The 127638-nt window shown below is 40.1% G+C and overlaps 1 protein-coding gene across 1 annotated transcript; it reads left to right on the top strand.

The window, feature by feature from the left end:
- Window positions 1–14180: 14180 nt before the first annotated feature.
- PHEX (phosphate regulating endopeptidase X-linked) lies at window positions 14181–109282 on the top strand. The gene is made up of 22 exons (XM_036384733.1): window positions 14181–14292; window positions 18401–18469; window positions 19639–19800; window positions 35582–35668; window positions 36718–36944; window positions 40168–40236; window positions 40792–40908; window positions 43944–44027; window positions 44335–44480; window positions 50521–50614; window positions 55578–55706; window positions 59185–59286; window positions 75254–75331; window positions 76937–77040; window positions 84998–85056; window positions 96260–96314; window positions 99391–99458; window positions 100835–100965; window positions 103884–103949; window positions 104064–104168; window positions 105854–105930; window positions 109124–109282. Exons 1-22 carry the CDS (start codon window positions 14181–14183, stop codon window positions 109224–109226), a joined length of 2244 nt encoding a protein of 747 aa, XP_036240626.1. The 3' UTR covers window positions 109227–109282.
- Window positions 109283–127638: the final 18356 nt, after the last annotated feature.

The following is a 127638-nucleotide window of genomic DNA, read 5'->3' as shown; positions in this document are numbered from 1 at the left end:
GTACAGTATTTTAGATGTGAATTCTCTAAAGGCCTCTAAGTGGAAGTTTGAATTTTTCTGCTAAAGCAGTAAGTTGGCTTTAGGGGACAGTGACTCATTGTGTGGCACAGAGAAAAGACAGGCTTAGGAGAAGTCAGTGTGACATTGAGAGTGATGGAAACTGGCACAGAAGTTTAGGAAACACGGAGAAGGGCACAAACAGGATGGGCACATCAAAGAAGTTATTAGTCTTACCAAATCACACCCCAGAATAATGTCATACAATGAAAGAAAGACATTACTCCCAGAAAATATAGAGAGATTTACATGAATTTCAGCCAACTGGAAAAGAGAAATATTCACATCTGCATTAAGTACAGTGATAGCAGAAAGCTGGCTAGTAGGGAAAAAGAAAGGGGAAAGGCTTAACTTTGAGGGGAAAAAAGTCTCACACATAGACTGAGGGTAGAATAAGGAGTAATTTTGGAGTGCCTGCATGCACAGTAGGGAAGATAGGTATCTTGGTTTTTTATTTTTGCTGTTTGAGAGTCTGAGGTGTTGACAGCTTGCTGGAGGGAACAAGGTTGAGGGGATGGGTGAGAGGAAGAGAACTCAATTTCTTATTTTAATTGAGGAATAGGAGACTGCAGATGACGTTGCCTGTGGGTAATAGGAGAAAGCTGACAAACTTTGCCCACAGAGAGAAGAGTAGCTGGAGTCATTAGAGATGCCAAGGGAGCGAGTGAGAGAAGTAGCAAAGTAAGCAACTGCTGCAGTGATTAATAATAGCACTGAGCAGCTCAGAAGTGCCTTTTTGAAATGTGGAATGCTGTAGGAAGCAAGGAATGTGGAATAGGAACTGGGAGGATATCAAAAGTTCATACTGTGGTCATACATGGCAGTGAACTTGAGCTTCAGATGTAGGAGTCGAGAAGGTAGAAAGAAGGAAAAGTAAAATGTGAAATTAACTTCATAATTGGAAGTGTGATGAGAAATATTCCTGTGCAGTGCCAAGAGTGGAGAATATGCAGGGGACAAGATGCATTAAGTTGAAAAGAAACTGAGGAAATGAGCCAGGAGAAGGAACCAAGAAACAGGATAGCACAACAGATGTGGTGTGGGGATTTGAAGAACACATCTGGACATACAAAAAAAGTGCCAGTCACACTGCCCAGCCTGTCCTCTGATGGTATTGGATGCAGAAGAAAGAGAAATTGGAAACATTTGGGTTTGTTTTGTTGTTGGTTTTTTTCTAACTGAGTAATGAGTGCAAGATGTCTTCTAAGTATTTTAGAAGGAAAAGAGCTTAACTGCTGGAAATTAAATGAAGACTAAAAGGAAACTTCAGATTAAGGAGTGTTTAAGAGTAGACTGATTACTGAAGCAAATAAATACGAACTTCATGAAGTCAAAGGCAGGGCAGCTGTGGGATTTAACTGTTGTGGATTGTCACTGAGCATGGAAAGGGAGGAAGGCAGGAAGATACCTGTGGCTTCTCTGCTGTCTTCAGCTCATGGAACTGGAAATGCTGATCAGAACTGGCACTAAAAAGCACTGCTACAGCCATCTGACTTCAACATGCCATGATAACTTTGTGTGTTACTTGAGAGAAAATTCTCATCAGTGATGAATGCACAGCACAGTGTGCCATATTGCCTGTGCAGCACCCAAACACAAAAGTACGTTATTGGTGTATAATGGAGACATTTTAATGCAACTGTTCTTTGTATAGACACAGAAATGCACCAATGGAATTAAACAATGGTTTTAGTAGATGGGAATAACAAAGATGAGTGTGTACAGCTCTATGAAGCCTTTGCTTATTCTGGTAGCTGCTAGTGTTATCTAACACTTCCCTGTTTAACTTAATTATCAAACCTGGTGGCTTTGATTTTTAAAATTATTTTATGCCATGCTTTGTCCTGATTCTGCTCTTAAGCTCCTCACTGGACATTCTGTGAAATTACTTCCTAATGATTGGCATGTCTTGTAACACTTAAGTGTTTTCAATGATGTTGTATAACCACTGGTTAGTTAATTAGGGTGGAAGGATGACAGGTTTTTTTCAGGAAACAAATTTTTGACAGCTCATTGTTTAAAATCACAATGAAGATTGACAGAATACTTATAGGAACATGCCATGACTTTTCTTTTTAGAAAGGACCAAATACTGTTAGAAATTTTCACTTGTGTCTTGAATTAAAATGTTTATACTAGAATTGTAAAATTCTTACAGTATATACAACAGTTAAATACTAAGGAAAGGAAAGTTATGTGCTGGCATTTTCTGGAGCTGATTTGCAGACAGCCATGTGGCTTAAGTTGTAGTCTAGATGCACTTAATAGAAGCATGAAGATAATCAACAATTAACCTAATACTGCCAACACTAAAGCATGTCCCTGAATGCCATATCTGCTCCATGGCTGGTGACTCATCTGCTTCCCTGGACAGCCTGTTCCAGTGCCTCACAAGGCTTTCAGTGAAGAAAATTGTTCTGAAGAGCCAGTGTAAACTGCCTGTGGCACTAAGTGAGGCCACTGGCTCTTGTCCTGCTGTTTATTACTTGGGGGAAAAGAGTGACCCCCACCTCTCTACAACCTCCTTTCAGGTGGTTACAGAGAGCAGTAACGTCTCCCAGTCTTTTTCCAAGGCTGCAGAAACCATCTTGCCTCAGCTGCCCCTCCTAAGGTTTTTGCTCCTGTGTCCCTCAAAGTGAACCCCCAAAGGCCTGTAGAGGGCCCCTGAGTTTTCTGTTCCTGACTGTCAGACCTTCACCCACTGCTGAGGCCTCACCCTCCTCTGGATGCAGTTTGATGGCTTCTGAGAGATGGCCTTGTGTACAGCGACTTCTGTTTTTTGCTTTTCTTTCTGCACTGCTCCAAAGCAGAAGCATTGCCTGTGTCTCCTGGGCAGCTGCAAGGGTCGCTCATGGTGCAGGTAAATGGCTGTCTTTGGCCCGGGTTTCTGGGCCTGGGAGCAGCGAAGCTGCAGTGCCTGGGCTGAGAAGTGACAAAATGCTGCACAGTGGGGTTGGGAACAGCCCTGTGAGCAGCTAGGTGAGAGGAGGAGGGGAGAAAGTACTGCAGACATCGGAGGAGAGATTCCCCTGGGGCCCTGGGCAGCGCTCCAGTGGAGCATGGACTCCCCTGCAGCCCTTGGAGGGAGCTAGGCCAGAGCAGGGATCCACATGCTCTCCACAGGACTTGCACTGGGGCACGTGGCTATTTCCTGAAGAACAAGAGCCCCTCTGGCAGCAGGTTTATCCTGAAGGACTGTGGCCCTTGGGTGGGATCCCACTCTGGAGCAAGGGAACAGTGTGTGGAAAATGGAGCAGCAGGGTAGAGTTGGTGGTAGTGACTGAGCCCAGCTCGGTGCCTTGCACCTCTCAGGGGAGCGGGGCAAGGAAGGGGCAGGAGTGAATTTGAACCCCGGAAAAAGAGAGGTGTGAGAGGTGTTTAATCTTTGTTGCTCACTTCCCTGCATTTTTAACTGGCAACATATTGAACCAGTTTGGTAACTGGTAAAATGATGAGTGGAACAGAAGCTCAGCTGGAAAGAACATCTAGAGCAAAAAGAAGTATCTAGTCCAACTTCCTGACCACTTCAGAGTGACCAAAAATTAGAGCATGCTGTTAAAGGACATTGCCCAAATGCCTCTTAAATGCTGACAGGCTTGAGGCATTCACCACCTCTCTTGGAGGCCTGTAGGATGGACATTTTTCTTAGGTCTCCCTGGAACACCTTCAAGCTTTAAAAAAACAGGTGATACATTAGTTATGACTGGGAAAACAAGAGAGGAATTTAGTTCTCTTCTGGGTAAGTAGGGCAAGAGACAGCCTCATTAAAACTGAGGAGTCCAAGCCATTTTCAAGTTGCTGACTGCTTAGCCTGGGGGCATGAAAATACTAACAACTTTTGGAACTTCTGGAACAATGAAAGAGGTTGTTCTCTGGAGCTAAATCTAAAGAGCCAAACTACTGCTGAACCTCTCTATTGCAGTGTGTTTTCAGCCTAGGGGCTGTGCTAGAACTATTTTAAGGGCTTGCTCCCAATACAGACCTAACCCTTAGGTTTGCAGAAGCTAGAGGGTAGAGTCCCTCTTGTCTCCTGTCCCTCTAAACTTCTGTTTCTAGAAATGCTGCAAATTATTATGAGATGTATGGAAATTTAATTAGCTGTAACTTCTCAAAGATAAATATTTCTGACTTTCTTGACTGGAGTGTTTTCTAAGGTCTGTTTAACCCCCAGTGCTACAGCTTATGGGAGAGGGTTGCTGTGGAGTCATTTATTCCACTAACTGTGCCATGTGAATGGTCCCAGCTATCTCTGTCCTCTCATTGCTTTGGCTTCACCCTGTGTTGTCCCCTCTGCCATGAGAGTTTCAGGGAGCTGTCCCATAGCCATGTGACAAACCAAGTGGGTTAAAAACAAACAAGCAGAGATGTTAAAGGTAAATGGGAAACTGATGTTGGTCAGCTACACTGCTGAAATGAATGGACAAAAAAAGCTGTGCTTCACGTAGACCTGTCTGGCTCCTCATGTGCTGGCAGACCTCAGTGATGAGCAGGAATAGGAAGTGGTGGTGGGATTGAGAAGCAAGCCATGCCAGGTGTAGAATATGAAAAATGCTTCAAGTAAGGCTGCAGAGCACCGTGGTTTATACTTGCTTTAGAAATAGGGAGAGGAGTTATTAGGGGGGCTACCTCTTGTTTTTTTCTTTTCTCTGACTCCATCTACTGAATTACTTATGGGTTCCTTCCAACTAAAGATATTCTATGGTATTTTGATTGCAGTCATCCAGAAGTTTCAAATCATTTGAACTTTTGACAGCACATAAAAGGTGAGCTAGTAACTTTGATCTAGTGGGAATTAAAAGCTTTATCTGTGTTAGTACTCTGATGGTGGTGTAGCTTTGTAGGGGGATGTGTTTTTTTTTGTTTGTTTTATTGTTGCCATTCATACCTTCAAAACTTTTAAATAAAATTTTATGTCAGCAATTTGGCTGTCTCAGTTAATTTTGGTTACATGGACTGATTTTTTCCTGTTCTTCTGAGAATTAGATTAAAAATACAATAACACTAAAGTTTCAGATACATTTTCTCACAAGGAATTTGTTTTAAAGAATATGGGGACAGCACCCATTTTGTGCAGTGTGGGCTTCCTTGCTCTTGACCTTCTTTGCTCTGTTCTTTAAAAAGCAAGAAATGTGAGGCCCATTATTTAATTTCATTTTTACTACAAGCAAAATCAGCAAGGTGGTTTTAGATAGCTTTGCACAAGGAGTGCTGTTACATGCCATCACAAAGGCAAGCCATTTCTCAGTGAGTTACAGTGGCAGGGTACCTGTGGGGGCCATGGTGAATTCCTTCATCCAGTAGAAGTGTTTTTCTGTACTGAGTATGCATTATTTGGGAGAGCAGAACATGGTCTAGGTTTGGATTGTGCTTGTGATCTGGCTTTCCAACACCTGCTTGGCTGTCTGGTGCCAGTGAGTAAATTGTTTTCCCATGAACAGAATTGTGGCCATTTTTAAGCATTTAATTGTGAACAAATGATACTCAAATACATCTGAACTTCAAACACACTAAAATGCATTTTATGTCATGCTGATCAAAATACATTTGAAGAGCTTTAAACATTTTATAGTGCATCCAGATTCATGCAACAATGGATGAGTTTCATTCAGTATTTTATTTTGCTAAAAATTATGTTTTATAGTTGCTTTTATGCCCAGATATAGGGAAGAAAAAAAATGTAGTTAAAATAAAAGTAACAAGCCATACATGTTTTTATGAAATGAGGTTGAAAGCATTCCATACCTCTTGAGACCGTGTTTTCGAAAGGCAAAGGCTTCAATGTCCCAAGAAAAAGTAGTCATGGCATCACACCATGAAAGCCTAGACAGGAGTGTGAGTTTATCTGATTGACTCAGAGTGAAGTGAGCTGCATTTGCATCATTCCTGGTAATGTGTTCTGGTGCTCTGAAAAGTGGGAGTAGTGATGGCAAGGGGAATGAATTCATTTCAGCAACAGTCAGCACCTTGCTGAAAAGCAGGAACATGGCACTGCATTTTTTCAGACTGCTTTTTCAGGGAAAGACTTGGAATCAGAGAAAGTTAGGAAAGGCCTGTGTGAGTGGAGCAGGTCTTAGCCTCTAGGAAGTGTAAGAAAGTCCTGTGAGGAAGTGGAGGGCTTACACTTAACACAGTTGATGGGCTATGGGACCACATTCTGGCTGGCTACAGCACAGCCTGGGATCCTGATCTCTCTGATGCCCCTGGCACACGGGAGTTCTTATCAAGGTCTTCCCAGTGTTCTTCTGTCCCAAGCTGCCCTGAACATGCAGATGAGGGGTTAAGTCAGGTTTGGGAAGCCAGTAGGAAATTCTTTTGTGTGTCTTAGTCCAGATGTAGTTCTGGCTGTGAGTGCTTTCACTCTGCTTTGGGCAGATGGACTATGCCTCTCTGGGCTCTTATTTTCTCTCATTAATTGCTGCTTCAAAAGCCATGATACTCCTAGGTTGTTTTTAAAAACTTACTGCCAGTCTGCAGACTTTTGCTTAGGTAAAGCAGATGCTGTGAGTATGTTCTGGCTAATCTGAATTCTCTTGGTAGTCCAAATTGCAAAACACTTATCACATCTTTCACTTTTTTATTAAAAGCACAATTGTCATGGAAATTATACTTGAATACTGTTTTAAAGTTGGGTAATGAATATCCCATTTCAGTCACCCAGTTCAACCAAGGAAGAGGCTGATTGTGTTTGCAGCAATTTCAAAGAACTAGCAACAGAAACAGCATTAAATTATTAAAAACCTATGAATTTATCAGCATCTTTTAGTGGACTAAGATTCTGTCATTTTCTTGGGAAGTGCATATTGAAGAAGTTAAGGAAACTTTTTCAGAAGAGCATGATTTTTTCTGCAAGTTGTAGAAAAGGATTTGGCTTTGATCAGCATAATTTTCCTTCCCTTTAAGCAAGCTTGATCATGACTATTTTTGTCATTAACTTTGCTAACAGTATTGCTAATTCCTTTGCATGGTTATTTAAATGTCTAAAAGTAGCTAGTTAGAGCCATACTGAGGCCCTTTCATCAGTTTGCCTAATCCAGCTACTTGTTCTTAGGTTAGTGAAAATTTATGGGGAGAAATACCATGTAATGATCCAGCTTTTGATCTATAACAAGTAGTTTGGATATGTTTGATAGTACAGAAATCCTTACTCTGTTCTAAAACCTTGTGTTAATAGTAAAGAAGACAACAAAGCTTTATTTGAAATAGAGATGTTGGAAACTTAAGTGAAGGGCTGTCAGAGACATAGCAATTTGACTTGTAAAGATAATTATGGTTGGTGCCTAACTGATTTTTGAGGATTTCTGCAGCTTCAGGAAAGCAAATGTTTGGTCTCAGTGATCCTGTCCCATGGGGCCTCATGCTGTGGTTTCAACCTGATCCGACTCTGGTCTCCCCTTTGCAGAGAACTCGCTGACTAAACACATTTAAACTCTGCTGAGGGGCTGCTGCTTAGCATTGTTAGATACATACACAGTCACTGGAGTTGCACCAAGATGAGGACAAGATGAGAAATATCTAGAAATACCTCCACTGAATCAATACACAAAATCTCACATTGTCAAGGGGCGTTTTATTTAGGACATCATATTTAATGTGAGATTTTTCTGGCTTTTAGCTGTGTGCAAAGTGAATTTTAATCTCATTTTGAGATGAAGGAAAAGAGCTCAGTGGAATAAAATGCTTTTGAAATAAAACGAACTTCAGTAAGACCCTGAGCTGGTTGTAGCAATGCCCTGGAAGAGCAGGATTTGGTTTTTCAAGTTTGTGGGTGGGGTTTTTTTGTTGTTGGTTTTCTTGTTTTTTTGGGGTTTTTTGCCAGGCTGATTTATTCTGAAAACAGAGACTATGCAGTTGTGCTTTCCTGTCTCTGTATCCCCTCTCTTCCACCCAGCCTTGCTAAGTAATGCTAGATCTTGTCAGCCAACTTCAGTCAAATTTGACAGAAGGGATTTGGGTTCAAAGCCATTAATTCTGACAGGTCTTTGCCTGGATGAGAAGATCTCTTATTTCTGCTACCAGCCCATGGTTAGGTGCATTTGTTATACAGAGGGATGTGACCCAACAGCCCCTGTGTGAGAAGAGCTTTCACCAGAGCTTGTGCCTGATGGGACTGCTGAGCTAAGCTGCCTCGGGGTTAAAGCACTTGGAGGAGTTTCTGCTTCACATTTTTTTGTTTCTTACAAAAGTTATCACAAGCAGGCTCTGAGTAGATAGCAGTGACAGAGAGCCTGTTACCTGTTCAGTGGCACCTCTGTGGAGCAATTGCTCTGCTCCTGGCTGCAGCTGTCTCTGAGCTCTGGTGCTGCCAAAGACAGATTTGTGCTGCTGGAGATCCAAGTGGGAGAGCAGGCAGAAACCGTTGCTTCTGCAGAGGCAGTCGTGCTTCTCTGAGCGACAGGAGGTCACAGCAGAGGAATCTCTTTGGCAGATGCTGAAAGTAGCCACATACAGGGCTGGTGGCTCTACTCCTTTTTAAATTTAAAATGCTGATGGTATCTCATTGCACACGTGAAATGTGTATCTCATTGCACACCTGAAAAACACATGGGACACAAACTCCTTGGTAACCAAGCTTTTTGTTTCCACTCATATAAAGAGACTTTGACAGATGCCAGCAAACATCTGGACAAAGCAAAATAAGTGGGTAAAGCCCTGGTGGAATGATGCAATATTTCAAGGAAACAACAGATATTTATTTGTGTTCTGTTTCCCTGCACCTACCGCTGTGGTCACTGGAAAAGTGATATTTCACAGCAATGTCTTTTTCAGTGTCTTTACAGCCTATGTACGTAATTAGATTATATGAAAAAAAGCAAAAATTTGCTCTGAGTTTTGCCAGGGTATCTTGTATTTCTTAATCCCCAACTGAAATGCCTTTCTACAGCCCATGTCAGCATGCACCCTTGTTTAATCTCTGCAGCAGGATGACAGATGGGAAGGATGCCCATGTGATGGCTGAGTGTAAACACTCTCTGGCTGTAGTGAGAATGTGGTCTTTAGGAGAAGTAGTGTTTGGTTTAGCCAGAATTTAATGTGCTTCTTGACAAAAAATTGCCGGAAGACCTAAAGCAGTTCCTTCTGCTTGAGAACATATGCATTGCTTCATTAAAGTGCTTTTTCAAAAGAAGCAAATAAAAAGCTTGCAAACTTGAGTGGCGTAACTTTAATCATCCCAGATGTTGGGTTTCATAGTCAGTTGCTGTTTGGGTTAGATATAAGCACCTTTTGGTCAGAGAATGTAATGTTTCCTGCAGAAGGGAAAAATTTTTCTTGGAGTAATGAGAATAGCTTAGTCTACTTGGAATTGAAAAAGAAAAAATTGATTTGGGTATTAAATGCTGGGGAACAAAGTTTTCTGCTTTGCAGGGTGTTCTCCTTACAATTGCAGTTATAGTTAGTGGAGAAGCTTGCCACCAGCAGTGTTTGGAGCTCTGCAAATCCTGTTGGCTCAGTATTGACTCATTATTAATGATCCACATTCTCACAGATGCACTGAGGCCTTCTGTGATGTGGCTGGACCAGTGGAAAACAATAGTCATTTATTTCCAGCTGTATTTGTTCCATGAATATAGGACAGGAATTAATGCCAGTGTGTGGTTTCTGTTGGCTGCTGTACAGAAATTTGGCAGCTTTTGTAGCCAAGGGAGTGTAATTTATAAAATTCAGAGATCTGATGACAACTGGTCAAGCTTCAAATGCAACATGTTGGGCTTTTCTCGAGTTTGCTTTGCATAAAGCCCAGCTCTGGCTACAACAGCTGCATAGTCCAAAAAAAACCAGTTCGAGGCCCAGGGTGAAATGGGATGGAACACAGCCTTTACTCTGACCCACACTAATGAATCTCTTTCAATGAAGCCAGCATATACCTCTGTTTCTATGAGGAAGCCACTCAAGCTCTCTCTGGTGTCTCTTCTTCCATCAGTGTGATGGTGACTGTGTTTTCCTCTTACCATGGGCTAAAAATGCTCAATAGTACATCACCAAAGCTGTGATGCTGTGATTGTGGACTGCTTCTGATAAGCTGTACTTTCACTAATGTGCATTTGGCACCTCCCAGGTAGGGCAAGTCTTTAATGTGCCCCATGAGGACAGTGTCCTGTCTGTAACTCATGTGTTGATGTAACCTAATATATTTTACCTGTGTTACATTGGGGTTTACATCTAGAACTGAATTGGGATTTTTTTTCTCTTTGTATAAAAAGTATCAGTGATTGTTTTAATATGTTTTAAAGTTATCTAAATGCCAGAAAGATGAAATATTTTACAGTACTCAGGCTCATTGCACGCAGGTTCTTTAAGCAAGCTTGGGCTGACCGTGTGCTGTCCTCAGGCTGTTTTGCTGTTCCAGACATTCACCAACACTTATGCAACTGGTTTGGACTATTCCAGTGAAAACTGGGCAATATGTGTGATTTTGTTGATAAATTGAATAATCAAACCTCACTTTCTTGGGCCAAGCTATATGAGGTGAAGCTGACATGGTGCTATTGATTTTAGTTCTGATAATGCTCTTGTCTGACTCTGTATAATGGCTGGAAGTGAGTATTGTGTCTGCTTGTGGAAGAGCAGGATAACACACACTTGTGTCTGTTTGTGAGTGTACATTCATGTGCATACACAGACTTATATTCACAGACAGACCTTTTCTAGAGGCTGGGACACTTGCTGTTGTTCAGCCCAGAGCATGTTCCAGAGTGTTGGCCAGCTCTGGCATATGACCATGGATAGAATTGTTTGTGCATTGTCCTGGCTTTGTTATAAGTGCCAGAGTGATCCCATTGTTTGAGTGGGATCTTGGTCAGATGGAATTCTGAGTGAATGAAGCGTGGTTTGGAGCATGCAGCATTTAGTTTTTCCTTTTTTGCCCCTTATGTCTGTTCGATGTTTTATGAATGTTTAGCAGAGTCTTTGCACAGCCTCATTAAGTGCCTTATTGGGCTGCAATGGCCAGGAGTGCTGTTAGCAGTTCCAGCAGGAGGTGTGGCCATGTATCCTGTACCTGCCAAAGAGCTGCTGGACTTGGGAAGAGCAAGGCAACCAAATCCTAGAATGCTCATCAAAAACATGAATTAAATTCCACAAGCTTCTGTCACAGATCATCAGCATCAGGAACTTACTCACATGTGCTCTGTGCACCTTTTCAAACACTGCCAGAAATGGACCTCTGCAGCTGCTGCCTGCAGCTGTTTATGGTTTAGCTGTAATTTCATAGTTCTGTATATGCTGGAGAAACCAAGATGGTTTATTGACTACAGGCAGGCTCTACAGCCAGAGGAAAGGACTCTTTATACTATGCCACAGTGTAAATAAGCCCACAAACCCAAACATGGAAAAGTCATTCTGTTGCTGACAGCTGATTTGTGATTTTTCTTGCCACAAGGATTAGGTGCCGCTTGGAGCTGACTTGCCAGAGGACTCGTGTAGTTGGAGCTTGCTGGATTTTGTTGGGGTAGCTCCATATTCCCATAGTCCTCACCTTCTTGTGTTTGGGAGAGGGGAATGAATTGATCAGCTTCTCCCTGCTCTTTCCCTATCTTTCCTTTCCCTCTTCCCCTGACACTGATTTCCAAAGAGAAATAAAAGAGTTGCTGCTTTGTCTGTTGAAGGCTGTTCTTAGTTTCTGGCTTGATGTTGTCCTAGAAAGAGCTCAATTGTGATGATGCAGAGTCCCCAGGCAGTGCAAAGGAGAGCTGCTTTATTGCAAAAACCAGGCTTTTTAAGCAGTTAGCCATTTATCAATTTACCTGGTTTTAAGGCACAACAAGCCCAAGTCAGCCAACCACTGTCCAGCTCGATGTGGACATGCAGCCATCACGCAGCACATCTCTCACATCTCTCACATCTCTCACATCTCTCTACCCCTGTTCCAGCTGAATCACTCTCCCATAGTTCCCTTCTACTTAGCCTAAGTAGCAGGCCTGAGCCATGATTTTACAAGAGTAACAAGGCCCTTATTTTATAAGGCTTTACCTATGTGCAACAACTGATGAAAGTGAAATCCTACTAGTGAAACACTGATAGAGCAAGATGTTCAGTACATACAAGTACTTCTCAAGGGGGAAGAGTCTGAAATATAGAAATTCTGGGGGAATTGAGTAAGCATATGATAATTCAGTGTTGGTTGGAGGGACATAAAGCTGACAGTATGAATAGGTCTAATAGCTCAGCACTTGTAGTGTTGGGGTTCAGTAGAAAAACCATCAGGTAACTGACAGCAAATATTTGTCAAAAGGTCCTTCTGAGGTTTACTCAGTGTTCAGGTCATGGATACAGGGGATCAAGTGTTGAGATCACATATGTCCATGCATTTTCTGTCAATACTCTGCCCTTTTGGCAGCCCCTTTGAGATCATAGTGATTTCTGATCTAAATTGCACCAACATCACACAAATACCTTCCCAAACCTGTGCTGATAACAGTCTTGTGCTGAGTATTTCTTATAACCAGGTATCTGCTCACACCCATGGAGTCATTCAGACATGAGTGGGAATTTTTATAGTGGGAGGCATGTGGTCCTCCTGGTTCTGCAGCATCATTTCCCTCTCCTGCCTCAGCTGATGGATGTCAGAATCATGGGTTATATGTGGGACAATAGGCAAGTGAAAAGAAGCAAATGTTTTTTTCCTGTTCTGCATCAAGCAGAGATGGGAATGTCCTCTTGGATCTTCCTGGTGAAGAGGGACAGGAATAGGAACTGAGGGCATTTTATTTGCAGGACATCAACAAGGCAGTAGAAGGGAATAAGAAGTGAGGATTTCAGGACCTTCAAACTCTAAGTCTTCTTCTAGCTAGAGTGGGCTTTATGTCCATGTGACATCCAGGACAACTTGTGTGCAGGTGCTCACATGGAAAAAGGTTTCAGTCTCCAAGCTGATAACTGCCATTACACATATTTTGTGACACATGTATGTCTTTCTTCTCTCTCTACTTGTGCAACTTTTTATCAGGGTGGTTGGGGGCTGAGATAAGGACTTTTAAGTCCCCATGAAAGTAAGTAACTCAGTAACATAAACTGTTGTTGAGAGCATGAGCAGTGGTTCTGCCTCTCCCTGCATCCTTATGTTTTGTATGAGAGTCCAGCTCTTGAGAAAGCAAGAGCTCCTCAGAGGGCTGAATGTCACACTCAGCTCAGAGAATTCACCCTGAAATGGCTATTTTTTTACTTGATGAATGGAGAATGTTTGCTACATGGAGGGGACTATCATGTCTACACCACTATAGAAATCTATATAAATAAGTTGTTTTTTTTTTAAATCCCCATCATCTTAAAGTGCCAAATAGATACTTTTCCACTAAGCTCATAGTAGTACTTGGCTTGGAAGCATAGGATCATCTCTTAAAATGTGTTGTGTACCAGCAAGGACTGAAATATCTTGCCTAGAAAAAAACAGTTCTAGCTTTTAGAGCAGGACTTTTCTGTAGGTTGGCTGATTATTGCTTTGTGCTGCTTGACTGTGATTTTTGGCACACAGTGTCACATACCAAATTCCCGAAATAAAATGCTACATGATATTCTAAGAGTTCTTAGGAAGCTTTAAAAAGGGATTTGTCTGCTGAGTGGGTACCTCTTCTGAAGCCAAATGATGCAGCAGCAATGGTTTAAAAGGAGAAAACTTTAGTCAGCAGATAATTAGTCTTTTTAAATAAGTGCAAGGAATAAAAAATAAAACCTTCCATCAGACTTGTGTTTGTAGAAGTTGTCAGCAATTCTGCTTTGATTGGAGAGGGTGTGTAGCCCTTTGAATAGTTAAAACATCTGTTCAGCGACGTTGTGAAATGCTCGTGTTCGGAACCCCTGATAAGGGGGACTGCTGAGCACTTGGCTCTTACAGGCTCTACAGGCAGCAAGGGCTGCACAAACTGTGGCCACTGCTTGCCTTTCCTCCTCCTGGGCAGAGCAATACGTAGGAGACAGCTGCTATTATACATGTGATTTTGCCTTGAGAAGGAGAGAGCAGGAAGTGCCTAGGAAATGGTTCATGACAGAAACCTGGAGTTTTAAATAGGAGAGAAGAGGAGGAGGAGGAGAGCACATGGGCACAGTTTGTGAACAGTTGAAACACTGACACAACAGCAGCAGGGGAAAACCAGACTTCTGAGAGAGCAAGCACCTCCCAAGCTATCCTGATGGAAGGAGAGACAGTCCCCGAGGCCAGGGGAGCAGGCAGCAAAGCCACTCGGATCGCCCTCGGTGTCTTTGTGAGCGGCACTGTTGTGCTTGGCACCGCTCTTTTCTTGGGTAAGTGAAAGCCTTGACACTAACCTGAGCACAACCTCCAGCCTGCCTGCTGGGTGCTGGTGTTTGTGTCTCACAACGTCTTTGGTGAAAATCTAAATCTCTTTTGCTTTCCTCCCATTTTATATTCATCCTGAAGGGGATATGTGTCAGTAAAGGAGTTCTTGTTGTGGGAATGCTAGAGCTGGGGGATGCAATGGGAACTCATGTAATGTTTTGAATGCTGAATTTAAATTTTGATACTCAATCGAATGTGTTCTGACCAGACTTGGGTTCTTCCACAGGACAGAGAGAAGCAGGTGAGATTATGCTGATTACGGATTCAGTGGTTGTGACTGATGTGGAATAATATTCTCTGTTTCCTGGAAATGAATCTGTGTAGTGCGTGCATTTTATGGAATCTTTTTGGGTTTTCTTCATTTGGTTTTCATTTAGGGCTTGACTAAAACCCCTGTAGAAAGCTTCAATAGTACATATGCGTGCACATTTTTCAGATCTTTCTGTTCTTCTATGATGAATTGCAAAGCTGCCTTTACAAAAGTCATAAAGAGTGCATCTAGGATGAAATTGAAATATTTTTGTTAGATATATAAGCTGTAACTAGATGCAACAAAGAAGGAAATAGCTTTTCCTCTCCCAGATTTGGAATTACCTGTGGATTGGTTTTGTTAGCATAACTTGAAAGCATATGCCTACACTTCTGAAATTATGTGTAGAAGTATAAATATGCCCAGAAACTCCAAGCAAAGTGGAACCTGTGTTTTATCCTGTAAGAACTTTGCAGAGTTGGATCCTCTTTTGGAACAATTCTGCCCAACCTTTTGTTTCTTTAGACCAACACAGATTTCCCTAGATTGGTGGAAACCTTGCCTGTAAGTGTATCTTTTTCTTTCATCCAATCCTTTGTGATCTTGTTTGAAAGGTCTGCTTTGTTTACAGTCACAAAACAATGTCAGGTTTTCTATAGAATATTTAAAGCAACAGGCTCACTCTTAGTTAGAGCTTTTCTGCTCTAGAGCAACTTCTGCAACATTTTCAGGAAAATAACTTCTCTGTCAGTGATCCCATTCAAGTAAACTTTTTATAACCATGAGTGAGTTTGAATCTTCAAATTTCTAGATAAAAGAAAAAGTTTTTCCCTTAAAAAATGCAGTATAAACATCAGGGAGTAATAATGGAGAGACCTTATTTCTTTTTGCCTTCACTAGATTTGTTTGTTTGTTGCTCAGAGCAATAAAAGGAATTGACTTTTACCACCACAGATTCTCAGAGATAGAAACTGCTTTATCCATAGCCCAGGTGTGAAAATTCAAGCAAATATATTAATTCTTGCAGACAGTTTTCCAAGTGGCCTGTGGCATGTTCTGTAGGCAGCGATTCAATATCAAAATTTTCATTGGCATAACTGCTAAGAAAATAAAAATGCTGGACTTGGGTCAGCCAAAATGCTTTTAGGATTTCTTTGGAAATGGTCTGAAATTTTCAACCTAAAGAACCAAGGAAAAAAAGTTAAATTATTTTGGTTTAACATTTTTTCAATTAGATGTTTCCACACTTCATTGTGATATGGTTTCATTTGTAAGTTTGAGCTAATTTTTTTTTAAAGTTTTATTTAACTGTAGAAATGGACATAATTTTTTCTGTCTATATGAAACATTTCAGGCACCTCAAGATGTTCTTTTTTCTTCAGTTTTCTTTTAGTCTGCAAAACTTGTTGTTTCTGGTACACCTGAAATTAATTTTCCATGAGGAGTGAAATGTAGCTTTCTCCTGCTCTCTTCTTCTCATAGTTCCTACAAGTCTGAGGATGATGTGGGAGAAACAGATATTGTTAATTCCTGTTCATTGCTCGTGCTGGCTGTGATCTCTCTGTGACCCCAGTGGGGAGCATTGCTGGGGCCCTGCCTGTGACACTCTGGTAGGAGTGGGGGCTGTGACAGGACAGGAGCCACCCCCTCCTTGGAGGAAGCAGATTGCTCTCCAGTGCCCTTGGTGAGAAGTCAAGCAGCTTTGAATCTCAATTTGAGAGCCTCTTCTCCAGATTTGGTAGTCCTTTAGGCTGCTCAGATCACAGGAACATTATTTGCATCTGTACATTTGCATTATTTTCCTTTTCCCTTATAGATTTATTTTTTTAAACTTAGTTGTGGAGTGTATTTGCTTAAGAATCTGGAAACAGGCTTATCAAGGAGGAATGCTGAGGGTTATAACCATGACTCTAAGTAATAATGTTGTGATTAGTTATCTTAACAATAAAAAAGGCAAGAGAAAAAAACTGTGCAAAGTTTTTCCTGTCAAAGTTAGCTGTAATTTAAAATGGAAATGTCACTACCAAAAATTTATTCTAATGATAAAATTGTAGGTTTTCCAGTTGAAATGGTATTTTGTGTTTGTTTAGAAATATCAAAAGCACAAGGGCTGCCTCAGTTTAAGCATGAAATTATGTCTGGGCTTTTCCCTCCTTTCTCTGCTTTGTTAAGAAAAAAGTCCAGCAAGCATTCAAGACCTGGATGGATTCTAAAGGACTAAATTCTAATCAGGGAAAAAGGTGAGCTGGGAGGAGTGCAACACTTAATTAAAAGGGACAGTATCTATTATTTGTAGTTCATCTTTGTAGTGGCTCAAAATCATATTCTGGAGATCTCCACTTCTCTATTTTCTCCTGGTTTTCAATATTCCAATTACAACCTTTGTATGCTTTAAAATCTTGTGTATTTCTTGGCTAATTGACAGTGTTTGAGGTGTTGTGTTTCACTAAACCAATGAAAGCTTTGGAAAAGCTGTCCAGAAATAGTTTTACATTCCCATTTTTTGAGAAGCTTGGATTGAAATCCAGCTATTTCTGCTACTAATTGCCATTAAATCTGTGAGACTGGAAGAGAGGAAACAGCTTTATATTCAATTCTAGCTTTAGGAGGTTTTGCAAAAAAATTTTCCTGGGCTGAAATGAAATTTCAAATTTTTCTATCACTTTAAAACAACATATAATTACAGCAGAAATTGCTTTAGAACTATCAGCACTGTTAAAGCAGTGGTGCCATAATATATTCCATTGTTGGGTTTTTTCGTTCAGTGTTATTTGCTTTTTTTGTTTTTGCCATGGACTGTTATTAAGATAATGGGTATAATGAGACATTTCTTTATGCCTACTGAGCACATCTAGTGAGAACTATTTCACCTATCCCTTGGGATTCTCCCTTCCTAAACCCAAGTATTAATTATCTGCATATTTGCTGCCTGAGAGCAGTATCTGAAATTAGCAATTCCTGTGCTTAAATTTCAGTGGCAGTTGTAATACATGTTTTTAAAAGATGAGCAAAATTAACTGACAATTTCATAGTTCTTCTCAGCAAGGCTTTTGGAAGCAAATGCAATTACAAAACTTTTGGGAGACAATTCAGACAGAACCTGGGTTGTGCCTTTTAAAGCACAGCTATCCTTGTGCCCAGTGCAATCTGCTGTGTCCCAGGCTGGAATAAGGAGACCCTGGGAAGGTCCTGTTGGTGCTGGGTTGTGCTGGGCAGTGCAGTGCTGCTGCAGGGCAGTGTGGGCAGCACAGCTCAGAGGAGCTCTGGAAACCCTGCAGAGGGTGAGGAGACCGCTCCGTGGTGCATTTCCAACCATGGAAGGTGCAGGCTGGTCCTGTGGAATGTCCCCATGACTCCTGCCTGTCCATGGCAGAGCATTGGAATTAGAGGATCTTTAAGGTCCCTTCTAAGCCTAGCCATGCTGTTCTCCTGTGTTTCCAAGCTCTGGAGCATGATAACAATGTGAATTGTTGTATGTGGTGGTGCTCAGTGAGTAGGGCTGAAGTGATGCTGCTCCAGGCACTGTGCAGAGACAGCCCTTGCTCTGTGCTGCCTGTGAGCAAAGAGGGGGAAGGAGAAAGCAGGACTAGGAGGGGGAAGTTATTTGTACAAGCTGCAGTATTTACACAATATATATTCTAAATATTTACTTAATATACATTCTAAGTGCTCTAAATCTGTGCAGTCAGAGAGGCACTGGGACCAGGGGCTGCACTGATATTGGAATGATTGAGTACACAACATTTGGCTGCAGCTGTCAAAATTCATTGCAAATGATCTCATTATGGTTTTCCATTTTGCAGTTAGCCAAGGTCTTATAAAGTTTCATCCGAAGCAACAGTACTGTTTGACTGCAGAATGCATTGAAGCTGGTAAGCAGCAATTTTATCTTCTCAATCATATCATGATTATAGTATGTTAATGAGATATTTGTACCATTTAATTTTTTCCCATTATACATTTTACTCAGAAAGCTCATTTAATGAGGGAGAAAGAATGACAATCCTAAATTTTTTAGAAAGTCACTGCTCAAATTGCTTGTTTTGTTTATTTTGTACAATTAAAATTTGTGTTTTAATTTGGTCTGATACTAGTCTAACTAGGTTGACTCAAAGTTTCCCATAGGGGTTATTTTCTTTTTTTTTTTTTAATAGGAAACAAAATGTTGAGTGACTAGACCTTCAGGAAGATTTTGTTGCTTCCTTTCCAGTTATCAGAAAACTAGCAAGTGTATTGTTAAGCACAGAGGTGCTTTTGTACCAGATCTGGCACACACTATATATGATTTTATATTAAAAGAGGGTAGATTCAGACTAGTTATATGGAAGAAAATTTTTATGGTGAGGGTGGTGACACACCGGCAAAAGTCACTCGGAGAAGTTGTGGATGCCCCATTCTGGAGGTGTTCAAAGTCAGGTTGGATGGGACTCTGAGCAACTTGGTCCAGTTGATGATGTCCCTGCTTTTTGCAGAAGGTTGGACTAGGTGACCTTTAAGGGTTCCTTCCGAGCCAAACTATTTTATGGTTTTATGATTATGTACTGAAAAGCTACTGAGTCTTGGACTTGTCAAACTGATCTCTCTCTTAACACCTCTCTTGCACTGACAATAGTAACTGGTAAGGAAGCAGTCACAAAATGGAGCTGAAAATGCTGAAAATCTTTTCCAATTAATGGTAGATCAGAATTTGATTTGTTTTCTTGTGCAGTATTCGACTAGAGGTAAATACTGCACAGTTACTGAAATGCTAATCACAATCTACTTAATATGTATCACTACTAAATTCCTCAGGCAATTAATTCTATCATGGCAACAATGGAGAGCCTGTCTTCAAGTGTCTGGCTCCAGCAGCTCATGTTCATGTAGCGCTAAGTTCAGTCGTCATTGCTGTATGTCTCTCAAGAAGATTTATTGCAGATATTTTGTCTTTTTTGTTTGTTTGTTTGTTTCTCATTAATCATAATTTCTGGACTGTAGCCCTGTCTAATTCTCTATTTATGAAAAAGTGTTCCACAAAATCTATGTGGTGTCTTTTTTACAGCTGCTAGCATCCTGAGCAAGATAAATCAATCTGTAGATCCATGTGAGAACTTCTATCGATTTGCATGTGATGGCTGGATAGATAATAACCCTATTCCTGAAGATATGTCCAACTATGGTGTTTATCCCTGGCTGCGACACAAAGTGGACCTCAAACTAAAGGGTAAATAGATAATTTCTAAAAGTACTTGGTTGGCTTGTCACTGTAACTTGTTAAATGGCTGGGTTTGAGATTACCAAAAATCTCCACAGTTCTCATCACTGGGTAACATCCAACAGCCTGACTTGATGTTCTCTTTTAAGTATATTTTTCTTTTTTTTAAATTGAAAATTACATTGAGAGATAATGAATTGAACATAAACAGAATTTGGGAGGAAGAATAGAACTGCTGGGAATTCTGGTAATTCTACCAGTTAAGAATGGATGGATGAAATTATACTGATTATAGCAAAAGGCAAAGACAAGGGGATTTAACTCTTTCCCCCTCGAAGTAAATGGTTAGACCAGAGTGCGGGAGCTCAGCACACACAGTTAAGAATGTCCCAAAATCAATCATCAGTCCAGGGCAGCAGGCTGTCTCTAACAGTGGCCAACAGCAGGAAAGAATATAACAAAACCAAACCAGGATGATATTTTCCAGTACACTCACCTAGCCCTTGGCAGAGGCAATTCTCAGGCTTCTGAGATGGAGGTTGTTTGGGCATGGGGTTTCCTTCCCACTGCCATTCAGGCTGCCTCTGAAGTACCTGAGCTATCATCAGTGAAACAGAAAGTTGCTTAAGAATGTGTTTCTGGAGGAAAAAATAGCCCCAGGGTGGAAACGTGTAGGAAGAAAGGTATGTTCCTTGTACCAGTTTGGATCCCACTGCTCGTGTGTAGTCTCGAGATGCCATGAGACCAAGCCTGCTCCTCGTCCTGCTCGCGATCATTCCACCAGTGACTTGCCTTTGGGCTATACTCTGCAGCCAGGAAGCCCTGCAGGCCAGCTGGGGAGAAAGGGTGATGATTATTGTTAGGTAGGAAAATCTTGCCAGATTCTTCTAGTCTCGACTAGAAGTGAGTCATTCACAAAAAGGGAGACATGCAAGATTTAATATTTTTGGTGGTGTGCTTGAGCTTTGCCCACCTCGAGTACATAATTGACATAAGAGCCCGGCTTGAGCTCACCACAGAACAGAGGTCAGTTTTAGAATTTAATGCTTAAATACAGCACTTGTTTTTCTTTGGATTTTGTGTAGGCACCAAAGCCCTTCTCCAATTGCTTTCTTTAGTCTTATTGTACCAATTTTCACATCATTAAGTATTTTAAAAGCTGCATTTGGGTTCAGAATATGAGTTTTGGTTTTCAGCACAGTACATGATCTCAAGACTTCTGTTTAAAGTCTGCTGAAGATGTCACAAGGAAAGGAAAAATAATATTGCCAGAGCCTGTTTTAAGTTATGCTTTGCATTCTAATTGTTCTGCCTCCAGAATTGGGTTGTATTAGATAAGTGCACGTCCTACATGAACCATAGCCACAAAGAGGCCAGTCTTAATTGAATATAAAGTAGGAAGCTGTCACTGTCATCCTTAATTTCCTCTTTTTACAGGTCCTAATCAAGGACATCATGCTAAGACAGATTTTTATTTGATTTTCTTTCTGCAGCTCCTATAGAAGTTGATAGTACATAGCTAGAAAAAAATGCAAGACAAAGCAAGAAACATCCAAGTGGGAAGTATTTGCTTAATGAAAACACTATATCAGATAAAGGGAGTTTATACAAATTTGTTTTATAAGAGGTCCTTGGCACAGATAGGGACAAAAAGATGTGAAATTCTGGTTGGTTACAGGAGTGTTTTTAAAATAACACTTCCCATCTCTTCCTTAACTTTTTACTTCATGAACTTTCCAAAATATAATCTTTGTAATTAAAAAAAAAAGGAAAATGGAAAGCATTGGTAGCTGAAATAATAAGCATAACTTCAACCTCTAGGTATATTTGTGTTTTCTCTTGAGTTATCTCAATATATTAGCTCAACACTGAGTTATTAATTTGTGTATGACCACAACCTTGCTAGCAGTTTTAAAAAGAGGAAGAACTCCTGCACAGAGAAACAGTTATAGTGCTGAATAGACCTTGGAAGCAAATTGAATCTCTCCTTTCTCAAGAATTCTTAGTAGAACTTTGTACCACATGGTAAATATCCCTGTTTGACATTCTGTAGATTAAAAAAACCTCAGTCTTTAAAGACCTGGTCGTTATGCAAGTTCTATGCTCTGAAATACTTATCACATTAAAGAAAACTATTAATCTTAAAATGATAACATGGCTTGGCCAGAAAGACACATTTTTTCATATTTGATTTTCTTTGATGGTATGATAGAGATAGAAACATTTATTCAGGCTATTTATTAAAAATTATGTTACTTAAAATAAACTATTTGGACTTCTAATCTGTTTTCTGGCCTCTGAATGTTCCTGAGCCTACTCCTTTTCTGGAGAAAGGGATTTTGGGCAAAGACCTGTTACACAGGTTGCACAAATGTATCTTCAATATTCTGGAAATTTTTTTTTTTGTTCAGGAGCAATTGCTACAGAAGAAGATCTTCCAGTAGATAATGCACAGCAGGTGTAATAATTAGTTTTGTCTTACCAAAAAAAGGTAGTTGTGGCTGTGTAATGTAATGTACTGAGCCCTGCATTAGGTGTTAGTGGGTTTGAGAACAAAGCATTTTTTCTCTATTTTTTTTTGTGTGTGTTTTTGTTTGTTTATGGTTTCTTTGTTTGGTGGGTTTGTTTTGTTTTGTTTATTTTTTGTTTCTTTTAGTGTGTGTGTGCAATTTTGGGTTTTGTTTAGTTTTCTCTTTTTGTGGTTTTTTTTTTTTTTGCTGTGTTTTTGGAGTTTTTTTGAGACTCACAAGAGCAAACAGTTTTCCAGGTGTCAGCTTCAAAAAAGGGTAGAACATTTTCTGTATCAGTGAAGGTTTTTGGTGCCTTAATAGGGAATTACAAAGAGAGGAAATGGTAGTAGGTCAATCCAAAATAGCTAAAAACTACTGGGTGGTAGATTTTTTGTCTGCATATCTCTGGTTGATTAAAGGATCAGGATTAGAAACATTAATTTTGGGGTTCTTCTAGATATCCAAATCGTAATGTGATAGTTAAAAATACTTTTTTTTTAAAGATTTGGGTTTATAATGGGGTAGGAATATATATATATGATGCTCTCATGGGTTTCTCTAGCTGTCTTAAGATGCATTCAAGCTAAAATCATATCATCATTTCCCCTTTAATTTCTTTTCCATACGTTGTTTGAGGGTACTTGGGTTTATTTTTCTGTGCTCAGAGGAATCCACAAACCACATGTGTAACTTGCTTTGATCTCCTGACTATACAAAATAAATAAAGTTCCAGCCTGGAGAAAGTAGTGGTAGGTCTTTCCTTGGATGTGACCTTCAGCAGGATTTCAGGCGTCGCGGAGGAATGTAAAGGAGATAATTGTAGAGCCAAAAATACCTCAAAAGCAGAGGCCTGTGGTTTGGGTTATGATCCAAACCTAGGTAAGGGACATGTAATATTTAGGTTAAAACTGCTTATAGAATTGTTCCTTATAGAACTTTCCTGGAGAGGACTGATATACGACTACTTCCCCTTAACCATTCCGGGCTGGACCAGATTGTCCTAGACCTGAAGCCAGCCTTTTCTTTTCAGCTACACCACAGGCATGTTAAAAAGTACCTCACTAAAGAGCAAACACTCCTGGTGCCCAAGAGACCTCTGATTAGGAAGTTCTTGGAGTTCTTCAAAATGGAAAGAATCATTTGGCTGTGGCCTGTGTTGTATGAACAGAAGCGATCTCAAACTGCAACAGCTTCAGCCTCGTGTCAGGTCAAGTAACTCTAGGATGGTTTTCCACTTAACCATAATATTTCCTGCAAAGCTATTTGTGTTCCTGATGAATTTTTCTATTTTGATTTGATGAACTCCATTAAGGTTTTAGAAGTGCTTTTGTCTTGTCACTGAAAAGCAAGTGGCTTTTTGTGAACAGTTCAGAGCTGGAGGTCTGAGGGACATAATTCAGTGCTTATTACCTGTGGTGAATGTCAGTTGTGAACCCAGAAGCTTCCTTTCCTTTCTGAGAAGTACAATGGTATACAGCTGGCTTATTTTTTTTTCTTTTTGGGAGTGACCATGCAGGAAGCAATAAATTAAAATAAAAACAACAAAACAAAACTCCACAAACATTCCTAAATCTCAGCGCTGCAAAGGAGATGATTTAAATTTTGTGAATAATTTGTGAATATGTCTTCCAGATCTTTTAAATTTAATTTATGACTGTGGAAACCAGTTTACAAATTAAGTCTCCATACTGTTCCTGGTCCAGTGAGACACCTACTTCAGGCTGATTTGCTGTGCTAAGTTTTGTAGTGTGGCTGTTTTCTGAATGCGAGTCAGTTTAAAATGAGGAATTTCCAATGTGGTAAACAGAAAGAAATGGAGGCCTTTTAGGAGGATAGGGTGTGTGAGTTTCTGAAGAACATGAGACAGACAGCAAACAAAATATCTTGGCAGCGTAGGCAGCTTTTCCCAAGATAAACTGCAATGATTTCCTTTGGAAAAGTAATTGTTTATAAGTAAAACCAATAAGTAAAAATATCTCTTTGGAAATTTATGCTGTTTGACTATAGGATATCCTTTCAGACTGATCCCAGGAATTGGTGTTGAGCAGTTGTTGTTGCTGTTGAATGGTTGCTATCCTGCACATAGGACCCTGTGCTACAGGGATATTTTAGGGCTGGGTTTTCTCTCTACCATTCAGCTGGGACCACTGGGATAGTTTGGATGTGTCCCATAAAATCTGTAATGCAGCTGCTGACACTCCTCCCCAGGTTTCCATATTAGCTGACCTGTCTCTTGTGATTTGTTTCCTTCAAAGTTATTTGAGCTTTTTGAGAGCTGTACAGACGCTTTTTCAGTGGTCCAAATCTTTCCTATAGTGGCTTATTTATCTGAATGTAAGAAAAAACATAAGTGGCACAAGGTAATCAGGTAAATCTCTCCAGGCAAGAAGTGAGTAGCTTTTTGGTAAGTACCTAAGTCAAAAGTGGAGAAGCCAGGACTTTTTCCAGGCTTTGTGGCTGCTCCAAATGAAAATTGTGTTTGTAATGGGTGATTTTTGGGAAACCATGAGTACAGAGAGGAGACAATTTTGGTTCCTAAATGAGGTTTAAAGGCAGCACAGTAACTGAGCCACAGGATTCCCACAGCAGCTGCCTGGTTTGGAGACAGGAATGGCATCCTCCTCTGATCCCTCAGCTAGAACCAGAGCAGGACATCCTGCTCACTCCCATTCCATATGTGGCACATATTTCCTTTAAATTTACAGTGAACCTGGGGTTTGTATGATATATGTCACTCATACTTGCAGATACTGAATTTCAAAATTTTTGATGGCTGTGTTTGGGTGGGTAATTTTACAGAATCAGGATTGATGCCTTGGAAGGCACAGCAATCCATGACATATGATTCCCCTTTTTGACCAAAAAATTTCCACAAGTACATGTTGAAAGTATTATTGTAATGAAGTAAATGTAATGCTGCCATTTAGTATGGAGCTCCACCTATATTGTAACGATTGGGAAATTTGCAGTCTTCTGGTGTAAATGTGGTGTAAAATCTTTTGTTTAACGTTATAATAACATGTGTTATCCCCTAAAGCATAATACTAGGAGGCCAGAAGGGCAGGGCAGGAAAGAGGGCAATTCTACTCAAAAGAGTAGGATTTATTATTGAAATTTAATTTATGAACAGAGGCTCTCATCTCCTTATAAAAATTTTTTTTAGTTGGTCACAGTTTGTGTACAGTTATGCTGACTTTTGGAGGAACTCACATGATGGGCTTATCTCTTGATATACAAACTCAGAGAATTTACCAAATGCTGAAACTGTAAACAAACAACATTTCCGTTTGGGAAACGTGCTGTGTGTTAGGGCACGGAGCAGCATTAGGAAGCATTTATGTAAGCACAGCTGTGTGAATGCTATTTCCATGAAAACTTCCATATTGCTAAAATGGATAATCAAGGAAAGAATTTGTGGGGAATTTCTTTTCAAGGGGCGAGGGGGAACCCTAGAATGTCAGTATATTAGTTGGGTTTATTTCTCTAAATAGAGAATCCTTTAATGAAATTCGTATTTGGGAATATTTTTTTGCTCTACTTGGTTTATGTTGCTTGGGAACTAGAACCTATATGAATTGATTAATTATGAGATTGTCATGAAATACATATTCATATTAATTACATCTTCATGAGTGCAAAATTAATTCATAATGATTTAAATGTTCCATTGGAATATCAGAAAAATTAATAATGAGGGGCTGTTATTTTCAAGAGTCACTGCTCCATCCATGATGAGATGAATGCTGCCATCAAGTCATTGGCTGATGGACATTAATTGCATCAAATAAAAAAGATAGTTTTCTGAATTGATAACTGATGTCTTGATCATGATTAAATACCTTTAAGAAAAACCAACAGCACAAAACCCCAAAACAAACAAAAAACCCCAACCAACCCCCTAAAAACCAAAACAATGAAAAAAAGAGCAAACAAACTAAATTCCCCCACACCAACCAACCACCAACCCATCCTCTCCCCTCAGCTCACAAAATAAAACAAGGAGAGGAGGGAGACACAGTTTATCAAAGCAAGGCAGACCTAGATTAAGGCATCACCTCCACAGGGGCTATTCTTAGGAATGAACTTATGGAGCTGCAGAAAACACTGGCAGTTCTATTAAAGAAAAAAAAATCAACAAAATAGTTACTGGTTTGAAAATAGGGAAACTTTTATATTTAATATCTAAGGCACATCTGAGGCTATATAAGCCAACACAAGGCCTTCCAAAAGTGACTAATGGCCATTGACATCCTGGGTGGTTCTGCTTTCCAAAGAAGTGGGAATATACAATACAGCAGGTGTAGGGCAATCTGAGAGGAGGCTAGTGCTCTGCATCTAGTGCTCTGCATTTTTTCATATTTCTGTGTGAAAAAGGGGTTTGCCATTATGAAATTTGCTTTGAGTTGTTATTTCAATCCCTTGTGTACTCCAGTAAGATGATTCTGGTGATCTGATTATTAACAATGGGCAACTGAGAGAAGAAAGGTAAGAAAGTAGTAGAAGGCTTGTTAAGAAGGGAATGCAAAAGACATGAAAGTGGAAATAAGGTGTGCTTTTGAAAAATTTAAAAACTGCATTATAAGCACCACAAAGGTGTATTGATTTGCTATCTTATTTTACTTTAGACACTCAAAGCAAAAAGCTTTAATTAGGCAAGGATAGTTTTAACCATATGGAGATTTTTTTTTTTGCAAGCCTTTGATGTTAGCTTGTTCTTCCATATATATATTTAGCAAACAGTAGAGAAATATGGACTATAATTAATCAGAAACTCAAAATAGGTATTTATAAAATGCAAGGAAATATATTTTGTACTGCATTAGGCTTGGATACTTTCCTTCCTGTGCTCTGAAACTGAGAATTCTTTACAGCCACCAACGCACAAAGAAAAGGAAGAGCCTTAATGTCAGTAACAATTTAGCAATTATTTAATTTATTTATGGTGGTGAGAAATTTTTTCATTGCTTTTCATGCTTGTTTATTTGTGAGGGACTAAAAATTTTATCTTTAGATTGTGTATTTTCATATTTTGGACTTTTGGAAACAAATTTTTATTTGAAAACCAATTATTTGCAGTTCACTTCCTATAAAGTGTCTGGTGGGGAAAAGGACTCCAGACTTCACATGTCAGACTGTGCATAAAATATATGAACTAGCAAGAAGCAATGCAGAGCAATTTGCAGAATTAATAGTTTACAAAAGAGAAATAAATTTAGGTTAGCTCATATTTTAGGGAAACCTCAGAAACCAAATATTGCTATCGATTGCTACTAGAGGAAAGGAGTGATTTTGCAGACTTAAGTTGCCTATCAGGAGACATTCTCAGCAGAACTTGTGTTTTTAAGGCATAGAGGAGTTTAATGGGGCCTTGAAATGATGAATTTGAGGTTGGGTTGCGCTGGTGTCAGACGAGAACTGTGAGCAGTCATCTGCACCTCCACTGAGATTTGTCTCTGTGGTATTTTCCAGGCAGGCAAGATCTTGCTTTGCTCTTCTTCCAAGGCTTCCAGATGCAAAACAATTCTGAAATAGGAAGCTGGGCAGGTACAATCGTGTGGGAGTTTGACCTGTGCTATTAACCTGCTAAGAGGGATAAAGTTGTACTGAAACATTAAATGTTGTGTCCTACAGCAGATGTCCATGTCTTTTTCAGAAGAGTGCTCTGAAGAAACAGATTTAACTCTAAGAATAGTCTTGGCTTGATGATACTTGTCTTGTTCCCAAGAAATATGTTCAGCTTGAAATATCAATTAAGTCTATCACTTCCATTTAGAACATACATACATACATAAATATATATATATATAATATTCTTCACTCTCCCCTCAAGACCCCATTCCAGCTAAAAGTCCCTTTTCCAAACTGATGAGAATATAAATATATGTATCAGATTTTCTTCTTTGACTATTTTGTAGCCTGGAATGTTGCAGTCTAATTAAATTCTTATTTTCATATATCAAGACAGAAATGTTACCATTGGTCAAAAGATCTCAGCAGTCTTGTGTACAATTTTATGTGCTGTGGCCAGTGCTTTTATTTTGGGGTAGAACATTGTGCCCCTTGTAGGAACAATGACACTTACCACTGCCAGCTCTCCTTCACTTTGGTCTATGAGAAGGAGGAACTGGAAACCAGATACTCTAAATTAATGTCAGCTGGCCCCAAACCATTCTGAAATGATCTCTCTTGAAACGTGTAAGCTCATGTTGCTTCAGACTGTACATTTGTCTAGCTGTGATGTCTGTAATAGCAGTGTGGTTTCAAAGTTCTTTGTGTGCCCTTTGGCATCCTGGCCAAATCTCTGCTCTGTGAACCATCCTGACCTTGACTTCTGAAATCCAGAGTGCTGAGAGTTTGAAGAGGGGGTGATGCCTTCATGCTACAGTTGGAGGGCTAAGCAACCCCAGTGGCACAGGTGCTGGTGGATACTTGGGTTTTAGAGGTTTCTTTTCAGCAACTCTTTTGCCATGCGTCTTAAGCATGAAGAAAATATGGGAATTAAGAGTTAGAAATTTTTATAGAGGGCTAGATTAATCATAATTATCTTATAGTTCAGGGACCCCAAGGAATGACATTCTGCACACTGTGTTGTGTGTTTGGTTTGATTGCTAAACTCCACCAAGGTTCGAGAAGGTTTTTCTCTACATTTTAGAGGTAATTCCTCACAGAACATCCTTAAAAGAACCTGCTGTTGGCATCAGAGGACCATCTGCAATTTTCCAAAAGATAACTTGGGTTTTGTTTTTTCACAGAGGGAGCACATAATAGTGCTAACTTAGGGAGGAAACAAAGGTTGTCGCTGATAGCTAGAGATGGGAACAGCTCTTTTAATTATTCTTCTCATCAGTTAAGAAACTCAGTTCTTATAGCTGTAGAGCACAGTGAGGGCAGGGTGACTAGCAGAGTCTTAATTGCTCAAGTATTGAAAGAGAAATTATCTGTCATTGGGTATTTACAAATAAACCTGCTGAATGTGCAGGCCCTTGGGCTGCTTTCTGAGTCTGATCCCAAAAAGAATGCTGTTACAAGCCTTCAGTTTAGTACTGAGAATCATCTGGGCAATGCCAAGCAACTCCCACTGTCTCTGAAATGAAAAGGGCTGAGGGGCATTCACTGTCTCCAAAGGATCAAGCTCTTTGAGCGTGTGGATCAAGTTCAGCAAGCTTTATGCTCATAAAGGAGCTCTATTTCAATCACTAGGAGTCTGACATTAGTTAGATAAGGAGCAATCTGTGGCTCACTTTCTTTATCTGCAACAATGGATAATGGCTGTGTCTCCTTGCTCTGTCATGCCTAAGAGTGCTTTGAGATCTGTATCCTAAGTGGATAGAGTGCAATGGCAGGAGTAACCACTAGATTATTTCCTGTGACCTTTATTGTGTCACAGACAATTACATTACCCATATAATGCAGCTCGGTAGCTTGCATTGGGATAAAACATAATTGACTTTAGGGTAAAGTTTATCTCCCAAAAAAGCATTAAGTCTTGAAGATATTAAGGAGCAGAGAAGCCACTATCTCCTCTGGTTGCTGGTTCCAGTGGTTAATCACTGTCACTGATGAATTTGCCTACATTGTTCAACTGTTGGCTTTCTTTATGCCTTTTTGCCATAGACCTCTAAAGACCTCTCTAGCACCAAGCATTTTCTAAAGGTGTTTGGATATTGTGCTCCCATCACCCTTTCACATCTCTTGTGAGAAAAATCATGTTCCCTCACTGCATGCTTTTTTGTCCCTCACTTCTATTTCTCAAGCCACACCCTCCAAAGAAAAAACCCAATTGTTTTGATATTTTTCTGCCCTCTGTCCAACTGTCCAACATTGTTTTACAATTCAGACAGCCAAAGGGCAGGCTGTGTTCCAGTCTGTCTCACCAGCCTGTGTACACACTAAGATCATCTCCCCATTTTGATTCTTCTCTGGTTTTGCAATCCAAGACTCCCTGTCTGTTCTAGCATTGCCCTGGGAGTTCACACTGCATTATTTGTCTTCTTCTAGCTTTTCACTCTTCCAGGGTTACAGCTTTCCAGGAAATAGGATGTCCCTTGGGGTTCTTGTATAATTTTTGGGTTTTTTTCAGTCCAAGCATATTCCCTGGGGGATGTTTGCACATGGAGTTCTTTTCCTTCAAGATACAAAGCATTATAATATATTTCAGATCATTGCCAGATATCACTGTGCTAACACTTGAGCTTGCATTTTCCACACAGAGAAAATGTTTGTAAAAGGATAAGGACAAAAACTAATGGAAAAAAATGCTACTGTCTTTATCAACTAGATATTTCTCTATATTTAGGGTTGCAAAGTGCAGAGAAAACTTTTAAAAACTTTTATTTTTATCACTATAATAGGAAATAAACCTCATGAATAGCACAGGATTTCAACTCAACAATATATATAGCAAACTGTCTGGTAGGATATAGTATATATACAATCTGATCGGGACACTGATAAATTGAATCAATATTTCTAATCTGAATGAATTGTGTGCATGTTTCTTTTCTCTGCAAATCTGGCTTTGCAATCCTTTTTCATGCAGTCCCAGTCAGAAGAAGGAAAGGTACGGGATTTCTTGGTGCCATAAATAAAATATTATGGTAGAAAACCAAAGTGAAGCTGTGCAAGACAGTGGGCTGGAAAATCAACAGGGGCTGGAAATGGAAAGTGAGATTAAAGGTAACACTTAGCCACAAGACTATCCTTAGCAGCTTTAGAATAGTGTGCAGCTAAATAAACACACATGCAAAGCTTACTTTGTGATGTGCCTTGCTCTCACTTTTAACAGCAGATGATTGCTATTTACTCAAGGGTAGTGAACCACAGGAAGCTGGCCTTTTTTAGCCCTCTTGCCCTGGAAAAGAACTATGAGAAGGCAACTCAATATAAACTCCCTTCCTTCCTTCCTTCCTTCCTTCCTTCCTTCCTTCCTTCCTTCCTTCCTTCCTTCCTTCCTTCCTTCCTTCCTTCCTTCCTTCCTTCCTTCCTTCCTTCCTTCCTTCCTTCCTTCCTTCCTTCCTTCCTTCCTTCCTTCCTTCCTTCCTTCCTTCCTTCCTTCCTTCCTTCCTTCCTTCCTTCCTTCCTTCCTTCCTTCCTTCCTTCCTCCTCCCTCCCTCCCTCCCTCCCTCCCTCCCTCCCTCCCTCCTCCCCCAGCTCCCCACCTGCAGCTGTGCCTTTTTTTCCTGGGCTGTATATCTGAACATCTCCAGTTCAGACTAATGAAGAGCACTCCCAGCTATGGAGTGGTTTTTTGCTGGTGATGCTGAGTCTTTGTGTTTCATATGAGAGTCAGGGAGTGCAGTGATGCAAACCTGCCTGACCTGGGGTGACAGAAGTTCAAGAACCTTGACTGAAATGGGAACTTCTACACCCTCATCTCCTTTATACAAGAAGGTGAATAATGAAGCAATTTGCAACCTCAGAAGTTTAGGATATTGTGAACACCTTTAGCCAGATTCTGACTGTGCAAGTGGTAGCTGCTTAATGACATGAGTTATGTTATTACAGCACAGTGGAGTGCAATTGCTAACAGGTGTTGACACTTGCCATAACCAAGTTTTATGTGAAGGGAAACATAAATCTTGCATTTGGGCATCCTGTGCGTATGGAAACATGAACAATGAGGTGCTGAGGTCAGTGATAGAGGCAAGGATCTTTTTTTTATGCCAAAGAAAATTACTTTGGAAATAATTTAGAATTGAAGAAAGTGAAAGATGTAACTGAAAAAGAACAGTTTTGCTAAAAAAGCTATTCAAACATATACTTGATATTTGGCTAAGGAAATGGGATCCAAACTGCATATTCAGCTGGCTTAAGCTATGCTGGTTCACTTTGTCCTGGTGATTTTTGGTTATGATATTCTGCTTTGCAGGCAGGCTAGCAGTATAACTCAGTAGCAGCAAAAAATTGTTAAATTTTTGTTGATGTTAATAACAATTCTGTGATTTTTCAGATGCCTGGAAATCAGCTTAGATTGTGGTTTCTTTTTAACCTCTGTAGATTTTGTTGGAGTGATGTGTATTTCCTAATCTGATCAAAACTATTTATTCCTAACAATTCTTCTTTAAAGGTAAAAAAAAATGGTGTCCTAAAATGCAAGATTGCTTTAAGGAATTAAAACTTTTAGTTTGAAACAAGAAAACAGAAAGCAAGCAAGAAAAACAGCTCCAAGAAGAAGCTCAATGTCCTTCTCAGTGCTAAGTGAGCTGTTCTAGTCAAAATGTTGGTAGCCCTGATCTCCCTAACTAGGTCACAGTTTAAGGAAACTGTGCTTAAGGAAAGCCTATCAGACTGAACTTCTCAGTGGATTTGTATGAATACACACAATTCCTTAGTGAGGCATGAGTTGGAGCTTGGAAAGACAAAGTAAAAAACTAAACAGCAAATCTGTGGTATCTTATGATAAACAACATTAACTGATCTTTGGTGGTCTTTCTCTTCCTATCCCTTGACAGACAACATAGGTTTTGATTACATTTTGGTCTCAATACAGAAAATATCTGAAGCTATTTCAGTTTTTTAAAGTAGAAAGACGATTCTCCCAGACAAGTGTAGTTCAGGTGAATTTTTTCAGAGGGCTGAATTTGCTCTCTGTGTGCCACTGGCTGGCATTTCCCTTGCTGTAGATGAAATCCATGTCACATGTCAGGAGGTGAAGCACTGCTCAGGGTGTGTGGGATGGCCCTGGGGCAGGTTTGTTCAGCTTGCAGAGCCCTGGGAGAGCAGACTGAGCTGCTGCCCCGTAGAGAGCAGCGTGCATCGACCCACACAAACAGATTTGCTCTGTTGGGTGGGTTTGTCAGAGCCTGCAGCTGCGGCCAAGCTGCTCACAGCACCCAATATCACTAATTTAAAGAGAGCTTGATGGGCCTACATTGATTTCAATCACAGTAGTGACTTTCTTTCCATGAATAAGCAACCTCTAGACAGACTAATTGATTACATATATCTTTGTTCAGTGTGCTGTGCTTCTTGCCTTTTCTTGCTGGTCTTGCCTTTTCTTGCCATTCATCTTTAAGAATTTAAATACTCAAGGACACGTAAAGTCCATATATATTTGTGAGCTAAATAAGAAGCAAATTTCTAAATCTTGTATTTGGATTTTATACTACTTAATGTAGGAATCATGTGGATGTGAGCAGTGCTCCAGTTTTGTGCTTCTAAATCTTTCTGAAAAATTGAGATTAAGGCTGGGAAACCTCTGTAGCCTAAAGACCATCCATGGATAACACCCCCTATTTCAGTATCCACAGGATTCAAGCATCTTATTGAGTCTTTCATATTTGATCACTGGATTTTATGTTATCAGAACTGAGAGTTGTCTTCATAAAAGAATTCTGAGCAAGCTGGCAGCATCTACCCCACCTCACTCTTTGCAGTAGTGAGGTAGTGTAGATGTCACATTAATGAGATAGTTTGATGGGTAAACACCAGGTCTGATTTTAACACAATTTGATGCAGTTTTATCTGTAGAGTTGATTTTATTGGCTCTTATAATCTGTTTCTCTCTTGAGCTTTAGCCATTGGATTTTATTAGCTTCAAAATTTCATGGTTGTACAGCTCACTGGCAAAGACAGAAATTATTGTAATGGCTTTAATGGGAGGGTAGTTTTTCATCCTTAGTTTTATGGAGGATTCCTTTATAGTTTCTTTCAAAATGCCATTTTAAACATGTGAACAGGTCTGATTATGCTGCTACAAATTGTACACACTGAACATATATAGAGATGATTGGTATTACATTGCATTTAACAAATTGAGAAATAGTTGAGGATTTGAAACCAAAGCTATCCTCTCCAGAAGTATTTTTATGGAAAAATCTTATTCATAACTAAGAGAGAATAATCTCATTAAACCTCTTAAGGGTCCAAGCAAAAGAATTGGGCAATGGGATTTTTTGTTTGTTTAAAGAGAAAAGGGGTTGGAGGGAGAGAAAAGTTGCATTGCTCATCACTATGGTATTCCTTGAGTAATAAAGTATTAAACACTGCTAGGTCTGCATTATGGTCCCCTGAGTGCTCACATGAGCTCAGGTGGGGAATATCTGAGGTGCAGCATGGCTGGTTCCTCAGGGGGCTAGGGAAATTTTGGGAAATAAGTGCGTTAAGATCCTGCCTCAAGCAGTGAGCTCCTAATACTGAGAGAAGCTGTGCAAACCCAGGCTGTTCTCAGTTGAAGAACCCAGCAGTCACACCCAACTTCCACCTCCCTGGAGAGGAGGCATTGTGGGGTGGAAGGAGCAGGGCTGGAGAGTGAGAGCCTGTCACTGTTTACAGGAGAGTGCTGCTTTTGGATGGCAGTGCCACCACCTCTTCTGTACTCTGCAGAGGAATAACATTGCCTTGATTCTGATCCAGCTCTGTGTGGGAGCTGTTTGGTCTCACCATGGCTGGTGTTATGGAGTCTCAGTGGTTCTCTGCATTCACAGGCCTCTGGCACTCTGGTTTTCTGTTCCCCCTTTTGTGTGGGGCATGCTTCTCAGCACACTTGCACTGTGCTGCCTCTGCTCATTTGAAACCCAGAGCCCAGGGTGGTACTTTGGGGCTTGGAAGGGAGTCTTGAATTTTTCAAGGCTTTTTAGCTCTGGCTGCGTACATAATGCTGTTTGATGCCAGCAAAGCCACTCCTTCCAGTGGTCCCAGTAGCATTAAGGTAAGGCTGTGCAGGACCTACTTGGGTCTTGCAAAACCAGATGGAGTCCAACAGAGTTTGCCAGCCCTATTCCTGTGCTGTGCTCAAGAGTTACCTGTTTCTCCTGGCCATGGGAGTGCTTGTGCTGTGCAGCACCTGAGCTGACAGATCCCTTGAAGCTCAGCTATCTCTACATTTACCCACAGTACTTTGTATCTGCAGCTGCATTGTGGCTGATTTACAGCTTGCTCCTGGGATCCTGTAACCTTCCCCATTAGGTCCTGATTTCATAATGTACCAGCACCAGAAGCTGAGCCACTTGAAAAAATTCCTGACTTCCTGGTCTTTGTGTTGGTTCCCACCCCACAATTGCCTGTCACCTCAGCTTGCTGAGGGTAGCTGGTTGTGAGGATGAGTAACAAGCTGCATCTGTCATTTGGCTTTATATCAGTTCTCTTTAAAATAAACCAATAAAAAATTCTTCTCTGTTGGGGATTGAAAAAGGTGCAATTACGTCTGTGCTACTGCTTAAGAAAGTACACATGGAGCCTCATACTTAATCAAATAAATCCTATGGTTAAAGCCAGTGCTGAAACAGGCAAACAATGTCTACATCTTCCAAAGTATTGAAAAAAATGACTTGTTTTTTCAGCATTGCTAGAGAAACCCATCAGCAAAAGACGAGACAGTGAAGCTGTACAGAAGGCCAAGATCCTTTATGCATCTTGCATGAATGAGGGTAAGTAGATTGATTTGAGGAGGGCATAGATGCATCCCCTGCATTTATAAAGGCAGGCTTTTTGTCTCTCTGCAGAGCTCTGTGAAGCTATGTGCAGATGCATGGATTTTGCTGATATGGATTCAGCTGGGGTTTAGGGTCTTTTGCACATTTAAAGCTGTGATTTGAGACTGAGGTACACTCAGGCACAAGTCAGTTTTAGAGAAACCCCTGCTTGTCAGAAGTGTGAAGAGATATTTATCTGTGCAAAAGGAAGTTAAACTGTGCCCCAGGCTTGTGGGGTTAGTGCCTGGGGTTATTAAATCAGAAGAACCCTCTGATGAAATTCTCATATTGATATTTTCAAGAGCCTGTTGCTCATCACCTTCTACATTTCTCTAAATCTGTTTAATCAAAACACTACCCCAGGGCTGGGTATAGACAGCCCTGGACTCTTTAGCTTTGGTATCTGCATGCCAAGCAAGTTAGCCATGTTTGCAGAGTGCTTTCCCTCAGCTTGTAAAAGCTGCTGTAAGATAATGTTCACTAATTTGGAACACATCACTACTCTTAGGTAGCTGCAGAGGTGAAATAAGGCTTTGAAGTCCTCTTTGTCCTTCTGACTCTTTCAGGATTTATTTTCTGCACAGCTTTCTTCCAGTATGGCCTGTCTGACTGACAGCAAATGAGATAGCCTGCTCTACAGCTTTGGTGTCCAGATATTGGCTCTCTAGCTTTGATTATGAGCAATAACCCCCCAAATTTCCCTAAAACCAGTGAAATATCTATGCTAGTTCCTAAGCAAGGAGTGGTTTTTTTTTTTTATTTACCTAATTCCAGCCTTTGCCTTTTTGGAAAGGCACTGACTTGCCTCTCTTATTCTTGATACAGATAAACAGGATTGGACTTCTATGCTGCCATGCTCACAGGCAGAGCAGAGGCTTTGAGTTTCAGCTATTGTGATTGCCTTGCCTGGAAATCAATTGGTGCCAATAAATCTTTGTCTCGTGTGGCTGCTGCTGGACTTGAATTGTCTGGAATGTAATTGTTGTCACACTTTGACATTTCAGATAAAATTGAAAAAGCCGATGTGAAACCCCTGTTAAGTATCCTGAAGCATTCACCCTTCCGCTGGCCTGTGCTGGAATCCAATATTGGACCTGAAGGGCTGTGGTCAGAAAGGAGGTTCAGCCTAGTCCAAGCCTTGGCAACTCTGCGTGGCCAATACAGCAGCTCTGTCTTCATCCGTTTGTATGTGGCTGCTGATGACAAAATCTCCCACCGCTACATCCTGAAGGTACAACACAGCATCTCTGATAGGTTACTTTGCATGCTGTTTAATGGTCTCTTTTTTTTTAAACACTTTTACATACCAAAGGTTTACATTTGATTATTGTTATTATTATCTACTGGCTTACAGATGTATGTAGGTGCCAGTTTATGGGAGTGTAGAAGTCAACCATGTAGCAACCACTTGCTATTGGAAAGTATTTCTGTACAGGTTTTCTTCTTTCAAATGGAAAAAACCCCATAAAAATGTCCCAGTAGACCAATAGCCAGGGTCTATGTGCATGAGAATAAGAACTCAGTATCTAATTCTGTGTGCTGCTTTATGACTCATCGGCTGCATGAAGAAGGCTTTTTGTCTGTGAGGATGAAAAATGGTCCATCAGTAGCAGATATTTTGAACTTGAGCTGTTTTTCTTGAGATGGAAACACTTAATCTGGTGCTTATACAGCACCTTACAACACAGATTTATCCCAAGTGCTTTTAAATGTGAAATAAAAGAATTCACATTTTTCCTGAAATGCTTTTAGACCTGAAATTGCTTTTAGACCAATTGAAATATTCCTGAAATTGCTTTTAGACCAAAACATTACTGAACTCTTAACAGTGCATGGCATTAAATAACAGTTTAGTAAGAAAAAGACTCAAGAAATGTTGTCTCCCTGTAGTCTAACAAAACTCCAGATAAAATTGTATAACTGTGGCAAGACTGAGTCCCAGATAAAATTGTATAACTGTGACAAGACTGAATGCCTGGGCCAAATGCATTGTTGTTTAAGAGCTTCAGATGAGAAGCCAGAGCAGACTTTCCCTCCACGGCTACAAGAAAATAGTTCCTGAAGGCAAGAGAGAAGGAACAAATAAGAAAGTTATGATGGCATTCATCACAGCAAGAAAAGGATTTAAGATCCTTATTTTGCTGGCATCTTGGCTAGCTGTAGGAATGTAGTCAAGAATACATTGTATTTAGGGACTGTGGTGGTACTGGAGTGGATGTCAGTTCTAAGTCACTTCTTTATTGTGTCTTTTGACTGAGGCATTTAACTGGCATAAAGTTAAAGGGTAACTTTCTCTCATCTCTAGGACATTTTCCAGGATAATCAACAGCAAATCAACAGTTTGCTGTATTAAAGATGTCATTCTGCTATGATGCTGTTTAGCTCCTGTCAGTTTTTCTTCAGCTGGAGACTCACTCAAAAGAACTGAAGCTGTATAATCAGGGAGATGTTTATCTGAGTGTCTCCTGTCATAACATTTCAGTTCAAGTCACCTGGCAGCAAATGGCTGGGCAGGGACACCCTCACTGCTGGTCTCTTGGAAATGATTTACAAGCAGCAGCACCTTCACTCTCTATGCTTAGGGGCACCCAGGAATTAAATATCTATGTGAAGCACAACATGCTATGAGTGATGTATTATTCTGTAGGGTGTTCTGATGTTAGTTTGATTAGGACCTTGATCTGCAGAATGCATCAGCCAGTGCACTGCTTTGTCCATGTTTTAACAAATTCCCTGGGGTGTAGATGTACCACACAGTATTTCAATCTGCTTGAAAAAGGGCTTTATTGCAAAATTCTTTTTGTTCAGCATTGCAAAATCATCAATGGGTCATAAAAGAAGTGGAAACTCCAAATAAAACTTTGTTCAGCATTCAACATGATCTTTTTTCTTTTTTTTTTCATGAGTGCTGAAGCTGTTGGTTAACATTTTTTGTTTATTTCTCATATTTGTGCTCTCTTGGTTTAATGTGCTGTCAAATCTAATTCTTAAGACCACAGAATTTAAATGAGCATTTAATGTAACAGTCACATAATTGAAATTCCCCAAATAATCTGAAGTTAACTATTGCAAAGACACATGTACAAAAAGCATAAGAGTATATTCTTTTTGCATCATTGTGCTGAGAAAAGAAAGTTATGCTGTTTTTCAAAGAATGAGGATTGCACTGAGCATCACAATTACTCCTTTCTGAGGATGGTTTGTTTTGTAGAGGAAAATATTACATTTATTCATTCACTTTAAATTCTAAGTTTTATTTATTTTCCACATGTAGAAAATGTGAAATATAAATCACTTAACCTAAAGTATTTAGATTAAATAAGACTTATACGATTTTTATGAATAAATACAGTATAGTGTCACTAGACTTATCTTTTAAAAACAATTGCAGCATCAAACCAAAAATATTTAGAACATCTAAGAAGTTGTTTCTGCTCCAATCAGTATCTCATTCAGAGTTTGGAAGCTGGTTAGTGGAAGTTTTCAGCTTTGGCTTCCATACCCTAACCTAACTTGATCACATTGAAAAGTTCTGGGAAATCTCAGTTCCTAGTTATTATTATAAAATATGTGCTGCATAGTGAGTTTTTCTTGGTTAGGAAAATTCCTATCTTTCAAATGAAACTATGTGCAAATATTCCCATGTAGATGTTTCACTCAAGACACTAAATGCAAATCTCAAGCTTTCAGGCCTAATTCCAATATTAGGGTGAATGTAGACCAAGAAATCTGATCCATGTGTAGATGAAAAAGGTAAGTGAAGGCCAAAGATCCATCTGGACTACAAGATACCTTTAGCTAAAGTGCTGGGGACATAACAATATCCTGTGCATGCAATCCTGGCAGGTAGGCACTTCAGTTCCAGTTCATCTGTTAAAAAGACTGAGTACAGCCCCCAGTGCTGGTCTAGGGTGAAGCTCAAAATGTAACCTCAGTTTCAGTCACAGAAACCTGATGATGCCTCCCAAACAGACAGCAGCTCTCATGCTCCAGCACCTCAGGGGCATTTGGTGCATACACTAGATTGGTGTGATCCCAAGCTCACTCTTGTACCCCTGAAATAGACGTAGGATGGACGCATGGTCATCAGAACCAGGGGTTTGATCCTGTAGACCCAGTCCTTTTGCATTTCCTACTCATTGATGTAGCTGTTTTAAACACCTAAATCACACATGTGATTCTTTTCTTTAGGTGGCTCAGCTATTGCAGGGGTCATCTTAGGCTCCCTAGATCACAGTAATGTGATTTAGTTAATACCTGTCAGCACAGCATAGCATTTTCCTGTTTTGAAATCTTGTCCAACTCAGACTGGTGCAGTGTTTTATATGTTAGGTATTTGCACACAACTACTGTAATTGTCAGAAAAACATGAACCCTTCCCAAGCTGCTTGTCAGTTTGTCTTTGAATCTGATGAATTTACCAGTTAAATGTTACTTTGTGTTGTTTTTAACAGCTTGATCAAGCAAGCCTCTCTCTGTCATCTCGAGAGGATTACCTAGAAAATACCACAGAAGCCAAATCTGTAAGTATTGTCAGCTGGATAATAGAGCCACCATTTCCCCCTCATCTCTTTAACTGTTCGTTTTGTTTGGTTGAGCTCCAAACTGAGAAAGGGTTTTGTGCTTTATTTGGATTTGGGTTTTGCAGGGTACCTAGCAGAAAACTCCACTTCTATCAAATACTCTTGCAAAGTTTCCTAAATGAAGCTTGCACTTGCATACAAGTACTTCTGTCCCATGATGGTTACTGTATTAGTTGGCCTAAAATACTGGTGTACACTTTTACACATTGTCTAATCCATTTGTAAGAGCTGAAAGTTGTCAGTCTAATCCAGAACTGTCATTTGCATTTCCTGAGACTTGTACTCTCTGAACCACAGCAGTTGTCTCTGTCATGCACGGTATTTTTACAGTGTTATTTCTCTTTTTTACCTTGCTTGGCACTCAAGGTAAGGAAAGCACAACCTTGACATGAAAGTGATATACCCCTTCCTATAGCTGGGCACTTCTGGTCTGCTGCTGTAACTCTGTTCAAGAGCAAATCCTGTTGTCATCTCAGTCTTTCTCCTTCTTTACAGTACCGAGATGCCTTTTTGAAGTTCATGGTTGATACAGCAGTGCTGCTGGGTGCAAATGCCTCCCGAGCTGAATCTGATATGAAATCAGTTCTAAAACTGGAAGTTAAAATAGCAGAGGTTGGTAATCCAATATAATGCTTTCTTGAAATGAAAAGCCATTGTATCAACAGCGTTAGCAAAGGGATTTTAGAAGCAGAAGGAAAGGAAGAGATCCTGATGAAGATAGGATGAATAATATTTCTCCCTTAGTTAATTTCTAAACTGTTAATTTTATTTTATGTCAGGGGGAAAACCTTAGCCAAATACCCTTGGTGTTTTAAATGGTAATGTCAGCCAGGCTGACCAGAGACAAGGCTGGGGGTGGCATGGCAATGTTTAAGGGAGGGTGTATTAGCAAGGTCCTTTGGTCTGCCATCTCAGTGGAGGTGGGGATGGAGATCCACATGGCAACAGAGATACAGGGGCTGTTGATGCGTTAGAAACTGTGGAAGTGCCTGAGGATGGCACCATAGGAATTAGGGCTTCTCCTTCCAAAAAGGTGATGAGATCAATATCCCAGCTGAAGTGCATCTACACCAATTCACTGATACCCACTGGGCAGCTGGAAAAATATGACATAACTCAAGATCTTACATGTATTTTCCAACCTAAATGATTCTATAATTTTGAAGCTGTGTACGATCTCAGCTCCTGCCATGCACCTGTGTTGAGAATACACATCTCTGTTGTTTAAGAAGCAGACTGGGCTGATTCTCTGTGTAAGTGTCTAAAAGCAGTGCAAGACTTAGGTGGGATATTGGATCTTGGTGGTGAGAGGTGGTGTTTACAACAGTACCACCCTTAGCTTCTGAAGTGTTTGAATGAAGTAGTCTGGGAGACAGGATGTTTTAATTTAGGGGACCAACAGAATTTAGTAAAGCTAAGTGCATTTAAAACTGGTACCTGGTCCTGATATTTCCTTGGTGACATTTTTGCAAGGAATTTAATTTATGCCACAGGATAAAGGAGTGTTTTGAAGGAGTGTTTTTGCTTCTCCATATCTCTGTTTCAGCGTGGCTACTACAGGAATACACTACAGGAGCCCCACTCATGGGAGTGGCAAGTTCATTATCATTTCAACCTCTACTAAAACTAGAGAGAAGGGTTGGCCTCAGTGGTCACAACCCTTTGTGGTTGGGAAACCACAAAAAGTAAGGGTACTGACTTGATGCTGGTTTGCAGAACTGCCAGCTGAGCTGAGTTTCCTTCATATTGGCAAGGAAAGCAGCTATCCCTGTGAAATGCTGGTCTCCTCTTAGCAGAAAATCCTGTTGCATGGGACAGGTGATGCAGCAGATGTCTTCTATCTGGATCCTGCTCTTGCAGTCTACAGGATGCTTCTTGATGCTGTGTTTGTACAGAAGTGAGAGCCACCCACAATAGCAGCCAATCAGTGTTTCCATCTCTCTGCTGAAAGGGATGAAATTTTGTTAAACGTCTAAGCCAAGCCCAATATTAATTTTCAGTTACTTAGCATGGATGGACTAATGCACAAATACTTCCTTGTGACCCAGCATACTTGAAAAACAGTACATATTTGTCCTGTTTATCAGTGATGGCATAAGAAGATGTATCCTTAGCTCTGGTAGCTTTAATGCTTTCCTTAACAACTGTCTTACAGAGCATAAATCCCCAAAGTATGTGAGGGAAGCTGGCATGTAAGATGACGTGGATCATGTAACAACCCTCAGCATCAGTAATGCACATCATTATGCAACAAGCCATGCTTGCTTACAGGTTCTTTTAGTAAGAATAATCCTCCTAACATCTGTCCAGAGATTAGGCATGAGTCAATGGACATGAATTGTTGCATAAACCCTAATAAACATAATGATTATATAAACATCTTACTGTGATGGAGGTAGTCCTGTTTGTCACTGGAGATTTTACTGTATCCAGTGATCCTCTGCATTTTTTCAAGTAAAGATATGAAATGGAGAATTTCTGTGCTCAGGAGGAGGCAGCAAGAATACTTTGGATATAGGAAGGAGTGGCATGCTTTGAGAGATCTTGTGTACAAGGAAGATTTTTTTATTAAGTTTGAATCACTGGAGCTAGAAGGAAGGATTTGAGGGGAAGGGAGTAAATGGCTTCAAGAAGTGTTTAAAGATTTTTCAGATAAGTGAAATTTGCAGAAAGGAAAAAGAAAACAATTTTTTCCCCTATGGCTTGAGCAATACTAAAACCATAAACACTTACTGGAGATTTTTGTTTGGAGAAGTGCCAGCTGTCTGGTTAGTCTGGTGTCAATCTCTGTCCTTTAGACTGCCCAGCATGCAGCCTGTTGTATAGGATTTACCTTACAGCAAGGCTGGAATTGCCATTAGGAATTTCTGTTTCTCTTGAACACTGAGAAAAGTTTAAGCTATATCTTGTACTTTGTTTGGTTTACTATTATGAACCACAGGGGTGTCTCGGAGTCTGCATGTCCTTCTTGTCAGTTATAAAAGGACTTGCTTCATATTAGGATTTCTTTTGCTGTATCCTTGGAGGCTGCAGAGGAACTTGAGATCCATCTCCTCTGGTCATACAGATGAGAGGCCTGGTTGGGGAATGCTTTATTCATGTCTGGCCTACATACTCAGGTTTCCTGCTATGGAAATCAGGATGATGGGGTGAAATGGGGAGAAACTTGTGTGTATCTGGCTCTTCCCCCAGGTGGAGTAAATCCTAGGAAGAAAACATTCAAAGACTGTTTCATGATATGCACCTCTAGTTATGAAGATACACCTATCTCAGATTTGACCTGTTAAATCTGAGGTTGGCTTCTACTGGATAGGAAGGAATGATAAATATTAATGCTCAAGGTGTACTTTTATCTCTTATGTATTAGCATGTCTTTCCTTAGCATAATAGAGCTAAATCAGTCTAAAGTCCAAAGAAGACTTGCAGCTCATTAAATTTCCCAGCAATAAGTTAAACATAAAAGGAACCATGTTCCATTTCTTCCAGTTAAATGCAATCCTCAGAAACAGAGGTTAATGCCATAAATGCTTGGAAAAGAGGTGGTGAGATATTTCTGCACTGGGATTATGAAGGATGGTAATGATGTAAGAGTCCCTGCAAGATAAACCTTGTTTTGATGGTTTTGTGCATTTTTTTCTCTTCACCAGATCATGATTCCATATGAAAACCGAACAAGTGAAGTGATGTACAATAAAATGAACATATCAGAGCTTAGTGCCATGATTCCACAGGTTGGTTGGGGAGAACTGATTTTTTTTTTTAATATCTGACCTGTATAATTAAAACTGTCTTTAGTGTTCAGAGAAGCATGTTAAAGAAGTATCATTAGGAATGTGTGTGCTCATTTGGAGAGTATGTTCTTTTAAATATAGTTCCAACTTTAATGAGGATTGAAAACATATGTAATGACAAAGTGCAATAGTTTCTAAGTTTTTAATAAGTAAAGCATTGAAACCATTAGTTTTAAAGTTGTAACTTAGTTAAAAAATCATTTCTCTTCCATAATCTGCTTTAACCAGCTTCTCTTTGTCATTGCAGTTTGACTGGCTGGGATATATCAAGAAGGTGATTGACACCAAACTCTATCCTGAGCTTAAAGATATAGGTCCTTCAGAAAATGTGATTGTCCGTGTTCCCCAGTACTTCAAAGATTTATTCAGGATACTAGAAAATGAAAGGAAAAAGTAAGGAGTCTATGATGGTTTCACTCACACTTGTAAGGGGACATCAAATGCTGGGCTTTTTCTATTTTTTTTTTGTGAGTTTCAGCTATTCTTGGAATCAAGTCTCCAGGCAAACAGTCTGTTTGGTTTTGTCTGAATGAGGATTTAGATATTACCTTGTGCACAGCAGGAGAATTTTCAGTTTCAACACATTTCTTCTATGGCTAACACAGGTTGCAGTAAAGCTGCTCTTTCCAGAAGCATTCAGCATCTCTTGCTTTTATAGGGTCTTGTATCTTGTGAAATCCTTTACTCCTGTAGAATATAGTTGTAAAATGCAGGTAGCTCAGATTAAACACAGTAGATGTGCTTTGTACAGGGAAGCAAGACAGCTTTGGGCAGTAATGAAAAAGTGACATCCCACTTGAAACATCCTTACTGATGACATCTAAGGGATTTCAGTGATAATTTGGTCTCTGAGGCATGTTACTGAACTTGAAAATAGATTTTGTTAAGATGTTGTCTCCAAATATCAATCTGTGCTGATTGTACAGTATGGCCACAACCAAATGCATTTCAGGAAAAAAAGGACAAAGATTATTCTTATATTGTCTCTCTCTGTCACTAGTGATGTAATGCTTACATTAGTTCTTAGTACCTGTAAAAATAGAACAAAAAAAAATTAGAAAATAAAAATTACTGATTTGCCTACAGATCATCAAAATCCTTTCTTTAAAAAGATTCAGATAAGTAGCATTACTGCTGCCAATATTAATCTATCTTTAAAAATTATTTGGGCTGTCTCTGCTTTCTAACTCAAAGTTTGTTACATCCGTGGGTATAAATGTGTGATTTAGAGGATGCATATCTGGCAAGATAACAGGGAATTAGTTATTTTCTGCATAAAAACACACTTAGATGCAAATATATTTTGTAACTACAGAGTAAATACTTGGAGACTTTTTCCATTAGTTTCTTATTAAAGGAAAATCTGAGTATTCAAGAGAATTTAAGCCAGCCTGTGTGTCGTGGCAGAAGGAGGCTGGAGTAAGACCAGAAATAATTGCAATGCCTGTCTGTAGCAAAGCCCAAGACCAGGTTTCTGACCTCACAGGTCAGGGGGAGAGGGTGAGCAAAACCAGTTCCATTATATTCACACTGCATATTTTATTGGTGTTAATGGCTTAGGCATTTTCTGCCCAGTCTTATCCTAAGAAATTGGCATCATAAAACGTTAGAAATGGCAAATAGTGCTAAACTGAACCCAAGCAGGCTTCAAATTCTTGTGTGTGAAATGTATCCAAACAGCCCAGGCCTGATAACCAAGATCATGTTTATCTATTAGGTGATAATGTCCATTACTTAAAATGTCAGAGTCTGCTCCAGAGGTAACCTTGCTATCTGGCCTGAGAAAATTAGGAAATATCTCAATGTGGACTCCGAACAATGAGGTCTCAGCATTTCCCTGTAGGGTGAACTGTGAAAGCTTAACAAGGATATTTTCTTTTAGGTAATCTCATTTGTTATTCTCCATATGACATTTTAAAGACTTATTTATTGTAAACAACATGAAATTGATTTGTTACTGTAAATATCTAGACCTGAAATTCCTAGAAAAACATTTCAAAATTTTAGATTTGCTTCAGTGTTCATAATGGAAATTATCTTCTCATCATCTCAGGAGATGGAGTGTCATTAGGAAAAGCAGGTACTTTTCACCAAGTTCATATTTTTCAGTTACAAGGCTATCCCTAAGTTATACTTTTATTCCAGTGCCTTGTGTGTCCTCTTCCTGAATGAGCACCCTGCTAGCCTGGGTACTATTTAAAATGTCACAAAAAGATGGCTCATGCCCCAGTATTTTACACAGTGATCTGGTGAAGTATTTCATGTAGTTTGTTTCAGGTGGAGGAAAGAATGAAGTGAAAATTAAGTCTGGCTACAGAAGCAATTTGTGTTGGAGGTGGAAAGTTGTACAGACTCACAATGCTTGTATTAAAAATTTCTCCCTCAGAGAACCTGCTGAGCAATCTTGAATTGTGAAATCATTCACGGGGCAGTATTACTAGAAGAGAGCACATTAACATGGTGTAGCATGAGTTTAGCAGAATTTTCCTTAACTGCATATAATCAAGTTTCTATGTGGAGCTTGAAATAGGCGCAGCAGTGTCCAGAGGTCAGTCTGAAGTCCCCAGGCCTGGGCACTGCTGTGACTCCAGCCCAGGAGCTGGGCTCTCCATGGTGAGCTGCCCAAGTAGCTCAGCACTGGCCTGCAGGAGTTTCCACCAGCTTGGGGATAGCCAGCCTTAGTCATGTCAGGTGCTGAAGTGAGTCACACCTTTGTAAGAGGTCTTTAGGGATTCCTTCAGCTTTTTGGTGTACTAATTCATTTTTATGGGGTTTATCTCTATTAGAGGAAGAAGAGGACTGTGTATGTAGCTGTGATGTAAATGAGCCATGGCAGAGCTCCAGTACAGCTGTGCCATGTGAAGGGGGAGACAGAGCTGTGCTGGCACTAATTAGGAGCTTATATCCCTTCCCTGTTACTGGTGCACTGGTGCTTTATGGGAGCCATAAATAGGATACTCTAAATCCACCCTTTCTGGAGATCTTTGCAGCTGTTGAAAGAAGCAGCTTTATCATTCTCATAGATCTCAGAATGCATAATTAGTTTAATAGAATCATGGAATGGTTTGGATTGGAAGGGACCCTACAGATTCCCTTGTTGCAGCAGCCCTGCCACAGGCACTCGGCTGGGTTGCTCAGAGCCCCATTGTGCTGACCCACTCGTAAGGCAAGGGCAGCCTGGCCTTGAGCACTTCCAGGGATGGGGCATCCACAGCTTCGACTTGGACAACTTGTTCAGTGCCTCATCTCCCTCACAGCAAAGAATTTCCTCCTAACAGATGATAAATCTGTCCTTTTTCAGTCTAAAGCCAGTTCCCCTTGTCTTTCACTATAGGTCCTTGTAAAATGTCCCTCTCCAGCTTTCTTGCAGGCCCCTTTTCCCTTGTGTTACCTTCCCATATTTTTGTGATATGGGAATTTTCTTCAGAGATGGAGAGAGGCACTGGATTTCTTTTCTGGTCTTAGTCTGTGTCTGAAAAATCAGAGAAGTTACAATAATTTGCCTTGAATTAGTGCCTCTAGCAATAGAGGCAAAAGTTTTTCAGTACTTTTAATTTGATTCGTGACTCAATTCTGAATAGAATTTTCAAACAGATCTAAAATTTGTGAGAGATCTTTTTCTTAAAATGTCAATTAATTTTTCCACCTATCTCATATTAAATCTGTCCTCTTTAATTGCTACCATGTCTGTTGATTAAAATATCGCAAACTCACAGAATTTTACATGAGCAACCTACTTTATTCTCAGACAGGACAGAAAGTGCTTTAGTAAATATTCATAAGTACTGGTATAATTTTAACTGTCCCAGCAAACAGGCTCTCTACCACTTCCTTTGGGAGTGTGTCATAATAAGGGTCATACTGGTTAAAAGTGAGCCTACACTTTCTGCAAGAGGCATTTAACAGGAAGTTAAAATAGAGTGTACTCTTCTGAGAGGTTACAACAACAAATAGTCTGGTCTCACTGAAAGAGCAGAGGATTTTTATGTTTTATTTTTGTACTGGATTTTGCTCGATCTGTAGAGATGAACTTCTTTGAGCCTCAGTGAACTTATTTGTGAAACTAGGATGAAAATCACCCCAAGATCTGCACTATAGATCTGCACTTTATCAGCAAAAAGTGTCAGTTTTTAAGCCAATTGAAGAGAATAGAATTATTTGAAGTTTGCACAGTTAGCCCGAAATGTAAAATAATCATTCCCCAAATAGGTAAACAAATTCAGATAAATTAATATTTTATTTTGTTTTGAAAAGCAAACTAAAGCACACTGGACTTCAAACACATGACAACAAACCCCCTCAACCTTTCCACCTGTTTCCCACCCGATTCATAAGTGTTAAGTGGAACCTCCCTGTTTAATGCATTGTGGATTCTGTTGTGGTTACAATCTGGAATTATTACTGCCTCATCAGACAGCTTGGTCTTAGCATGTGTCAGCCTTTTCCTTCCCAAATTAAAAAAATCCCCAATTAATTATATTTCCTGCAACTGTCACCCGCCTTCATTACTTATACCTGACACAAACATTTCTGAATTCTTGTTGATATTACTGTCTTTCAATAAGACACCTTTTGAGACCCCTTTTATAAATTTCAGTCTATCACTCATTACCATTTTGAGAGAGGTTCCCCAACTCAAGTGATTTATTTAGCTAAGGATTTTACCTAAGGCTTTTGATTGGAAGCAAATCTTTAACATTTTCATCTGTGAGATTTGTATAAATGCTGCAGAAGTTGCTACAGCTGGATATTCTTCAGCTCTGCTGAAATATCTGAGGCAGATTGTTGTGAGGTTTCTGGAGTTTGAGTAATTTACCAAAACAATGAGAGCTGAGTGCTTTTAGGGTGCTTCACTTGTCATTATTGAGTGAGAAAATTCCACATTGTCAGAAACTTAAGGGAAAAGTCTAAACTTTGTGGCGTTTCTTAGGTTGAAATGAATTTTTAATGATCCTCAACATTATCCTAAAATGGTGTGATTATCTATTTTGGCTTTTGTGACTTGTGCTATCTTATAAATGTACATGTTGCATGCTAAAAAATCTTTTTCAGATATGTTTTACGATTATTGTGGGCATTTAGGTGCAGTATAGAATATATCTGTGTACTAAAAGAGGGAATATACCCAGTGTGAGAGATGCAACAACACATCTTGAGGTGAAGGCTTTGTGTGGGTGGACTGGAGCTTGGTTAGAGGCAAAACCAAAGTTATGTCTCAAGCAAATGCTGCTGTCAAGACAGCATGCCCACAAAGTGTGTTCCCAAGCTGTTATGATTCAGAGGAGGGAGCTGCTTGGGATGTGTCTCTGAGTGAAGTGATGTGTCTCTAATGGGGTGACACTGCAGCAATTGCCCCACACTTATGGCAACAGGAGATTGCAGAAATGGGATTTTAGAGATGGGGGAGTTGTTCAGACAGCCCATAATAGCACCCTTGGTTGCATAGAAGCCATTTTCCTATTCACAGAGAAGTCTATGGCCTGTCAAAAATGTTATGTATATCCCAGTGGGGAACAAATAACATTTGCATATCCTGGCTTTGAAGCAATGACTGTCCTTGAAAAGTGTCATGTATAAAAGAAGGTGAGAATATTAAGTGCAGGTCATGTTGGACATGTTTTGAGACTGTTTGAGGTTGAATTGTGGATTTCAGAATGCACCTTTAGCTGATACAGCCACTGCTGAACATGGAGAGATCTCAATCTAGGCTAGATAAATCCTCCAGTCAGGTGCCCAAAGTTTTAGAAAAGGGGCATGGATGCCAGATCTCCTGGGAATTTTAAACAAGCTCTTCCTTGATCTCTCAGCCTAAATTCTTAGAAGATTTTTGTTACTGGTACTTCTCTTTTTTTGGTATTTCAATTATCCATCTGACAAAATAGGAATGGTAATACTTTAATAACTTTGTGAATAGTAGAAGTTTTCAAAGCATATTGATAATTTTCTAATGAAAGTTACAAATATGAGATAATGAGAGTGTATATGGGATGGACTCTTATCTATTCTGTTACCATTTATATGCCCTAATAATGAGGGAAGATAGCATTCACTTTGATCTACAAAAGAAAAAAACAGTTAATCTCTGGATAGAACTTTGATGCAACCCTTATTATAACACAGTTCTTGCCACTTCTAAGGAAAATCAAAGCTGCCTTTTGAAAAAAAACATTACCTAAAAATTACATACTAGGTGATGGACCTGTTATAAATTATCCCTAGCAGATGGTTATTATGGGGCAATTATATATTAAATGGCTGCAATCATACAGATTCTTCCATGTAATTGGGATTTATCAATTTGGCCATCACTCATTAATTTTTAAGGTGAAGTTTCCACCATTGGGATAAAATGTTTGGGGAGCTATTTCTGTAAGTGCTTTGTGGTACATCATATGTGTTTACATGTCTGATAAAAATATGCCTGATTTAACAGGACTCTTGCCAATTACCTGGTATGGAGGATGGTTTATTCAAGGTTATTTAACCTCAGTAGACGCTTTCAGTATCGGTGGCTGGAATTTTCTCGGGTAAGTTATGCTTTCATAGCATTTACAAGGGTCCTAGTGTTGACACTGTTGGTTTCCCTTGTAGTTGCTTATACCTTTGCAAAACACAAAATGTTTTCCATGCTTGATACATTTCTTGAATAAACTTTTTTATTTTTGAAGACACCCTCTAAAACAATTGATAAACATATTTTTGTGCTTGACACTAAGACATTTATATGACACTAAAACAAAAAAAAGTCCTTTAGATGATGTTAAAGAGGTTTTGGAATCTCCCCTTTAAACAACTTAGTCCTCTTTTGCAGAAACTTGAGGTTAGATGGGCGGTGACATTCAGGCCAGACCCTTTTGACCAAAATCTATAGTTTTTGAAAACTACTCTTTGCCCATTTGTAAATACAGCTGTACTAAACCAGAAGTCTAGGATTTCAATTTCTTAATTCTTGCTTAATGCTCTCCCATGCTCTAATGCCATGACATGAGCTCTAGCACAAGGATATCCAGCCATTTCCACAGAGAAAATGATCAGGTGCCTTCCAGCTTGGGGTTGCAGAAGAAGCAGAAAAGTGCCACAAGCTGTGAGAGCAGAACTAATTATCTGTTCAGTAATATGGGCATCTATGTAAAACACATACATTTGATTCATTGAACCCTGAATAGAAATACACCTTGGTAATCATGTGGGCAGTGTGAAGGCTCCTTAAGTAAACCAAGGATGAAACTGAAACTGAATTGTACTTGGTCTTGTGTCTAAGCTTCTTTGGATGGTGAACTTTGTTTGCCATTATGAAAATTGGCTGACAACAGGAGGCTGGCATGGTGCAGGAGGTGTGGGTGTTCTGTGCTCCCTGGTGAGGCATGCAGGTGACTAATAAGAATCTATACTGTTTTGCTTTGAGTAATACTGGAATAGTTCTGAGTTGATCACATACCTAACAATAAACTCCAATAGCTTGATGGAAACTCCATAGGAAAGGCAGCCTCTTGTACTTCTGAGATCATATTCAAAATAGTCTTGTTAAAGATGCTATTTTCTTAATGTAAGATATGAGAAATTGGCTGTCAGAACCACAATGACAAGTTTGCAGGTGTCCCCTCCTGGGACATTTCTTGCTAGTCAGGTAAAATAGATTGATGCTGGCTATCAGCCAGTCTGTAGCATAATACTGAGTTACATTGAGTTATGTAATGGCAGAAAAAATCCTGAAAGGAAATATTTAGTTTTGGGTACGGTGCATTTTAATCTGGTAACTGGCTGCTGTCACATGTCTGGGACATAGAAGCTTAGAGAGAAATCTAATTCAAAGTGTTTCAGTGCTCATTAATAATCTCATCAAGGCTGTCATAGAATTACAGAATGGGTCAGATTGGAAGGGACCACAGTGGGGTCATCTGGTCCAACCTCCCTCTCTGCTCAAGCAGGGCCATCCCAGAGCACCTGGCACAGAATTCTGCCCAGGTGGTTCTTGAACATCTTCGGTGAAGGAGATTCCACACCCTCTCTGGGCAATCTGTGCCAGTGCTCCTACCCTGCACAGGGAAGAAGTTCTTCCTCATGTTCACGTGGAGCTTCCTGTGCATCAGTTTCTGCCTCTGTTCCTATTGCTCAGCATCACAGAAAAGAGCCTCCAAAAGGCTCCATCCTCTTGGCACCTCCCCTGCAGACACTTTTAAACAGTGATGGGCTTTCCTCAGTTGTCTCTTCTCAAGGCTGAGCAGGCCCAGCTCCCTCAGACTTTCCTCATAGGAGAGATGTTCCAATCTCATCATCCTTGTTTCCCTTCACTGGATTTGCTCCAGGAAATCTCTGTCTCTCTTGTCCAGAGGAGCCCAGAACTGGACACAGCCCTCCAGACACGCCTCACTGGGGCTGGGTGGAGGGGCAGGGTCACCTCCCTGCCCTGCTGGCACTGCTGTCCCTAATGCACCCCAGGATCCCATTGGCCCTCTTGGCCCCAGGGCCCTGCTGGCTCATGGACAGCTCATTGTCCATGGATCCCCAGGCCCTTCTCTGCAGAGCTGCTTTCCAGCAGGGCACCCCCAGCCTGTGCTGGTGCCTGGGCTGGTCCTTCCCCAGTGCAGGAGCCTGCATTTGCCTTTTCTGAATTCCAGACCATTCCTCTGCCCATCCCTCCAGCCTGTCAGGGCCCTTCTGAAGGGCTGCCCAGCTCTCGGGGGTGTTGGCCACTCCTCCCAGCTCTGGGCCTGCAGTGAGATCACTGAGGAGGCCTCTGCCCCTTCCTGCAAGTCATAGATGGGTAAATTAAACAATTCTGGCCATGTAAATGGGTGTAGATTTCACCGGTCAATAGAAAGGACACAAGGAATGGAGTCCAAGGCATTGGACTAGTCTATTGTTGAATAAGATTTGTCTAGTCAGAGGATGGAGAACTAGTGGCACTTTAGGATCATGAAAAGGATCCACCAACCCCTCTGCCAGGTAAGAGAATAAAACATTGAATTACTACTAAAAAGATATGACCATGAGATAAATCAGTGACCCTTAAAGGAAAGGATGTATTTTATACATTCATTGTTTCATTGATTCAGTCAGCCTCAACCATCATAAGCAGACTATTTTTTTTCTCCAGTTTCTCATTTTCTATTGGTAGCTTTTATACCTTATGTGTAGAAATCTTGGCAGCAGGGCCTTAAAATCTTTGCAAGGAGAAGGAAAAATGAATGATGAGACTTTAAAAAAACTTCAGGTTTAGAAATAGAACAAACCTGCTGACTCTAGAGAAAGTGCTTTGAGTACCACACCAGCAACTATCAGCAGCTCCTCTGCAGTGGCACTTTGAGACCTTGTAAATGTGCAGTGGCACCTGGGGAAGAGGTTTGTTAATTGTGTCGTGAAGCTCTGAATTGGCTGGGAGGGCTTGAAACCTGCTATTTATAGCCACTGTTACTACCTGAAGTACTGTGTTTTAGAGTGGTACATTAATATTAGGAGGACCATTTGAGGGAGTTCCTGTTGGCTGTTGTGACATAAATATCAATAAACCAGCTGTGAGATATAATCTATTCCTCTCAGCTCTATTTTTATTGGTCTCACAGCCTGTGCTGCCTTTATGTTCTCCTTACAGTCAAGCCTCCCTCAAAATAATGATAATTATTATGTTGTAATAATAGTATGCCACAGTCTGAAAGCCAGCTCTGTCTCCTGACTATTTCTATGGCTGATGCATACTCACAGCTTTTGGAAGGAATTTCAAGCTCTGATGACTAATACCATAACTCCCCTTCTTTCCCCTGCATCAGGAAAAAACTCCATTGCAGGTTTACTCTGGCCCCAGAGAGAAATTTTCTTCTCTTTTGTTCTTATCTTTTTTTGAGTGTTTTGTTGTGTTATGTATAAAGGTTGAAGAATTTGGAAAAGGAGTTGATTGTCAAATTTGGCTTTGTTTAGAAAAAAATCACCTTATTGTGTATTGGTTTGACTAATAGGGGTTCTTTTTAGAAGCAATGTACTCTTTGCCATCGAAAATCTATTACTGCATATACAGTATTAATAGAAAGCACTTGGAAATGCAATTCACTGGTGTATTTAAGTGTGAGTCATTGATTATGCTTAATTACAGACAATATGATAGGGAAAATCAATCTTTGAACTACCAAAATATCTCACCTTCAATAGCTGAGGGTTAAGCTGCTCTGGAATTTTCCAATGAAATATTTTCCTATTGGAAAAAGACAAATCCAAACCCTTAATTTTGCTGGGCATTTAATCTTGTGCTCAAAGGAGGAGAATAATGGGAAAAAAGAAAGGGCTCAGAAACTGCAAAACTGGTGCTTAAGAGGATTTTATAATCTGTGAGAGGCCAAAATCTCTATCCCACCTGCTCTGGTCTGATGCTGACTATAGTCTGCCTTTACACTGCTGTCAGGTGTTGACTGCTGGACTGGAATTGTCCTTGCTCTCTGTGGTAAAGCTTAAGAAGTTCCTTAAGTGGGAAGGGAATACTTTGAACATTGAAAATAACAAAAGTTTCTTAAATCAGCACTGTTTATTGCTCACATGAGCTCATCTTCTATCTCGTGTGCAGGATTTATTTACACGAACTGCATCTTGATGAGCAATGTAATGTTAGCTAGGTTATTCAACAGTAATAACATTGCTCCTGAGAGAAACAGACACCAAGGCAGCAAATGCTCTTGAGTTCTGTTTTACCTTGTTCCTTGTGTTGACCATTATTAACTGTTTCTTTTGAAGCTCATTTACGGTGACATTATCAGAGCCTGAAAGTATGGATTTAATACCATTCCTTTAGTAAAACATGCAAGTTGTTCTACCAAAGTCTTTCTACTAAAACATAGAGTGATTTTTAAATTTTTTTGGGGGGAGAGACAAACATATTCAGTGTTCTTGATGATTTAACCCTCTTTTCTCCTGAAAATGCTCCATTTGGGAAAGGAACTGAAAGCAATTTTACTATTTTACACAAACTGCCTTAAAAGTAGTTGGACAGGTAAATGACAAGAATGTGTGAACCTGTACCCATCTGTGTTAGATGTCATTAGTTCATGGCAATGGAGGGAGGGCTCTGCAGGAGGTGTTTCATAAGGACTAACCCAGTTTTCATGAGGACAATCTTCCTAGGCTTCTCACCTTGTCAGAGGAGAGGCAAATGTTTTCAGGAGATATCTCACAGCTGGGGTTTTTCTAGCGGAAATTGTCTCTCACAAAGAAAGAATACCAAGATTAGTGCAAAGTAAGCACTAATTCTCAAGGCCTAGGCTCTCTAAGTCGCTGCTACCATTGTATTGTTCTGAAGTTTAAAATCTTACAGGTATTTTGTGGTGTTCAAAATATTTGTCATAGCATTGGATGAAAATAGAAATAACTGTAGAGTAGAAATAACTGTAGAGAATCATTATTGTTTCCTTTTGGTGTTTTTTTGACAATTATGCTTTGGCCTATACCCTGTGTGGATTCTTCTTAAACAGCATGATGTTATGGCCTAATACTTGCCCCTGTCAACAGGTGATCCATGGGACTACAACTTTGCTGCCCCAGTGGGATAAATGTGTGGACCTTGTAGAAAATGCCCTCCCCTACGTTGTGGGTAAGATGTTTGTGAAAGCCCATTTTAAAGAAGACAAGAAAGAGATGGTGAGTCCTCTGCAGTCTCTGTCTGGAAATTTTCAGTTAGTGGTTTCATCCTCACAAATTGCCTCTGATGTTAGAACAAAGTTTAAAAAGACATAAGATTTTTGAAAATGTTTTCATTGAGTTTTAAACCTCCAAAACCCTAGGAGAAAATTGAATGAATTTGAAGAAGTGTTACCTTTCTACCCACCTGGGCACTGCCCCTTCTTTCCATCTGCAGTCCTACAGACAAATAAGCAGCCAGTTAAAAAACAGGTTGAACACTGTTAATTTACATAAATAGTGACAGCCAGGCTGTGCAGGAACAGAGTGAGGGGTATTGATAAGAAATGGCTTGGTATTGCTAATATAATTCATTATAGTAAAGTTTTTACTGACTAATCAAAAAACTGGTTTAGATTTCTCTGCTTTAGGATTGCTCTTTGAAAACTGTGACTGCTGCACAGTAGCAGTCTGTGTAATCTGAGCAAGAAACATGTGACTGGTGTCTGGCCCAAATTAAGGGAAGCTGAGAGTCACATAGTGAGAGTTTATATCTGGGATTCAAATCTTTCCTGTTGAACAGTGGAAGGAAAAATTCTTCCATACCTTTGAGTCTAGAGAGATGTTCATTCTAGTTCTAAAATTTTCAATATTCAAACAATTAATTACCCTTCACAATAATTTATGACTTATTTTCACTTCATGCTTTTCTTATAAAGTTTTCCAATATCTGCTTTTACAGCCATTGAATTTCCAGCAGTAATCAGTTTTAAATTGACTGATTTAGTCATTGAACTTAGCTCTCCATGCAGGAGAGGCACAACCATTTAGGAGACATGAGATGGGACCCTGTGCTGGGAGCAGCAGCCCTGTGGAAGCCCTGCACTGCCCTGGCTCAGTAGCCTGAGTTTGCCCCTTTATCCACTTGGACTTCTTTCACAGGGAAGGATTCCATTTTAGAAAGCACATGCTTATTTGACTTGTCCAAATCTTTGTCATCTGTTTCCCCGTCAGGTTCTGCATTTCTTTTCATATTTGCCTTCAACTGGAGTTTCCTCCCTGAGATCCAGTTTTTCAATCTCCTTTTTCTTGATCCAGCTTGTAATGTGCTATTTGGCCATTTTGTGGCAAAAATATGCCAGGCATATGCAGTATGTTATCCTGCAGAGATAAGTGGGAAGAGTAGGAGTATAAGAAATGTACACTTTATGGAGGGGATGGACACGTTTTCATATTTGCATATGTGAGGCAAAATTATGAGAAGCAGATAGAGCAGAGTTTCTCTTGAAATGCAAGTTAATTAGAATGTTTCTTACTATGCACATTCCTTTTAGACAAAAGCTTGGAAAATTATCAAGTCTGAATTTGCAGTAGCACCCATAGTGAGAAATGTATATAAAATTCATAGAGTAGGTCACAACATTCAGTCTTAAAATGAAAAACCCATGGAGATAAAATTACATACAGATGAAATTCGTTGCATTTCATTTAGAAGTGTGCTTTTCAACTTAATAATTTGTGGTGTTACCATTTTCATTTCACTGGTTTTCAGTTCTATTTCTCTTTCTTAAGCAGTAAGAATGCATGTGAGTAAAGCACTCTTATTTGTATAGTTTTTTCTTTCTTTTTTTTTTTTTTTCTGGCTTATGGCATATATCTGTCTATGATAAGCAAATCCTGACTTACGGATAATATGGATTCTCCCCCCCCCCCCCCCCCCCCATGTTTTGTGATTGATGTTTCATACCTTAGATACTTTTCTCAAGAAAGAAATTATTTGTGTCTAAATATAGCACTGCTTCTAACTCAGAGTGCCTGCAGTGTTTTTTACAGATACGCCCTGAGCAGTTTCAGTAATAACTTTGATAGCAGGAATAGGTTTCTGCCCCTGCCCCCTGCAGCTACAGCTGCTGCATAAAGCCTAAGTACACACCAGGGCCCAGCTGCAGAGCTTGACTTTGAACTTGTACCCTCCAAATACAGGGAGTTCACCTCATTAGTGAGCAGAGTTAATTGAGTCAGTGCTCTGCCATCAATATCTTTAAGTTACCCTATTTCCTGGGATGCAGTTTACTGTGAATGTTTACTCTTTAGTCATAGTTAATGCTAGACCTGCTCTGGTTGACCCATATTGCCTCTGAGATGAGAAAATGTTTTTTGAAAAGGGTGGGAAAAAAATTAATAATCCAAGGAACTTTGGTACATTTTTCTGACTTCACCACAAATAAAGGACAGTTCCAGATTAAAATGTTCGTCTGATACATTAATGACAATTTAGCTAAAAGAAATGTTACTTTTGAGGGTTTAGTCCCTGATTTTAATGACATTTCAGATCTACTAGATTTATAGAATAAGATTATACAAATCTCTGCTGCTTGACATTTTCATTATTTTTAAATGTAACATAACTGATAACACAAAGTTCCAATAAGTCTTCATCTAATGGGTATCTGTCATGTCTTGTGCTGTCTCAACTCTGGTTTGTGCTAAAGGACTCAGGCAATGGCTGGATCTCTCTCATTGCCTCACTCTCACAGCATTCCCATGACTATTTGTCGTGGGGTTCATCTGCTGACATAAATAGAGACAGCTGGTTGCATACACTTTTCTGGGCTGCTAGACAGATCAGTAGGAATGAGTGCTCTTTAAACTCATATAAAGCATCTCTTAGCCATTATTGTTTTTTGTCATTTCAGGGTTTTCTTAGTGTGCACGCTCACTGAACAGTCCTATTATTATTATTTTTTACTTGCTTGAGATATGGTCTTGCCTTTGCAGAGGTCTCTGAAGAAACAGCCGAGGTGAAGTCGTTGTGGGCTTTCCCAGTTTTTCACAGATCCAAGCTGTCATTTATGGTCCAGGACCACAGAAGCAGCTAAGGCTGCTCAGTGGTGTGAGCCAGGGCCTCCCTCCCTGCTGTAAGTAAAGGGTAGCAATGCTTCACAAATGCAGCTAAATACAGGCTAAATATTTGGATACTGCTTTGTATTTGGATCATGATGCTGTCAGCCCAAATTCAGTTCTTTGCCAGTATTAATAAGGCGTGTCTCAGTCTCACATAAACCAAACCAAGCCACAGACGTTCTCTCGGCAGGAAAGGCTTTATTTGTGCAAATGCCTTTCAGCTGGCTACTTCTGCATGGGCCAGTGATCTAGAACCTAAGGCACAGAAATCTCCCCAAAGGACTGCAAATCTGTCAGTGTTTTTTATCATTTCAAGATGGGTATTCTCACAAATATGACATGAAATGATCAGCAATGAACAGGGTGTGTGATGCCAGAACGGAAAGAAGATGGGAAAAACCTTGCCTTCAGAAGAAGCGTGTTACTACTGGAGAAATCAGAAAATAGCCTTCAAGAAAGGAGAGCAGATACCATCTGATCTGCAATTATTTGTGGTCTGAACAAATCTATCACTCCTATATACACCAAAACTTTCCTTACAATGATTCTGCCATGATATATTTTACTGGGGAGGGATTTACTAAATATTTTGCAGATGGAGGAACTGACCGAAGGAATTCGCTGGGCTTTTATTGACATGTTAGAAAAGGAGAACGACTGGATGGACTCTGAAACAAAAAGAAAAGCTCATGAGAAGGTAATAAATACAAATGTTGAATAAATAAAATCCTGCTATGATAAAGATTTCACTTGAGTGTTAACACTATGCCATGGACTGTATTTGCAGTTCCAGTTACTTACTGATCATTTTCTTTGTGAAGGGACACATTTGTTTTTCTGGATGCAGAGCCATCTGACCTCCTGCTTCTCTGCTGAAGTTATTTTTGTTACCTTGTTCTTCTTTCCTTGCATCCACCTTTCCCTATCTGGCTCTGGCTGATGTAGACTATGAGCTTATTTCAAATTTGGCTTTTCTTGACAAAGTCTTCACCTTAACTGGGATCCCAGGGACACAGCAGTCTACAGACAGAAAACAGTGCCTGTAACCCCTGTGACAGCCAAGAGTATTTGCTGTGAAGAGGGAGGATCTAGCCTAGAAGAGGATATGAGAATAATTCAGGTTTCACAGTTTTTCCAGTGCTGTGGAGGGAGGCCTAACTTGAGAGCTGTCTTTTGAGAGCATAGTGGCGATCCCAGCTGACCATCCCTTTCCTGACAGAATAATGCCAGTTATGAAGTGTTATAATCAAGGATGGCATTACTGGTCCTGATTGCTTTCAGATAAAGTCACAATAAAATGCAGGAGGCAAAGAGGAAGGCTGGAGGATGTACTCAAAACCTCCTTTTCACCCTATTCCCACATCTACAGCATGTGATGAGTGGAAAGGAAGATTGTCCAGATGCAGAGCTCTGCCCCCAGAGCAGCAATTGGAAGGGATGTATAAAAAGACAAGTGGAGGGTGTTGTGTACGTCTGTGTCCTTATTTACTGAGTCAATGGGATATCAGTGAATTAGTAAGCACCCTCTTTGAATAAACTGACAGGCAAGTGCTGAACTGTTCCTGCTCTCTGTGCTTGAATAAAAATAGCAGTGTTTAATTTAAAAGCAAACATGGACTTCAAAATTTTTAGTAATTCTAATGAAAAGACTGTTGAGGAATTTCATCATTGGAAAGATTCAAATTCCATGTGCAGTCCATTTACATTTTATAAAGCAGTGCTCTTCATATATGTGCAAATGAAATAGAGCTGCATAAATGCACCAATAAACTCAATAACAAGAGAACAATAGTGAAATGACATTTATTTCCTGCTAACCTGGTGGTAAATGGGCTGCAGTTATTACTTCTTCCTGGCTGTTACACTTTTTTTTTTCCTAGAGATACCATTAGAAATATAATAATCTGTAATTTAGATATTTGTTAAAATTGATGCAAAATAAGAGCAGGATGATTTTCTAATGATTTCCTTAATAAAGATATTTCTATATAACAACATGCTTAGTGACTTTGTTCAAAATTTGCTACCTGCCTTTCAGAAGGGAAATAATACAAACATTGCCAAAACCCAATGAACTCCTAAAAAAAGCTCTCCCTTTCTCATTTTAAGGAGGATTTTCATCAGAAGGTAGGCTAGATCTCCAGTAGGTAGAGTTGGCTGTTTCCCTCTGTTGACAGATTTTGGAAGCACGTGGCACTTTGCTCCCAATTTAGACATTGAAGGTTCTGAATTTAGTGGGGTGAGTCTGGGCTGAACAATGCATGACAAACTAAATTCCATAAGTACAACAAAAATAATACTACAAGCCATAGTACTATGAAATGTATAGCCAATGGTTCAAAATCATTCTCACTGAACTGAAAAACCATTTCGTAGTTTGCTGACATAGGAACAAAGTCAAACTTGTAAGACATGAGTGTTATGTAATGCCTTAGATACTGCAGCAACAATTACGTGATGCGACTTACGTCTACAAGTTTAAGTTCAGATCCACAGAAATAGCTGCTTGGCTGGAAAGAAAGAGCCTAGAGAGACATTTGGTAGATTTCCAGGCATGGAGTGTGTGTATGTTTATCAAATATTACTTATTGTTAATGATAGATCTTCTATTTGTCCTGGAACTCTTGGATGAGCTTGTTTTTAATTCAAGAAATAGATTCATTACATGTAGGGTCAGATAATTCACAGGGGAAATCTAAGTTTTATAATACAGCAGAACCTTCAAAATCTGTTACACTGTTCTAATTAAATCTCATGAGCCTAGCACTTTCTGCTGTTACTTTTTCAATACTTAGGCTTTAATAAAGCAGCACAGACAAGCATGAATTTTATGAGGGAGATTGGTTGGTTAAAAAAAAACCCCACTATTGCTTTATTCTAGAGATCTGTAAAAGTTGCATTTCTTTGTCAATAAATGTCACCCACATGCTGGACTCTGCACCCAGGATGGAGAAACACCAGGAACCAAGTATAAATTGGGAGAGAGAGGGTGCAGGGCAACAGCTAAGGACTTGAGAGCTGTCTGGTTTGGAAAAAAAGAGGTGCAGGGCAACAGCTAGGGACTTGGGGGCTGTCTGGTTTGGAAAAAAAGAGGAAGCTGAGGGGCCACCTCTACATCTTCCTGAAGTGGGGAAGTGGAGAGGGAGGTGCAGATCTCATCTCCCTGGGATCTAGTGACAGCATGTGTGGGAGCAGGTCAAAGCTACTTCATCAGGAGAGGTTGGACTGGACATTAGGAATCTTATCTTTGCCAAGTGGGTGGTCAACCATTGGAATAGGCTTCCTGGAGAGGTGGTTGTTGGCCCAAACCTGTGTTTAAGAAGCATTTGGACAATGCCCTTAACATCGTGCTTTTACTTCTGGTCACCCTGAGGTAGTCTGGCTGTTGGACAAGATGTTCTTCCTTCCAACCAAAATGTTCTAATTCTATTCCATCAATTAAGTAAAGAAAGGATGCTATTAGTTAGGTAAAGGATATTTTGGTCATTTATGTTTTCATCAGTAACTGTCCCATTGTCCCTTGTAGCAGTACAGATTGGAGGTTCTGCCCTAAGTTCTATGGCAGAACTGTATCCTACAGGGAAATGACTGATTCAGATATTTTGCTCATCCTTTGTATTTTTAATCACACTTCATTTGTGAAATGTTCAAGTGCTCTGAAAAGAAATTAACTGCAGAAACCTGATGGTGGTTTTGTTTACTGTGCCTGCTTCATGTCATCTATTTAATTTCCTTTAGTTTTTCTTTCATTCCAGGCATATTTGGGTAATTAACAATTTTTTTACAAATTTTCTGAAAGAAGAAGAGAGTCAATATGGGATCTGGGTGTCTGGGCAATGAGCATAGAGAATCTTGTGGTGATTGTATCTTTAGATCAACATTGTAATGTAAAGGACATGGCAGGTTTGAAAGAGAATTAATTGCAAATCCTCTCTGTGATTCAGATACTCACTGTTTTGTGTGTTTTTTGCTTCCTGTTTTCTGACTGATGCCCACCTTTCTTTTGTGCTTGGCTGAGGCCAAATTTGTAAACCTTGCTGTCAGCCTGATGCTTTGCAATCAAAGGAACCATCGACCTCCAAAGGACTTACAAAAGACCCTCTGGTAGAAACTATTCGTGAATTTTGCTTTAGGCAGCTTGTCAGCTCTATCTAGTCACTCCATCTGTGACTCTTTGTGTCTGTCCTGTTGTTTTATGTTACTCAGAGGGGACACTACTAATTTGATGTTAAAAGGATCAAATATACTACTCCATGTGACACAGGGAACAATTGTCTTGCAGCCTTGATATCTGAGAATAATCTCTTCAGCTGTTATATAGTTTAGAGTTAAGGTTTGACATTCCTTTTGTAACAAAACAATATCATGAGATAACATCTAATAATTTACCTCTCTCCCCCTTCCATTCCTTTCTTTCTGCGATCGAGAGATGAATTTAAACCAGGCCATCTAAAAGCCAATCTCACAGAAAAGGTTTCTAACAGGGTGAGGTGGCTCTGCCTTCATGTGCAGTTCTCACCTGGCTCTCTGGATGGAGCTCACGCTGCTTCCAAAGGAGCTCGGAGTCCGGGAGAAGCGCTCAGCTCTGTGCTGTGCTGCTGTTTTCTCTCCTCTCCTTACACCTCTGCTCTATTCAAGCCCTTCTTTATTGTACCGTCTTTGAGTATCATCTCAAATTTGCTTCAAGTATGTCTGTTAATCCCCCGAATTTTCAATGGAATGCTCTGATAAACAAACAAACACCACAAACAAGTTTCTGTTCTTGCCCTTTTAGTCTCCCTTTTGTAAGGGTCATTACATTTTGCCCTCATTTGCAGAACAGAGAAATTATTCAACTGGGTGCAGCTCCAAGGGTGTCTCTGGCAACACTCTTCAAATGCATGTTCTGTGAATTACCCATGGCCACGTCACAGCCTCTGAGCAGGACTGCAGGGGTGCAGGAGTGAAGGGACACCCTTTAGTTTCCCTTACAATGAAGGTGCAGAATGCAGCCAGCTATGGTGGCTAAATGCTATTGACAGCTGTGTTTTGGCATGCTGGGCCATGGGGGAAAGGGGGAACCCGCAACTGAAACTCCATTGACATAACTTGTGTGATGAGGGCTCACTTCTTTAAAATGGTAATTTATTGCTTCTGCTCTTCAAAGGATAATTCAATGGAAAATCATCACTGGCATGTTAAATTATTCCCACTCCTGGGCAGGAACCATTATTTTATTAATCACTATTTTTCCTTCCTAAAATGTCCTTTCTTCTTAGGTTTAACTGGAGGCTTGAAAAAAGAAGTTTTTCTTAAATTCTCCAAGTCTCTTGTAAAAGATCCTCTTAGGCTATGGCACAGGAATAACTTCCTATTTGGAAGTTAGTTCTTTTGCTTTGCAGTACTATTTTTAAAGCATGGATTATAAGCCAAAAAAGAGCTTGTTTTTCCTCTAGTAAGATTTTTCTGTAACATTATTAACCTCCTTAAGTCATGGAGCACAAATCCCAAGGTCACTGTGCAATCATTTGGCTCCTGAACTTGCCTGCTGCTTTGCTTTATTTCTAAGTTGTATATGCAACATTTGTTTTCTCCATATCTGAGTCTGAAGACTGAGTCAAGAGGAGCACAGGAAAATATCAGGACCATGCCTAGCTATAGGTGGCTCTCTTGGGCAGTGTTAGGTACCTTTGTTTAGCCTACAGGGCTTGTTCTGCTTCTTCAGAGAACTGCAAAGCTCCCTAGACAACACAGTGTAATTTGGACCTTAGGAAATCAAGAGCCATCTGTACAAGCCCTGATTTTACAAAGTATAGGTACTTTAAAGGAGGTGGGTGTCCGTGGGTTATCCCACTGAAGCCATTTGTTTCCCAGCTGGAACTTGCTGGCCCTGTCCAGACCTGCAGTCACTTATCAGAGCCACAACCCCCATCCTCAGTTCTCCTTGGTCTCTGTCTCCTCACAGTTGGGTGGTTTCACTCTGACCATGACAGTTTTACTGCTCAGAGCAGAGTCCAGGGTCTGCTTCGGACAGTGGCCAAACAGTAGCAGATGTTCAGAGATGAACTCAAGGACAGGGCGAGCATAAAGGGACACATTCCCACTGTCCTTTCCTGGCCTCTGACAAACTGCAGCTCACTTGCTTCCTGAGCCAGAAGTGGTGTCTCTGTATTTACTCATATTTTCCTCCTGTGAGTTTGTCTAATTACTTTTTGAACCAACAACAATTTTCATCCACAGTTTCCCAAAGCAATGAGTCCCACTGCCTCACTGTGCTCTGTGGGTAAAAACAGTGTCTTTTTGCTTGACTGAAAAATGTCACCTTCTTCTGTGTTGTGGTAGTACAAAAACCAGAGAATCATCATCACCAGTTGTCTTTTTGTGCTCACTCTTGTTCTAAAGTCTTGGCACAGCAATACATACTGGGAGAAAGGAGCCTCCTGCTTTTCTTCACATAGCCTGTCCAAGGCATGCACTAGATACAGTTCTGAAATATAACATTTCATCGAGATCTGAGACAAGCCCAGACAAAAAGGCCAGGCACCACAGCTTCAGGAGCTGAAATTAATCTTCCTTAATGCCAAGGTACTTTGCACAAAGATGACAAATCATCCAGTCTTGAAAGTGGTTACTGGGTGCCCTGCAAAAATTAGAAATGCCTTTTGAGTCTTGTGGGGTCTGTGGATCCATCCTATGAAGACAAATGCAAAAATATGACAGTGGAACCAGCCTTGAGACTCAGGGCTTCTGATTTCATTGGCTATTTCTAGAATGAAAGCCAACACAAAACAGATAGAACAATACTTGGTAAAAGAGAGGGATGGAGTTTCAAAACTAAAGCTTGCAAGACACCTTTTACACGTTCCTTTAGGATGACTTTATGTCTTTGCTTCAAGGATGTCAGAGAACTTCACAAAGTATAAGACTGCTTCAGAGCAGTTATAGAAACTGCTAGACGTACTTCAGAAGAGCTAAGAAAAGCAGGAGAAATTTCCAAATACTCTAATTGCAGTTAGACACGTCATTCCTGTTCAAAAGCCTATAGGGGAGACTGCTGACTTTCTAATTTACTGTTTTTACTAGAAAGTTTGATACAGATATTCTTGAAACAACCTTGCTATTTCTCAATTGGAAAGTGTACTTTTGTTGAGTGCCAATTAAACCTTAGCCACGCTTCTCCTTTGTGGAAGTGACCGTTCTGAAAATAGGGAAGTCTCAGTCTGGGTGCAAAAAATTCGAGGGCCTGGTTGTACTGTAGTAGTTGCATCGCAGGGAGCAATGAGCAAATCTCCTCATAAGGTTGGAATGTGTTGAAGTTTGGAAAAGGTGAACTCTTTTTAACTATTTTCCAATGTCTGCATTTCCTTTGTGCATTAAATATGTCACTAGGGGCTTATCTTCCTGGTTTAACTCATCTTTCATAGGATCACAGCATGGCTCAGGTTGGAAGGGACCACAGTGGGGTCATCTGGTCCAACCTCCCTGCTCAAGGAGGGTAATCCCAGAGCACATGGCACAGGATTGTGCCCAGATGGTTCTTGAACATCTTCAGTGAGGGAGACTCCACAGCCTCTCTGGGCAATCTGTTCCAGTGTTTGGTCACTTCCACATGAAGAAGTTCTTCCTCATGTTCAGGTGGAACATCCTGTGCATCAGTTTCTGCCTCTTGTCCTGTTGCTTGGCACCACTGAGAAGAGCCTCCAAAAGGCTCCATCTCTGACACTCTCCTTTCAGATACTCAGAGGCATTGATGAGGTTCCTTCTCAGTTATCCCTTTTTCAGGCCAAACAGCCCATTCCTTCTTCTACCATGACATATGAAAAGAAGGAGACAACTCAATGGGAAGATGTAAGGAAAGAAGATGCTTCTCAGACATGATGTAAGGGATTTGAAAATTTGTGCTACTTACCTAGTTTGGAATTTGGTCAGGACTTTGAGGCTGCCACTCCTACACCATTCCTTAGATATCTGTTTGGAAAATGCCAATTCTTAGAGTAACATTTTTTCACCTGGAAGAAATGGTACTTTTCTTTTAGAGTAGAAGTGTTCCATGTTTTTCTCTGAATAAAAATTGGTCTTCACTTTCTATCAGATTAACATCCCCTTTTCATTCTTATCCATTTTACATCAAATATTTATTTCTCATCACACACTTTAATTTTTGAACTCTAAGAATAATCTATCATATCCTGAATTTAATTTAACCTTCACAGGAAGACTGGGCTTTCCTGAACAGTAACCACAGGAGATGTTCTTCTCCATTGGCCAGAGTTGAAACTAATAGCCATGGCATGTTTGCTTATCTCTTATCTCTGGGGTTAGATTGCTGCTGTCAGCTTCTCCCTTGTTATCTGGCTGCTGCTACTGCTCACTCAGTTGTGCAGGGATGTCAGTTCCATTAATAACCTGAGCACTGTGCAAAAAGATAGTGGAAAACAGGTGAAGGGAGAGGAAATTGTATTTAACCCATATCTCACCGCTGTCATTTTTCAGACTCAACCACGACTATATAAGGCCAGAATGGGTGTGTGACATCAAAACAGTTGTGACAAATCTCATGCTTGAAATAGGAGGGAGACAGATGGACAGACACCTGCAGATGCTCAGGGCCCAGGGTGAATCTGAAGGTTTTTATGGCAGAAACGCAACATGAAAACATTGTTATGCTAAATGACAGAGTAATTCTTCCAAAGAGCAAGAGATCTTCCACCACCCTTGGAAGTCTGGGTTTGTTTCAGCTTTAGCTTTCACTATCTTTGTTGTTTTAACAAGTAAACCTGTCTCCTGCAGAGGTACAGTTACAAAAGACAGAGTAGTCCATCCCCTGCTCAGCAGTAGCAGATATGAGGCGCAGGAGAGCTGTTCTCTGTGTGAGGAGTCTACAAGGGCATGCTCAGGGATCTGCGTGGCATTGCCTCGCTCTCTGCAATGAAAGTGCATTTCCTGGCTGGGGTGATCTCCACCTGCTGTAAATGCCCACTGAGGAGAGCTGCCTGCTGCCTGGGAGTGGGTGAGGAGCTCAGCAGGGCAGGGCTGTGGGCTGGGACCACACCATGGACCCTCAGTGTGGGCACTGAGCTGTTCACAGCCAGGTGTGTGAACCAGCCTCACTTCAGCTTACTCAGGTATTGTACCAGTCACTGGGGTCTGAAGCAAAGTAGTGAGATTTTAAATGGCTTCAGGTACTGGTATTGCTGGAGTTTACCTGTACAGGAGCTGTACCACAAACAGCTCATCAGACTCAGGAATTTGTTCCTTTAGTGGCCTTTTAGAGGCCAGGATGCTGTGACTAAGAATAAAGGCTTCCTCAGCTGCCCTCATTTGTGAGGGAGCTGTGAAGTGTCTTGTGCTCAGTTTTCTGCGTATGGGATGAGCTTCATCAATGTGAAAATACCTAGATATAATTTATTTAAAACTAAGAATATGTAAAGGTTTGGAATAGAGAGGAATTTGATCTTGAGTAGAGCATTTTCTGAATATTTTTCCTCTATGTTCTGCAGCCTGTGTATTTGATATGTACGCATGTGCTTTCCCCCCATACATTACAAGGCATGGACAACTGAGAGTGGCATGCTTACTATTACAGTGCTGGTCAGGTCCCTGTTCAAGCAAAAGGAATTCCTCCTCAGAGATAAAACATGCAAGTCATGAGTACTCCTGGTGTTTAAGTTCTCAGTCACTATTTCAGTTGGAGTAGTGTTAAAAAGGGTCTCTACCATGTCTGGTCTCAGTTGCATCAAGACTGCGGCTGAAGCTCACTCGTGAAATGAGAAATGAAAAGGGAATTTTTCACATGCTATCCTTTATTTAAATAAAAAGAGCTCAGCAACCTTTGCTTAACCTTGAAAATGTTAAATGAATGTAAACTGATGCAAGCAGAGACTAAGGTCAGAAGTTGCTCCTTTCTGGAACAGGTTATTCAGAGTTTTGCTTAAAACTGGAGAAGAAACACTATGGTGAATCATATCCCACACAGTTATGATGGGGAGAGAGCTTCCTCACCCTTTCCTGATCTCTGAGCCTGCCCCTCTCTCAGTGTCCAGTGCCAGAGATCTCAGCACACAGCGGTGTTTTGGGTCCCTGTGAACTTTCATTTTGCTAGCACAGTGGGTTTTCTTAAGCCTGCTGCTTGCCCTGAGCTAAAACAAAACAGCAGAAAAGATTTTTTGATCAAGGTGAGTGTGTTTCTAGCAAGAGATGGCATGAAAATGGGAGTATGAATCAACTCATGAGGTGCTCTGAGGGGTGAGCAGTGAAGGAGTCCCTTCACTTTCAGAACGGAGTTTCTATAGAAAACTGAATATAATAATTTTTGCAGCTTTGTCACCAATGTGACAAAGACCAACCAAAGGTGGCTTTTTTTTTTTCTTTTTTTTTTTAATTTGGAGTTGGGGAGTGTGTTTGGTTGTTTGATTTTCAGAGATATTGGAAAACATGGAATGTTGCCTGAAAATTAAGGCAGGAGCAGTATGGTTTTTTACAGTGCTAAGTAAGAGTCCAAGCCTAGCTTGGCATGAGTCCTATCAAAGGCAGCTTAGCAGCACATGCTGTGGGGCATGTGTCTATATCTGTATCTATATCTATATCAGCATCATACTAATGATAGTCTGTGTCTTCAGAGCACAGCACATTCATTTCTGGCTCGTTCAAAGTGCAGCTGAAAGAGCTCCCAGCTCTGCACGCACCCTGGGGCAGTCATGCCCCAAGTGATCCACAGGTGTGCAGGGAGGAATCCAGTGCAGAAAAATCCCACACTGGAGCTGAGCTGTCACTGCTGGTGGTGCCACAGCTGAGTCATTTTCCATATCTGGGCATCACCCTTTCTTCTGGTCCATGGGCATCATTCCAGCTCCACTGAGAATCCAAAGACCCTTAAAACTCACCCAGGTGCTTTGGACAGGAATAGTTAGCAGTTAAGCACATCCTGTGCCAGGAGCTCAGTTGTACTGGTCTGCAGTATAAATGCATTTATATCTTCAAAGATGAAGATATTTTCTGTGTGCCACAAAGAAAGATATTGCAGATATGATGTTCTGTATGTGAAAGACAGAATATATGTCTCTCACATATAATATTCTGGAATGGAATCATGCTAATTGTCATACAGAGGTTGCAAGTGGAAAATTGAATGAAAATAAAATGGACAAAGAATTTTTTTCCTCAGCAAAATTAAAGCAAAGCTGGCAGCAGAATGAGTTTCTGGTGGAGGGAGAAAAAATGACTGAGTCCATTAGTTGCAGTGCCACATTGAACTGAGGAGTTGTGCTTATGAAAATATCACAGTCAATTAGTATGTTTATTTAAGTAAGACTGAAATAAAGATCTAGTTTCGCACTTTCTCTGACTTCATCCAGTTCTACTGCTTAAAAAAAAAATAATGTGGGATTCATTTAAACTGAAAAGTTAATTCCAGTGAAACTTCTGTCACAGTGCTTGAACCAATGACTGAATCTTTGTATTCCAGAGACCCAGAATGGATTTAGAAAAGAGTAGCACTGATGTACATTGTGGCTTTTTCTGATTCTTTTGTCCATGGTAGTCCTACTAAACTTTTAGATGCTTTAAACTTTATGTGTAATAATAATATTGTCTTGCTGAATAGTAGATATTAAGACTGAACATATAATCTCAATGAACACTCGTCTTGGGAATTGCTGTGCGCCTTTTCCTCTCTGTTTCCTAGGATTATAAGGTATGGTATGGTCTCTTAAAGTGTACTAAATAATATTGTCTTGCCAGTAAGTTTTGTCTGAGTGAGGCTTTGGTTTCAAAAGCTCATTCAGAGGAGGAGGTAACTACTGTACCACATAACTCTTCTCCACTTTGTCACATCACGTGTCCCCAGCACTTGGCTTGTAAAAGTTCCAGAACTTGTTGGGTTTCCATGTGGTGAGTGAGTGATTCAGCTCAGTGATCTGTCTGGGGAAAAGCTTGGTTAAATTTCTGCTGGGTTATGGGTGTTTTAGGTGGTCCCACAGAAAGGGGTGTTAAGGAGCTGAGGCAGCCTTTGGAGGCTGTGGGTGCAGGACAGCATGAGAAGAATTATGGACAGAGCTGAGAGGAGTGGGGAAGAAGGACAAGGACTAGGACTTTTTTTCCATTTGGCAGCACAAATTTGTTAAATGGACTCAGCTACTTTTGGAACCATAATGTGTGTTTAACTGAAAGCAATTGTATGCATACATGGGGTGTCATTACTTGCACAAGTCACTTGATTATTTATTTTACTTTTTCTTTGACCTTGGCCTCAAGCTATTACAAAGATGAAATGATAGCTGTGTTTTCTCTCTTCATTACTTTGGCAAGTATTTTAGAGCATTCAAAGCAATTATTGTAATACAGAGGGAATGGTTATGGTGCAGTGTGAAGTGGTGGTATGTGAATTGTTATTAAATGAAACACTAGTTCTTGAAAAGTCTACACAGCTTCTATTATTGTGACAAAACAAAATGAGGACAGTTATGCAACAAAAAGAGGACAGTTAAGTTTTAAAAATAAATAATGTTAATCTGTATTCTTGAGTGTGCATCAGACTGTTCACTGCAGATCAAGTACTGTTAAAAATTGTCATTTCAGGCCAAGTGTTCATGTTTGAGTTGCCACTTCACCTTCCATTGTAGTTGACAATGTGAAAATCCCTGATATTTCACTTTCCCACAGAGGAAATACTGTGCATCATTAGGGTGAGCTCAATCCATCTCTCACTCAAGTCAGTAATGTTTTCCTACTGACATCTGTAGGGTTGGGCTTTAGCCCTGTGATGGAACTTTCCTGTGTTTTGCCAAGATCCACCACTCTATTTTCCTATTTTTTCCATATGTAAACTCTAGATAGATGCAGTGATATTTATGCAGCAGTATTACCAGATGGCTCTTGAATCATCTGTTCTCAATGAAAAATGAAAAGACTGGGCACATATATAAAGGCTGAATTAATCTTTGTAATTAAATGGAACATTACTTTGCCATGAATGATTTTAGCTTTCACAATGTATTTCATGCTAATTTTTCAGTGAACTGTAATTGTATTAATTTTTTATATATTTAGAAGCTTAAAAATGATCTTCACAAAGTTATTGAGTAAGTTAATATACAGAAGATCGCTGTTGGACTCATAAAACTTTGTTGTGAGATATATGTTTTGTTTTGTTTTCTCTTTAAGTAAGTAAAATATGTCAGTACTTAGTATTGTATAAAATATCCAAGTCATACTCTGAGAGGCAAAAAGGCTCTCAGGATGCTCACATGCTTGGTTGTCAAGTAAGAATTTGAATAGGCTGGGAACTGGGCTGCTTTAGAGCACTGAAACACATGTGCATTCCCACGTTGGCAGGTTGTTAAGCAGAGTGAAAGCTCCTTTATTATCTTGTCTGTGTAGTAAAACTGCCTTGCAATGCTCTCCCTGTGACAGAAAGACACTGATGGTAAAATCCTGGCTGTGTTGAAGTCAGTGGGGAAACTTCTATGCACAAGGAGTGGTGGAATAGTCCCACTCTGGCTCCTCTGCCTCAGAGCCTGCTCTCTCTGGCTGCTGGGATAGGAAAGAGTTGTCATGACTTACCCTAAAGCACCCTGCAGCAATGAGTTTCCTTAATTTACCCAGCAGCCCAACTCAGCTGAGTGTTTAATGATGCCTGGGGGAAGTACCCCAGTGCCTTTTTTCTTCCTGCACACATGGCTGTTTAATATGCAAATTAGAGAGAGGCGTTAAATGAGCCTTTAAACCATAAAAAGTTGTGCATGGTGGATTCATGTGCAACTACCACATGGCTGGTTCCTGTACATTTGTCACATTTCATTTGACTCCCTGTGCTTGCCTCCTGGAAGGCTGGTATCTTATACATACTTTTAATCCTATCAAGGGGAAAATAATGACATCATTATCAAAGAGTAAGCAAGCTATAGAAGAGTTTTCCACTTCCTTGTGCTGTGTAAATAAGGAATCTCCTGACTGCTGTTAAATATTACACAAGTGAACAGAAAAATAGGCACAGAAACAAAACTTCCAACATGCAAATTCTGAAACCTGTGATACTTTCTAACTTGTCAGTTGTGTAAATAAATTGTGCTGGGCTCTGCTGAAAAGGTTTTCACTTGATGCAAAGCTTCTAGGAGGAAGCCCAGTCAGAGGAATTCCCAAGGACTTCAGAAGGCTTCCTATGATCTCTCATGAGTTTTGCTTTGGCTATAGGAAACAGTTTACCTAACCAAGAGCCAAACATCCTTCACTGTCAGCATCAGCTTTGTCTGTCTTACTTGCTCAGATCTCTAAACCACACATATTGTGGTAATGCCTTGTATTTAACAAATGCAATAATATAACATTTCCCCCTTATCTATCTATCTATCTATCTATCTATCTATCTATCTATCTATCTATCTATCTATCTATCTATCTATATCTATCTATCTATCTATCTATCTATCTATCTATCTATCTATCTATCTATCTCACAAATTACAGACAGCTTTAGACATACAAAGCATCCAAGTACTACAAGCAGCATTACCTTTTGAGGTTGCTTTTCAAAATCTCAAGACACACTCTATTATTTACTAGGGTTTTATATAGACTTTATAAAAAATCTCCATAGTGTCTGAGTATTTTATTCTCATGCTTAGAAATCTCAATCTCACAACATCAAATGTGAAAGTCACAAAGCAAATGATGAACTCATGCAGAACATTTGAGATCCACCTGATTTGTTTAAGTAGCTGACTTAGCAGAAATTAAAACTGTTGGGTTTTGCTTTATCTTTTCCAAAGCTAGTTTTAACTAGTATTGAAACATGGGAAATGGTAAAGGAAATTTTCTGTTTCCTTGCGAAGTTCAGTCACTTGGACCCGACAACACCACCAGGAAAAATTTAGACACTCTTGATTACATACAAACTTGCAGATGAATCGTGTTCCCTTCCTGGCTTTTTGTTCCTCCTCCCCATCACAGCCTTTAAAATATCATGAAAGGCTGCTGAACCTTCTGGCAAAGTGGGGAAACATTCTGTTGAGAGTTAATTTGGCTCATTTCATATTTTCCATTCAGCATTTTTCTTCCATTGCTTTTTTTATTACTAGGGCAATTTGCATGACAATGGGATCTTTCTTGCTTAAGAGATTGTCTGCTCCTGCTGCTAATTTCCTACCTGAAGTTGTTATCTTCTGTTTGTGACATCTTAATTATCTCAACCACAATTAATTGTGATGTCACAAATGGAGGATTATGACTTCGGGTTGGAAGTGAGATTGAGAAATTGAAGGAGTTTGAAGAAAGAGGCCTTTCTTCTTGAAAAATAAAAGAGGAGACAGAATGGCTTTGGTTAAATGGAAGCAATCGTCCATCCCCTTTCTTCTGAAAGTTGTGGAACAGCTGGTTTTACGTCTCGCTGTATAGGAGGTCCTGCTGTATTGAGATGCTCTGAAGTGGGAGAAGGGGAAAGGCTGTATGGAGGAAGGGAAATCTTCCCTTAAGCAGTCAGTCCCTGAAGCAAAAAGGAATAAAAGTTGTTGGACCCTAAAAAAGACCCAGGCTCTGCTCATAGAGAGCAGAATGCAGGCTTGGTACTGTTGTACTTGGTTTAAAGGCCAATCATTTATTGTTTTTCATATCTTGCAATATTCATTTGAGTTTTGACATCAGAGTCTGATGACCACAGAGGAGCATTTTTTGAATGGAGGGAATTCCAAAGACTTATGGAGAAATTATATTCACCATCATGAAAATACAAAAAATGAAAGTTTTGTGCTAACCTAATCCATCATAGCTGTAATTTATCCTATGGACTTGTCACATTTCACTTCTTGGTGTGTCATCTTATCTTTTAGTGTACTTCTGCTTTTCTTCTGAAACTTGTTTCCACAGAGATTTTGGGTGTCTGATATTTTTGTGAGGACATTACCAAGGCTGTTTATAAACTCACACCATGATTTACAAAGTGGGAATACTCATCTACAGCTACTTCACACTGGACTATTTGCACAGGTTGTGCATAAATGCTGGGACCAAATCACAACTGAAAGAGGATTAATGAAAAATGAAGTGTCTTATTTTAACACCTCTAGTGGCATTAGGGAAAGAGCAAAGACTGCAAAGAAAGGGAGGGAAACTGGATAACTACACACAGACCAGTCCTGTGGTTTTCAGAAAGTACGGTGTCCTTCAGAAAAGGACCCATCCTCAGGTGCAAATGGAAGTGGCCCTCAGTGGAAACACCAGGCTGCACTTGCTGGGATCAAGCTTGATTCACATCTGTGCATCAAATCTGTTTTAGCAGTTGGATTTGTACCAACTACTGTGCCATAGCAAAACAGGCCATTTCCTGTTGTCCTTTGGAAAACAGTGTACAAACAGGCATTTGACCATCTGATTAACACAAAACCCTGTAGGGAAAATCAGCTGTTAAGACTTTGCACTCAGACACGTCGCTGTAAGTACGCAAGAGCTCTGCAGGCAGTGACAGACCCACTGTGATAATCTGACAACAGAATCTGGACCCTCTGCCTTGTGATGCCAAGCTCATTTGTGGCACCAAGTTTACCTTGTAGGCAGGTTGTTTTGAAGTTACATTAGGATGGCTCCAGGGAAGCATAATAATACCAAGTGGAAACTTAGCAAGAAAGAGAAAAAGCTGTATGCTGAGAAGTGGATTTATCTGTCAAAACTTTTTTTTCTCTTTTTCTTTTTCAAAGGCAAAAGCAGTTATGGCGAAAGTTGGTTACCCTCAGTTTATAATGAATGACACATATATTAATGAAGACATCAAAACAGTAAGTGCCAGGCTTGCAGCTTTATTCATCTATTGCAGCCATTATTTGCTCTGTTTTGCTGCTGTCTCAAGTCAAACTAGTCTTTTGTTTGGCATGCACCTGGACTCATGATTGCTTGGTTATTTTTATTTTATTTTTGAAGTGTGCTAGCTCTAAATTTTATCTAAATACTCATTGCTGTTGTATCTAAGTGAGATCATGAGTCCTGCTGGGAGTAAAATCTGCCTGGGTGCAAAGAACCGTCCTGCTATTAAGCATTTTAAAGGTTATGCACACACTGTAATAATTTCACATTTAGTTGTAAAAATTGAACAAACCAAAAGCATTTTTTCTCAAAATAATGATTTTCAAAAAGCCTAATGCAATTTACCTCAGAATATCACAATTTAGGATGCCATATATAAGTTCTCCTCATATCTCCAGGCTATGAATTTAATTTACAATTGATGTTTATAATCATGCCAAGAGGTCCTAACCAATGTATAGGCCTATTGTGCTGCCTGCTGGACAAAGATACTGTGGGGGGACTCCTTCCTGCCCCAGTACCTGTTCAGTAAAACTAAGGCAGGAAGGCAAATTATTAATAACAACAAAACGACAACAACAACAACAATAAATTTACTACTTTCCAACTGTGGCATGCATTTGATGAATTGTATTGCTGAAAGTCACAGGCAAACTAGAAACACAAGTTCAATCCTGAAGCAGTAAAATACAAGAGCAATCATCATCTTTGCCAGAGCACATGAACAGACACTAAATAGAGGCATCATTTATTGGGAGAACCATGTCCATCAGCCTAGTCCTTGTCCAGGGAAGCTGTAGGGTGAGATGATGCAGTGAAAACAGTGCAATGAGACAGAGCATGTAACCAAGTCTGTCACTCAGTGTGTGGCATTATTTGCTCAGATAAGTGGCAATGGCTGGTGAAAAATACTTGTTAATCATGCTTGCAAACCCAAAGTTTACATTCAAAGAGCAACTCCCTCACAAATCCTAGAATTGTTTTAAACTGATGAAAGGGATTTATAACCTATTAACATCCCTTTGCCTTGCCTGTTTAGTTTTCTGTGTGCTATTAGATTTGGAAACTTATGGAAGCAAGGAGCCCTATGGCTGTAAATATTTAATGTGGTAGAACTCTCAGAAGGCACAGAATATGAAATATTTTTTATAAAATGTAAAACAAACTGAAAAAGGGACCTCATTACATTGTTGGAAGTGGTTTTAAAATGCACTTTTAAAAATAAAAGTAAGCCTACTTCCTCTTGGGAAAGAGGCTCTCTTAATAATAGCCATGGAAATGTGCAGTCTGCAATGCACTGTTGGGTGCTTATGATTCCTTCAGCAGCACTCTGCACAATGAAGAGTTTTCCCAGTGCTCCAGACCCTTGTACATATCTGTTCAGCCACTGTTTTTTTTTTTTTTTTTAACTAAGCTCATAAAATATTTATTCTTCCTACCAAGTGTGAAAATTTTACTTGCTTTGATAATCGCAAAAAAATTAGGTAATTATCTCATATAAAATAAAAGTTCTGTTTGTTTTATGTGAGCTTTTGTTTTTTTGGACATGCTTTAAAAATGTCTGTGCTTTCTTGGTACAGCTGAAGTTTACAGAAAGTGATTATTTTGGCAATGTATTGCAAACTCGCAAATACGCAGCCCAATCTGATTTCTACTGGCTTAGAAAAGAAGTTCCAAAAACAGAGTGAGTAGACAAAAGGCAAATTTACATAATCTTCTAACAATATTTTAACTTATATTATTTAATTTTTATATTAAATACTGTTATATATTAAGTTTTAATAGAATTATGTTAACAGCAATATGATATGCCACAAAAAGCCTATGGGCAAACTCCCATTATTCAGAAACTCCTGTGAATTTTCTTTTTGAAGGTATCCCTGTTCATATGCAGAATAGTCATGTGCTTGAAGCTTAAACTTAATTTAATGAAAAAAGGGGTAATTGAATTACAATTAAAAATGGATTATGTCTCCTGGTCACAGTTAGAGTTTGAAATGGTACAGCAGGGATTTATGAACTGAATTCTGTAGGAATGAAATCATAGTAAGAGATAATGTTGTTATTAGAAATACAAATCAGCATTGTTTAGTTACCTGCTGTTGATAGCAATGATACAGAATGGAACATAATTGAATCTACGTATGTTATTTTTATTTATTTGTAAACATGAGAGTGCAGATTGTGTCACAAACTTTCATAAAATACATAAGAGAATCCTTCTCTTTTCTTACTGGTGGGTAATCAAATCCTTAAAATGCAAATTAAAACCTAAGCAGAACTTAATTAGTCTAATCATGCTCCTTAAAAATGACTTCTTCTACACACAGACTTTGAAATCAGTGGCAGTGCTTAGCTCCAGTGGTTTATTTCCTTAGGGCTTCAGAAACCCTACTCAAACTGAACCTGTGCCTTCTGGGGGTGGCTCTGTGCTGTCCACGAGGCAGGGGGACAAACTAAGGTTGCTCATGGTTGAAGTGTTTTAATTTGGCCCTGTGTGTTCAAGGCATTATTTATAACTTAGATTTAATTGTGAATTTTACCTTCTCATCGCAGCTTTCTCTGACATTGCACTGGTCAGTCCTGGGGTATGATTTTAGGGATTTTCCTGGATGCAGGACCAGACTGTGGTGGTGTGTTCTCTTCAGGGCAGCAGTTCCAAGAGAGCAGTGGAACAGCACTGGCCTCTCTATGGCAGTGGTCAGCCCTGGGGCAGCCAGCCCTGATGCAGAACCTGTAGACTTGGCGCAGGTTGGGAAAGCTCTCCTGAGAGGAAATCATGTGGTAGGCAGCCCCTGACTCCAGGACTGTATTCTGAGAGCTGTCACATGGGTATGCTTAAAAAATGAGTGTTATCCAATTGCCCTCTACAAGATTGAACCCTTCTCATGCCTGTCTTTACCTCTTATTCCCAGGACCACATAATAGCCAGCCCCTCATCACCTTTGTAGCTCTTTTCTTGTCAGCCCTCAGAGCACATTCAGGCCTGCTGGGTGCCAGTTTGATTTCTGGTCCCTTCCCTTTGTTAGCACAGCTATTTGCTCTGCCTTCTGCAGAGCTGGAGGTAATCTCACCTAAGCCCTGGCAGGGAGGGATAATTAGGGCTCCTGCTGGGACATTATTCTGTCTCTGCAACTGTTCAGTGATAGGAAAGGGCTCTGAAAGTGGTGTCACTCTGCCTGCTGAGGGACACCAAGGCACAGAGTCATTGCTGCCTACAGAATTTTTTTAAAAATTTATTTAAATAAACCAATAACTCCCACTCACCAGTCTAAGTCATGTCAAACCTTGCCTCAAAAATATCAGCCACTTTTTAGCTATTTTTCACTTTTAAATCATCATATTCCACTGCTTTCTGATGCTTTTGTCTTCTTTTTCTCTCCTATTTTTCTGTTTTTGTTTTTTAAACTTTTACATTTCATGTAACTCCACAGAATTTTTGATGAGACTTGGTGCTATGTTAATAGCTAATTACCCTTGGGTTTTTGTTTCTATTTGCTTCATTTCTTCTTTTCCCTAGTTTAGTAGCTTTTAGCATAACATTTATATTTCAAGATAGATATTATAAGATCATCAAAATTGTGGACCAAAAAAGATAAATAAGAAAATTAGTGTTTAAGGAAATAAAATAAAAGTTGCTAAAATAATATTACACCCAAAAGGTAAAACACTATATTCTTTTAGCGGACAGTCCATGTTTCTCAATAATTATTTCAAACTGGAATCACTTTCCTCAGCTAAATGTGAAATTAAAATGATAGTTCAATCAAAGCACCAGGGAAAGACCATCAGGGGATGGAGAGAGACGGGAGACACAAAACAAAGCAGTTGGATAAAACAAGGGGGAATATGGATAACTGTGGGAACCCAGGACATCCCTCTGGCTGTCCAGGACAGCCAAGATCCCTGCCAGGGGGCTCAGAAGCCCTGGCACGGAGCCCAAAACACCTGTGGGTTTGATTATGACCCGTGGAGCAAACTACCAACCTTAGATGAAGATCAGCAAGCCACAACAGTTTAGGTAGAATAATAGTGAAGTTGTCACAGGGTGGGAAGGTAGATTTTGGGGTATTTTAGAATGGGGATTCAGGGGGCAAGATGGAGGGATCTGGGCATGTCCAGCCTTTCTCCTTCTTCTTCTTGGCCTCTATCTTCTGCTGTCATGTTGGCACTTTTAGGCTGGTTTAGAGTAGAAGCTCACTGTCTAACATAGGTGATAGGTATTGGAAAGTATTTGTAAACATTGTACTGTGTAGTTTTTATTATAAAGACATAACACCTCCCTGGGGGCAGGCAGAGTGCCTGGAACTGTCCTGCTGGACGGACCTCGGCAGGGCAGGAGAAAATTTTTTATAGATAAGATACAAGAAACAACCTTGAGACCGAGAAATGAAGAGCTCCCACTCATTCTTCAAGCACTTGGGCTGAGAAAAGAGACTTTTAGCATTCTTGGGTCACAATGACCAAAAGATCCTGAGAGATAACAAAGTGGAAAAGTATATTGTTTTGGAAATTCAACAGTTTTTAATTAAAAAAAGGAAGGAAAAAAAACCTAAATCAGGAGTAATTATAAAAATCTTTGTTCTCCTGTTCCCTCCATCCCTGGCATTTATCTGCCTGACAGGAGAGGGGAGCATGGAGGAACTCAGATGAGCTCTCATTGCTCAGGGCATGGGTGATGTTCCACACCCAGCCCCACTGGTACCCTAAAGCTGTGACAAGGCACTGGGGTGCTGGAGCTGCCTCTTCTTCCAGTCCTGGGGCCAGGCTCCCCTGGGAACACCACAGCTCTGGGAGGTGTCACTTGTGCTCAACACCAGCCCTGATGCCAGCTGCCATCCTCACAGCTGGCTGGGGAGGTGACTGTCACCTTCACAGCTGGCTCTATCCAACAAGAAAAAAAGTGCTCAGGTATCAGCAGAGAGAAAAATGAAAGGGATTTGTGCAGGAGCTGAGGAATGTGGTGCACAAACCAGCCCAGGTTAGGTTGAGAGGGCCCAATGGAGAGTCTGGAAGGAGCAGTGTGGGAAGGTGGGCACCAGGTGTGAGGACAATCATTATAAACCAGGGGAGATACACCTGGAGCAGAGGAAAGTGAAAGGCAGTACAGGGGGAAGTGATGGCCATGGGAAGGGAAAAATTAAGGAGAGTCAGAGTTTTAGTTGCATTTGTCTATCCTTCCATGGAGTCACACACATTCATACATACAAATATCCTTGTGTGTGTGCCTGCACATGCCTGCACCTTTTAATCAGAGACAGAATCTGTCCTTCTTAACACTGATATCATACTTGCAAATAACAAAGCATCAGAGGACTACTTGGCCCCACCACTTCATTATTAGCCATCTTTCTCCTTTGAAGTCAGCACATAATCTAAGATTTTTAGACCTGGCCAAATCTTTCTGTTTTTCACTAGACTTTCAGAGCTGGGGATGTAGGTGTCTGGTATCCCAATAAGAGAATACAAAAGAAGGATGCTATGAGAGGACTCTGGGGTCTCCTCCAGGATTTATCTTTATTTTTCTTGACCACACACAATTGTGTGTAAGCCCTGGCTCTTGGTTTGCCACAAGGGAGCGCAGCTCTGAGAGGTTCTGGGTTGGATACCTCTAAGGATGGTGTAAAAGCTCCTTCTGCAAAAAGGGAAAAGCAGCCATCAAAAACACTGGGCAGGCTGCTGTCTGTTGGAGAGATGCTGCTGGAAATTGTGTGGCTGGGACCTGCCCTGGAGAGGTGAGGCTGGAAAGGAGCCTCCTGGAGCCTTTTCCTGGTGTTTGAGCCTCATTTTAAGCAGGGATGTGGCACTGAAGGCTGGGCCCAGCCTTACCATCCTCGCTGCTTGTCCATTCCTAAGGGAGACAGATGGCAACCTGGCCGGGGATAATAATCTGTTTCTACATGGGAAAATATAGAAGAGGCTAACAATAAGAAGAGGAAATACAATTTTGAAAGTCACCTTGAAGGTTGCCTCCCATATAGAAGTTTTTCTTAGTGTTTTCTTTGGAAGACCTTTTCCAGCTTCCAGAAACTTTGTACAGCTTTTCACTTCTAATCAGCTTAATTCTTTGTACATTCACAAGTTCATTTTCTTTGTTTACATGATTATTTATTTTTTATTTCTTACTTTGAATGTTGAACAGAAGACCGAATGATTTCTTCCAATTCAAAAAACTGAGGATCAATTTGCAAATTCAGCTTGTGCTTTGCAGAGAATTAAATAAACTAATAAGCTTTTTTCTGTGTTGTAAATGTTCCCAACCTCCCCTATTCATGAATGGCAATGTAGCACACTATACTCTAAACACAGAAAGAAAATATCAGAGGACATTTCAGCCTCAAGAACACAGCCTAAGAGAGTTTCTGCCCCAATTGCTATCTCAGTGTCTGTTTCACATTTTATTTCTACAAGAGAAATCTCAACCGTACAAGTGTCAACTCTGCAGAATGAGGTTTTGACTGCTGCAGAAGTAGATAGGTAATGCTACAGGACATCATTCAAAGCTGTCCCCTTTTCACAAACTTATAGCAAATAAAAACAGTGTAAACAGTTCTAGAATTTTTATTTATTTACTTTGTAGTTAATAAGAGCTAGGAATGTGTGATGCCTTTATTTTTCTCTATCCTTCTGTGAGTAGATAAAGCACACAGAAATTGTAACTAGACCTAGAGCAAATGCTCAGGGAATCTGACTTCAAGCAGGAATGGGAGAGTTATTTCTAAATTTGCTTCACCTTAAAATTTAACAGCAACAGCAGCTATTTGTTGCATCCCTTCATGTTGTAATTTGGTGTGTTTTTAGTTAAGGACTGTCCCTGAAGGTTCCGTCATTCAAGGAAATGAAAGTGCATGGCAGAGGAGAATTGAAGTTGTTCTGCTAGTCTGGATGGAAGCAGTCTTGGTTATTGCTACTCTTTTGTGGAAAATACTTCCTAAATTTTTTTGAGAGTACTCAGAATGGTACAACAAAATGCTGGACTAGAAATATGCTTCTTGCCAAATGTCAAATATTAAATACTCTGCTTTTTTACCAGAGAGCTCTCATTCTTCCTGACTTCTCAGTATGGCTGCTATATGTCCTCTTCTTAACTGCTTAAAAGCAAAATGAATTCCATACAGGATCATTCTTAAGGCATTTTTATAAAGGAGCAACCTGGAAACAACTGAGTTCAGTTTTGCACTGGGAAAATCAAGGCTGTTCTCAGCCTTGTGCTCATGCTAAGCTCAGCAAACAGGATGAGCTCTGCTCTTGTAGATCATGAGAAAAGCAGCAACCTCAGGACAGGGATGTGGTGATTTGTCTTCCCCTGCAAGCTACAAATTTATGAGTTCATAGGTATGAAAGTATGGCCAGAGGGTTGTGTGAAGTCCTTCCTCAGTAAATGTGGACCAAATGTCACCAGCATTCACCGCTGCTGTTGGGCAGACTAAGGTGCTGCTATGGGGAGGAAGTTCCTGCATCACCACTCCTCACCCAGGAAGAGCAAGAGCAAACTTGTGCTGTTGGAGGGCTGTCTCTAGTCAGTGAAGAGCTCTTTGCTGCTGCTTGTGGTGGTTCTTCTCTGCAGCTAGCTGTGGTAAGCCCCCCCAGAGGATGGAGAGAAGAGCCACAGCACATTAATCTGTTTTGAAGTGTCTGTTATACGTCTCAGGCCCTTGATCCTCTGACTGGAAATAAAAGGCTAAGAGGACTTTGCAAAAAGGGAGCATTTTCTGTCCCAGAAGCCTTTTTCATGCTTAAAAATTGCTGTTTGAGAACAGAAAGGCCATTGTAAGCAGAACAAGCCAAGAGGGTGAGGTGCCAGTCACAACACTATGTGTCTTTGCTCAAACTTACAGTAAAATATAAATTGAAGTCTTGACTCTTTCAGATGGATTTTCTCCTTTTCAAAAAAGGGACAGTCCTCCAGATTTACAGCTAAGCCTGGAGCACCAGTCCCAAGGCATGAATGGCAGGCTTGCATCCTTCAAAACAGTTCAGCTGATTGCTGCTATGAACAAACATGAAATTCAAATGTAGTTAATTAAGCCCCTAATTTTTTTTTCTTTGTCTCCTCACCATATACATTCTTTCTTCAATTTTCCATTATCTCACTACATTACCTCTAACATTTAATCTCCTTACTATGAAGAAAGCAGAAAATAGACAAGAAAACAACCTCCCCCTACTCCTCCCCTCCACAATCTCCTAATAAACAAGACAGGGAAAGTTATCTCTGACAATTAGAGCATGTAATGTAATGGATGGTTAGGATATGTACATGACATCACTCTTTTAGCCTTCATTTATTACTTTTTCTAGTTGATGTATTGCAAAATAAGCTGCTCAGCTTGGAGAATTATACAAGCAGTTAAATTTATTGATAAAAGACAAAATGCTGCCATTTTTGAACTATCCCCTTTGTTACATGGTTTAAGTGAGGACATCAGTTGTCAGAAAAACAGTCAGGATCTGCAGATGATTCTTTTACTAAGGGGGCTATTTAAAAGCATGAATTGTGTATACATTGTCATTGATATCACACATTTTCCATATTCTGATAGATCTTCCTTTGGAAAGATCTTACTCATTGTTTTGCAGCTCCTTTCTCTTCTCTTTAAAAGAAATTTTCCAAAGCAATTACATTGCATTCACACAGTTTTATAAAACTTCTGAGTAATATTTTGCTAATGACATCAGGATGTTCCTGTTTGAACATTTACTGGAGTTGCTTCTAATTTATTATGAACTAGCCACTAATTATCATCATCTTTATTTCTTTAGCCTAATTTCTCTCTTATAAAACCACAAAGTGAAATTTTGGGCTCACTGAACTCAGGGTTTCATCTGAGGGGATTTGGATCCAGCTGAAGTCAGTCAAGATTTTCCATTCATGTGGTTGAAGCCACTCTCAATACAGAAGAGCTTAGGCTAAGGAGATTCATTTGCTATTCATAGAATCATAGAATATCCTGAGTGGGAAAGGACTCACAAGGATCATCAAAGTCCAACTCCTATTTAAATCTAAGGTTTCTTCCAGTATATATGAGAAATCAAACTATGAGAAAAAATGCCTGGCAAGAGGTCTGTTTGTTTAGGATGGTCATGCTCACTGCATAGGGCACAGAACATGAAGCTGTTTATTTTGAATTTACATTCCCAGAAATCATCTCTTTATGTTGCTGGCATAATCCTAATTTTCCAAGTAGTTGTTCAGCAAAGCCTCTAAAGCCACTTGTTTCAAAATGCTCTCCTCTAATTCCCACATGGAGTTCCTCCACACGTGTTTGAAAGACACCCAGGAGAGTTTTCACAGCTGCTGTCCGTGTTGCAGCCTCTTCTGGGTGAGTTTTGTTTCATCAGCCTCACAAGCACAGTGGCCACTTAAAAATTAAACAGATCACATGATAGGAACACTAAGAATTGCTCCTGTTGGGCATTTATTGACTGTATGCAGTTAAAGTCATTAAACAATAGATTTCAATGTTCTAGAAAGTGAAGGTAGCATGTACTGAAATGGAGAAATATTTAAACTTTAATGTATCTTAAGTTCCTAATGTTTTACTTTCTTCTACTGAATTCCAATTTTTATCTTTGCTCCTTTGATTCATAAAGGTGAATGCCAATGTACTGACAGATAATTTCTCTTGTTCTTACTACAGGTGGTTTACAAGCCCAACTACTGTAAATGCTTTTTATAGTGCATCTACCAACCAAATCAGTGAGTATCTTCCTTCTGAGCTTCTTTATAAAGTGCTTGTTTGGGAATGTATGTATCGAGCTTCAGATAACAGCTGTACCTGTTGTGTTTCTTATGACTGAAAATTAAAAGTTCAAACCTGGTAATTCAGCTGTGAGACTTAAGAGTGTGTGTGTGTGTGCGTGTGTGTGTGTTTGTACTCTGTCCATTGTGAATGATAACATAAATCACTTTTATTAAAGCCTAATGTCTCTATCTTCTGTTTTCTGTAGCAAGAATATGTACACACATCTCCATAAATACACAGTGATAGCAGTTCTGTCCTTTAGTATTGACAGACATGTAACAATAAATGTGACTAGAGAAGACTGTGATATAGACCAGAAGACATAAGAGAGCATATCCAGTGGATTTGTTCAATTCATTCAAGAGCAAGGAGTGATATCTGTAGTTAACTGAAAATTCTTACCTGTATGTGCAGTACTACTTGTCTGATTCTATTTTTTGTTACTGGCTGGTTTTAGGCAGCATATATTCTAGTGTGGAAACAAATAAGGTGGAAGAGCTGAGTTTTTCAATGATGTGTTACGAGTTTGGATGTTCATTCCTGTTTGCTTTAATGGGGTTTGAATTGAAATTTTCTAACAGGCTTTAAAATTCTATGCCAGTCTTTGTTCAACAGTTTTACCTTTACCCTGGCAATTCTCTTTGCTCTTATTAGCTTTGCATGTTAAATCAGCCTTCTCATTCTAAGCTGTTAGGGTCTGAAAAGTGGTTGCCACCACTTCTGTGGTCTCAGTCCCCAGAGTCAGGACCTCAAAAATTGCTGAGTGATTCTCCTTTTTTCTCCTGAATCTCTTTTGGTCACAGAAAGAAAGGCACAAAGTTAATGTATCACACTGAAGAAGGTACAACAGAGGACAGGCAGTTGCTGGTATTTGCTTCTACCAATTTCTGTAAACAGTTTTGCCTTCAAAGCACTCACTAAATTTTTTTTGTGTCTAAGTGATCTCATTTGTAAAGCACGTATAATAATTAGAAAATTCTTTTGATTAAAATTAGTGCTCAATTTAGATAGCTCTGCCTTAATTAGAGGGCTGCCATCATTAGGCAGTCACATTTTTGTTGATCATCTGAGGTAGCATTGGCTGAGGTGGTCACAGCTCTGAGGTACCCCTGAAGCATTACAGCTGCTCTTCCTCCAGCCACCACTGCTGCTAGGAAGGTTTTGTGTGAGTGGAGAGGAAGCCTGCTCAGAGAAAAATGAGAGCCATTGCTGTTATACCTTCTTTAATATTGGGTTCTTTCAAATTTGAGCAGTGTTCAGCTGTCCCAGTCTCTCTGCCATGGCACATTAGAGAAAACTGTGATGAGAGGCTGGAGCCACTGAACATTTCACACTTGCTGTGTCTGAAAGAGTCAGGAGGCAAAAAAGAGGCAGTTGTCAAATGTAACCCATCAGTCATGGGTGTAGAGGTGATTGTATTTTCTATATCATAACTGCTGAACTTCTCATTCTGCTGGCAGGTGACCTGGAAGTTTGGACAGTGCCACTGACTCTCAGTCCTTTTAGGACTGTTTCAAAGAGGAAAAGGGTTTAGGTGGCTCTTTCTGAACAAAATCCTCTTGTACCTGAGAGAGAGGTAAAAATGTAATCATGCCCTAAAAATGAAGTGCAAGAGAAGGGAGGATTCAGAGAAAGGCACAGTACTGTCTGCCACTGCTGGCTGCTGTGTTTTTATGGCAGTGGCATTGGTTTTATGGGGCAAGAGCCCTGGGTGATGTGGGAGGGACATTCTCTGGTAGAAGCTGCTGATAAACATTTGACACATCACTACTGATTTCCCATTAATTCTGCTACCTTACTGCTTTGCAGTTGTGTTTTCAGTAGTAATCTGTACAAAGTTCTGGGGGCTGCTCACATGCCACAGAACTGTGGCAATTTTAAAGGCCTAGTTAAATAACAGAAAAAAAGTTCTAGAAACCAGAATCATTTGAGAATAAGAATTAAGCTTGAACTCTAGCAAGTTAGATGTAAAATTGTGATATAGCAAGCCTAGAAAAATTTCATGGACCAAATTTCTAGGAGCATAAGAACTTATACTAAAACCTGTTTGTCAAATTCCCTGAGAGAGGAGAGTCTCTAAGGCATAAAAAATAAGATAATTCTTTGCATTGAAAGAGTTTGGGAAATTCTAATTCTGGAACTTTTTCTTGTGAGAGGTCAGTCTCAGAAATTGTTTAAAATTTAGAATAGAAGTCAACAGAAGGGACTTTAGAAGAAATTCATATAAGGAACTGTGACAAATATAAGGACCAGATAATATTCTCCCAGGTATTTCAAAAGAACTTAGACAAAAAATTTCCAAACAACCAGCTTTGATGTATAGCCTATGACTTATAGTGGCCTCAGCACAGAAAGAATAGGTGTGACAAGTATCAAATCCTGTTTTTCAAAAGTCAGTTCAGAGGGATCTGCATAACAAGCCATTTTAGCCTTTATATGAAGGAATCTGTTTGTGGCCACAACATGATTGAATAGAGAGAATGAATAATCATATGATATAACAGTGAAGAGTGAACATGAGATGAGATGTTTTTTGAGATGTTTTTGAGATGTTTTTTGCTTTTCCTTTTAGAAAAAAATCATGCTTTCTTAATCTACTAGAGTTTTGGCTTTTTTTAATTAAGAAAGCAAGTAAGTATGCTTGATACGATCATATGTTTCTTTTCCAAAGAACACTATTGATGAGGTTCTTTCCCAATACTAATAACTGAGAGTTGTCATGGGACAAGAAAGAAGGTCCTTTCATAAATTAATGGCTGATTAGAATAAGAAAAGGAGGTAGGAACCAATTACTTGTTGGCAAATAGTTGGAGGGGTTTGTTGTGAGGGTCTGTGCTACTCACTGCATTAGCAGATGAACTGAAGAGAGGGTGTTGTGTTCTGTTCTTTACAAAAGAACAGAGGGATATAAACCCAGTCCAGGAGGACAGTTCCCTCTGCTGCTGGCTGCTGGAAGGTAGGAATGTGTGCTTCCAGAAGAATTACCTCACAGGTAGCTGCCTGAAACTCTTTGCCTTCACATCCATGGCTGATCACTCCTGTAAATGAGTGAATGGACCAGATATCCTCTTCACTATCTGCTTGAGTGCCCCTGCTTTCAGTGAGCAAATTGGACTTTATTGTCTTCAAGGCCCATCCATTTTTGCTCTTTGTAAGTGAGTTTACTAAGAAGAATTTGAGAAATAAGATAAATAATTTTAAAATGTGTAATAAAATTTGGTTATGGAAAGTGGTTTCTATGTGAACTGGAAAATCCCCACTTCCAAAATTTGATTCTAAAAATTAGGACCATTAGCTTGGAAATGGAAATGTGCTGTGTGAGGATATCAACAAAACTACAGTAACTCCAAAGTTGATTAGTCACTGGAGGCTTCTTGAAAAAGTTTAGAGAAAAAGAAACATCAGTTCCTTGACCCATGGATTCTGAAAAGGAGCAACCATCAGGTACCTGGCACAAGGGAAGGTGAATGTGGATGTCCTGAGCACTTCTGAGCTTTAGGCAGCTGCTTTTTCTTTCTATATTCAGAGCACAGGGATGTCTCTGACACTCCTGATGGAAGGATCACAAATTCTTCTCTCTCTGTAATCTATATCACTGACATAAATATTGGAATATCCATGCAGGTCCATGTGATCTTCATATACAGGCAGGCTGTTAGTGTTTTTAACTTGACTACTCTGTAACTTGGAAAAAAGGTCTTGTTTCACTAAAAGAGAAAATGAATAGAGAATAGAAACTGGGCGATTAAAAGATTTACTAGATTTGGGAGAATTTAGCAAATCTTGAAAATGCAGTAGATGTACCAAATTTTGCTGTCTTTTAGTGCAAACACTTCTGTCTTTGGTGTTGCTTTGTTTGATTTTCATTACTAAACTGTTGATAGTTTGAATGACCAGTGATTCTATTAATATTTCCAAAGGAGAAATAAGTAGCTGCATCAAGGTAAGATGCGCCTCAAAGAGCAGAGTTAAAAAATATGTTACATATAATTTACCTTAATGTTATACAAGTTTATTCCTGATGTTCTCTGTATGTGAGTTTTATTTATTTATTTTCTCTTTTTCCATAATTCAAAGTGTCTTAGAGGAACCACTATGCATGTTTATAATGGTTGTTAATTATTTTTTAATCCTAGTTTGGATAATTTTTCAATTTTCTGTGCATTTGCTCGTCAATTTCCCCTTTAATTATAGGTACTTAACAAGGACAACAGGTATGTGTCATTGCCTTTAGAGTCTCAAAATGTATCTAAGTACACTTCATATCATCTAAGCAGCATGAATACTATCTTTTTAATTATCATAATTGGAACACCAAAAACAATTTCTAAAGGATTTGTTTATTTTAATGCACTCTAGAGCAGTCAAAAAATACGTGCTGAAAATAGACACAAGTGATGATCAAAGTGTGCTAGCATACTTCTATTCAAGAAAAGGTTTTATTTCATTACAGCACTAACATATTAGCCTTTGAATATGTTAAGGATAAAAGGAAACTATTCATCAGACATTTGGTGTGTTTTGGATTTTTTTTTAAGTGTAAATATGTATGCCTCTAGAATATATAAAAATAGTCACATTTGTGGGCTGTGAACAGTAATGAAGGGGAGATTTACAGTGAACTGAGGCAAATATAAGCAATGCACTCATGAGGTGTAAGCTTGAATAGATGTACTGGATAATTAATGTTGATATTATCTCTGTAAGTTTATATCCATGCTCCTTCTGAGTCATTTTTGCTGTTACTGCAGTTCTCTAGTGAAAGTCAAGAGGCCTCTTTAGAGAGAGGCCTCAATACATGTTACAGGAGGCAGATATGATCTACAACAGAATTTAAAAATTGCATTCAAATTAGCATCCACAGAGAAAACCACAGATGAGAGCTCATACTAGCCAACAAGTCTCATCTTTGCAGGAAGCATCACGCAGATATTGACGCTGGCAGCTCACTGATGCTGGGAGTTGCAAGGGATAACTCTTATCTTGCCAGGAGCCAGGGAAGTGCTGGAAAACAGCACCTGGTGCCATGGCCAGGGCAGGATGAGGGGAATGTGCATAGGGCATTTTCTCTTCCCTTAAGAATTGGACTATTTGGAAGGTTATTGATGAAGTAGTTTCAAGTGTGCCATTAGTTTCCTGGAGGTTAATGAACTTAACAGATTTGGACTGGACACTTTCTGAGCCCTGTTATTAAGTAAGCTTTAAGTGTCTTAAGTGAGCCCTCATTTTCAATTTTCCTGATTTACTAAAGATTACTATTCTCTTTTATTTAACAATGGTGCATGATCCTTACCTCCATTCTTTATTTTTTCTTCCTAAATTCCTATCTATGAATGTATAAAATAGAAGAATTTGTTCTTTGTTCTTCTCCCCCTAGCCCCCATTCCCTCACCCTGGGGAATCCACTGAGGATTTTTCCTCATAAAATAAAGATTTAAGTTTCTCATAAAACAGATGTTTTCACATTTCCTACTCCCTTAGCAGACAGTCTTCCTTGGCACCTTACAAACCATGTCATGTTTCTCCTCATGTTGCCCCACTGAGGTTGGTAAACACCAGGTTCTCTCTTTTTCATGAGTAGAAAAACAGCCTCTTGTCAGATGAGGGAGAAACTGAGCCAAGAATTGAAGCAGAGGCTACAGAGTCCTCTGCTTTCAAAGACCATTACTTCCCTGTATCTCTTTAATGAATTTATTCACACAATAAATTCATTATTATGAGTTCTTAATAAAATTAAGCTTTGTGTTCATGCATTGCATGGAACAGTTACTGTGCCTTACACAATTGATATTTTCTGTCCTCTTTGTCCAGAGGATAAAACTTGAAATAAGGTGTATGATTCAGGTCCCTGTAATGTCAGACAGTTTGGTCTCTGTCGCCTACATGTGCGTGCTCAAAGCCATTTGGGTGTCTCAAAGTATCCGAAAGCAATGTGTTTTTTCTCTTGTGTTTTATCTGACATGAAACTTGCAGGAACCCTTCTTGCCATTGAGACTGACAGCTAGACCCCAAACATCAAAACCATCACTGGGATGAGATTCAGTAGTCCAAATACAACTCTGTGGAACCATTCTAAACAAATGTATCCTGCTCTTTGGGCTGTTTTTAGACAACTAACCAACATCCCAGCTGTCTTCACATTTAATTCCTTATATGAATTCAATATTCTTTGATTACTGACCAGCAGTTAGTCTTCTGCTTATATCTTATCCCTTTAAAACTCTGCATCTGAATTCATTCAGCGAATTAATGGGACTTCAAAAAAGCAAGTTAGAGCTTTTGAATACATCTGAGAACTGTCAGCACACCAATTGGCAGAGTACCCTGTATATCACCCAGTTTAGCACAGCTGTCTTCCATATCTGCTACTTATCTATACGATTCACTAGCCTGTCAGAAGTTGCTTAAAACAAACCAACCTCATTATTGGAAGCGGTAAATGCACTAACTTGGAATAAGGCTTTTCCTTGCTCAGTTAAAAACAGCATGCAATATAACTGAATAATGTAAGTGAACTATGCAATTTGAATTCATATTTAGTCTTGAACTCCAAATTTCCTCATGATTTGGTGAGTCGTCTCATGTGGTTTTGGTTTAGTTTATCCATTATTCTGCATTTTTTCAGGGAATTATCAGATCAAATGTAGTTATTTGCATCTTCTTGGTAAGCTAGCAATATCATACTGAGGTAAGGGTATTTATCTGCAAAGTGTGTATAATAATACCAGAAGGTTTTAGCTAGGATTTAATAATGACAGTAAAGCCCCTGCAAAACTGAAAAAAAAGAAAACACCTTCAAATTTTAAATACATTCTGACAAGCTTTACAGCACCTTGATGGAGGGAGATGCTGAAAATAACATCACAGATAAAATGAAGATAGAAACATTTAATTACATTAAAAGTAGTCCTGTGCAGGCAAAATTCTGTCAGAGCTTCAAGATCAACCTAAATTCAGAGTGAAATATTTGAAGTAAGCCAGGTGTTGGCTCACTGCTTGAGGTGCCCCTGCATTCCAGAGCAGTAAGGTGACTAAGGGGAAAGTTGAACCGTCACTGTGCAGAGACACAGGGGTTTGGAAAGCCAAAAACCCCCCTGGAGATGAAGCTGGCAAGGGATGTGAAGAAACTTTTCTGCAAGTGTAGCAGCAGCAGCAGCAGCAGCAAGTGTAGGGAAAATGTAGTGCTGAATGAGGGCAGGGGACCTGGTAACAGGAGATTCGCCCTTCATGGAGGAGGAGTAGGTTAGGGAATGTTAAAATAGACTGGGCAAGCACAAGCCCATGGGCTCTGACAGGGTGCACCTACAAGCTCACAGCACCATTATGAGGCCACTCTTGGTAGTCTTTGAAAGGCTATGGTGACTGGGGGAGGTTCCTGAGGACTGGAAGAAAGCAAATGTCACTCTTACCTTCAAGAAGGAAGATCTAGGGAATTACAAGCCAGGCTCGCAACAGTCCCTGAGTACATGATAAAGTAATTCCTGGAAACAGTTTCTCTGACCAGCTTTCTACATTAAGATTACTAGCTCAGTGGAGGAGGAGAGAGATGTAAATATGATTTATTCTTTTGAAAGAATTTCAGCACTGTCTTCCCTAACATGCTCAAATACCAACTGCTGAAGAATTGACCACTCGAGCAGATGGTCAGGTGCACTGAAAACTCCTTGAACTGCTGGGCTTGAAGGGCTGTGATCAGAACAGCTGGTTCCTAGTATGGTGGGATCAGTGGCACAAAGTCCATCTTGAGGATGATCTAGCCTGGCTGTCCCACCTTGCCACCAGTAAGATGCATGGATGTAGGGTACCAGTGGTGTTCTGTGACAGCCTGAGCTCAGCTGTCCACAGAGCAGTGCTCTTGTGACATGTGACACCAGTGCCCATCTCAGAATGGTGCTGCAGACCAGTGGCATTGCTCCGAATTAAGGGTAGGTTTTAAGAAAGTAGTCAAAGCACATTCTGCAAGTCCAGGTCTTGATGGCAGATGCATTTGTGTGGGGTCTGTAATAAGATAACACAATTTTCTTCCTGTGTGCTGTTGGTGAGTAATGGCTTTGGTGTAGACTCTGGGCCTGCATTTGTAATCCATTGTATAAAGAGAGAGACTGTCAGCCTGTATCTCTCTTCTGGGGCTGTGTAGAGGGACAAAGCTTTAAAAGATGCACAACACAGGCTAAGTTTGCGGTCAAGTGTTAGCTCAAAATATATTCCTACTGCCTATATCTATTCCTTAAGATGTGAAACTCCCTGAAATCTGTCTGTCTTACTCCAGATCTGTCCTTTGTCTGCTTGAAATCCAGTTGCATAGAAGTAATCCCATTAGTATTTATTGTATCTGCAGCCCAATATGAGCTCTCCGAGTTTTTTCATTATCCTTTTAGGTGCAATATGCCAAGCAAAAAAAGAAACAGGCTTCATGGGGGAATTGCCTAAATCAAGGGATTCAGATCAGCACAAAATAAGAAACTGTCTGGTGATCAATCTCACGTTACAATTTCAAGGACACTCTAGGTATAAGACATTGTTATCCTTGATCCTCCCAAGGATGATGTAGTTGTTGCTTGCCTGAAGGAGATGTTGCATAAAGGTGTTGTCAGCTCTCATTGTGTTCCTTCTAGTGTTGGAATAGTGGAACAAGCACCCTCAGTCCCTCAGTGCTGCTGACCTCTGGAGAATGGGACCCATTTGCTTTTCTAGCTCACCAAGAATCACTTTCAAACCTAGATTTTCTTTATTACCAACAAACAAACAAACAAACCAACAAAACCAACAAAACCACAAAAACATGCACTCTCCAAACAAAATAGAACAACTCCTACTGGTGATAATGTATTCCAGTTTCCTGAGGTTTTCTGAAATGTGTAGTACATTCTACTGGCCTCTGACTCTGCTTTGGCCTGGAAATACTTCCTGAGCTTCCTTTAGTGCAAACTACAGAGATGTTTTCACACATGTCCAGAAGCAGAAACCACTCCTTCAACCAGCACTTTTCCCAGTGATATCTAACCTAAAAAGGATCTTGACTCTGAGTACAATAATTACCAACCTGTTGTACAGATTCAGCATTGGAGCTTCCTACCTTTCATGCACATTGACTCGTTCAGTGAAACTATCTCATGGCTTAACTCACAGCTGAATGTGTTTCAGCAGTGCTCTGTGAAGACACATTTAGTGTAGCTGGATAAGCCTGAGTGAAGATTTGCACCTAATTTGCTGTAAATAATGCATATTACCTCTACTGCAGACAAGTGCAAACTCACTACAAGTTTATATCTAAAACTAGAGAAAATTTCTAAAATTAGAAAAACTAATTGCAGCTTTTTAAAATTAGAAAAACTAATTGCAGTTCCTTAAAAGATCTGAATAGCCTCTTGGTGCAGTGACAGGCTCCCAGGATTCTGTGATCATTAAATATGATTTGTGGGGTGACTGTGCTGCCTTAGTTCACACTGCCTTTGGTATGGGCTCATTTGTTCATTTTGGCCACAGTTCCTCTCCTCTGTTGTTGTGGGGATAGGATCATTTAGAGTTAGCAGAACCTAAGCTTTCCAAAACCTTTTCTGAATGTCAGTGTTTGGAGGGAACCCGTTCAAACTAGATTTTCAGCTCTGAACACAGCTCTTAAGGCCTAACAAACAATTTTCATCAGGTTGTATGTGTGTACCATTGCTGCTTAAAATGTTCAAAACATGTATGATAAATAATCTCTGTGCAAGGACAGTTAGATCAGTAAAACTTTGTCCTTGACATTGGTAAAATTGTGGTTTGCATTGCTGGAAAAGCAAATTATATGCTTGAAAAAATAAAACAACATCTGGAGAAGTAAGAAAAAAAAACCCCAGGCAACACTCAAAAAATTTTGTAGGCCACACTTTTTATAAGCTAATTGCTGATAGGGATGATGGCAACCATGGAGGAGCAGCAGAAAAAAGCAGCTGGGCAGGCCAGGAGGACGTGCCTTGTGCCACATCATTTGGCATGGCATGAATTACACTCAGCATCCTGGGTCTGTTTTGGGGATTTTTTTCATTTGAAAGTAAGTTTTTAAAGACCTTGTAAGGAAAAGACAAAGATCTTGCCTGACAACTTATCTCAGATATAAAGAAATCCATAACCAAACTATCAACAAAAAACTGAATAGTATTAGAATCAAATGAATATGGTTTCTGTATTGTTCTGGGTACTCAGGTGATTTCTTGAAGAGGGACCCATAGGGTAAAGAAGAGTTCCTGGGAAAACGAGTGAATCATTTGAGGAAATGTTCTTCCTCAACAAGGTGATGACCATGTGGGTAAATCTTCTAAGCAGGTGCTTTAGAGATGAGAGTTTGTGACCCAAGACAGTAAATTCCACATTTGGGCCTGGAAGGATGGCACTTTTCACCATCATATAAGAACTTTGACCATGGGTGTATGTTTTATTTAGCAATTATTTGGGCTGTTAAACTTTTACCACGTGCAGTTCCACTGTCTTTAGTATCCTGGCACTAAAATGTCCCCCTGGAATTAAAAATAAACCTGTGACTTTAAATTTGAGGAACAATTTTGTTTCCTATGTGAAACATCAGTTGCTCATCACTCATCAGAGTGTCTCCATTGCTGTTTTTTTGGCAACTGGTTAGTTGCCAGAACCAGAAGCAGCCAGGTAATATCTGTAGCTAGGCTGACCCTACAGCCTTAATAATCTACAGATTTCCCTTACAAAAGTGCCTAAGTATGTTCATTTACCTCTGTTTTTCATAAACTAAATAGAATCAGGCTTACATTTTATCACTTTCACATTTCTTGCTTCACTGAAACCTCACTAAGCTAACAGTATTTTAATTCTTACTGCACTTTACCTATGTATTGTCTATTGATCAGTCAGCACATCTGAGGATAATCCAGGACCCTTCATAGGAAGCCTGAGGAGTGTTTTTCACAGGAACACATGCATTTACTCAGACCTGCTTGTAGCAGGATCTCTGCTGCCACTCTGAGATCCTCTCTATTGCATTCTACCACCCAGGGGAAAGCTCCCCTTGAAAAACCTTCTGAAACCAAACAAATGAGGTCATAAAATCGAAATCCTTGGGCATTGTGACAGCTATTCAGCTGTATTCAATTGACCTCACCAGATTTTTCTTTTCTTTTTTGTTTTTTTTCCTTTTTGTTATTGCAGGATTCCCAGCAGGAGAACTTCAAAAGCCTTTCTTTTGGGGAACAGAATATCCTAGGTAAGTAGTGCACAAGGGAACCTCATCCACCTAGAACTGAGGAATAACAGGGAAAGGTATTGCAAACAGAAATACACAAAGAAGAGGGTGAGGAGAGGAAGGCTGTGGTGTTGAAGACAACTGAAAGGCAGCTCCAAGGAAATCTGTGTTGTCCTGCTGTAAGGGCAAACTTGGTCCTTGGGTTGTGTGTTCTCTCCTGCTGTATCCTGCTTTTGCCTCTGAAAAGGCTGACTTTGAGAAGTGCTGCTTTGTGTGGTATTTTCTTACCCTTGGGAGCTGTATGTGTTGCTGTTGTCTTAAGCTGATGACTGATTTCTCACAGGAATTGCTAATTAAGTGCACCCAAGTGGAAGTGTTTCAGTGCTACAGCATGCAGATGCAGCAGTGTGCACATGGCAGGTATTAAAAGGAATTGTAAATCAGATACTGACACTTCCTGAACAGAAGTGAATACCCTGAGAAGCCAATTATTATCAGTGTATTGTTCATTTTCTGCTAATATCTAAGATTAGCAGTGGGCCCTTGTCTGTGCCTGTCGAGGTGCATGAGAATATCTTCATGTGCATAAGTGATTGCCTGAGCAGGCCCATGTGCCAGTGAGGCTGAGGAAGGGTAATTATAGGTCACATACATTAAATTTTGAAAAATCACTGCTTTTGTGCAGTTCAATAGCCTTCTATTTTAGGGTAGGATAAGACCATGAAAAATTTCTGGTGGCAGTTTCTGAAAGTTATTTTGCAGTTATATAAAGCCAGTTTCTGGTGAAATATATCCTTAATAAATCATTGTTTAAAAAAATCAAACTTTTTGAACATTTTGTGTTTGCCGTCATCCAATCTGGATCGTGTCTTTGTAAACAGGAAATTTGGCAATATATGTAAACAGACACGTTCAATTTATGAATTAATTAATTTGTATTCAAAGAGAATTCTTGTGGGCCAGGTGACTTTGTAAGTAGGAATTGGGGATAGAAGAAAGTCCTTTCTTGTTAAGGTGAACTTATTTTCTGTTGTAGTTATTGCAGACCAGCTTTGCTTTCTGATTTCTCTGTATTCTGACCTTCTGCCATAGTGATAAAACTGTGTTTCTTTCAAAGTATTATACTTTGCTCATTTCTCTTCCTTAAAGGTTACCTTAGCTTAAATTGGTTTTGCTTGAGTACGTATCAAAATGTAATTTAGTAAACAAATGTAGCTGGTTTATATCAGACAACAGATTGCTTTTGTCCTTGAAATATTCTGGATGTTTTCTGTCTGCTTAGAAGAAACAGCACATGGCAGTGGAGCAGATAAACCATCAAAAAGTCACCAGTGCCTGCTGAAAAACTAATTTAGCAAATATTTAACATTTAGTGGCATTTTAGTGTCCAGTTCCAGCACAACCACCAAAACCCAGTTACATCTATTTGCAGAAGCAAAGCTTAGTTATCACTTTTACATCTCAGTACATTAAATAAAATAACACTCAAATGCCACCATTCACAATTGTGAGTCTCCAGTGCCATATATATTGAAACAGAGACTTCAGACTACCTGACCTCACAGTTTCCTTTCAGTTCTGAGCCTCCCCAGTCCCAGAAGGGTCCCCTTTAATATGGTGTCTGCTGGGCTGCACCTAACCCTTCCATCTCTGTCCTACTGTGCCCAGAAGTGAAAAGCATGAACAGAACTGGGAAAATTCCTGGAAAAAATGTTGTTGAGCTGGACAGAATGCTGCATTGGGGTTCACAGATACAAAGCCCAAAATTCACTGCAACCTTAACCTCATCTTTTGGAACTTAGGAAAGCTCCAGGGACTGGCAGAACACCAGGCTGTTCTTTGTCCCTGCCCCTCATGGTGACAAAGAACCTTAAAGGAAAAATAAGATGTATTTAGTAATAGGGCTTGTTTCTTCTAGATCTCTTTACATGTTTTGTGCCATTATTTTTATACTTCTCCAGCTGCAAAAGATCCTGTATAACCCCTTACTTCAGATATGGAAAACAAGTCTTACATAGTGCATTTATTAGGGGTAATTATCACTGTGTGCTACACGAGATTACAAACTTGTCACACAAAAGGATGGTATTTCTGTTGCTGAAACATATAATTTTAACCTGCATTTTTGGAGATGGTTTGTAACAGTACTTGGGCTAAAAAGCAGTAGGGGAGATTTTAACACATGCAAAGTACCATTCAGGAAAGAAAAAAACAAAGTGAAGGATTTTCATGGGAGCATAGGGAATTAAATGATATAATAGTTTTTGGGCATGACTGAGATGAGCAATTAGTGCACTATGGATCATTAGGTCCAATAATGTTATTTCAAAACCCTCTGCCTTTCTTCTATTTCAATACAATGTCTTAGAAATACTATGAGCTACTTTGAAGTATAGCATTTCAATAACTGAAATAATTAAAATCACAAAAAGTAACTCCACAAATGAAAGATACATTTAGTAAATCACCTGCGCATGATACCCACTGCATTTGGTGTAAAAAATCCCTGAGCTTTTCCCTCTTTCATCCCTATTTCTCCTAAAAGCATGCTTATTGGGATATAATAAAGAAGATATAATTAATTGTTAGTCAGGAATACAAAGTATTTCCTTTTACTTTGTTTCCCAGGTGCCTTAGATCTGACTGTGTATCATATCCTATTCCAGGGCAGGTGCAAGGGAATTATATGACCTTTCTTTATAGAACTGCATGGAGATCTGTTAATGCTTCACAAAAGATAGTCTTTGTTTCAGAGTAGGTACAGCTGTGACTTTGTCCTGTTCCCATTCAGAACATTGAGAATTCAGTCAGCTGAAGGAGGGTGGAGCTCATATGATGCTGATAAAGGATTTGGTTGGAAGAGTGAACCATCACAATGCTTTCAAAGTTTTAGATTAAATGTTACTTTTAAACAAGAGTTTAACATTAAGACTCTCAACATCTTTAAGTCAAAATTGTGTAGGTCTGATTTTTAGACCCATATCCCCTTCCTCCTCAGCTTATTTTTAAATCAATAATGATCTTTCCTAATGTCTTTTGTCCTTTAATGTTCATGACTGTGAACACTTTCTGAGGAAACTGCTTCTTCTTTTTATAGGTCATTAAGTTATGGTGCCATAGGAGTGATTGTTGGCCATGAGTTTACTCATGGATTTGATAGCAATGGTGAGTATTTGACTGCACTTTGATAACTTTTTTTTTATTTACAGAGTTGACAGATTAGAAAGCTGACTTGTACATGCTGTAGCCTTTATCTTGTTTTGGTTTTTTAATGGTGCTGAGTTGTGTGAAAAACTTATAAAATTGTATTTATTAGATTTATTTACATGGAATCTTGCTTGTCTGAATTGGATTTTATTTGGTAAGAAATACCACAAGTTTGCTTCTTTCATTTTGTCTCAAATGAAAACTAAATCAGCAACAGATTCTGAAAGTCCTAAGAGGGGGAGGGGAGAGTGGGAAGGACAAAGGGATAATTTCTGATTGATAAAAATTACAAAGAAAACTTTTCATTTCAGATTTGACATTTTTCAAAAGATAATTGCACAAGTTTTAAAATACAATACTGTAACAAGAGTGATACAGAAAAGGTGTTGCAAAATATTAAAATGAAATTTAAAAAAAAAGAGAGACGGGGAAAAAAAATAGTCAGAAAATGTTAGTGTAATTGTCCTGACAAACTGGATGGAGTGGGGCATTGCCACTACTCATGTTTGGCTGTCTCAGCAAAGTGCTTTTAAAAATTGGGCTCCTGAGAGAAAGTTAGGGGAGAGGGGGGAGGAGGGAGATGCAGGGAGAAAGAAACTTGAACCTCCTCCTCTAGGGAGTAATTTTGAGTTTGCTTATGTTGTGCAACATAGAATACCTTAAAAAAAACCAAAACAAACAACAAACCCAAAAAACGCCACAAATCCTGTTTGCACTGCTCTACAACGTTTTGTGTCAGCAAGCACAAGCAAATGGAGACATTTTTCTTCATAAACTCCCACTTTGTGTTGGTGAGCACCTAATCTCCACCTTGTTTCCTGCCCCTCAGAAAGGAACCTAAAGTTCGATTTCCCCCTTTCCAGGGTCTTACCTTCCAAATACAGAAATAAATACATCTCTAGGGAATTTGTCACCTTGTGGAAATTTTAGAAGTTTTCATGAAATGGATTTGTTTCCTGATCAGGTCAAGAATTAATAATAAATTAATTATTATCACATTATCAGAATGAAAGACATATGGTCTGAGGATGAAAAATGCAATTATACTTGCAAGAAAGCTAAGTGCCTCTTACACTATGTAATTATAAAATGTACTGTAGAATTCATTAGTTATTACTATATTTTTCTGCAAATTGAAATTATGACAATAAATAGAATGCCAGCTTTTCACTGCTTATTTGAGTGGGGCCAAGATTTTGCTCACTGATCCTATCCATTTTGTACACACACTCACATGAGAACATTCCCCTCTCATTTCTATGAAGGTGATATATTCCTAAACTTTAAAAGCTTTTTCCTGCAAAAACATTTGTTTTCTTTCTTTCCTTTTTGAGGTCGGAAATATGACAAAAATGGAAATTTAGACCCTTGGTGGACAACTGACTCTGAAGAAAAATTTAAAGAGAAAACAAAATGCATGATTAATCAATACAACAACTACTACTGGAAGCAAGCTGGCTTACATGTATGTAAACCACCAGTGACTGAAAACAGTGGTACATGAGGAGTCTGGGTCATTGTGCTTTTTTTTTCATTTTTTTTTTAAGTTCTCTTTTTATAAATCCCAACATATTGGAATATTAAACTACCAACTTCATTTCTCACAACAAATGATTTTTTGAGGTGAATAATTGTGTCAAAAATTGTCTGTCAGGTTTGATTAGTCCAGTCAAATACCACTACCCACACTCTGGTGACAGGGTTAAACCATTTCTCTCCATCACATCATTTTGGAATCAGAGGAAGAGGATGAAGTCACTCAGCAGGGCTGGTCTAATTATTGTGAGCATGTTAAATGTCTTCTGAAGATGAAGTCTGTAATGAAAACTGAGCAGTCACTCTTTTAGAAAGAGTATAATAGCATGTTTTATAGATTCCTTTTACAATTCTGCCTGTTATTTATTGCAGCTATAAAATGGATGCATAAGCCCTACTTTATTTCAGATTCACTCTTGCTATTTCCTCCATGTGTGCACACAGACCCCATTTGTATGTTTAATCAAGGGAATATGACAGCAGTAGTTCCTAGAAAAGGATTGAGAAAGTGCAAGGGAATTGTTTCTGTTGTCTATCAAAGGTATGGGCTTCCCTGAAGAGCTGTACATTCATATGTGTGTCCAGAATGAGGATAAACAGGATCTGTTCCAGACCTTCAGAAATGAATAGCTGAAATTCCAGTGATATTGTCTGGGACACGATTTTAATCTTAGTTTTCAGGATAAAACACATACTCCAGTCCCCACTCAATTCTATCACCTCTATCTACATTTTACAAATACTAATAAGTCTTTGCCTTTTAAGAACAGTGAGGACCCATGAAATTCTTATCAACAATTCTAGCACTTTTCCCAGGCTTGTTTGTGCTGATCTCAGAGATAAGAAAGCCATAATGTGGTCTAGTCTGAAGTCCAGCAACTTAGACTTGAAATCCTTCATAATAATCTAATTTATAAATAAAAATTCTCAGGCTCATTCCTGAATATTTGTGGGACAAAAAAGTGTCATTACAAAAATGCCACTCAAAGAAGATCCTTAAAACCTTCCCCAAGGATGTGGGTGAGCTCTTCCCATGCTCTGCCATTGGCTTGGCCATCCCCTTTAACCTTTGCACTGTCTCTTGAGATGAGGTAGGTCTGAATTTCATCCCAGTGTAGATACTGCCTTTGAAGTCCATGGGCTTACTAGAGAGACCCTGTTACCCACACCCTTGTCATCCCATTCCTCCTATATCCACAGGATATCCAAAAGCACTTTTTAGATGATAGAATATTTTTCCAATTTTCTGACATATTTATGGCTTTTGTAGGAAGAGCTATGCAAGCAAAGGCCTTTTATTATTATCACTTTGGCCTGTCATTTGCATCAATACTCTGCAGGTTTTTTACCCTTGTATGAATATTTTTCATGGATTAAGAAACCTATTTGTTCTTCTTCCTTCTCATCTGGTATACAATACAAATGTCTCCAGAAAAGAAACCTAATGAAAGAAAAAGTGATATAGAAATAGCTTCAGAGTGCCATAATCACATAAAGTCATTTCGTCATATAAAGGGCTTATCATGGTCCATGATCCCTGCCACAAACTCCCTGTGCAGAGTAGTCTCAAATACTTGATCCCCAGCTGCCTGAGATCAGCAGAAAGAATTCTTCCACTTTTTAGCTGGCCTGTGGCCCTGTTAGGTTACTCTGATCTTGTGCTCTAAGTCAGTCTCACAAGCCCAGTGCAAGCGAAATGTGCGAGCAAAAAGGCCAGAGGAAAAGTCAGCTGTGTGCTGTCTGCTCCCTGGTGTCTCAGCACCTTTTCTCCTAAAAGCTTCTCTCTCTCCTCCATCTCCACCCTCCTTAGGGCAGGGGAGAGCTGACAGGGAAGGGTTGCACTTTCCTCTCTGGCTGCCATTTTTCCTGTAGCGTTGTACCCAAGGCATCAAGGTGTCCCAGTCCAATCTGGGTGCTCATCTGCACTGAGTGTGGGGCTGTGTTCCTGGCCCTTCCCTTGAGTTTTCCCCTCATTTTCTATCCTGAAATGAGTCCTGATGCCAACCCCACTGTGGCATCCTGTGGCAGGGGAGAGCTGATGGCTGCAGCCAGCATTGACCTACAGAACCCTGCTCAAACCATCCTCAATTATCTTGCTTGTTCGAGGCACAGGAGAGAGTAAAACTGCTTAATTGCAAATACAGTTGGTAACACAAGGACCTTAGTTGGCTGGGTGAGTAGAGATAATGCCACTTCAGCAGAAATTAGGATTTCTTTGTAATGATATCGAACTTGGTAATGCCAGGAGAGTAGTTTCCTCGCAAAGTTTATATAGTGCAGTTTCCCACAACACATTCTTGTTGCTATTGCTCCTGCTCTTGGAATCAATACCCAGGACAAGCAACAGGAATCTCCTTTGCAGATATTTTTAGAGCACTGAATATACTACCAATTTTGATTCTGACAGCTATTTTTAATTAAGCTTATTTATGTTATGACTAAGAAGTTATTTTTTGCATCCCAGTAGCATATTAAGAGTTATGTAGAGAAATAAATATAGCCTTTTAGATAAAAGTTTAAGAGGCTACTGGATGTCACATGTCACCAGATATAAACAGTCCTTAGGGGAAAATTACTGACACTCAACTCAAAGATCAGGGACTGGATTCTTAAGTGCATTCTACTATATTTTGTACTAGAGAGATCTATTACCAGAGCCAGGATAACTCATCACAGAAAATAGTTTACTGGCAGTATTCACATGGAAACCCAGTTTTCTTAACCAAAGTTGCTTGAAATTTACTGAGGTGTTCTTGCCTTGTTTTACTTTGCCCCCTCTTTTTGAAGTTGATCAAGTAGGAAGTTCAGACATGGGTCAAATGATTGATGTTCTTTCATTCTGCCAAGGTGAAAGGGAAGAGAACTTTGGCAGAGAACATTGCAGATAATGGAGGTTTGCGAGAAGCTTTCAGGGTAAGTAGATGGAAAATATCTGAAACATCATGTTACTTAAAAAATAATAATAAAAAAAAAAGCTGTGGTTATCTTCATGTTGCTGAAAGGCACTTAGTATCTCTTTCTTATCAGGCATACAGGAAATGGATTACAGAAAAGAGAGGAGGAGAAGAAGAGCCTTTACTGCCAGGCCTTGAGTTCACACATAACCAGCTTTTCTTTCTGAGTTATGCCCATGTGAGTAGAATAAATGTATTTCAAATCCCCATCTATTAACTTGAACAATGTGCAGTGCAGAGATGAGCTTGCTTGTTTTCAACAACCTGCATCACCCAAACACAGATTTTGAGAGTATAAGGAGAGACTTCTCCCACAGTTATTATTTCTTTCTCTTTCCCTCTTTGTCCTCCACTACCCATGGTGCCAGAACTGCTGAAATGATTCTTGGTTTTGCAGTGTTGTCACAGCAACTTTCTTTCTTTTTTCTACTTCTCTGCACTAAAAGGGTCTTCCTGCATGTATTGACTCCTCAGCCTCCTTCAATTTTAACTCACACCATTTGTTACTGTGTATATTGTTCAAGGGAACTAAGCAGCAGTGAAGAAAGTCTTAGTTTGTTTTTTCCCATCTGTACACTAAATATGCTGTGACAAAACTTTGATAAGGGCTGTGATGTTTTTAGGAAAAAACATAGAGCGAGGAAGGATCAGAAATTATTTATTTGAGTAAAGAAATTGGGGCAAACTCCCTACATGAGAAGTAAAAGGCTATAAAACGTTGCCTCGAGTTGAAGGAATGAATCATCCCAAACTGAAAAACAAGACCCAATGCAACAATGCAACCAGTCCTGGCTGAAAATAATTTCTCTGCTGAGAGTCAGTGTAGCAGTCTGTGGGCCTATGGCTGTTTCAATTTGACTATATTGAACAAAGAGAATATTCCATTGTCATTGTTTATGCTGAATAGAGTTTCACCTCATGTCAGTTTTTCTCCAAGAAAATTTTGAAGCTAGAGGGAACATCTGGGGCTCTTACAGGACAACTGCAGAAATCATATGTCCAATGGTCCCTCACAGGGAGGGCACATGCACAGTGAGAGCAGTGTATGCAAGGTACCCTCGAGCTCAGTCTATTTCCACAAAGCTCAAGACACTCAACAGGCTTTTATAAAATGTCAGGACTGTGTTCAGCCAGAAAAAATTGCACTGAAGTTCACTGAAATCCTATGGGCAATCTGGCTTAAAGGATTTTGTTGATAGGAACATTTAATGTAGAGACTTAGGTAAGGTAGGGGCAGTTTGAAGGAGACTTCATGCAATGGATACAGCATAAGAGTGGTTATTCAGTTATGCAAATATTCTATCCACCCTGTTTTTTGGTCAGTTATGATTGAATTAAGTAACTTATCAGGTACAGGGAACTGGGGACCACTGATGGAAATGTGGAATATGTATAATTTTGAAAGAAACTGACATTCCAACATGGCATAAATATATAAGGTAATATAGCAGCAGTTCTAGAGATGATAAGGATTATTATGTGTACACATATATTATACACAGTACATAGTTTTGAGACCAAGAAGTATGTTTGGTAATTATCAAGGTGTGAGATGCTGCAGAACAAGCTACCATTATAGAGAACTTCAAAAAAAGAACTAGTAAAGTGACTGTGATTAGATGATGTGAAAGAGTGTGTAGAGAAAAACAGTGGGTGGACACTGGATCCATTAGGGGATTTGAAAAACAAGAGAAAACTGCAGATTGGCAAAGGTGAAACAAAGTAGGAATTTATGGTCTTTCCATTTTATGTATTTTATAAGTAATAGATATCCTAAGAACAGTGACATTACATTTTGCTGTGCATAAAAAGTCATCCCAGATAATGTGCCTGTTTCTGATTTTTTTTATTTTATTTTATTAGGTAAGATGCAACTCCTTTAGACCGGAATCTGCAAGGGAGCAAATATATACTGGAGCTCACAGCCCTCCTCAGTTCAGGTAGTGCAAATATGGTATTTCCTCAGTGTACACACAGAATCAATCACTGCAGAACAGAAGTGCAGAAATATAGCATTTTAAGAGGGTTTAAGAGCAAGCACAAAATTGGATTGTGCTCTTGGTTTAGATGGAAATTGAACTGCTTTTATTAGCTTATCTCTCACTATTATAAATGCTCTTCTGTAAAATTGAGGAGCTTGCATCTACCTTCAAAAGCATTTGAACCAGAACACACTCTGATCCCTGTGATGTCCTGTAATCATGGCCTGAGTACCTAAAATGCCTCATCTATCACTTTCTTTCCCTAAGCAATTCCAGTTTAGAAAAGAGTGAATATAAGGAGGGGCCTTGATTTAATCTGTCTGAGTTCATTAAAAGCTCCTTAGTCTTCACCTTGAATTACATTGATAAAGCAAAGCAAACTGTGCCCTGAGTTCAGTGCAAGCCCTGACTCTTCCCTTGGCCTTCCAGGGACACTTTGCTTGAAGGAGCTGTGGTAGTCCAGCCATAACAGAGGGAGCCTGTTCTGGCCAGAAGGCTCCTCTGGCCACAGACACTCATGAACTCCCTGCCATGGGAAGGGGGGAAGTTTTAGAGACTACATAGGAATTAAGAAGCCTGAGTTTATTTTTCTGCTTCTTCACCAAGAACATGTTGGTTTTGTTGGGATTCATGTTGGTTGCATTTGCTTAACTAAGAATTCTGTGTTTGCCCTTGGTCAAGTACTACATTACCTCTTTATTTGGACAAAGGATGTTATATCCACAACAAAATTCACACAATACAGTGGATTACTTGCCTTCTAGAGAATCTCACCACTTTCTGTTGACTGAAAGAGTGTAATACCAGTTAGTGAGGGTAAAAGTAGTGCAGTATGCAAATCTGTGTGCCTTTTAACATTGAAAATACATCATGACAATGAGGATGGGAGCATCAGGCTGACCTTCAGCCTACAGAGATATTATTTTCATAATTCCTACCCATGTTAAGATTTTGGTAAAATAACCATCTGTTGTCTTTTAAAATCCTCAGGTTTATTTACCTGTATGTATATTTATATTCTGAATAATTTCATAGCTACATTCCCATGAGATGGTGATACACATGGAACTCTAGTGATAGAGTATTTATTTGGAAAACTCCTTTAGAGTATTTATTTGGAAAGGCATCAGGCTATGAAAGAAAATTTAAGAGTTTAGGTTAATTTGAGATCTAGAAAACATAGATAAAACTTTTTCTTAGTTTTTGTGAGAGATACTCTGAACTGGCTTCTGTTTCACAACTGAAGAAAAGCAGTGGTGCTTGTCTCCTTGCAAATCATATCAGCTGGGCTAAAAAAATATCTATTTCTCCCAGCTTGGTTTCATTTATGTCCCAAGACCATTATAAGCATAACTGCAATACAGCTAGCTCCAACACTGACAGCTCTTTCTGGCCAAAAAGCTCAAACAGCCCTTTTAAAAGTAATCATAAAAGGTAACAATAAAAATTATAGAAATGAACAACATATGTCTTGAGCACAGGTATATGCATCTGAACTACTCACACCAGTTTCTTTTCAAAGTCAAAAAGGAAATGCCATTTTAGAAGTTTATATATATATATATATATATATATATATAAATAATCTTTCAGTAGGTAATAAATTTAAATTACTTAGACTATGCAAGTACATCTTTCTATTGATTACCAAGGGAGGCCAGTGTGACCTGCTCAAGGAAAGGTGTCTCTACTATAATTCAGTGGGATGAAATCCAGACACTCCACTCTGATTTCAGTTAATGTGTGGCAAAATCAAACCATGGGTAGAAAAGTGGTGTGCATGCACACATAAAGATTTTTTCACTGGATAAATTCCAGGTTTACTTGTTTTTAATTGGCAGATTTTCAGTATTAGCATGTGTCTTTGCTATTTTTGAATGCCAATTTCGGATTGAAATCCCTGGCATGGCAGGCAGAACTCCCACCAACATCAGCAGCAGCTCTGCATGACCAACTCTTGCTGTTCCTGCCCCTGAATATGTATCTGCAATTTTTTTTTTTTTACAGTAAAGCTGCATATCTTATTTGAAGCCTAACCTAATTTGGTAATCTTTGCTACAAAACTGACCTTTAGGCATTTTTGTGCCAGATGACTGCAAATTTTCTTACTCACAGAAAGTCTGATCAATGTAATAAGAACATTTTCTACCATGCTGAGCTACACGGAGAAGCAAATTGTCTGCAATATAGAAAAATGCCTCCTTGCTGCATAACAGAGGCAAGGTATACAATTACTATCACAGGAGATATTTTTTCTGCTTTTAACTCAGAAAACTCTTTACAACCATTGCAAGTTTCAGGTTAGTAAATCCCAAGATGGTTGAAAGCACAGGGAAAAACAGCAAACAACACAATTTCAATCTAGCCAAGGTAAAATAATAGTTTCTGACTGCATCAAATGCAGACATGGAAGCAGGAGCCAAGGATTACTGCATGCAAAGACCAAGCTCTTCCCCTGTGCCTAAAGGTGCCAGTCTGGAATGCAGGCACATTGTCCAGCTTGTGCCAGGCAGGGATGTGCTGCTCTTTCAGTATCACCTGTGGTAGAAGCAAGAGAGCTTGGGAGCTGTTCAGAGCAGAAGGCTCAGAAAATATATTTCCAAACTATCAGAGGAGTCGTGATGCTCACAGGTGCAAGGCTGAGCTGCCCAACAAGAGCTGTAAAGTCCCAGGGACCCAGTGTGTGTGGGTGTGGATGTGTGTGGGTGGGCAGAGCATGCTGTTAGGAGAATCTGGAGCCTCATGAAACCACTGCCAGCACAAGCCCAGTGTGTGCTTCCATCCTCCTGCCTGCTGCACTGCAGCTGTCTGCCAGGGCTGGAAGAACAATTCCACCCTGCACAGCTACTGCTGATCTCCCACCTGTGCTGCAAGGGTTACATTAGAAAATTGTTCTAAAGGACACAGTATCACAAAATGAATTTGTTTTTCCTAAAGTTTATAGCAAAGCAAGATGATTCTCAAAGCATGAAACAATATTTGCTTCATATTAACTTTAACTGGGAGCCCTTCTGAACATTTTGGTTTTATTTGTGGGGAAAATGATATGAAAGCCTGAAAATTCAGCCTGAAGTGAAAACACTGGAACACTTGCAGACCTGTAGTGTTTGACAAAAGGCAACCTGCGTGTCAAGCACTTTTCTCTTTGCAGAGTGATCGGAGCCATGAGCAACTTTGAGGAGTTCCGCGAGGCGTTCAACTGCGCGGCGAACACGACGATGAACCGTGGGGCGCAGTCCTGCCGGCTCTGGTAGCTCTCCCTGCCAGCCCTTCTCTCAGGAGCCTGCAATTGAGCTGCTCAAACCCATTGCCAGAGCTTCAGAATGATGCTCTGAAATATGGAGAGGTGTTACTTCAGATGCGTCTTCCTCACCCATGTTGACGATCTGCATGGATCTGATCATTCCTTACTTAGAGCCTAGAAACATTCCAAATAGAAAAGCTTTTCTTTAAGTATAATAATAAAAAGTAACTCCTTTTAACCATAAAACTACTCCGGCTCATCTGCAGTATCACTGCTGTTGATGGATAACTGCCATTATCAATTCTAATTCCTGATTTATAGTTGAGCAAGACGAAAATGCTAAAATCCAGTTTTAATCTATTGCTCTGCAGGGGTTCTATGTAGAATGCTTCCACAGTAAAATTTATTCTTTCTGGATGAAGAAATTCATGAGACCTGCTATAAAGCCTGCTCTGATCTGCTGTGTGATACTGCATTTTCATAACTTAAGCTGTCACTGCCCAGCATGCCATAAATGATGCTGCATGATGTAAAGACACAAGACTTTCTATTAGTTCAGTTTAATATGTCAGATTAGTGCCTCTGGTTTTGGAACAGTTTCAAGCTGAGAAAGTACCTCATGGTATTCATCCGCAGGACTAAAACACAAAGGATACTTGTCAGATCATGGCCTCTTCTAATTTTAGAACAGCTTATGATAAAAATCAATGTATGGTGAAAATCAGAGGCTCTCAGAGGGGATTCCCAGCACCATGATACTCATAAATATTGCAGCATTTATTCTGGTTTACAATGTAGGCAGTTTTTTCCCAGCACCTTGTGTGTGAAGATAGCGTCATCAACATTTATTTTTTTAAGCCAGAAATAGTATACCAGTTTTAAATGATGTATTTTATTGTTTCTGGGTCTTACATGGCTTTTTAAGTACTGTGTGTGTTTGCCCTCATGTTCTGGATAGGGCAGGATGACTTGTGATTTTAAGGTGACAGAAAAACAGAGTACCAGCATCATTTGATTTGTCTGGATAAAAAGAGCAATTGACAAGTAGAGGACTTAAAAATACAGTAAAAATACAGACCAGTTGAGTTTTCAATTTGATTTTTAAGAATAATCATGGAAAGATATTTTATTACAGCAGAAAAACTTCAACACATAACTGTTACTGGGGGGGGGGGGGGGTGAGATGGGGGGTGAGGGAGGATGCACACACAGCTCTTTTTTCCTATCAGAAAGGTACCTATATGAGTGGTATATATTTGTACCTTGTGCATTATTTCATTTTTACATGGTGGAATTATCTCATAAGGAGTTTCTTTAGACTGATTTAATTACTGCAAATCCATATGGAGTAATATACATGTGTATATACATATATACAAAATATAAACTTTATATGCTTTTATTTTATTTTATCAGTATAGAAATGTTAGTAAGAGAAACTTTTTCTTACAAGGGTTGGTCAAATACTGTTGGATAAGGACTTGGTTGGATGGTCCAGAGGGTGATGGTCAATGGCTCAGAATTCCAAGGGACATCAGTGACAAGTGGTGCCCCTTAGGGGTTCATACTGGCACCAGTGCCATTTAATATCTTCATTAATGACAGATAAAGGGATCAAGGGCACCCTCAGCAAGTTTGCAGATGACACCAAGCTGAGTGGAGTGGTTGCCACACCTGAAGGATGGGATGGCATCTAAACAGATCTGGACAAGCTTGAGAAGTGGCTCATGGGAATCTCATGAGGTTAAACAAGGCCAAGTGCAAGGGGCTGCACCCAGGGCTGGGCAACTCCTTGTATCAACAAACTCTGGGGGTGAACTGATCAAGAGTAGCCCTGCCTAGAAAGACTTGGGGTTGCTGGTGGGTGAGAGGCTGGACATGACCCAGCAACAGGTATTTGCAGCCCAAAAAACCAACAGTGTCCTGGGCTGCATCCAAAGCACTGAGGGCAGCAGGTCAAGGGAAGGGAGAGGAGGCCACCAAGATGATTAGAGGGATGGAGCACCCCTCCTATGAGGAAAGGTTGTGAGAATTGGGATTGGTCAGGGAAGGCTTCGGTGTGACCTAAATTTCAGCCTTCAGTACATGAAGGGAGGCTACAAGAAAGGTGGAGAGGGACTTTTCACAAGGGCATGTAGTGACAGGACAAGGGGCAGTGGCTGTAAACTGAGAGTAGTTTTGGATTAGGAGGAAGTTCTTTACTGTGAGGGTGCTGAGACACTGGAACAGACTGCTCAGAGAAGTTGTGGGTGCCTCATCCCTGGAAATGCTCAAGGCCATGTTGGATGGGGCTCTGAGCAACCTGGTGGAAGTGCAAGGAGGTGACCTTGCCCATGTCAGGGGGCTGGAATTAGATGATCTTTAAGGTCTCTTACAACCCAAATCATTCTGTGAATCTGTGATTGTCCAACAGTCATGGTGGAGGAAGGTTTACTGAAGCTAACTAACTGAAACAAATTGGGTTATTTTCCTGTGTGTCTTTGGAAAGAAGGGGGTCATAATGGAATGATAATCTATGGAAAATACCTTCCAGAGTGAAGGAAACAGACATTCCTGTCCTTAAGGCTATGTTTCCACTTTTTAGAAACAAAATATTGTGATTTGGGATCAGAACATTCTTTTATCTTTTTTTCCCTGAAAAATTCAAACTTTTCTTAAGAGGAAAGCATTTTCCCTTCCTTCATTCCAGCTCAATTCCTGAGTTCTATGGATTTCAGTTTATCATTTGAATTGCCACTACTAAATTTTTTCCGAGAGGTATTTTTCCCATAAATAACGGTGGCAGTATTTTCATAGAGCTTTTCCTCAAACAAGCAAACTGAGTATGTACTGACTTCATTTCTGTGCCCATAGAGCACTGACATGACTTGATGTTGGCTGCTTTGGATCAACAGCACAAAGTTCAGGGTTGATGTCCTGGCCCAATTAAAGGTACTACCAATATGGTTGTTGTCCTCAGAAAAATCAGGACATCAACTCAGGCACTTATCTGAATTTTATAAATTACTGGAATATGCAAAGACAGTTTCACAACAGTCAGCTCTGTGTTTTCTAATTTTATCTCTCAAATCAGAGATGTGTTTGCAAGAATTCCTCTCTCATGGTTATTTTCCAGTGGGACAGATTCTGTCATTTTGTGATTTATGAAGTTGTTTCTCTGTACTGGATTGGATTTTTTTCTAAAATGTCTGATGTTTCTTGCCTTAAATGTCACTCTTCCTGCTGCCTGTTAGGCTCAGGTCTTTCATGTTTAATAACAGGGATTTCTGCACGATAGTGTGTGTATTCCCAATGGCACAGGAACCACTGCAAACTCTTTCATCCTTGCTAGGCCATCTCCTGCAGCAGGCAGGGGACAGGTCTGGGCTGGTGTTTTGGGGGCAATGCACTGGAAGAGAGGAAGAGAGATCATGACCTGATTTTGTATGCTGATTTTGGCAGCTGAGAGGGTACCCACACACTGCTGGGGGAAGGCAGAAGTCCTTGCTGCTGACTGGTACATCCATCAGTTGTATCCTAATTCAGGAAATTCTTGCTGTTGACTCAGGTGCTCAGTGTTTGGGGTTTAGGTCTTGCCTGTGTCCACATAAGGACCCTGGCCTGCCTCACCTGCTGCTTTTAACCTCAAACCAAAGAATTGATCTTACAATTTACAGTTCACTTTGGATAAGCTGCTTAGGTACCATTTGGAAAGCAAAACAGAAGGTAATTAAACAAGTTCTTAAAACTTTTGTCATCAAAGACAGCTGAGACATTAGTGATGGTTTGTGAGGGCTCTGCCCATTGTCTCTGTTTTATCAGAGCACCTGGCTGTGCTTTGTTTTTGTATTGTGCCTCCTGGGTCTGTGCCAGCAGTGCCTTCCTGCATTGCTCTCAGGTTCACTTATTACATCTATGCAAAAAAAATCCTTCACCACATATATCCTTCTCCTAGAGCTTTAAAAATGTTATTTTGTTTAATTGTCAGTAATATTGAGAAATGTTTCTTCCTGTTGGCTCAGTAGTCTACTTCTTCTTCAGTGACCAGGAGGGGAAGGGTCACCTATGCATGAAACATTTTTACCTTTGTAAATCTGAGGAGGTATTTTTCTACTGTGTAGACATAAAGAAACAACCTCTACTCCTATCTCATGTGTCCTTCTTCAGGTCATAAAAATATGGAAACCTATTCTCTTCTAGTTAATCTAGTCTAGATTTTTTGTTGTTTTTTTTTTTTTTTTTTTTTGGTTTGGTTTTTTGGTTGTTTTTTTTGTGTTTTTTTTTGTTTGTTTGTTTAAGCCTGAAATGCTAAAATACCAGTTTATACACTGTGAATATTTCTGCTCCTCATATTCATTCATATTAGTGGAAGACTAAGCTCTCTGAAAAGGCAGCTGTGCTATTCATCTGTATGAACTGCTTAGGTACATAAATGATGTCCAAGCTGGGTCTGGACACCAAAGGACCAAAAAACTCAGCTGAATTATAAAACTCTGCCTCATGCCCTGTACAGCTGGACTTCACTATTATTTAGGTAGGAACATTGTCATGCCACTAATTGGTTGAATAATTTATACAATAATCAGGTAGGTCTGCATATAAATTTTCATTGAGTATTATTCAATTAAAGACTTGGAAGTATATCTCATAACAATGTTATATGTATATATATATATACACATGTATCTGTCAATGAAATGTTAAAAGCCTGACAACTCAGGAGGCAGAACTATAGTGATTTAAAATGTCTTTTGCCTTTAAGTCTTTTTAATCTGTTTTTTATTTACTGGTCAGTCTATTGTACATTTGAATGTTTCTACTTGCATAGTACATTGGTTGACTGTTTTAAAGACAATTGTGTTAGCAAATAAAGCTAAAGTGATGAAGAATTTTCCTATGCTAGCAGTATGGTAAAACCTGCTTGGCTTGGCACTGTCCAAGTCTACAATATTACTTCTATAATATATAGTCTTAATGAGATGTAATAAAGAGCATAATGATGTGGCCCCAGGTTCTCAAGACTACTTTTACTGCTTGACAGGCTAAGGACCTCCTCTCTCTGTCAGAGAATTGTGTAGGCATCATCACCCAGAGTTTAGGGTCCACTTGCCCTCATTACCCTGCTGGAGGTAATTAAAATGAACATCTGATGAGCTATTGTGGATGAGGGCTGGATGCTGTAAAAACTGCAGAAGGGCAGAGCTGTCTCAACCAAAAGCCACTGGAGCACAAGAAAGAGTGAGAAAATATCTGCCCGCCTATCAGCCTCCCTCTTCTCTTTTTCCCCAAATCCCTGCCTCTCTCAGCCCACTCTTTGCTTTGCAGCTGTTTTAAAGCATTTTCCAGAGGAGTTTTTGATAAGACAGTCTATTGTAATCAGGTCAACCCCAACGATGGGGGAGAATGCATCTGACTCCATTGATATCAGAAGGCTAATTAATTACTTTATTATGCTATACTATTCTACACTATATTACACTATATTACATTACATCTAAACTGAATCTGCACAAAGCACTCAACTCAACTCAACTGCACAGAATCTCGTGGCTGTCACCTGACAGTCCTGACACACACTCTTGGCCCTGATAGACCAAGGAAAAAAGCCACCATCATTCTGGGTAAACAATCTCCATATTGCATTCTACTTTGGCACAACACAGGCGCAGCAAATGAGATAAGAATTGTTTTGATCATTCTTTTCTCTGCTTCTCTCACTGCTTCCCTCAGGTTCAGAGAATGTGAATCTCACAACAGTCCTTGTTCTGTGCCTGGGTTTGCACTCCAGCTCAGCACACAATGTCCTTCATGAGTGTGACTGAGCACTGGTCAAGGCAGTTTGGGCACAGGGGCTGTGCTGGGGCCTCGTGCATCACCAGCTGGGCTTTTCTGGGCTGGGTGCTCCCTTCCCTGGGCTCTGCCCTGGCCAAGTTTCCTGACACACAAGCAGTGCTGCTGGCCCCCTTCAAGGCAGCACTGTGCCTGTGAGCATCAAGGAGCAATTTCTACTGGTGAGAACAATGAGTGATGTTGGTCTTGCTGCAGATTTTGGATGGTGCTCTGTGGTGGTGCAGCCCCTTGCAGGCCACTCTCCACACAGCTCTTGGGTTTGGGGTGGCAGGGTGTCTTCCAAAACCTGCATCAGTTCTCCCTCCTACTTTACAGTGCAGCCTTACAAAATTTCTAAGGACAAAAGCAAAGTTTTCTCTACAGGAAGATGAATTAACAAAGTAAAGGTTGGGGTCAGAGCGTGAAACCAGCCTCAGCACAAGGGAAATGTTAGGCTTAATTCTCATGGGTTATCATCACCTTGGCAAGATGCTTTAACAATGTCTATAGAACACCCTGAGGAATTCAGGGTTTAACTGCTGCAGTGAGAAACTGCTTCACTAATCAGACAATTTAATCCCATTTACAGTGTAATATATATTAATAAAAAAGAAAAGAATTTAAAGATACCCCAGGGATTCTTCAGCACAGCATTATATTTTATTAAATATAACATCAAAGTTGGAAGTTACTGAGAAGTGTTACACTAAATTGTGATCAAAGAAAGAGATATAATGATATAATTTTAATAATCCATAAGCAACCAAAGCTGGAACACTCTAAGTATGAGGTTAGAAACATACACAGCTGCATATATGAACTGTGGTTGTGAACTGAGATGCACATTATAATACATGTCTCTAAAAATTTTATCACATCCATATCTACTGTCCAAACTGGTAAACAAAGCTTGGGGAAAGGCTTCAACAGGGATGTTAAACTTTTTCTACCACCAAGTTTATTTAACATACCAGTGCTGCTGTATGGACTTAGGTTGTTTTATGTGGACTCTTAGTCCTCTTCTGAAATGTGAGCAGCAGATATTTAAGTATAGAAATCTGAAAAAATATGATGTCACATCTTCTTGACACTAAGACAGTATTTGAGTAGAACCAGGATAAAAGAAAAATTACATTGTCAAATACAACAATTAGGGAAACACGAACATGTGAGTTTATGCCATGATATGCAATAAGAAATAGAAAGCTATTGTAGGATATGAAGTTGCCAGACTGGGTCAGGGGAATGGTTTATAACTTGACAGATTATTTTTGCTGGGAGAAAAACCTGAGTGCAGGAGACTTATCTGCCTTTGTAACTTGGTGTTCGAGCTCTGTCCTTTGGTGGGGCTCACAGCACTGTCTTCTGAGAGTTCACCCCAATCAGCCCTGGGGCTTGGGGGCTATTTGCTTTCTCTTGGGTGTCTAGAGCACCCAAAAAGGCTGCAATTCTGCCACTGGTTTCTAGTTTATATGTATTTTTTGTTCTTTTCACCAAGGAACACACCATATGAATCAGCCACTCTCCATATTATGGCATTTTAAATGAATAAAGAGGTGCTTTTGTAGGTCTGTGCTGCAAAACAATGCAGTGCTGCTGCATCTCAAAAACATCTGTGTGTTTTGTGGAATGGGGCTGGTCTTCACCAGAAAACACATGTGCTTCCATGTCATTCTGCTAGAGTGAGCCTTGGGTGGCTTGCACTGGAGAGAAGAGAGCAAAATAGGGAGTAATGTCTGAATAGGATGACAAAGAGAAATTAGAAAGTCTTTAGTATTGTAAAACAGTAAAAGACTGCATTCGTACAAAAGCATTAGTACAATTACTGCTATAAATTTATATATATATATATATATAGGCACAGTGTGGGAAGTCTGTGCTATGTGAGTGCATATAAAAGTGTCAGAAACATGAATTATTTTTTAAAAATTGAGTCTCAGGGTAAAACTCTGACCTCAGTGAGTTAATTGAGTGATTAATGTCTGTGGGGCCAGCATTTTATTCCATCTGGATAATAGCACATAAAGTTTACTGATTTAAAACTATTTGGGACACATTTTCTTCTAGGCAGAACAAAATTTCTAGCCTCTGGTATTTTCAGAATCTGCCCTGTCCCCAGTCATTTGCATAGAACTTACTCTATTTGCTCTTGTTTAGCAGATAGTCCATTTTCATATTTTTAAACATTTCAAGAGTGAATTTGTCACTGTTTCAGAATTGCAAAGTAGCTTTTTCAACTTGCCCTTTCTAGATATGGTTCTATTAATCATTAAAATTAACTTGCTATGCTCTATCAAACTAAGTGTAGGCTTATTTATGACACTGAGATCATAAATATTTTTGAATCCATAAATGTTTTTTTGTCTCTCCTAAATGCTTTGGTCTCCACGATGAGGCAGAAAAGTTTTGTGGTACTTGAGTGACAGGGGAAGCTGTTGGTAGCCATGGCAAGGTCAGTGCTCTTGGGCTGCAGGGTGGCTGGGGAGGAGATGGGTGATTCACCATGGGCACATAAAGATGCTCAGCAAGAAAAACTCTGTGCTTGTCTGTGTAACTTGCATTAAAATGGTACTGTCTGAAAAAACAAACAAATCTGTAGTCCTGACCAAGAAATTAAAGAACTTTCAAAAAGGTGGGAATACTTGAGACATCATGCTGACTGAGGCAATGAAAGCACTTGCATCTTGCTTGTGCAAACTCCAGCCATGTTACAGCCCTGCAGAGCTGTCTCTGCCTGCAGCTGCGTCCTTCCCTTTGTTTGGAGATGACTCAGATTGCTGGGTGGGCTGAGCAAGGAACAAAACTCACTGCTATGGGGAGTGCAGCACAGAAGGAGAGGTTGTAGGAAACAGGGCACCCCCTGCTGCCCAGAGAGGAATCACAGAACCCTTCAGGCTGCAAAAGATGGTTAGCCTACGCTGCCAAGTCCAGCACTAAGCCTTGTCCCTAAATGGTACATCCACAGGTCTTTTAAATGCCTCCAGTGATGGAGACTCAACCCCTTCCCTGGGGAGTCACCAGTAGCTCCACCACCAGTTCCCACTACAGCAGTGGGTACAATGCACCTTTTTTACAGTGTCACCCCTGTAAAACACACCTTTTTACAGTGTCACCCCTGTAAAACACACCTTTTTACAGTGTCACCCCACCCAGTTAAACCTCCTGCCTCCTTAGGGAAGCCTACATGTGAAAAACCTAATGCAATGGGGAGAAGGAAGGGACTTGGCCCAGAGAGGTCTGTTTAAGCACTGGGCACACCCAGTGTGTGTTGTGGACTGGTGTGTTGTCACCATGATATTTTATGAAAAATACCTTTGCCAGGATTTTTCTCCTGAGAAGCCTCAGAAAAGAAATGTGAACAATGATTATCTGATTGCTTGGAATGTGGTCTGGAGGTTGTTTACCAACAGGTGCATCTTTGATTGGTTCCATGTGAGTTGTTTTTAATTAATGACCAATCCCAGTCCAGCTGTGTCTGACTCTCTGGTCAGTCATGGGGTTTTATTATCATTCTTGTCTAGCCTTCTGATGTCTCCTTTCTCCTTCTTTAGTATAGTTTTAGTATATCATCTTTTAACATAAATTACATATAACATAATATATATCATAAAATAATAAATCAGCCTTCTGAGAACTTGGAGTCAATTCTCATCTCTCACCTCGTCCTGGGGACACTCACAACACTGCAACAGTGTGCCACCTCCCCAGTGCCAGGGCTCATGCACTCATGCAGGGCTCATGCACTCGTGCAGGGCTCCTGCCAGGGCTCATGCACTCCCTTCCTCCCGTGCATGGGTGCAGATGCCTGTGTGTGCTGTACAAACAGTGAATTAATGTGTGAGGTGTGCTCTGTGCACCAGCCTCTCCTTATTCCTGCTCCCTCCTCCAGCCAGGCAAATCCCCACCAAGCAGGAGTGGGAAGCAAGCAGGGTGCCCCCTTCCCAAGCCACCCCAGATGAGCTAATTCCCTGGGAGGCACAGCTTGTAGCAGCAGCATGTGGCAGCACAGCCTCACAAAGTGCAAAGGTGTCAGGTCATTTTAGAGACAAGATAGGACCATTTCTCCTCCTAGCATGGGTTGAGGTAAAATGTCATGGTATGACTTCAGCTTAGTAATTATTTTAGCTCTTCAGGGTATGCTAGAAGGGCAAACTATGGAACCTTTCTTTAGTGAACAGTTTCATTCTTTCAGCTGGGTTTTCCTTTGTTCTGCCTCAGTTCAGTGACAGCCAGCAGCTCAAACCTGCTTGCACGAACAACATGTGTTGAGGAAATCACTGTGGCTGTATCCAGCATGCTTATTCAGCTTTCTTTTAATAAATCCACTAATAGACTTTCAGAGGCAATGAAGGGAAAAGAATAATTTGGAAACAAAGCTGTTGAAAATAATACAATGCAATAGAAAATAATGTGATTTTGGAGGTCTCCGCAGCTGTTCTATTTCTTTAGAGGATTTTAATCAACCTGATTACACAGGAAAGCAAAGGGATTTTAAAACCAGTATGGTGCTAGTCAGAAGAGAAAACAAAGGGGCGTTTTCCCTTTCTCGTATCACTCACTTTTGTTTTCTCCCTTTCTTGTGATTTTACAAGCAAAAATCACATATTAGCTCATTTTAATTAAAAAAAACCTATCCATGCTAGGGTTTTCCTAGAGAAGAAATTTCAGTCATTGTCCACTAGATCATTTAATCAAAGATACCCTAAACGTTTTCAAGATTGCTGCGGCTGCAGCAATCTGACTGCCATCAGTATAATGGCTTTCCCAGTGGATTGGAAAAAAAATGTGTAATTGGACATGAACCCATCCTTTCAAGTGGGATTAGCTGCTCTGCTGCAGTCTTCCCCTAAATTTTGGGGTCTGATGTTCTTTTCTTGCTCCTTCTGTACTTACTGCTGCAAAGCAACCCTACAGTGCCATCTTTAGAATTGAGCTGTACAGGCAGAGCCAAGGAAGGAGTGTGGAGTTACACTCCTTTCTGTGTCACTAGGAGCAATTGGTGTCTGGCTAAAACTGAGGGTGGCCCTACACCATTCCTCACAAAAGAGAACTGCAAGTGTGTAGTGGGAATTTGCCACTTGTCACTCCCAAAGGCTTTTGGATAGAGTTTTCCAACCACCTCCTCCTACCTACAGCCTCTCCCCAGGGCTGTGCATGTCAGGACCCTTAAGCAAAGCACTGGTGACATTTTCCCTGCCCCAGCAGCGTATTCTGCATTTCCCAGCTGGATGGCTGTGGCTTGGCTGCTCTCTTACCCTGCCCTGTGCTCACCCAGCTCACACAGCACTTCCCACAGGCCAAGGCCAGCCTCTCACCCCAGGGCAGACACTGAGTGGCTTCTCCATGGTCACCAAAGCGACTTCGGGCACCCCTGTGAGCAAACAACCACAGAAACCTTGAAAGATGTGGGACTTCATGGGCAGCCTTGCTCTCTGTCTCCTTTTGCAGGTGAAAGAGTATTTGGTGCCTTCTGTCCAGAGCCCAGAGTTGTCCCTGTTGTCCCTGTACTCACCCTTTTTGCTCTGTTACGCGATAGATGGAGAAATTTAGGTCAAAATTGAGCTTTGTCTTTTCTGTCAATAATGTTTTCCCAACTAGTTTTTCCAACCCTCCCCCAGTGTCAAAACTTTTCAGAGCCTAACTTTGAGTTGACTGGTGTTTGCAAAGTTATTCAAGTGTTTACATTGCCAGAAGCAAAGAAGTTCCAAAAGAGAAATGCTTAACTTGGCTGGGGGAAGACCTACATCAGCCCAGAGACCACAGGCACACTGTTCTGTCAGGACCCAGGACATTCCTCTGGCTGTCCTGGGTGATTCAAGACCCTGGCAAGGGGCTCAGAGACCTTGGCACAGAGTCAAAAACAGCTGTGCCTTTGATTTTAGTCCAGGGAAACAATTACCAGCTTTGTGTGAAGATTTAGAAGCCACAAGAGTTTGAGTAGAATGATAGTTAATTTGTCACAGGGTGAAAAAGTAGAATTTTTGGGGTTTTAGAATGGGGGATCAAGAAGCAAGATGGAGGAATCTGGGCTTGTCCTGTCCTTCTTCTTCTTCTTCTTCTTCTTCTTCTTCTTCTTCTTCTTCTTCTTCTTGTCCTCCATCTTCTGCTGTGATGGTGACACTTCTGGATTGGATTAGAGACAGACTGTCTGACATTATTGTAAATAAAGTACAGATAGTTCTTAGTATAAAAAGTTAACACCATCCCAAGGGCACATGCTGCGCCACAACCCAACCTGCTGGACAGATCTCAGCAGGTCAGAGAAAGAATGTAATAGATAAGAAAAAATAAACAACCTTGAAAAGCAGAACCAACAAATCTCAACTTCTTCTTCGATGGCAGGGCTGGGAAAAAAAGACTTTTTAATACCTCCGGGGTCATCTCAACCACAGAAACCTGAGACTGTTCCCCTTCTCCCAGCCCTGTGCCACGTCCAGGTCACCAGCAGCTGATGTGGCAGCACCTAAGTCCTGACCAAACTCCAGGACAAAGGAGAGCCCAAGGGATGCTTTAGCTGGAGAGAGATGATTTCACATGTGAAGATATTGGTTTCCATAATGGCTGATGTGGGTTTGATTCCTGCTGTGGAAAACTTTCATTTCAAGGCATTTCCAGATCAGTTTGTTGGGCTCATGTTATATTAGGTGACAGCTTAGGAAAAAAAGACAGATCAGGCAGAATTGAAGGTGACAGGTCCTTCTCTTGGGGTGATTGAGTGAAATGTCCTTGGTGTCAAGAGAACAGTGAGGGAAAAGAAAGAACAAAAACACTGAATGTTTCTCATCAAAGTTAAATTTCCCAGGATTTCAAAGGACACATGAAGAATGCCTAAGATTTGCTTGGTTCTGCTGGTGCAGAGGGTGGATATCACCAACAAATACAATTATTTAGAAGGAACATTTACTCTCAAAAAGAGCTGGCTTTGGTGTATGTGAATATAGAAATAATTTCCAGATAATTCTTGCATGAATTAACTAACCATGATTATGTAGTGCAGGAACTAGAAAAGCCCTGCTCCCTGTGTCCAGACAACATGTATGAAGTAAGATTCAAGTGCGATAAAACAGAGATGTGAAACTGTGATAGAGATCTTAAATGTTTAAATGCAAGAGGGCATAAGCCAAAATACCACATGAAATGAGAAAGAGAAAGCTGATTGTCAAGCTGATGTGGGAAGAGGCTTCAGGAGCTAGAAAAATATGCATGATGTAGGAAATCAAGGAGGTAATAGTCACATTATCCCAGAGGAGCAATGTACAGCAGTGCAAGAGGGGATGTATAAATGGACAGCTTCAAAGCTGCCCCATTTGCCATTTTAAGCTCTAACACAGCTGAAGACCTGTTGCCTCAGATCCCTGCCATGGAAATAGAAATGTGCCTGAAGGCAGGGACTAAAGGAGGAGCCAGGCTGGCTCTGGGCATTACAATACCAAGCAGCAGATGTGTGACTAGGTGTGTGCTTTGTTTTGTGGAAAATGAAGCGAAACTGGAACACTTTCCTTATGCATCAGGGCAAAAAGTTCAAAAGAAAAAGAGATAAAGCATTTACCATCAGAGGGAAGAGGAGATAATTTTGGCAAGACAGCTGATATGAACTCTACTCTTAGCTCTACAGTAACAACCTTAGTCTGGAAAGTTACTTGAAAAGAAGGCAAGAGTCCAGTCCTCCTTTGATAGTTACTGTTTTTTCTTTCTGCTATTTTAGTACCTGATATACTTAATGAGAAAATGTCAAAAATTTCTCATAGCAAAGACAGTGAATGTGTTGAACCCTCTATGAGTAGCAGCATGGTTCACAAGAAATAGGAGAATTAATACCTGGCAGCAAACTAAAATCTTCAAAGAAAAGATCGAAAACACATTTCGTCTTCTAGGGTTTTAATATTTGCATGTTGAAAATACTGTAGCCTTTCATTGTGAAGACTAAGAGGACACTCCTATTGTTTTCCAAAATTTTATTTGCGCCAAGATCCTCCTAGGAAGTCCTGAGAGAGCAAGGATTTGAAGGACACAGTGATTTGTCCCTTGAGTATGTACTCAACCATGGATTTTTTTTTTTGGAGCTGCCTGACATGTTTCCAAACAATGATGTTTCATACTTGACAGAAGTGGTAGCACTCCCAAACATCTGCATTCAATTCTGGGCAGCTTAATTAATTAAGTGCTTATCTTAATGTGCCATGGGAAAAAAACCCAAAAGTTTTCTTAGCGGAAATAGATATAATGTGCTGACAGAATGTTAAAATACAATTGGTAATTAGTGTGCACTGAGAGTTAGAGCAAGAGTCAGAATTTGGGAAAGGATTTGAGCTGCACAGTAACAGAATAGAACAATTGTTTTTCTTTCTCTGATGTTTCTTATAAGACAAATGTTCTATGAGCTGTTTTCTTTGAGGATTTGAAATCTTCCATGGAGGGTTGGCATCTGGAAATTGTCCCTTTCCATCTGGTTGCTGCTCCCAAGTCTTGAAAGATTTAGATGCATTTGGCTATTTCCCTTGTGTGAATGGCTCCAGTGAATACTCAGTTCTTCCTCAGACTTTTTCTTATTACCAATGGGATGAATTTATCTAATTTAGTGTAATATAAGAAACCAGAGAGATACCAGAAAAGCAGCTGGAGTTTAAATTAGCAAGAGAGGTGAAGGACAAGAAGAAGGGCTTCTGTAACAGAATTGGAAAAGGAGAATTAAAGAAATTGTGAGCCTGCTGCTAAGAACAGCTAGAGATGGAGGGACAAAGGACATGGAAAAGGTGGAGGAGGTCAGTGCCTTTTTGCCTCTTTTGCTGTCCAAGACTGCCTTCAGGCTCTCCTGCTCCTGAGGCTGGCTGCAGTCTCCTCTGCAGCAGTACCCCGAGGAGAGGAGGACAGAGGAAGGGAGCAGTCAGGCAAGCTGGGCACGTGGAAGCCCGATGGTCCAGAAGGGATGTCTCTGGGAGCACCAGAGGAGCAGGCCAGCATCACCATGTGGCTGCTCCATGGCAGCTTTGATGGGCATCACAAAGTTTATGGAGTGAGGCTTTTGGAGGTCCTGTCCTGGTGCTGGAATGTCAGAAGGGTGAGTGGGCGCAGCCTGCATGGACATACCTGCAGCACACGTTGTGCCTGGTGAAACTGCTTGCCTTCTGTGACCCGACAGATGACTCACAGTGAGGAGACAGGGGTGGATGCTGTGTATTTTGACTTTAGCAAAGCCTTTGGTGTGGTTTCCCACAGTATCTTGACAGCCAAAATGGTGAGATATGTTTGGCTCAGTGGACAACAAGCAATAAGGTGAATGGATAATTGCTTAGACTATGTGTCTTAAAAGATTTTAATCAATAGTATAACGTGTACCTATTTGGTGGTCACTGTGATAGTCTTCAGGGATTCCTATTTGGGACAGGACTGCTTGATGTCTTTAAATTTCCTGGATGATAGCACAGTGTGCACTACTCAGAAAATTCACAGCTGATACCAAGTTGTGCAGAGGGAGATCTTGCTAAACTGGAGCAATGCATTGATTGGACCCTCATGAAGCTCAGCAAAGGGAAGTGCAAAATCCTGCACCTGGGAAAGGAGAATCCCTGCAACCATCTGGGCCAGGGACTAAGTGATTAGCAGGCAACCTTGCAAAAAGGGAGATATCAGTTTGGTGCTGGAAGTTAAATATCAGTCAGCAGTGCATCTCTGTGGCAGCCAATCACATCCTGCACGGTTTTGGCATAACTATACCTAGGGGGTCCAAGGAAATTTCTGTTCCCAAGTATTTGGCATTTATGATGTTGTGCTGAAAGTTCTGCATCCAGTTTTGGGCTACCCACTACAAGAAAGATACAGACCTTCTGGGGCAAGTTCAGCTACAATCCCAAGATTGGGATTCATGGAGCTGGAGTACCTGATATAAAGGAAAGACCACGGGGATTGCTTTTTCAGCAGAATACAAAGCAAAGGGGAGAGTTCATTGCTGTCCATAACTATTTAATGGGAGGGGTCTAGAGAAGACAGATCCAAACTCTGCTCATAGGGGTGCAGTGAGAAGAGGCAACAGACAGAAATAAGGATAAGAAAAATTATGAAAAAATAGTAGGAAAAAAAATCTTCAGTGTAAGGAAGGTCAAACAAGGACACAAATGCCAATGGAAACTGTGGAGTCTCCATCCCAGGAAACACTCAAACCCAACAGAAGGCATCCTAGGCAACCTGCTCTAGCTTCCCTGCTTCTAGTGGGAAGTGGACTGGAGACTGCCAGAGTTCTCCTCAACCTGGAATACTCTGCAAGTCTCTGGCAGCGTTAATCCTCTGATAGCAACACTGTGTGAAATTAGAAGATGGTGGATTAGAGACCACGATAAAAGCAACTGTTTTGGTTGGCCAGTCTAGGTCTGGGGGTGTTGAGAACATCTGAGATGCAAGGGCAGACAGAAGAGCACTTTGGGATTTGTCTGATTTGGTGAGCCAGTCCTGCAAGAGGTGGGGGAAGGAACTGATGCAGGGGCCAAACATAATGATTGTGACGCTATTAAGAGCCTGATGGAAAATCCTGACTCTTTGCATGGTAAATGCTTTTCATATCAAATTGCAAGTGAGAAATGGGAGAGAGATCAGCATTTCATGGCTGATAACTGTTTCCAGAATGAGCTAGGCTAGAGTGCCACATCCAAGGCTCCAGAGCTCTGAAAGCAGTTCAACCTGAGACCTCAGCAATACCTTTGAGAAAAGGCAGGTGGTTCTTTCTGCTGTTCTCCTTTACAAATTGCTCATGAAAAAAAACACAAAGTGAAAAATCTTAAAAGATGTCTTATTTAGTGAAATAAATCTTTAGAGCTGTCACTTGAAGAACAATGATTTTTAAGCTGACTTTGAACAAAGAGTTTGTGTGATATTCACTGTGAACTGACTGTAGTCAGTGGCTTGCTCACTCTAGCTCTAGCTCAGATGTTTGCCTTGTATGTGCAGCATGACACCCAACCTGTTCTCAGTGTCCCAAATTCATAGTGCTGATCCTCTTTTTCAGTGAGAGGCTCTAATTAGTACTGCATTTCTCCAAAAATGTATTTTCTTCATTTACAGAATAAAAAATTAATTCTGGGAATTAATTTTCATTATAAAAAGTAACATTTCAACATATTATTAGTTATTATCTAGAGAATGGCTGGCAGCCTCATGTTACAGGCTAGTTTTTCCTAGATGTGACTTGCAAAATTCTTTTTTGAGAGAGGCTGCTAATGCACTCTGGCCATTACCATGTACCTAATAATTGCAAAGGACATAACTACCTGAATTCAGGATTTTCACTAGTAAAATTGGTGTTCTCAGAATTCTGAAAGGGCTGTGTCAAATAGAATCCTAGAATGCTTCTCCACAAAGCCATTTCTATCAGCAAGCTCACAATACTGTTTCTGTCTCTGCTGACATATATTGATTCTAAGTTTTCACGACAGAGATAATGGCTTTGCTAATGGCACAGTAAGCATCACAATTTACATCGGCCATAAATCATCAAGTATCTCAAGAGCATATAGTCTACCATGAATGAGCTGAGTCATAAATTGTGTCCCTGTTACATTTGTGTCAGTCCAGCCAACCTATATCGCTTATCTCTGCCCAGCCTACACATTTCAAAGTGCTACAGGAGAGGAAGGAAAAAAAAAAAGACAACAGATAACTCTAGAAATTGATTTTCAGACATGTAACAACACATCTAAGAAAGGTCAGCAAGTAACTCCTTCTTGGGGTTGTTGGCAAAATAAAGTAAAATTGACACAAACTAAAAAGAAAAGGATGACAGCAAATTTATCTATCTGCCCCCTGGCTTTCAAGTATACCTGTGGCCTCATCATTTAGGAGGAAAGACATGGAACCCAGAGAGCACCACACACATGGACAGTGCATTAAACTGGACTTTTTGTCCTTCCTCAGGAGCAGGTGGCTTTGCTTTTGGAAGTGGTGTGGCACTTTCCCAGCCTGCTGTGGAATAGCTCTTCATGGGCAGCCAAGGAGTTAATTTAAATGATGCTCTCTCTGCTCCCTGCCAGGAAGATGAGCCTTCCTGGCCAGGGCAGGGGGCAGAGTGACCTGCTGCTGCAGGGGACACAAATGCAGTCTCAATTTTACATAACTGCTTTAAAAAATTTAAGCTGTCATGCTTCAAGACACAAGGACTTGACTGAATGGAGGGAGCAACCCTTGGCCAGTTTTCCACTAATCTCTGTCCTGACTGCTGTGCATTTTATCCATGTCTGACATTGACAAATGCAGTGGTTGTAAAAGCCTTCAGTAAAAGGAAAAGATTGAGGTAGGCAAGAAAATTAACACAAAGTTTAGCCTCAAGCTGTTCTCTGCTAAATGTTTTCCTGGCATTCTTTCTGCTGGGGCAGTGCTGCTTTGAGACTCAGGACTGTGATGTGCTGTGATGTGCTGTGCCATGTGGGCTTTTAAATAAGCTGATGTCTAGTCAGACTCTGGATTTCTCTCCCATGAGCACCAGTAGTTGTGAACACTTGCCAGGGTTTCTCTTCAGACCTTCAAAATTTGTGCCTAAATTTGTCTTAGTACATAGATTGTATCTTGTCAAAGTCACATTGGGCTCTTGGATAGTTCAGCTTGGGAGAAGACAGATCAGTCTGCTGGAT

The sequence above is a fragment of the Molothrus ater genome, chromosome 2 (genome assembly GCF_012460135.2).
Source record: "Molothrus ater isolate BHLD 08-10-18 breed brown headed cowbird chromosome 2, BPBGC_Mater_1.1, whole genome shotgun sequence".
Classification (NCBI taxonomy): Eukaryota; Metazoa; Chordata; class Aves; order Passeriformes; family Icteridae; genus Molothrus; species Molothrus ater.
This window is presented reverse-complemented; position numbering and strand designations above follow the sequence as displayed.

Coding starts and splice junctions, on each gene's coding strand:
- PHEX (XM_036384733.1), top strand. CDS start 14,181: ATGGAAGGAGAGACAGTCCCCGAGGCCAGGGGAGCAGGCAGCAAAGCC. Junction 35,669..36,717: donor TGCATCTTGCATGAATGAGG/GTAAGTAGATTG, acceptor TTGACATTTCAG/ATAAAATTGAAAAAGCCGAT. Junction 77,041..84,997: donor AAAGAAGTTCCAAAAACAGA/GTGAGTAGACAA, acceptor TTCTTACTACAG/GTGGTTTACAAGCCCAACTA.